Here is a 144,179-nt window from a genome sequence, read left to right as displayed (position 1 = left end):
ATCCCACAGCCTTTGTCTGTGTCAATGACAGAGGAAAGCACTTGGAGAACTTTGGTTCCAGGTCCCTGACATCAAGATTAAAGATGTTTGCTTCTTCCAAGAAGATTGGCTGCTACCCCAGTCCAATGGGGTAACTTCAATTCCGGTAATGAGGACTTAAAGCACATCATCTTGTAATTTGAAAAACTTATTTTTGCTATCACTGGACAGAACCCCTACTTAACCTTCCAGCACAACAGCATTGTTTCCATATATTAGTTTAACTGAGTAGGAGCAGTAGAAAAAGGAGATGCCATTTCTTAACAGAGATTATTGTGATTTATTGTTGCATCTGTGACTTTGAGTTCATCTTCAAGTTGGCCTGACTAATTAGCAACGTAAACTGCTGCTTCCCTTATGGGATTGGTTTGCAACTGGAATTTGACAGAAGCTATAAAGAAATGTTCTGAGAAACTACTCAGGATGATAGATGGAAGAAAAAGCCCTAAAATACAGTGCAATTTCTCATGTGAAACTATTAATGTGAGATATTACTTGCTGTGAAATGTCTTTTGAAGCGTCTACTTTCATGCTCTTTATTTCACTACCTATTTTTATACAAATTTTATTCTTAGCACAAACAATTCCCCCCCAGTCCCTTTGAATTTACGTTAGCAGTGTCACACTGCACAGAAACGCAACACCACCACCACTGCAGCATCTCTGGCAATTTTTGTTAACCATTGTATGAGACAGCTTCCAGGCCACCTCCTATTACACAGATCACCACTTCTGTTTCCAAAAGACCTAGCTCCATCCAGAGAGTTTTTGAGCTCCCCTGCACTGCTGTGAGAGGCATCACCAACCTAATCCCCTGACAGCATTTAATCCCTGAGTCATTCCTAGTGGAGATACTTAGCATGCTTCATGTGCTACAGAAGCACAGCATCATTAAAAACAAACAACTAATGCAAGTGTATAACATCATTGCTACTTGTAAAGTATTTCATCAGCCTGGCTGTGTTCCTTAAACCCTGGAGTCTCAAATTGTGATGTTTTCAGCTCTCACAATTGTATCAGATGATCATGTGAGATTAAACAAAACAAACAAAGAAACAAACAAAACCAAGCAAAATGTTTTTAATTTAAAATTAATCTGATTTTTTTTTTTTTTTAAAGAATGTTTTGATTCTGAATCTTACAGCACAACTGGCAGTATTTTAGATTTCACACAGCAGTTATTGTAAAGCTTTTCTAATGTTACTGCAAATCTGGTCTTCTTGTTCTCATCAAATAGAGAGCACAAACCAAGACAAAAGTAACCTCCCTCCTATTTAACAGCAGCTGTGTGTCCCCAAGTACTCATTAACATTCTCTTTCAACCCCAAATTCAGATCTGTGGGTCAAGGGCAGCTCAGTAATACAGGTAATACCCTGCAGCCTGTCATGCAGGAGAGCTAGTGAGCAAGTGGAAGGGAGTTCTGTTTTTATCAACTGAAAACTCACCCTCGTGACTGAGAAGGTTTTTACAGTCCTGCTACCACCATTCAGGAGAGATGGGAGAGGCACAGCCACAATGTAAATGTATATACAATCAGGATTTTACTTCTGGCACTGCTCTCCCTTTAGGTTCCTATGTAGGTCTGTAGAAGAAAAATAGGTGACCCAGAGAAATCAACATGCCTGTGTTATACAGATGCCTCTTAAGAATCAACTTCAAGTGAAAAATTTGGTCCGTTAAAAAAAAAAAAAAAAAAAAAAAAAGTAATGTAAAATATTGCTGTGGTTATTTTTGTTAGTGTCCTATTACCACCAAAGGTGTTTCAATCAGACTAAAGATCTACATACAGAGAAAAAAAAAAATCTGTATTGGTTCTGTTGGTATTCTGAATGAAAGTATCTGGTAAGACCTACAGTCATGGCTGGAAACAAACTGGCTGATCTTCAGGACTTCCTGACCTGGATTGCATTCAAGAAAGTACAAAGCAGGAGAGAAAAACCCATCATGTTTTGGCAAAGCAAGATGTATTATATTTACTCAGTGCAGGTGTAATGATTTGTTACATACAGAAAGCATTCATAGCTGCATGTTAAATCAAACCACAAGGAAAACACTGTCTGTGTAACAACCACGAGAGCAGACAAGGCTTCCTCTTTCCAGATCTATCTGCAGCATAAACATTTTACGTTGGCTGGAGAAATGTTAACACTTGTTAAGAGAAAAAATACCAACGTTCAGAAAAGACAGATGTGAGCCAGGGTGTCTGTGTTATCTTTCCTGTTAAAGTTTACTGTTAAATCTGTGGGGTAACACTTAAAGAGCACTTAAAGACTTATTAGCCATTTGTTTTATACATATATAAATGATTTACATGCACACACACGCACATACGTATATTACATTATATACATATGTATGTACATATAAATATATGTATATTAGATTATATACACACATATTTATGGAAATTTAAACATTAAATTATATATGCACATATATAAATGCAATAGAAAAAATAGTTTTGACGAGTCTTAATACTACAAAACTCAGCATTCAAAACCTGCTTTAGCCATAGAGTTTCCTTCTGGCCACTGGAAAGCTTAGGTATTTCCTACCCTCTGACTGCAAAACTGGAAATTAGTGTCCAGGTTTTCACACCATGTTTTGGGATTATACATTCCCCTGTTAACCCTGACACCTGAGATGTTTCACTATTGACTAAAGTTTATGTTTGCAAGGATGTAAAATGACAACTTTTCAGGCTCCTGCCATCACCCAAGACTCCAGCACTGCCATATATTACTGCCTCAATGTGAATTTTCTCCCTTTACACAATTTTTATATGTTGTTAGCAGAAAAACTACTGGCCCGTCAGACACTCAAAATGAGAAACAAATGGAGAAGAATATAAGAAAAATAAGTTTTATTTAGGCAATTGTCTCAAATATGCAGGTTTAATGGTAAGTTCTAAATAATTAGCAAAATGTTGAGAAAATTGATTAGAGGGCTGGATTCAGAAGAAAAATTTTGGTACATCATGAAAGAGAGCTCATAGAAACTGTGTATTTTGTTAAGAAAAAGACAATCTGAAATGAAAATGAAAAACCTGAATCACAAATTTAGATGCTTGAAGCTTCATTGTGGAAACCATTGCAGTTTCCATAGGATCCCAAATTCATTGAAGGGACAGTTGCCTGTGCAAGAAATATAGAGAAAAGGAGCCCATACAGTGGAGGGTGCCATCAGATCCTGCAGAGCAAACACATCAAACAGCCAGAAAAGTTAAAGCATCCTCTTTGACAAAGAAAGGGGGGGGAAAAAAAAATATTAATTGCTCTACTTAATTCCATAAAATGTTTGAGGATTCAACCTGTAAAAAAAAAAAATAAAGCTAAATGTGTACAACCTGAAGAAACCAGAACACTGTAAAAGAAAAAAGACCAAAGTTCCCCCTCCCCCTAAAGCTCCCCAAACACACAGAACAATTTTTCTTATTGGGGGGGCATAGTAAAATCATTTTGCTTTGATCTTTTCCTCACCACTCAGACACAATAGCAATAGCCGTTATATAATATAACCTTAGACGCTCTCCAGCTTTGCTCTACCAAAGCATATTTATTTTAGCTCAGAAAGGCTAGTGGTAAAAGAAGTTGGGGGATATTTTATTTACACAATTATAAATTAACCTATGGATCGTTTCTCTAAGGGTAGCTCTAGGAATGACTAGAACACAGAGGGATCCAGATGGACTTTTTGACCTCTTCTCTTACAGCTCCCTCCACGGTTGTTGGGCTCTTTCAAAGCTAAGAGGTCGGAGGACACGAAGCTTTATTCTCACATTTTAGCCTTCAGGCTAGAAAAGCTTCTGCATTCATGCCCTAGCAATGTTTGCCTCCAGTAAATCTGAAGTATGCTGGGCAGCTGTGGAAGGAGGGAGAAAAACAAAAAAGCCTTGTGTCTGAAACATTTGTGTTTGTGCGCATCCTACCCTGTACAGCTGGTCTGACTCAGCTCTGAGAAGATGCTGTGCAGCTGTTTCTCTGGAGCAATACCTGTGGGCAAACAACAGCCGAGTCCAACATCTATGTACATCTTCCTGATCTCCAGAGTTCATTTTGTCCCTGCTCTGTCATCTTTAATCATGAAGCATTACACTGTTTCTTACTGGATATTCATGCACATATGTTCAGAACTTACAGGGACAATCAGCCATTGTTCCAGTTTTCCTATTGATGTTTTTCTTGCAAATCAGAGCCCAGGGACTGGCCACAAGCCCAAATCCCATCTTTTCAAAACCGATTACTTCTTTGCTGGGACACTGCTTGCTCTACTGCAATTGTCTAAGACTGGGTTTGGCTGGTGCAAACCTATTTCATCTCTTCTGGAAGCGAAGGCAGGATCTGCCCTAAGTTCTGTACAGCTCTGGCCAGTCAAAGCAGATGAAATTCCCCCTCCCTCTGGGGTAAGTCTGCTGCTGGCTAGAAAAGGTGGCCCCAAGTCCAAAGTGACAGTAGCAGCTTGAAGAAGCTCACAGAAGGGGGATCTAGAGACTAAACCATCTCATTCCAGCTCTGATGAGCTCATTCATCTGGAAAGGCAAAACAAAACAAAATATGCATGCGTCCCTGTCTGAATATGGGACCACAAGGCAGCTAGGCACTGAGATACCATGCAGATGGAAATAATTAAGTACTGGAACAGAATAGCAGAGATATTACTAAGAACTATCAAAGGAAAATTTTGAGGAAAAATGAATGACTCTCCAATGCCCTGAGATTTGCTCTTCTAAAATAATGAAGCAATTCCCACAGAATAAATGGAATTAATGCTAAGGTGGAGTGGAATAATGGTAAAATAATTCACATACTAGAAAGTTACTAAATGTCTAAGGTAATAAATTTTTAACTGGTTGAAATGTGGGGAAAGAAAACCTCGTGGCAAATGAACTTTGGGAGGAAGAACGGCAGAACCCAATTGGCTCCATGGCAGTAGGAGATGGCCATATTTCAAGCTGGATGACATATGGCTCAGAAATAAGTGGAAATAAATGATCAAGCCATTAGGATCCCAGTGGGGCATGCAGCAATCTCAAATGGCAGCTGATCTCCCACAGTTTTACCCACTGTTCTTGTCCACTGCAGGAAAGAAGCAAACACTGTGGCTGTGCCACGTTGTGTCTCCCTGCACCTTTCACACAGAGGTATGTGTACACATATGCACATATGTGCCACATTTTAACACGTCTGTTAACAAGAACCTCTAGGCATATTGTGAATTCCAGAGGTTTTTATGAAGATTCATATCAGAAAGGAAATAGGGATGAAACATCACAGGAAGCTCATCGCTGTGCATGAGTGGAGAATAGCAGCTGGGAACTCTGCCAGGCATGCCCTCAAAACACCTCTGCCTCTCCCCATCCCACATGGCAAGGTGAGAGACAAACAATACAAGCTCCTTGTGCCTTTCCAAAGAACATTATGATAGCTTTTTTGGTCAGATTATGCCACAGTTCTTGTACTTACTTTTAAGGATTGTTCTTCTAACGAGGCAATAAAGGTCAAAAGAAATTAATAGCCAAGATAACAGTTATCAGTCGCATACAAATAAAGCAATGTATAACGTTTGCAACACACTACAATCTACAACTGATAAAGGAGTCTAAAGGGTTTAAAAGGAAGCTGATATTGGAAATATCTACTCTCCAAGTTCCTTTTTTTAAGCAGATGACTGGTCACAGTTGCTGCTTGTAGCTGTTGCTGCTGCAGCGAGCGTCACCACTGAAGCCTAGAGTAAGAACATTACTCACCCAGCACAGCTCAGCCTCTCCACGGGATCCGAAAAAGGCTCAGATGAGATCTACATCCACATCCAATGGAGACCATGTTTTAATCCCGTGATACCTTAGTGCCAGTAACCCCTGGGTAAGAGGTGTACTATAAAGATCTCCCTTGCCCACACAGTTGCTTTTGTGTTCTTCCCAGGACCCTTCATCTTAACACTGCAGACAGCTCCATCACTATGTGTTTGTCCTTGTATTTCTCCAGACACCTATATTCCTGTTTTGTGCTTGTTTCAAAATGCCAGAGTGGCTCCTTCCTCATGTGATTGTGACACCAAGATATTTTTACTAGTTCCAACTAAATTCCCTTGAGAACCTGTTTCAGTGAGGTACAAATCATGTGTGCATAAAGTTATATGCAATATACACACTTCCCTAAGCCTCTTGTGAGATGCCTCTGGAGCTAGAAGAAGCTGAAGGCAGGAGGTAAGTATCAGGCACGAGCCATTCCTACTGCTCAGAAGCTATCACAGGTGATGTGTTTTCATATTAGCTATTTTCAGGATCCTAATTACCTCCATTAATGTCATAGGAGCTAAATTTTGCATTCCAAGCAAAGAGCTAGAGAACTAGTAATGTAAATATCACAGGATCTAATTTCCATTGCCGAAGATTGTCATGGGAGCTTGGTCTCACAAGCTGTGTTTTAGTGAAAGGGGCCTGAAGCGCCAGTATAATTTCTATCACTTTTCCAAACCATGGCTCTCTACTAGTCCTATGAGTTTTTAATCCATTTGGCAAAATCAGTGATGTACATATATGACCCGGTCTCAGCTGGGATGGAGTTAATTTCTTCCCAGTAGCTGGTACAGCGCCGTGTTTTTGGATTTAGTGTGAGAATAATGTTGATTACACACTGATTTTTAAAATTATTATTATTATTATTATTATTATTATTATTATTATTATTATTAAACTGCTCTTATCTCAACATACAAGTTCTAGTTTTGATCCTCCTCCCCATTCCACTGGGCTAGGAGTGGGGGAGATGAGTGAGTGGCTGTGTGGTGCTTACTTGCCAGCTGGGCTTAAACCATGACAGCATACCAGCATAATTTTTGCTTTAATTTGTTTAGCTCATTCCCTTAAAGATATTAAATCTTTTGCACAAGCAGCTCCTTTCTCGGATGAATATTTTTCCACAGTAAATCATTAATTCTTCCAGACTCTCAGACATGCTCTATGGATTGGATTCGGGTTTTTCCCTACATTTCAGTCCTGAGCTTTAGGATCATGAAATGTTTCCAATGATAACAAGATGCCTTTTTTTTTTTTAACACGTTTATTTGCAACAGTAGTGTGAGATACAGTAGAATACATGTGGGAACCAGATAACCATGTATTATTTTATAGTGAATTTTTCAGTAGATTATTCCAAATATAACATACAGAAATTTTAAATCCTATTACATTAGTTCTGATGTCATGGCGACTAAGCACTTAAACAATAAGCAGTCTTGTGGAAAAATCCATATACAGAGTTTGCTTTACCTCATTTGTCCTAAATTTCAGACTGCAACAGGATGACTTAGATCATATCAGTGGGTAGCAAATACTTCAGTCTATATTTACATATTGTCTACTTAGAAAGTCCTTGAGAAACTCAGATACACACAGGCTGAATGGAGATACAAAAAATTGTGCATGGTGTTTTCACCTCTCACCTTGAGAAGAAAAGACTCACTATGTAAATTCTGACATATTTTAATAAGATTAAAAATATTGGATGGTGTATAATATCCTGAATGTGTTACACAGCCGGCAGATAACATTTCAGAGCACAGCAGCAGCTGCTCTGCCATCAAGCACTAGAAAGGTAGATGGTCATCTAGCTTTCTAAGCACATACTGTGGTAATTACTGATCATCAGAAACAAAGCACATTTTGAAAACCTGATATGCAAATACATGTGACGAGGCTAAACAGGGCATGAGATGAATCTCACTCATACTTCCACAGAAAGGTGGAACACTGCAACAGAGGGGTTATCATGACAACTTCAATGCTGCAGGGTTTCTTTTTTTTTTTTTTTTCCTGAGAATAGTTAGAATTTGGGTGATGAACTCTCCAGAGTCCACACAACCTAAAAGGTATTTGTGTGAAATCACCCTTAGCTTCCATACTTTCTTTTCTGAAACCCAGTGACTCAATATTATGAAGGTGCTTGTTAAAGTGCAAATATAGCATTGAAAACAATCGTGCCATCATGGAGGAGTGAGACTCATCCAATTTTTTGGGGCCCCAAAATGATGACAACCTGCCAGTCTTCCTGTGATATCTATCCACCATCACAAACAAAAAACATTTCCCACCAAAACCAAAAAATGTTTTAAGAGGACATCAAGTATGTTTTGAGGTGCAATATAGAGCTGAAGAGCTTTAGAACACAGATCTCACTCAAGCAGTATCAAAGTACATGATTGAAAAAAGTACTAAAGAAAAAGTATCTTGAATCCATAAAAAGCTCATGCTAGTCTGCTCTTTAACCAAGTGTGACTATTGCACAGTGATGATACCATTGCAAGACTGCTTAGAGGAGCACACATCCCTGTGCTGAACTAAGTCCTAATAGATGCTGAAGAATGATGTTCCCTTATATGAATGGTGGTGTCTTGTGGTGGGGCAGAACCACCTGTGATTACAGCCACTCCTAAGGTTTTACTTTAGGGTGGGTCATAAATCTCAAGTTGAATGCATCTTCTTCCAAAATTAAGTGTATTGCTGAAAGCCTCGGATTTTAGAAAAAACACAATGAAGTGTGTGAGAGAAGCTTTCAGGCACCAAAAAAGCTCAGGATCATTTCCATTATCGTCAATGACGAACTCCTCCGCGAGTTTCAATCTGTGGGATCAGGAGCAGACCTACCACACATTGTTTACCTGCTAATGTCTAATGGCATGTCATCAACCTTTACTGCCTCTATTTTAGCATCCCTTTTTTCCCTGAACTTTTCAGAAATCTCATGATCTTATCCTCGATAAGGAGTTCTGCTGTTCTGGGGCTGTTTCTGAGTGCTTGCCACAGTTCATTAATATAGAGTGTTTCAGGAAAAAAAAATCCTAACAGAGGTGGCTGTTGCTATGCTCACATTATGCTCACCTCAGCAACAGAATCAGGCTGGGCGAGGAAGACACACATCAAACCATTTGTGTAAAGGACCCTTAAGCATAAAAAAATCACAGCTTCTTAATTAAATAATACAGTACCATGCAAAATTCACAAATTAAGGAGTGACTTTAAATACAAAAAATGCAAACCTTTGTTTAAAAATCCACCAATTCTATGTGCATTACTCTTTACCTTTTCAAGCCATGCAAAAGGTTTAACCAAAATGTCCCTTTAAAAAACACAGATTGGAACTATATTTAAAAAAAAAAAAGCCCAACTAAACGCCTAGACAAATCCCCCAATAAGTTTTGATCTTTCTCATTGAATCTCTTCATCATGGTATTTATCCATCTGAGCAGAGGTGTAACACCACACCTGGGCTGCCCTTCCCTTGGGAGACAGTCCTTCCTGCGGGAAGGAGCTCTTATCTGCAATTTGACATTGTCCATGGCAGGTCCCCAGACACACTCAACTGCAAATGCATGCGGCCGTGAATCTCATGCTCAGTGCAGGGAACTTGTGCCACACTAACAGCGTTTAAGGCAAGACAAATGTGAAACTTGAAAAAGGACATGCTGGGACTATACAAGGCTGCAAGCTGGGATACTAGAATTGCCCTTGGATCATAGTGCACAGATTTGAGAGCTGTAGTGGTTTATCATCTCATTAGAAACATCTAATTCCCTGTAATAAAGATTGCATGTAGAATATGTCAAAGAACAGATGAGGCTAATACAGCCCACAGTCAGGACTAATACTTTTTTTTCCCTCTCTTATTGCTAAATAAGCAGGGGTAGCTTTTCAATTTAAAAATAAAAACTATATAATTACAGTAATAATACCATGCTCCTGACTCCTCTGCAGCTGCATATTGTAAAACTCAAAGCCACTGATCAGAAACAAAAGCAGTAAGTCAGTAACAGCTTTACAGAAATGTTCTGCTGGGGTGATTATGTCTGGCAAAAACCTCTATAGGGGAAAGACTGTTTACCAAACATATTTCACGTCCTTTTCCCCCTAAAACACCCTGCAAGCACTTGAACCTTTTTCTAACAACAGATAAAGAAACATTTGCCAGAGGTGTAGTTTATGACTATATGAACACTGGAACAAGCAGGGAACCTGTTCAAATAGTTAGGCATCAGTTACAACAAAAAGCCAGAAGCAGTCATATTTTTATCATCTGTTATTAAAAAATACTTCCCAACCAGTGTCTCAATACAGTTAAAAGTTAAAACCCCTCTACATTACTAATAAATTAAAAAAAACACTATCTCCACCCATCTCGTAAGAAAATAGGTAAGTAGTTTAAACCTTTAGTTTACATAAATTAGCACAGAAATGTGTATTCAAACAAGTGCACTGAAAACAGATATGCCTTCTTTTCTTCTGATATCTCTTATTTAAGTTATTAAGTAACAGGAAAGCCTTTATATTCTTTACATGACCTTGAGAGTCTGCTAACACCAAATGGTCAACAGCCAAACCCCAGGAGAATGTTTCACCAGATAGACAATGACAAGAGGGAGCATGAAGTACAATCAACTGCTTTGCAGCCTTATTACTATAGATTTCAAAACTCCATTTCAGCATTTTTACTCTTGGGAATGAAAGTAATGTATTTATGTGGCAAATCACATGAGTGAAATTTGATGGGTTGATAGAATTTTTCTTTAAAAATCTGTTAAAGTATCATTTTTTCCGAGGTAGTTTGCAAGGCAGTAGTGATGTACATGAGTGCAAACAATACTCCTTTGCTTGACTGTGGATAAAACTCTTAAATAGCGCTGGTGCTGTCCGTGAACCTCGCAGAGAACACTTAATGGGTAAGATGTTATAATCGGAGCTGACAACAGCCAATTAAGTGTCAGAAGAACAATCTGATAAGTAGGTCTTCATGTCTATAGGCATTTCCTGGTATGTCTTAACTGTCAATCTGAATGTTACACATCTCTATCTTTATCTCATTATTGACTGATTTATTAAAGGAGAATGTTTTCATCCCTTTTTTTGACTTTGAGGTTGCTCCAGAAAGAAGGAAAGGAAAATACTAGGAACAAGTCTAAATTTGGAATAATAAATGGGAATCCTAATTATTGCAAAGCCCTAATCTTCCAACTGAGCAGGTGTATGGTTTGGTGACACCACTCCATGCAGCTGCCCACACCACACCTTTCAAGAAGTGGAAGGTGCCCAGTCTAGAGGAGATCTGTTTCTTTAATGGGTGGAAGGATATCTGTGGACGTGCTAGCAGGCTGCTCTCTGCTTTCAGTGCTTCTTGCTAGTCATACGGAAGACAACACCTCGCTGGATGGATCTCTTCCCTTCTTGTCCTCACCCCTGTCGATATCAATCACATGAACTATGCCAGGCTTCAAGATCAGGTCATCAGTCTCTACATGGCTCCTGCTGTCGTCCACCTCGATGTACTTGCCCTTGGAAGGCTGGGTAGCCTTACCAAAGACGTCTTTGAAGCGGCGCTTGAGCTCAACGTCCGGGCAATAGACATACTCATACAGAGCACCGGCAAGGACTGCTCCGATTATTGGTCCCACCCAGTACACCTGCACAAAAAGAGGTAGAAAACAACCCAGGCATTAAGCTTTTAAATGAACAGCGATAAGAAGATTGACAAGCAGGCTCACTTCTTCAAAGTGAAATAATTTTGTCAAGTTTTATTGATCTATCTCTTTACAGGAGGCCTCTTCTCTCTTTTCATTGCTCATTGCCAGCTGAAGACCACAAATATGGACCCTTGCAAGAAGACACACAAAGGAAACACCAGTATAGAAAAATGATCTTCCTTCTGCATTTAGAACCAAGATGACAATGAACCTTCAAGGAAAAAAAAAACCTTCCTAGTATACACACAAACAGTTCTTCTTCACTATTTCAGACTTAAATTTCCAAAATATTTCAAATTTGGCATTTAATCCTACAGAATACAACAGGCAGTCTGATAATCTAATTTGAATAAGCAAACACAATGGACATAACACAACTTTGCAGGTACCTATCTATTTCATCATGACAGGCAGCAGTGCAGTAACATTAGCAGGTGCCAAAGCCCACAGGCTCCTGTCGATAGTATGCCAATGTCACTGCTCAGGAGGAGGAGAAAAGGTTGTTTTTCCAAGTGGCCAGGACAGTAACTAAGCTTCTCCTGCAAGTTTCTCCATGGTACATTTGTTTATTGTTTATAGCTTTAGTTATAAATTACAGGCTTCCTCAGAGTATGGATAATTAATCTTGTGAAAAACTACAGCAGTTTTTCATATGAACAAGCCATTCACTGATAACTGGGTAAATCTGCCTCAACAGGATAACTCTTGGGAACAAAGTTACACATGGTATCCTGTTTGCAGAATTGAAGCCTTAGGGCCTGAAGACAATGCTATTTCTGTTATTAGCTGCAGTGGGAGCAATGAGGGCTTCATACTTTAAAAATGAAGAAAATCCTAATATGCACTGTAATATGCAGTTCTTCCAGTTAGCACTGAAAGTGTCCCTAGAAGTGATTTCCCCCTCTATAATTAGGTGAGGCTGATCCGTGGTCCATCTCTCCCTTATAAAATATGAAATGTTTTTTATAAGTTGCATTGTTGGATGCTATAGAAGTTTACAGCATCATTCATGCCTGCTTATAATGTTGTTTCCCGCACAACTGCTCCTGGCTAAGCTGACACTTTCAAACCGAAGCAGGTAACATCTGGCCTGGTCTGCAAATACCAGACTGCAACCTCTTCATCTCTTACTTCAGGCATTTGTCAAGGCAGGTTTCTCCCCCAGGAACCAGATCACAGAGGGTCCCTGCTTTTCATTTCATACATCTGCCCCAGTTTGCTGCAGAACCAGGTGAAACGTGAAGTCGACAGAATTACTTCCATAGCTTCTCACCAGCATGGCCAGCGGGGTTTTCAATCTGCCTTGGAGGATTTTTCTTTCCAGCAGTTCAATTCTTTCAGTCTCCCTAGGTTGCTTTTTTTTAAAAACTTTTTGTATGATTTCCTTTCTACTCCAGCTACTACCTCCACAAAATGGCTCCTGAATAGTAAGATGCTATTCCAACATGCTGAATGCTGCACGGCAGTCTTAGGTGAGGAGCATGATGATGCCTAACATGGGGCAGATCAGTGCCTGACCTCCTCGGGGATGGTCTCTATGGCATGTACAGGGACAGAGAATTGAAAGCAAATGATGGATGAAAAATCCTGATCCCTGTCTGTCACTATGAAGAAGGAAGTATGAAAGGAGATTTACCCATTGGTTTTCCCATCTGCCCATAATGACAGCAGGTCCGAATGATCGAGCTGGGTTCATACTGGCACCGGTGTAATTGATCTAAAGCAGAGAGAAAATGTTGCCTGTTATTAAAGTCTGGAAGGTAGTGATTCGATTTCTGTGGGACACCCTGGTTTTGTACAGATCCTCCTCTTTACAGCAGATACCATCACTCTCCTGAGTCTTAATACAAAGTTGAAAAAAGTCATCACATGAACAGCCAGAAAAGTTTTTGTGCAACACCCTACCCAAGGGGACACTCCTGAGACTCAAAAGGGCTTTGGCACGGATCCATAAAGAATACAGCAGCTATACAGCTGAAATTGCTGTAAAGGTCACAGAAGTTTCCGTTTACTTCTAAAGTAGTCATAAAGGGTAAAGGGATCTATTTTTTAAAGAGAAACCATTAACTTACAGCAAATAAATGTCCAATTGCAACAGAAAATCCAATCGCTAAAGCTACTGAACCAGTGACATCACTTCGTTTTGAATCACAGCTAGCAAAAATAGTAAAAACCAGCTGGAATGTAATTATCAATTCCACCAGGAGTCCATGCCCAGCAGAAAGATCTCTGTGTACCTGGAAGAAGGCAAAGAAACATCAGAAATTAAGTAAAGGTGATTTTGCAAATCAGAAAGCCATCACATGCATAAATTGTATTTCAACTGATGGTATTTCTAAATAGTAAAAAGCGAAAGACAACAATGAACTTTTAGAGGTACAGATTCCCCCCTCTTCACTCTTCTCCCTTTTTTTTTTTTTTTTTTTTTTTTAACTTTAAATTTTTTTTTTATTATTTTGGGAGCCATGAAAAATCACTGCTGTACTGAGAATAGAAGGCTTAACAGTAACATTCAACTGGAACTTCAAAGTTAGACTGCAGAAGTATAGTTTATTTTTACACAGGGATTTGCAAATGCTGCACTTCCCTTTCACCATTTTTTTTTTCTTGGGAGCACTGTAATTTACTATTCAATTATAAATTCATTAATTAGCCCTGACTTAATTAATTTAAATTTCAATTAAAAATTAAGCAGTGTGCAGCTCAAGTGCATTTTTAATAAGTCCTGCAACAGGGCTAACTGATGGCATTCCTTATTAGTTTAGAACAAAGCTGAAATCTAAGCCACAATCTATTTCAAAAGTATGTCATTTTAAATTGATGTTTTTTCAATCCCCATCATAATAGCATGGAATTAATTTCCCCTCCCCAGACCACATAAAAATGGCATTTCATGCATACATTATTTAAATTTTGTATGTAAATTAACATTACCTGCTGTCATCAGATTTGGGGAAGTTCTAGGAAAGAGAGCTTCTATAAAAAGAACAGCTATAGCTATTACACTGCATAAACCCATCCTAAGGAGAGCTTTAAGCCCTGTCTGGATGTTGTAAATAAACCAGCAAGCCGTTAAAAATCTGTACCTGAGCTCTCCTCATTCTCTGTGACACTGGCTCTATTTTCTCAGGGTCTGAGCTAGCCTATTTCAAGAGGCAGAGGAGAAGTGATTACCGCAGTGACTCCCAGGCCTCCCACCACGCTGGGCGGTGTGACAAGGTAAAGGATGCCCGCGCCCACGATGGCTCCCAGGCACTGGGCAAGAATGTAGAAGACGGACTTGGCAAGGCTGATCTTCCTGGTGCAGACCATTGCCACGGTCACAGCAGGGTTGATGTGGCCTCCGCTGATGTGTCCAAAGCACTGCACCATGGTGGCAATGCTGAGTCCAAAGCAGAGGGAGATAAGGACCATGTCTACAGGCAGGGGCCTCTCTGCTCCACCCCAGTTGATCGTGGAGCCAAGGCTGAGGAGGACAAAAATGAGCATGGCCAAAAATTCTGCCGAAACAGCTTTCCAGAAGGGCTGAGTCCAGACTCCTTTAAACGCCACCATAATTCTCTCACACTTACACAGACGTCCACACTTACTGAAAAGGAAAGCAAATCTGCATCAGAAGTCACCAAATAAACCTTGTGCTCTCCTGTTAGGGGTTGCTCTTCAGCAGACTTTCCGGAGAGAAGGCGGCAACACTGAGTATCCTTGGGCTGAGACAACCACAGACTACACTCTTAGAGCAAACCGCGCCTAAAACATGCCTGGTGTTGGAGTGTCTGCAGGACACAGGGTAATTAATCACTCCTTGCGATAACTGCATGGTTTCAGGTCCCAAAAAGCAACGTCTTTGTATTTTGAAATGTATTTTGAAATGATCATGAAATTAAGTGTACTCTTCTGTGCTAGCTGGCCTCTGATTTAGAGGCTGTATAGCTCTACCACTTCCAGTGGCTTGTTGATCACCACGGTCATTAAATCAAGAAAAAGAGTATCCTCTTTTTCTATGCAAATCTGTACTTTTCACAAAGCAGGTATGATAATTCAATAAAAAACATGATCTTAGTCGAAGCCTAGTGGTTTTGATGACAGCATAGTGCTGGGGAGTTGCCCTGGGAGCTAGAAGAGAAAGTTTATTTGCTTGAGGACTCACACAGACCGGTATTTCAAATTATATTTATGCAAAGAGCAGTTTCTTCACTGTGGATGTTGGGTGAAAATGGAATTCAGGCAGGAGGAGAGATGCAATCCTATATTCTGACCTTTAAATCAATTGTGTAATCAATAAAGTGCTTTCTTTTGGGCTAATAGCACCAATTGAGCTGGGGAATAGAGCAATATTTTCTGTATGTGCGGTGTGTAAAACCCTGCATGGCAAAGAAAGAAGTGTCTTGGCTTTTCTTCCTGTCTGGAGATGCTATTTATTAGTCTACATTGCCTTCCTGATGAATTACAATTTTGCTAGATGTTCAGATACCTATGAAAGTGGGTCACCAAAGAAAAGTTATTTGTGGTATTAATAAATTAGGAGAATAAGCCAAAAGGGAAGCATTTTAATTAGTTTCTAAGGAACGCTAAAAATATTCTTCTCTAAAAACAAAAGCAAGAAACATCCAATCCATCCAAAAAGTAGAAAACAAAAGAAAGAATATTCAGCTGCTACATTTGGGAACAGAATTTCAAGTGGAAGATGGATGAATTTATGCTCAGTTATCTAATGTAACTGAGCTACAATGCATATTTAATACCAGTTACATCAGAAAGAAGCATAAAAGGAATGTCTGCCCTTTTCAAGCCATTGCAAGAGGAATGGCCCATGAATTTCTTAACAGTTCCAGTGAGTTAGGGAAAAGCAATTCAATGCTGTGACTGGAGCAAATAAGCTGTTTCCCTGACTCATTTCCTATGCTAATTTACTCTGTATTTTGGATAGGCTTTTTGAGCTCTGTCTCAGTTCTCTAGACTTTCAGATGAGAACAGTTACATTCTCTCCTAAAAACAGCTCTTGTAAAGTGCTTCTGATCTTCTAGAGAAGTGAAGCCAGAACCCCAAAAGAGAATAAAGTAATACTCCAAATCTTCTGACGTTAGGTCGAACTCGAGATAAAGGGAAAGATGTTTTTGTAAGATCTCATATTAACAGTCAGTTAATGACCAACCATCTAGACTAGTCTTTTTGTACAAAATGAACCCAAAATCATTGCCTCCCTCAAAGCTGAAGCTCACAGGTAATTTAGCTGTTCTTACCTTCGAACCTTATGCCCAGATTCACACTGAAACCTAAACCTTTACCTCTGATTCCTTAACTGTTTCCTCACTAATAATTTATCTTAGTGACCTGAGTAAGATATAGGTGCTATATCCATACTGAGAAAACCTCATTTTCCCAGCTCCCTGGGCATGTTCCAGGTGAACACATATAGTGAAGCCCATGAAAGAGAAACATGGGTGCACAGACAAGGGAAGCAGCACTCATCTGCTCTTTTATCCCTCAGCTCAGCTGGGATGTAACCTGGATTTCCCTGGTGCAAGCCCTGGTGTTATATTCAAGAGTTTTGAAAAATTTCCAGCCACTATGGGGGAAATGTAGGTTAATGGAGCATGGTGACTCCTGATATCTTTGCTCAAATGTGCCTGACCATCTCTTTCTGTACTGAGAGAACGGTGAGATCAGCAAATTAATTACACACCCTCATCCCAGAAAGTGGACAGAAGAAGGTGTTTGTATTTGGCATTAAGATCATGCAGTTGGCTTCTCACTAGTTGTGGAACACCTTGGAAAACCAGCTTAAGAGTGAGCATGTGTGTTCATGTGCATGGGGAAGATCACACCTTCTACTGGACTGCTGGTGGGTCTGCCTAGAAGGAGGCTACCACTTATGAAAGACAGATCTCAGTTCTCCAGCTGAGAGCACGTGCAGTCAATTCAGTCAATATTATCTGCAGCCCTGAAAATGCAAAAATGCTACTTGCAAGCCAAATGCTTCAAACACAAAAGCTGGGTCATCAACCTAAGTTTTTGTTTTTCTAGAGCATCATGCTGGATAGAACTCTGCTGGTTATATTGACAGTTAATGATCTAAACATTTATTTTTTCATCTATACCTGTTTTTTTTTTAAGCAGTCTGCTTTTCTGTGATTTCAACATGAAGCAAAATACTCAGCTGTCAGGGCCAAATTTTTCTTTTAAACGGCACAACTTTCCTCACTACAGCAACCCCCCCTAAAAATGTTAATAAAAGCTTAATACTGTGTGTGAGCCCTGAGTCCAGGTTGTCACTTAAATCCAAAGGCAATCAGCAACTTAGAAATCAAAACCACTTGAACATCCACTATTTGTTCAGCACGCAGTTAAATTTAAAGGCTGGAGATGAGACACACTGATGGCTGTGACAGGTCTGAAACTTAAATGGGACCTCTTAGCAGCTCAGATTTGCCATCCAAGTTGCAAAACTTTTTATTTATTTATTTATTTATTTATTATTTTTTAGCAGTTGTTGTTCACATTTTCCTTAGACAAATCCAAAATTTTGCTGTTAGACAACAGCAAAACACTTTCATGTGATGGTCACACATTAATTTCACATGTGGCCACACTGGAAATTCTCTGGTCTGTGCTACAAGATTACACAGTAAATTGTGTCTGATAGGATGCAAGGTGGGTTTTGCAGATCACGGTGCCAGCAGGGCTTCAGGCATGGTTATGGCTTCAAAGGCATAACAATATAACTCACAACAAACATTTCGGTACAAAAGTCGAACAGTATTTTAAAAATTCTTCATTTGCTAACTAATATAATTTCAAGGAGCAAAGCACACATGCTGGACGGAGGCTCGTGGCCAGCCACTCCACACGACACTGCTGTCACACACAGGTTCTGTGCGCACAGTGGCTATTGACGGTGGCATCTCCGCAGCAAACTCCCACGCTGAGCTTGCACCGCCGGCTGCAGCTCAAGTGGACATCGGGCACCTGCCGGACAGCTTGGAGGGAGGAGGGCGACAGGCCACTGTTGCAAAACCAATGCACTGTCGCAGGGCTTGCTTGAAACCATTTTGCCTCATTTTCCAAAAAGCTGTTAAATGAGCGCCTGGCACGGGTGTCTATCTACAGGAGGTGGGGAGCCTCGGGAGCCCAGTACCGCAGCTTTTTCGCGGTACCTGGGCTTTCTCCACACGCGACTCTCCGTTGCAGGACCGCAAGTGGACAACAGAGTTTTAACATGCGGAAAGAGAGACTGAGTTTGCTCCTCTCTGCACCCTTCGCACGTCTGATGTCAAAACTCGAGAGGGACCGATATGCTCCGACAGTGCCTACGGGAAGGGGGAGCTGCCGCCTGGCTGCCATCCCCCGCCGCAAAAAGCCGGAGAAAGGCAACAACGCGGAGCCCCACACCTGCCCGCGCACTCCTGCCGGGGCCGGGCAGTCCCCTCCCGCGGCCGCGCACCCCCCTCGCCGAAGCTTTCCCGTAAACTCATTTTTGGGTTGGGGGGGGGGGGGGGCTGTCCCCGCCTGCCTGTCTCCTGCCTATCTCCCGCCTGTCTCCTGCCTTCCCTCCCTCCCCCGCTCCGCGCCCCGCGCAGGGCCGCGCACTCACCCGCGGCGCGGAGCGGCCGCTCCGTCGCTCATACCTCCCCGGCGGGCGCGGCTGAGCGGCGGGGCCGGGCCGGGCCGGGGCAGGGCCGGGGCCGGGGCCGGGGTCGGGCCGGGCCGGGGCGGGGGCGGGACGGTTCCCGAGCGTGCGGCGGCCGCGCCGCGCTCCCCTACCTGCTGCGGCGGGCGGGCGGGCGGCACTCGAGGAAGGGCGGCCGGAGCACCGGCTGCGGGTCGGCTGCGGTCATGTGCCTCTGCGGAGCAAGGCAGGGGGGTCGCGGCTGCCGGGCGAAGAGAAGCGGGCAGGGCCGAAGCGACGGCGCTGTGCTCCTGCGGCGCGGGGCCGCCCGGCTATGGGGAGGACTCAAAGGCTTCTCAGTTCCTTCTCTGCCGCTCACTGTCTTGGAGGGAAAAAGAGCCCTAGTAGCTCAGTAGCAAGGGAGTTTTATCCATCTAAAAGGTCTGTTAGTACCTTACTAGAACTCTACTGGTTACAAAATTATAGAATCATAGAATATCCTGAGTTGGAAGGGATCCACTAGGATCGAGTCCAACTCCTGGCTCTGCAAAAGACGGCCCCTAGAGTCACACCGTGTGCCCGAGAGGATTGACCAAACACCTCTTGAGCTCTGGTGCTGCGGCCACTTCCCTGGTGAGCCCGTTTCCACTGCCAAACCACCTTCTTGGTGAAGAGCCTTTGTGTAGTGTGCAACCTAAACATCCTCTGACACCCCTTCACGCTCTTCCCTCGGGTCCTATCACTGCTCACCATAGGGAAGCAATCAGTACCTGCCTCTTCACGGCCTCTCATGAAGAAGCTCTAGACTATGAAGGGCTCTCCCCTCAGCCTCCTTTTCTTCTGTCTGAACAAGCCAAGTGACCCCAGGCACTCTACATATGGCTTCCCCTCTAGGCCCTTTACCCTCCCTGTAGCCCTCCTTTGGATGCCTTCTAATAGCTTTATATAATACTTATATTGTGGGTTTTTTTTGTTGAAATTGCTAAATTGAATGAAGTTTTGACTACTATGAAATGCCAGATGGAGGCCACTGGAAAATAGTGTTTAAATTAGACTGTGATCCTGTTTGTTGAGGAAATTCACGTAGTCATTACTCAGTGCCTCTACAGCATGAAAACAATACAATGAAAAACAGACCTTCATGTAATAAGAAAAACCACAAAGTTGCCTAAGGCCCCAGGCACAACTATTCATTAGAGAATGCACATAAACAGTCACTTGAAGAAGACATGCTTGAGAATGGAACAAAGTATATAGAAAATCTGGCTTAGACCGTTGCATGCTGTAGCATATGTGCATAAGTTATATAGAAAACATTCTAAAGAACATGTTCAACTGTAAAATGAGGTTAAACTACGGATAAAGCCATGCATCCGTGCAGCAACAGTGAAAAATCAAAGTTCGGCGTGACCAGCCAGCCTGTACAAGACACATTGCGCCAGATAATCCTTCTAACCATAAGTAAACAGTGCAGATCTGAAGAACTGCTCCAGGAAACCACAGACAGAAAGTCCTCCCTGAGCTTCTGCTAGGAGATTATAGATAATAATTTACAACAGTGAAAAGTGAGTATAATGTATAACACTATCCATTAAGGATGCCCTAGACAAATTTGTAGACACAGCAATAAAAAAGACATGTCCACATATTGAGTGCTTACCAATCACAGGCTGCCATAATGTACAAATGTAGGTGTTTCTCTCAATTTGCCTGCTCCTCCTCTAAAGCCATGTCATAAGGGATGCCAAGAAACACTCACAATTTGATTGCAAAAGAGAAACTGCAGGCTTAATGCTTGCTTTTTTGGTTTTCAAGCTTTACTTTATCTGCATATGTCTTGAGCTTAGTCAAGGGATGGGCAGGGGGTGGTTGTACCATTACACATCTCTGCTCATTCATTTGCTGTGTTTGGGTTTTCAATCTAAGCCCTTCACAACCTGCTACAGTGATTTCAGAAAAAAACTCACTTGTTCTTTGGCACCTTGTGGACTCTGCTCCTCTGGCATGTTTGCTTGTTCACAAACAAAATTCACTTAGCAAAACCAGTAATTGCTTTTCCTTTTCTGTCAGATAGTGTGTATCTGTTCTTTTTGATCTGCAGAGCAGATCGCTGCCACGTAGAGAAGCCAGAACATTAATAGCTTCTGTCACTGCTACCATTCTTGTTGTGAAAGATCTTCTGGAGGATTAGACAAAGGTTGTGGCCACATAAAACAGAGAAAGGCAATGCTTCAGGCACAAACCTGGAGCGAAGTACACTGTGCCAGCTCTGATCAAACAGACTATGTTCTGTTGGAAGCACAGAAGGCAAGGAAGACATCCCTTGAGATGGCACAGAAAATCAGAGAAAAGCTGCCCCAGTTTGTCCAAGGGTAAATTTGTCAGTGTTGGGAGTTGGGACCACAAACATTCCTTTTGTTTGTTTGTTTGTTTGTTCATAGCAGTCTTTTTTTTTTTTTTTTTTTTTTTTAAAATATTGTCATCTTTATAAAACCTGGGTTAACTCATTTTGGACTTCTATCCAACAGTGAAATACTCCTGCTACTGTGCTCAACATAGTTAAAGAAATAACTTACAAAAGAGTATTATGAAAAATTTAAAGATGGTGTTAAAACTTAATCCATGTCAGGGTGGGGGGAAATGTGCAGAGGAATCTTGCTGTGCTTCTGCTTCTCCTTCACTGAAGATTAAGTCTGAGTTTCTACAGTAATTTCTAGGGCATCATGAATTAAAGATCTCTGTAGGAACTTAAGCCATGATGAGAAGATGCTGCAACACATAAGACATCCCCATTCTGAACAAGAACTTCCCAGACAGTTGGAGTGTGCTGGATCGGGATTTCAGTTTGGTCGGTTATGGAGGAGAGGGCGCACTGCCAAAGTCAGAGAGGAATGTGCAAACAGCTAATTCCGGCTAAAACAATATCAGGGAGAGGGGCAGAAAAACTCCCAGCAGTAGATTCTGTCATCTCACTGAATAGCAGTGTGGGAAGAGTCCCTTCTCTGCTACGGCAAATCTCATAGGTACCCATCCTGGGCAGCTCTGTCAGACTGGGGTTTGTCAGCCAAGACTGAAACAGATTAAAAGAAAGAGCAAAACCTAAAAAAAGACCACAGTTTAGAAGCACTCTATGTTTTCTCAGTGTCTTAGTCCTTTTCCACGTGTACACAGTGGATCCGGACTCTATCCTTCCTTATGTTGCTGTTGTTAAGCTCTTCAGCTTGCTTGACTCCTCTCAGCATCACTTCAGGCTTTTAGTTTCCAAAAAGCAAGGAAGTTTACATGCATGTACTTTCTCTCTCTCTCTCTTCCCCTCTCTTCGTTCTGGGTGTTCCTGCCCTTTTCAACAGATCTTGAACCCACCAGCCAGTTTCAACTGCAGCTGATGGAGGTTCAGAAATCCCAAAGCTGTTTAGGCACCTGCCAGTCCCATGGGCATGAGTGGTTGCAGGTAACCACAGCCAAAGGGACACTTGCTGTCACTGGCAGGGCAGACTCCAAGATGATTTGTAGAAGTGCTCTGGTGATGGAGGACTTAGTTGCTGTTTTCAAAGTGGTGCAGACTCCTAGGAAACCAAATTCCTTTGACTTTCCTTGGCTCCTGTCGACAAGGGCATTTAAGAGCAGGCTGTGAGCCTTTTCAGAAACCACTTGCAGAAATTCTCAGGCTTTTTTTTTTCTGAGTGATGAAAAGTTTCATTCTGTTGCCGCTAATAAATCCCCCTCCCCTCACCAATTTGTGTTTTATAAGTTTGGGTTAAGCTTTGTCTACTAAAAGGATCGTACATAAAACTCCGCTTACTGAAATGTGATCTTTGCACATTTCTGAAGTTTTAATTTTCCTGTGGTGTAATCTTGTTACTTAGGTCATTAATTTTGTCATGCCTTAGTATCAGTTGGGTCCAGGTTTGGCTGCAGGGCTATGTTCTCCTGACATTTAGAGCAAGAATTCCCTGGGAAATCAGTCAAGAGATTTGACATTGCTGCTGGCCAGACTCCAGTAGGTTTAGTTTTACTCTCCTTCTCTATTTATTGTGGAATCTGTCTGTCCACAAGCTGCACATTGAGTTCTGTGCTAGAGAAGGAGAACTAAAAGGGACAAAATGGCCATTCATTTGGAGGATTCATTCAGGCTTTTCAGAAAGGATTTACAAGAAGCTGTGCCACTTAAATGACTGCTGAGCTTCCTTAGCCCTGCTCTATTACCTCCCTCACAAGACAATTTGGATTGAGTGCTTTTTCTTTGCCCTCTCCCCCACCTCAATAAGCTTCAATTACTATTGGAAAAGCAAAATTAAGAACTAGGTAGTACAGGAACCACCTGGAGGGTTTTCATCTTTAGAAACAGTTTAATTTGAACATGGCATGGACGGGCCCTATTCTTGGAGAAAAAACAAAACAAAAGAAAAATCTTTTTCTTTCCTCCTGCCACAAACTGCTGCAATGTCAGTTGTGAAAAACCGCATCACTGGCATGGCCTGGCAGGATCTGATGAATTGGGCAGAAGGGGCAGGGAAGCTGCTCTGGGCATTCATGGGGGCACAGGAAGGTTAGGGGCACAGCCCCATGTCAACTGGAAATAGAGAAGTGAGGTTTCTTGTGGAGGGGGGTAGTGACATGCAAGCAGCAAGAAAGAGCAAGATGCAGACAGCTCTGAATGTGCTGGGAGGGAAAACCAGCCCATCATACTGGTGGTCTGTGTGCTGGAGCTGTGTAGTCTTAGCCAGTGGGACCGAGCAGATTTATCTAACTTTGCTAGGTGAGACACTGAAATTCAGTTAAACACTCACAGATTTTATCAGCCACAGAAAATGTAGTACCCAGTAAACACCACTGTTATACACTCTGTAACATCCAGCTGTGTTTTCCTGACCAATCTGTGTTGCTCTCACAGTCCTTTTGCTATTTCTAAGCTCCTCAGCTCAAAATGCTCAGCTTCTTCCCTCATTGCCACTTCACCTTCCTACAGAAATGAAGCTCAGTCAAAGAATTGTGGAGTTCAAGACTAGATAGTAACAATATTTTCTGTTTAACTTTGTGTATTGTAGACCATTACACTTTACCTCAAGACACATTTCATGAGTTCAGTAACTTATATTTGGTTAAATATATTTTGAAAAAACATCCTTGCTGAGATTTGAAAACTCATGGGAAAGAAAATCCACCCATTTCCTTGGTAGCTTATTCCCAAGACTAATAATTTTCGTCACCAAAAATTGTCTTTGTCTCTGAGTTTGTATGAATTCATCTGCCATATGCTGCTTCTTATTATGCTGTTATCTGCCAGGTTAAAAAGCCTCTTATACTTCTACTGTCTCCCCATGAGGATACTTATATAATGTGAGCAATTCATCTCTTCATCATCCTTTTGGTAAGCTTAGCAGACTGAGCTCCCCGTCTCTCCCTCTAAAGAAAAATCAGTAACTTTATTTTTCAGATCTTGTTTGTTCCTTCCCCACTTTTTCAACATGCTTTTTAAAATGCATATTTAATATTGGTCTCCCAGAAGGCATATTCTGAAGTAAAGGCATTTCTTTTAGCACACCTGGGAATTGAATTAGTCATTCTTGCCACAGTATTGCATTGAGGAAGCCTCTTTCTTGCTCTTCTGCAATAATTCCTGAGACCTTCTGGGGATATAGCCCTCATTCTGTAGATAAGTCTTGTTTCACTCTGAGGCATGCAATTTTGCAGACATTCTGTCAGACAGGCATCACATTAGAGCACAATCCAGTCTGCTGTGTTTGGCCATCCTTTTCTCAATCTACTGATTTAAGTCATGTTCAAACTATACTGGCAGTGATTCTATATTTACTTCCAGACTTACCTGCTGAGGAAAACCCTAAAGCACAGGAAGCCTCACAGTGATCCCTTCAGATCCCCCGACAGCTGCCATGATTGTATATTCAGTACTTTGAGAGATCTCTCAGCCAGGTCTGAATGCTTTTACTCTTCTGTGGCTGATGAACAGTGGTAATGCTCTAAGCAAATATAACTCAGTATAGCAGCAAAGGCACTAGAAACACTGAAACACACTGCTCTATTCAGCTACCTCTGTCAACAATTGTGGGATTTTAAAAATTATGTATGTCCTGTGTTGTTGTCCATTTTCTTTCCTTTTTTTTTTTTTTTTTCCCCTTTGGCAAGGCTGAGCCTCAGTGGTATATATTTGACATGTGGCCAAAGGCTAGGAATTTGTTCTTTGTCCAAGGTGTTGTGTTTTTTGTTGTTGTTGTGGTGGTGTTTTTGTTTTTTTTTTTAATACATTATAATGGAAATATGTGTAATACATACATAGCTTCATATTAATAGGATTTATATACCTAATGGAAATGTATGCCACGAATGGGCTTATGCAGCACATTCCAAGAAAGACAATTTTGCTTCAGATGATTCAGGTTATCTTTGTAGATTACTACAATAACTGTTGTCTTAATACTATTTTATAGGGGTTATCTTCCCTCTCAACTCTTCTTCTAAAAGCTAAAACCTCAGGGCACAGATATGAAGATGTTGATCCTTTTCCCATGCAGTGGTGCATCTTTCATTGAACTAACCAAAAAAGGAAGGTCTGGCTATGTATATTTATGAGTCCTTTTGTCCATAAGCTTCTAAAGAAGACATGATAGCATGTTTTTCTCAAAATCCTTTGCAGAACAGTAACTTTATTTCTGACAGATTTTTGTGTTTACAGCTTGGAAAAACCCTAATGCACCAAACTAGTGATACAGGTGCTGCATTTTTACTGGACTAGGAGAAAGGTTTCAAACAAGGAAATGGCAATTGGAGCTATTCAATCCCTTGACTAAAAATAGCACAAAAATATTTATTGCAGAGGACTTTGGAGATAAAAGTTTTGTTATTATTTTTTTAAACTTATTTTTAGACTTAATATAGAATAACTAGTTTGTGACTGTTCTTCATGGCTTACCTCTTTAAACTCATCAGTCATCTCTTTTCTTACATTCATGTTTTAGATGGATAGTCTTGCTATAAGTTGCTGTTTAAAGTGTATTTAAAAGAATAGTTTTATGGGGAAAACTATTTTTGTGCGGACAGGTATTGTACTGAATTAGTGTCCATGGAGGTGACAAGGCTGGTGGGGACTCCAAAGCAGGGGGTTGGAACTAGAAGATCTTCGAGGCCATCTTCCAACCCAAACCATTCTATGATTCTAGGACACCTCTCCAGGTCAAAATAATCTGATCCCTGATAAAAATAGATGTAACTTTATAAGAGTGCACACAGAGAAACAGAGATTTCAGAGGGGTTTATGTTTTAATGTGGCCCCTTTTGTATAAACTTAACATGTCCAGTACTTATCAGATTTTCAGTGTCACCCTGCACACTTGACTGACACGAGCACATTTGTCTCACCGCAGCGCGGCAGAACCAACACACCAGTGAAAGGGATTCTTTTCAGCTACATGCCTCATCAGCACAGTTATCCCCAGGGCTCCCACTGTGGCTTGGCTGGTTCTTGGAGTGTGGGAGGGGATGGAAAACCACCTAGCCTGGGCCTCAGTGTTGCAGAGTGGAATTTGCAGAATGGTCTCTTCAAGAATTAGTTTTGACTTCCAAACCAAACCTATTTAGTACAAAAGGCACAGGAGGGCACTTCTGCACAGTGTCACAATGCAATTTTTTGCTGGGCAATGTCAGAAATTTGTAACTCATTCTTAAAAGATCACCCTGATCCCATGTGCATTGCCTCAAAGAGTTGTTCTCTGCATACCTGAGAAATTGTAGATCCAAGTATCCAAAATCATGAAGAGGTATAAAATGGCATATAAAGTCCTGTAGTCTGTAGCCAAAAAAGCTAGATTGTTTGTAGTATACACGACACAGGAAGTCCAAGGAAGGAAAGGAAAGGAAAGGAAAGGAAGGACAGGAATAGAACAGCACAGGAAAGGAAAGGGAAAGGCCGGACAGGCAAGAAAGGCCCGGAAAGGTCCTTACCTTTCCCTTCCCTTCCCTTTCCCCTTCCCTTGCCCTTCCCTTTCCTTCCCTTTCCCTTCCCTTCACATTCCCTTCCCAGTTCCCTTCCCTTCCCATCTAGTCCAGTTGGATTTATTTAGTTATTTAGTTATTTATTACTTTTATTTTTTTACTCAAGTGATAATGCCAAAGCTGAACAAATACCAAGTCTTGGAGGGGAAAATGATCACCTGTGTTACAGGCAAGTGTAATTTATTGGGAAAAATAGAGGCTTTAAGCCAGAGAGAGAAAACAATGTGAATGTAAAACAGTAGGGATCATAGTGTAGCCCAAGCAATTGGAAAAACGTGTGAGAGATTTCTATCGTGATCCTGAGCAAGGTATTTTTAGACAGTAGTCTGCCCTGATTAAGTAATGAATAAATAAAAGACAAATCTTTCCCCACTGTTTCTTTGTGTGTGGAAGATACTGAAAGTCCTAATCTATTTCAGAAGTTTGGGCACACCATTGATTCACTTGGGTTTTGTGATGCGACCAAAAAGGGAAAAGGGGAAAAAAAAAAAAAAAAAAAAAGAAAAAAGAAGAGGGGGGAAAAAAAAAAAGCAAAAAAAAAAAAAAAAAAAAGGAAAAAAAAAAGCCTGTGAAACCCTATAACTGTCCGGTCTCAGTGGTTTTGTTACTGTGCCAAAATAATGGGTCAAGGCATAATAGCACTGGAAAAGCTCACTTGCTGTGGATTTTACATAACAAGTTCCCAGCTTCTCTCATTCAGCCTGTGCCTGTTTCTGCAACCAAGACAGCACAGAGAGCAGGTTTTAGCTGTAAATGTGTCAGCGGGTAGAGCTTGTTTTTCTTTGGTAAATTAAAGAAATGCCTCGGTGCCTGGTGGCCAAGGGCAGCACAGAAAGTAAAATTGAAAAGTTTAGAAAGAATCTCTAAAAATGTACCAAAATATTCCCTCTTTTTCTCCATATCTTGCTCAGAAAAGTATGGGTTTGGCAAAGTAGCTTCTGCTGCTTCCAATTGTAAGTATTTTTAGGGGTATATTTTTATACTCAAAATCTGTTAAGTATGGCTTCCTAAGAAGTGGGGTCTTCAGCAACACTTACGAGTATCTCTTAGGAGCATTCTGCTTTTCAGAGCTAGCCTTTGCAACTCCCAGAGATGTGCCTAGCAGCAGCAATGGCTCAGCTCACCTAAAAAGTTTTGCCTTCTAACTTGCAGGTTGAGTAGCCTAACATACATAAGCTTAAGTTGAAGGCTTCAGTCTTAGCATCACTTTTGAATAAAACAAGGCAGAAAATAAATTGTGGGCCAGATTCTGCTTGGTAAGAGCGCTTCCATTAGGGGAGTATCTGTACTTGGGGGCAGCACATTGTCTTGGACCCACTGTAGCCACTAGGCTGGAGACAGACAAAAAGACACAGGAAGAAACAGGAGCCTTTTTGGCAGCAAGTCTGAGACAAATTTTATCTAACTTTGGTTCACTGTTTGTGTTTTCTCTGGTATTCAGGAGGACCTGCGGGGATCACGAGGATTTCCAGAAACATCATCCTCCCTTGGAGCTGAGCTTTTGCTCTGCTGCAGCCCGCAAGTACTTTGATCAGAGATACAATAGCAAAGCAGCAATTTATTATTGTTCATTGTCACCTCCAGCCACAATTAACATTTCCCCTTCTCATTATCGGTTTTTCCTCTGTCTTTTTTTTTTTTTTTTTTTTTTTTTTTAAGAGAATAGCAGAAGTCATAGCAAAGGTGACAGCTTGTGTCTATGGCTTGGAGTGCACTATAGGGGGTAACACCATGACTTCCTTGAAAGCAGACAGATGCTGTAAACCCCTGCCAACTTCTACCAAGTGTCCCATCAAGAAACCTCCTCCCAAAACCTGTAGCTGGACCCATGACCAGAAGCAGGCGCAGCTGGCAAACTGCAGACTCCTAGACCTGGCAGCATCCTGCCCCAAGCAAGCTAAAGGAACAAAGAGAAAGGCTGTGCTAGAGGCAAACTTGCAGTCCCTGCAAGTAGCTTAGGTTTGCTTGGAATAACGTTGTGGTTCTGCAACATGCTAACACAATGTTTATGTGCATATATTTTCATGCACATTCAAGGTCTTTAAAGTCAAATGCAGGACTTTAAATATGTAACTCCCACTACCGTTGTTGCAAAACCTTTGTCTGGGTGCATTTATAAAACATGTGCATGCATTTATATTGCATTTATGCAAGCTCATATGAAGGGAACTATGTACTTAAATTCAGCTGAGAAACACACATTTTTTCTCAGATGAAATGTAACTTATTATCATTCCTAGAACTTGAAAATCTGTCTCAGTGTGCATCTGCTTTTGTCACAAATGAGATAATTCAATATGCAGGTCCTACTCTGCATACATCCAAGTAACTACCCTGAGAAAATTAAATCATTTAATATCCTACTGACATGTATTTGCAATCCACTGAGTATTGATTTACCTCTCTGTGTGCTGAAATGCCCTGATAAACCTGCTTTGCTCCTACACTTTATATCTCAGAATGCTGTTTCTTGAATGCAAATTATGCAGGCCACTCAAAATTTACAAACCTTGGGAAATAAGCAGTACTGTAAGATTTTGTGGAAAATGTGGTTTCTGCAAGGAATTTGAGAGAAAAAACCTCCCAAACCCTGAGACAGAGGGAATTTCAGTGTGACAAGGTCAAGACAGATACTTGTGCACAGATGGTGGCTGACAGTACCGTACTCTCAGGCAGGCTTATTAGTGCAGCCTCAGTGCTGTGATAACATAAATGTGCTGGACTGGAGGTGGCTTGTGCTTGTCAGCTGCGAGCAACCCAGCAATTGGCCTCATCCATTTGCTGACATAATTAGAGAGGGAGGGAAATTCTATGTGAGGAGACAGAGGAAAGGAAATGACAATTACACATATTAAAAAAAAAAAAAGTTATGTTCATGGCCTTGAGATTTTCCCTTTCCTTTTGTAAGGACTCTTTCCCCCCTCTAATGGTTGTTAATCATCATTTCTTGAAGACAAAAGGAAGAAAGCAACATAGTCTGTCTCAATGCCGTCCCCATGTTATTTGTAGCCTCCACAGGGTCACATTAACAATGGCTATGTTAGTAGGAGACAAATCCTGATATGTTCTAGCATGCCAGGTAAAGGAGCCTGTCACAGGAAGTGACAGGACCTCAGAAAGGGTCAGGGGAACATGGCCCTGGGTACGGGGTCATGCAGCTCTGGTGCTTAGGACAAGGCAGGAGTTTGCGTACCTGGAAGAGATCCGCTGCTTCTGCAGAACCCCCTCTAGTTGAGCATCACTTTATTTACAGCTACTGCACCAAAATAAAACAGCTTCTCTTTCATCTGGGCTCAGAATAAATTGAGACAGCAAGATTCTCACCCAGTCTGCTCTCCCAAAGGAACCAGAGGGACACTTTCCCCTGGTCAGACATCCTGGCACTGGTTTTATGCTGAGGCAGTGCCTTGACAGATGCATAGTGTTTTGAAACAGAGCTTGCATTCTTAAGGCTGCCAACTGCCCAGAACAGAGCTGAATGATGTGTTTCTCGGCTGGAGCAAAGCTGGGAAGTCCCCAGCTTCCTCCAAGCTGTTGGAAGTAAAGCATAAGGAAAGGCAATGAACATCCTTTGAGTTAAATTTGATACTAATACCAAATTTCTAACCACTGCTCTTTAGCCACACAGTTTAATGATTTTAGGAGAAGATACATGGTATAATTTCCTTCCATTTACAGGACCACTTTACCAGTGGGGACACCAATGCAGAGAGCATTTCATGTTTGTCCAACAAGTGCATGAAGTTATAGAACTTGGATGAAGATCCAGATCTCTTAAGTCCAAGTCTGTCATTCCAGCCAGAAGCAGAGCTACATCTAACATTGAAGAGACACATGGAACTCACTTCAATTACCTACAATGCCAAAAGCACAACTGTTCTCCCATAAAACAGGTATTTCTATGATAACTAAACAATCTAAGACATTCTCATTAAGCTAAATAATATGACTATTTCCTGAATCCACCCACTTTTATGCATTTCTGAAGGAAAAGCAATCCCAGGTACCTGGGGATATAAACAGATGTCCTTCGCTAAATTAGATAGTTCCACCTCCCAGTAGTGTGTGTGCCTGCCCTGCCCTCTGAACTGTACCTTAATTGGTTGATACAGGACAGGTGCATCCATATTTTTAATGAAATATAATGATTTATGGTCTGATTTGAGTCTTTATGTTCCAAGACCAAATTAGGTTAGTTTTGAAGGCATCACAGGAGTTATAAAGTTGATAAACTGGTATTAGCATCACAGTTAAAAAGACTTTTCTGATGTATTGTTAGCCTCAAGGCACATACAACAAAGATGTTTATACATAACCTACATATACAATAAAAAGCTCTAGAAAAATATTTTCCTCTCAGACTTACTCAAAGTGTCACCTTGCAATTTTCAGTTAAATTTAAACTACACTTAAAATTAAAGCAGTGATCTCCAGTGACACATCACCAAGATAGTGCAGCCTAAGGCAGGAGTAGCTCCAATAAATTTGGCCTTTTGGGGGAGTTCCACCAGAGGAAATTTCCAGGAGTATGTGCTGTGTTTCACTGCACTGTGGTCGCACACCTCTGACTTTCAGCAAGCAGCAACTTAGGAGCAGATTTAGAAGAGATGGGCACAATGCTATGTCTGAGCTTTGCAAGCCAAATCCTACCTGGAAAAAAGAAGCTGCCTTATGTTTATATATAGATATCAGAAACTGGGATTGCACACCTATGAAGTTTAATTTATTCATTTTTTAATTTATTATTTTAATTTTTTTTTATTAAACAATTTGGTTTTATTAATATTGATTCATTTTAGAAGAAAGGCAGATGTTGAACATTAGGTTCCAAAAACCAAGTGTTAATTTCAGAAGGGTTGCATGACTATGTGGTGTTTGGAAGAGACACGTGGGCCAAGGGAGCACTCTCCTGCCACGCCAGCCCTCCCACAGACTCCCTGTAATGCCTCTACAGCACATTAGACTTGCTCTGACAACTGACCTGCATTAGAGAAGTGCTTAGAGATCTTCAGATGAAGAAATGTTCATAACTAAAAAGCATTTACTGTAATGAAGCCCCTTGAAAGAGGCTCTGCATGCCACAGCTGATCTCTAGTATAGATGCAATCGCACTGAATGTTGCGGAGTGTATTTTCATTCCTCTTCTGCATACATTATATATAATTTTCTGAGTAAAACAAACATCTGTGCACAGTTGTGGAGATGAGATTTTATGCTAGTTATGACAGATGACCTTCAGTTTTTGTTTTTGCCCAGGATTCTTGCAAAATATAAACAAAGTTACATACAGCCTCCCACTTTGACCTTTTAAATTTTACTTTTAAAAATAGAGGTTATCTTTTGTGCTGCAAATTATGCCTTTATCTCTTATAATCCCATAAGTCAGATATCACAGTCCCACTTCAATTATGCTAAACTCTTATGTTAATTTTAAATCATGTAACTTAATTCTTGGCAAAGCAGGCTGGTGATTTTCAAAATGTGGTTAATGAGGCAAAGTACAATCTAGATTCTGCTACTGAGATCATCTGAATCCCTTAGGTTGCTGAACATGACTATGGAGAGGTTCTTCTTTACAAAAGTCTGGGTTAGATTTTCAAAAAATGAATTTTTAACTGCAGTTAGGGGCTATGAAATTTGAAGTTGAGCGTACAAAGAAGTTAAATTACTTTCACTAGGGCCATAGAACAACAGTGCAGCTAAAACAATTACGCCTCTGTGCACACAGATGCTTTAAAGGCCTTAACTAGTGTCCTCCCCTGTTAAATCACAAATGCAAACCATACCAGATTTTCAAGATGACAGTCTGGGGACCTGATGTCCATGCCCATGTACGTATGCAAATCAATGTCATTTTCCCTATCATTTGCAGAAACCAAACATTTGCTAATAATTTCTTTCAACCCCCTCCTTGACTCAAACAATAGCTTTATCTAAGACCTGCTAGTATACGAAATCTTATGAGACTGTGCAGCTTTTTCAATGCAATTAAAGCTGCTCCCCCAAATTTGTCATTCTCTGATCAGATAGGCAGAAAGTTTGCCACTAAAATGAACTCAGTGTGAAGCTTAAGTTCTTCAAAGGCTTTGTCATTTACTAATATTATTTCTCTGAATTAAAGTATTCATACCAAACTTATCTATAAATTGGCCCCCATTCTTTATTAGCATGCTGCACTTTTTTCCTCATGTGCTTTTTTGAAGGTACTAATACCACTAGTGTGCCATTTTTTGTCTATACATTATCAGTTAATTAACACATATCCACTACAGACAAGACAAAGCAAATATATAGACCGCTGAAGGTTGGTGGACATTTATTTTTTATTTAAATTTACTATATTTGGTGGTCTTCCTAAGGCAAGATATTCACTCAGGATTTGAGGTTGAATCCAATACTTACAAGAGCAGAGGATCTAGAAATCAAATCAAAGGCAGTTTTCACATGAGTTAGAAGGTTGCACAGTACAAAATCAAAACTTTCAGGAGCTCCTCTTTAATATCCTGATGCACAGTTGCACTTTAGAGCAACAGGCATGAAAGTGCGTGGTCAAGTTCAATGAAAAATACATCCTGCTGGGTAAAGACAAATGGGAGCTCAGTAACAGCCATTAACCAATGTGCCTGGTGTGGCACTGCAGGGGCTGTGTGCTGGTGACCAGCACGACAAGGAATGCAAGGAACAATCACCTCTCCAGCCAGGGGCTCAGCACTTGGTCATGGAATATCTGTGCTTCCCGTGGTGCCTCAGGCAGAGTGTGCAGCTCTGGCACTGTGGGGTGGGGCCCACAGGAAAACCAGGAGGGGCTTCTGACAGGGAAGGTGGGAGTTGAACACCATCCTGTGTTAAAAGGGGAAGATTAAAAACACCTGAGGAGAAGCATGCATCGGGGAAGGTTCAACAGTCAGAAATCCCCTCCCAAACACTTCTGGGTGTTAACACCTGTGAGACCACCCACGCGCAGCAACAGCTCACACAAACAGCATTTACCTGCCCAAGGCATGCTTGCAACTTCTCACTGGTGCTGAGCAAATGCATCTCCCCACACCTCATGCTGATGGATGGTTTTTTGCTTCTTCTCTTTGCTCCATGGCCCCAGGGAACAGGATGATTTAAGCTATGAGTGGTGCAAGCCACAGACACCAGAAGCCCTGACTTGGGCTGCCCAGTGTGCTTTTATCTTTTCCCCTTGGAGTGGCTTGTCCTGCCACAAGGAGAGAAGTGCAGGGCCTGTTTGATTACACTCTGGCACTATGGACACTGGAGATGGCTTTTTTCCCTCTTCTGAGGAGAAAACTGAGGGAGAATCAAGCAGTGAGGGTACCTAGGAAATGGTCTGTCCTTTCAGTCAGGATCCACAATTACTCCTGTGTAAGGACTGAATCTGTACATCCTACTTTGCCTGAGACGAAGAAAAGACAACAATATAATAGCATTAGTTGTGACCAATGGTTGGGAACAGGGGAAAAATGACATTTTATTTGCATCACTTTCCCATCAAGCCATTCCCTCATCCTACAACTTGCTATATTGAGACACTGGAAAAAGATACCCCAAACCATTCTAGAAAGAAGGGCATAGGTGACATCTCTATTGTGGAAGGACAGTATCCCTATCCATTTTAGGGATTTGGTCTGGTGATGGCCTTGGTAGTGTTAGGTAAATTGTTGGTCTTGATGATCTTAGAGGCCTTTTTCAATGGTTCCATGATCCTATGATTTTGCAGAGATTTCTCCTCCTCCTGGGACACCCTGGCCCACCCGTTGGGCAAGACAGCTTGCAGGAACAAATTGCATGTGTTGGTCAGGCAGAACTTGTGGGAGGAGAGAGAAGGGAAAGGTAGAAGGTACCTATTCCTTTTCAAACCCAGACTGTGGAATTCTGGACACATCTGATGCGTCCCCTAGATCTCATATGCTCCGGCTAGATCCAAATGGGGTGCCTCTGCGCCAGGTGTGGGGAGCTGCCTAGGCATCAGGCTAGCCTTAGGCAGGACCTCTGGGGCTACCAGTCCCAAGATGCTGGAGTGGGGTGACATCAAGGATTGAGCAAAGGAGGACGCTCTCAGTTTGAGAGTCCAACAGCTTTATTGCCGAAGGGTCCAGGGAGAGAGAGCCCCAAGCATGGGGAGAGATGAATGGGGGTGGAACAAGGGGTGGACACAACACTACAACCAATCACAATCTGACAGGGGAGGATCATAGGGAGGGGTCCACAAAATCCTAGCCAATGGGGGAACAACAGGGGAGGTTACAAGCCAAAGGAACCAACAGGGTGTCGAGTAACCTGGAATTTTCTGGAATGGAGGAAGGAGTAAGTATTGATTGGCAAGCAAGGGGCTGGGACAAACAGGGATTGGCAGACAAGGATCTAGAAAAAAGGAAGGAAAGTGCCTTAGGGCCAAACCAATTGTGAGGGGATTATAGGGAGCTCAGGGACAAACCATTGGGAAAGAACTCACTGCGACAACATCTTCCTCCAGAAAGAAACACCAACACACATTCCACCACATAAAACTGCACCACGCACCCCACTCCTGGGGCTTGGTGACTACTGGTAAGGCAGGCAGGACAGCAAAACACAGGTGACTTCAGGAAGCTCTGGGGGCAGAATCAGTTTATAGGTTTGGGAGACAATGGGCACACACACCTTCTCTGTAACAGATTGCTGTGGGCTGGGCGGAGGATGGTCATAGCAGTTGCATTAAAATTGCTTCTCAGTACAGACCTTAGAATGTCGGGGGCTTACCCCAACATTGAGGTGGTTTCAGGGTCCTTTGCTCCCCTGCACAGCTCCGAGCCGAGCCGAAGGAAGAGACGGAGTTCTCAGGTTTAGATTTTTCAAGGTTGCATACTTCGTTTATTGTTTCTTATCTTACAATTTTCTCAGAGTCCGACAAGATGTTCGCAGCTGCATGGATTCCTCACGTCTCCCCCCGAGCTGGGCTGTCCTTATCTTTTATACTAATTACTACGTATTTCTTATTTACTATTTCTTACCAATGTCTATCACTATTACTAAAAAGGTCATCTTTACTTTGACCCAATCCTCACTAACTACTTTGTGCCACGTCAATGCAGCAATGGAGTGAGGGAAGAAGAAGGAGAAGGAGAAGGAGACAACGCCCCAGATTCTCCATCTTGTCCCCATTCACTTCAATGCTAGGAACCTAAAACTATTATTTTCTCATTCTGTGATAAGCTAAACTACTATTTCTCACATTCTTGTGGCCTGTAAACCTTCTCTCAGTGTAGGAAGTTTTTCCCATGGATTGAAATCAAAGGCAGTGTCTCTCTGAGCTCTGGGCTGGGGTCCCAGACCCCCCTGCCCAGGTCCCTGACCCTCCAGGGCAACCAAAGGAATGCCCTGGACTCCAACATTAGAATATCCCAGAGCTGCCACGCTGAAACTTGGTCCTTTTCACCAAAAATTAAGATTACCATGAATATTGGGACCACAGTATGCATGTGTCACGTGTAATGATGCATCCACTGTGCATTAAAATCTTAATTTTGTTGAATGCAAGAGCTCTCTGAAAGGACGGTCATACTTGTCAACTTCAGTACATCAATCAAAATGAGGTAGTGGACTGGTCCTTCACAGGCTTACCCAAATTTACTCTGCGCATCAACTGAGTTGCTGTGTTATTTTTAGTTCGATGCATTTGTATTCAAGAGCATCCTTCAATAAAAAAAAGATGTCTAAAACTGGCTACAGTCTAATAGTAATCAAAAACCAAGCCTTGCAACTGAGAACACTGTAAACATTTTAGAAAATTAACCAATGATTCTTTATTAATAAGTGACAGAAAGTAAAAATACATTCAAAAGGTTTTTTTTTTCAAAACCCATTTCTAAGGCAAACACACCAAAAAAAGAATCATGTCACTGATTTTTTTTTTTTTTCTTAAACCATTAAAAGAACATTCGGTAAGCTAATGCAACAGCTGTCTGAGCTACTGCTTCTGTAGGATAATCCATAATGGTAAAAGCAGCTTTTTCAGGCATTTTAGTGCAATTTATGCTGCTTACAGGTCTTTTTTTCTTTGCATTCTCCATAATTTAATATCAATTGATATCACTCCAGCTTATAAAATCCCCACTAATTCAAGACAACTCTACTTAGCAGTAACTTTGTTTCCTTTCAGAGCTATTATCGAAGTAGTTGTTTTGAATTCCAAAATGATAAATATCTAATAGAAGCCTGAAGCTATTCTAGTGCTATACAAGTGGTGATGTATAATTGAACATTAAGTAATCCAAGTAATAGAAGTCATAGGTCAGCTGTCTCTCCTCCTTAGACAATTCCTTTAAATATTGCCTCACTACTTCTGTACTTGTTCTCTCATCAGAGGAATGTCTGTCTTTGAATTTAGGGAACTTCAGACCCGGTGGAGCGCCTACCAGCTGCAGAAAGTAATTGGCATCTTCTTCCAGGGTTTCAAACTTTCCTATAAAATCATAGTTGATGAGGCAGGGATAGCAGAGCTTACTGACTTGCTCCCAGTGAATGTCCATTCCTACTGGTCGGTGGGAATCTAACAAATATTGGATAAACTCCTTGAACTTAACTCCCGATCCTGTTTTCAATGCTTCTTCATCTGCATTATGTCTGTACTTTTTAATTATTGCCTTCCCAAATACCGGATGGTAATAGCTGTTTGGATGTTCAAACTTATCCCTGAAGGCAGATACCAGTCTTTCCATAGGATCACGTACAAATATAAACTTGGTGTACATGTTCAAACGTGTGTAGATCCCCTTTAGGTCGTAACTGTCCAGTTTCCTTAGATGCTTTCCATAGTGCACATCATCATGGGAGATGTTGTTTGCTGAAGCAGCGAGCCCACTGAGCACCATGAGGACCCTCTTCCAGTTGGAGCAGCCTGCTTTCGGCACTTCGCAGTACAGAACCTTGTGCCTGTCCTCCACGTAAATTCTTGACACCAGGTGCACCAGGTGGGTTTGCAGCTTCTTTCTGCTGTTGTATTTCCTACAGAAGTCCTGCAGGAAGGCCCTGCGCTTTTCCTGGGTGCTGTCTATGTCCTGCCACTCACCACCCTTGACAAACGTCTTGTTTAATGGGTGCAGAGCAGGAGGTAAATACACCCCTCGGAACCAGCTGAGAGGGGACTCGCTGGCCTTCTGCTGCTCAGGCAGTCGGCTCCCCGAGGAGGCAGCTACCACACTGAAAGGGTCAGCCCTGCCCCGCCAGTGCCTGCTGCTTGAGACAGCCATCTCGTGGTTACTGAGGTTCACAGGGGCGCTTCTCCTCCACTCTGCTTTCCTTGGCATCCCCAGAGGCTGGAGAGTGAAATCCTGCAAACATGGAAAGGATCAGAGCTTAGAGCACAGTGACTGTCCAGCCTAGCCCACTCATGTTGCAGCAGCAGCAAGGATGGTGGGGTGTGCTTGTAACCAAGCCACACCTGGTACTACAAAGTCCCTTTTGAACTGCTTGATCAACAATTTAGGAACAAGCTGGGCTAATTACTGAAAAACGTGCTTCTGGAGATTACCTGTTAGCACACACTAGGTCTTCCTACAAAAATAGAAAGCTCAAGTCACACCTCTTAAGAAATCAAAAATGGGTCACACAAGGGGGGCTGATGGTCCTGGTAGGGGTGGCCAGGCATTTTTCTCTACTGAACACATTTTCTCCTGTGACAACTGGCACTGGTTGAGTTGCATGGTCATTCTCTGGAGTGCACTGGCACAATCACAGTAACAGATGTTGGATCTACTCCCACCACTGAAACTTGGAGCAGCCCTTGTCCCCCAGTGGTGGTAGGGGACAAACCCAGGGCTCCTAGACAGTTGGCATCAGTTGGTTTGAGCAGGTGTAGTGACAGACAAAATCATCCCTCCAAAATGATCTCACTCCTAGCTGCATACAGAGAGATGATGGAAGTGGATGCACTAGACTGAAGGTACACACAGGTGTCTGTGACACAGATGACTGCACCTGAGCTGTTTTCACAGCTGATAAGGAGAAATAAATGCCTGTGGAGCCTATCCCCTATGACTTATTTAAAAATCAACATTAATGACACTTACTAAACATCAGCTAGTGACCCTGCAAAGAATGTGAAAAGATGAGACTTTCCTCCATATCTTTGTATGTCCCCATCCATTGTGCAATGCACAAACTGCAGGAGCAGCAAAGCTTGCATCTGTATTTTGACATCAAATTCTTCAGGGTCTTTTATGATGCAAATTGACTGAAGAGTTTCTTGCTATATGGGTATTTCTGCTTGCTCATTCCTGAGTGGATTCTCATGTGTCTGCTAAATCTTGTAGATATTTTTCTACTGTTAGTAGGCAAGCCTGCTGCCTTGGGACACCTCCACAACTGCTTATTTTCATTATACGTCTGGAGAGGGAGGATGCTGATTGACAGGTTTTTAAACATCTTGTTGCAAGTAACAGAAAAATGGTTAGATGGACAGACAAGCACAGACTACCTGACTGCTTGGATAAGTCTAACTTTTCTGGAAATCTACATAAAAAGGCATTTCTGGCATAAACTGATTACACATTTACTGGTAAGTGGATTAGTGGACTGGCAGGTCATAAATGTGGATTTAGGGGGGATGATAAAGTTCATAGGCCAATTCAAATAAAGCTGTTAAAATTCAGAGGAATAATGTAAGAAATGTTAATGAATTGAACACAATTTAAATTCCAGTTTGAACAAAAGCCTACGAAAAAACAAGCAGTTCCAAGAAAAGTTAGCATATGTTGCAGTGTAATAATTTCCCATAACTAATACAAACCCAGGGGATCAGGCTTTTCTGTACTGCTGCAAGCCACTGACAAGCAAGTCTTTAGCCCACTGGACTGATTTTTGTGTTGGTGAAAACAAATAAAAGAAGAGTCATGCAGGACTTGTATGTCTGTGAGAGAGAATGCATGTTGGTGTTTTTAGAGATGAAAAAGGGTACTTGAATTCATTGGATTTGATGTGGTCAGCTTTTCTAATATATTTAAAAAAATATATTCTATCTAATATTTTAGTCTTTAAAACAAATGAAACACGTGTCTAGAGATTTATCCATTCTGCCCTAGGATAAAATAATTCAGGAGCTAGGTCAGTGTGTCACAACGGGAAGCAGTGGTAGTAGTAGACCAGGGTATGACTATGAGCCTAATGGGAGTTTCAGTATCACAGTGAATGGCAAAGTGCCATTCTTGCAACTGCTACTGCAGGACCACAGACTTACAAATAATTTAAATGTTTTTACCTAAAAGGGAAACCTGGAACTTAAAAATATGAGATGAAACATATTGGATACTCAGAAACCAACTACACAATATAAGGCTCAACAGAAGTAGGAATAAAATTGTAACAGTACTAAAGTAACTAAAGATTGTAAGTTCATCAGTGCAACTCTGGTGATTTTGAAAATTTAGTAGACAGTCTCCAGTGATACATGGCTGTACTGGTGCTTCCCAATGCAGAGAAAACTCAGGAGAGGGCAGTACCTCATGACTTCTCATGGTATGACATCTGGATTTAGCAGTTCATTTCTGTGCAAAGAAACTTAAATCATCTGAATTTCAAAATAAAGCCACTAAAATGAGCCCTAAGCTTCAGAAGAAAGTTCAGCCTTCTCAAGCCATCCTGTTATCCTGAACTACTGGAAGATGCCGTAGTTCCTCTAGAACAGGAGGGAAAAGGACAGACTGAAAGGTGTGTGTGGTCTTGATTTTGTTCCATTTCAGAATCTGCCTGGACAAACCCTGAGGGTAACCCAAGATGGTATGAGCAGAAGATTGTATTTTAGTTGTAGAAACTGTGAATGAAGCTGTAAGAATCCCTACTAAAAGATGTTTTATGGGATTAAAAATTTCAGAGAAGAATGCACAGAACTATCCAGAAAAATCTCAGTACCACTATAAAGGAACAACCTATGCATAGTTGGAGTCAGTTGGAAGGAGCTCCTTCCTAGTGAGATGAGGCAAAAGGAGAAAGAATCTCTTAGCAGAAAAGGTCCAAACAGAAAGCAAAATAAAAAAATAAGGAAACCAAAAGGAAACAAAACCAAAACCCCCACAAGCCTCCCTCTCCCTCTCTAAGCCAAATAAAAAAACCCAAACAAACCCCCAAAACTCTAGGGCCGAAACAATGATAGAGGAAGATCTGAGGACCAAGAAGTTATCTGAATATGCAAAATATTAACAGTTGCTTTCCTCTTCTCCTTCTCCCCAAAACACTTACTCCACTTATGTTGGCTAATGTATGTTTTCATGATCTCCATAAAAACATACATGTAGCGTCCTTGAAGTAAATGCTGGCTGTAACTTGCTTTAAGAACAGGAATGGATAGTGATATTTTCCAAAGGCATAAATGGCTGGTACATTGTCACAGAATCTTTCTAACACAAAACAGTTAAAAAAAAAAAAAAAAAAAAAGGAAGAGATCAAACCTTTCCATACACTTGCCTGAGTAACTAAGTTAGTACTTAATAAAGGTGAGATGAGTGAAAAGATGAATCAAGCTTTATTTTTGATGAGAAATATTTAACTAGACACTTTTCTTAGGAAGCTAAGAGAAATTGTTTAATAGATAGTGCCATGTTCCTTAAGCAAAGCTGCCTGACAGTCTGACACTTATCTGCATGAAAGAGCTGAAAGCCAAACACTCTGAAAGGACTTAAATATTTTATGACACCAGTCTTACATAAAGAGAAGTGTCTTCTTTGGCATGCTCTTGGTGTCAATGATTTTTTGTTGTGCATTTTATGATGCTTTAAAGATCTGAACATCTCCATGTGATATCTTCTTTCCTCTCTTTTTTTTTTTTTTTCCCCCCACAGCAATAACAGGTAAACAAAAACTTGCAAAACCAATAAACACTTTAAAAAAGCATCCATGCCTGTATCTACATTCTTAACTGTTCATTCCACAAGCTGCTGAGCCCTGTTGTTCTGGAAACACCTGAACATGCACCAACAACAGGCAGCATGCAGGCAGTATCAGACACGGACTCTGGATCCAGATCTTCCCATGCAGACAGCATGGGAAAGATTCTTTGAGCCGTGTGTCTAAGGACAGGAAGTCCATTTATGGCTTTCCAAAGAGCTGATAAGTTTGGGAACCAGCTGCCTGACATGGGAAATGAACTCCATGGTTACCTTGGAAAGATGCAAGGCTGTCCTTGAGACATGCTGACAACCTGTGCAGCAGGTTGCATACATTTAGTCTGAGAATTAAAACCCAGTGAAGTGTTGCACCTTTGCCAGTAACTGTGCAGAGATCCCTGTCCTCTGTTTGCAGGAACACATTTGAAAGGAAGTTAAGAAGTGGCCATGAGCCCAATTTAGAAGAGTAGACGAGTATTAAAATTGCCTCTCTCTCACTTCATCTAGGCTGAAGACAGATTTAAAAATTAGTTTAAATTCAAGGAAAAAAGTGGAATTTAATAGTGTATTTGTGTGATGTTTGGCTACTGGAAGGCAACTCAGTGAAGCTGTTGAAACAAAAGGCATTTTAGAGTCATTAATGGGTTCATGGATGATTTTTTAATTTTTTTTTTAATTTTTTTTTTTTCCCCCCCCATTTTTATTGCTGGAGATTCCCTGCTCCTCCCCATTCACAAAAGGATTTCTCCACACTGTAAAAATAAGTAGCCAATACCTTCTTTTATACACATTGAAGCTGTCTTTTCCTTTAATACCTTCACAAGCCACTGGTGTAGAAGAAATTGACTACTGCCAAGAATGGTTAAGACTCATCCAATTATGCTTTGTGGTGATTTTACAATGCACGGGTGGGATCTCATCTAGGCAGTTTGCAATTAGAGCAACTCACCATGCAGGAAGATAATGATGTATTGGAAAGGCTGATTTTCCAGGGCTGATTTACAAAGATTTAATGGTCTGCAGTTCAGACAGTGCTGTGTTTCCTAAATGCCTTAGTGCTGGATATTCAGTTTTACTAATAGGAATAATAAAACTAAAGAAGCCCAGCAGAAAACAAAGCATGAAAGTAAAGGAAAATAATCTGTTTTCTTATGTGTTTCTCTGCTGCCAACTTACCTGTTTACCAAGGATCTCTCTGTAGAAAACTGACAAAGAGTCATTTGAGATGAGGTTCATTTTCCAGTTCACACTCTGATTTTATAATGATCAAGGAAGATGCAGAGATGAGTCTCTTAATTTAGGTTTTTAGCTGAAGGCAGCATGAACACTGGAGGACTATAAAACAAACATCCTCTTACTTGGATGGTAGGTATCTGTGAGTCTTTGCAAACTTTGGAACCAATGGTTTCAGCCTAAAACCTGAAGTTTTTCACACAGTGGTTGGATGGGGCCACGAGCAAACTGATTTAGTTCAACACGTCCTTCCTTCAAAGGTCCTCCAGAGTGACCTTTGAAAGGTCCCTTCCAACTCAAGGGACCTGTTCTGTGATTCTGTGATAATTGTTGGGCACACTTAGAAGAATCTCCTAATCAGAGAATCATGATTGTGGCAGACAGCTCAGATTTGGTATGCAGTTTAAAAATGAGGAAAAGTTTGCATGATTCCCATTTTCATCAAGCCAGTGAAGCCTGGATCTGTTAGTACCTCACTTCACTTCATGAAGAGCTGTACTTGTATGTGCAAGTTTTCTTAAGCCTGCCAAAAGGAGAGGCTATCCTAACTTCTTTTGTGCTAGAAGACAATTTGGAAAATGTAATTCAGAATGGCCAGACTCCTCAACTACTACCATGCTACCTGAGCTAACATGTAAATAGGCTCAGAACTATCTCATATCATAGCAGTAGTTTAGTATAATGTTAGGGAGCTAAAAAACCTCCCACAGGATCTCACAATGGAGAGACTATTCAGGCTGGCAGAAAATATTTGCTGATGAGGTGCTTCACCTTCTGTGCAGTGGAGATAAACCTCTTGATTCATCACTTGTGCTTGTATCAGCCACTCCAAAGATAATAGGCACCACTAACCCCTCACCTCCCAGTGGAACCGTGAAGTTTTTACTTATCTAATTTATTCAGGCCATGTCACTGATGCTACAGTCCTCAAAAGCCAGAGGCAAGACCTTACTGTCACAGACACCACATTTTCCTATGAGATATGTATCCCTAAAGCACATGTACTTGTACCAGGCATCTCTAAGGTTACTAAACAGGTTGAGGGAAAAAAATAAATTAAAAAAAGTATACAAGGTACTCAGAATTTCATTCAGAGACTAAGAGGCAAACCTCATAGTTTGTAGCTGAATTACAATTAGATTCAAAGGAGATCCTTGTAAACTCTGACCCAGACACAAAATAGAATAACTGATCATAGCAAGAAAAAAACTACTGCAGGTAAATTTTAATTAACAGATACAAGTAATTTTAAATACCGCTTTTCAAAACCAGCTTTGTGAATCAGTGACTATTGCCCCAAGAATCTGTTAGCAGAAAGTCAAGCATCTCATTGCACAGTGTCTTGGAGTTATGGCGAGAGTACAGACTGAGACAGTGAAGAAGGAAAGGGCAGAGGGAAAGAGAGTTTTTTTTCTTTTTATATGGTGTGGCCAAGTGTCAGTGGTTGGTGTGGAAAAATTTGAATGGAGACCCCCAATCCAGAGATGGTTTTGGAGAACAACTCAGGCCCACAGGAAGTGGGGAAAGTGGAGAGGCCTAATGGGGTAAGATAAACAGTAACATTACCACAAGTGTAACAGCGTACTGACCCCACTTAATAAGGAGACAGAAGAAGAAATCCATTTGTCTTAGGCTGAGACCTCATAGATACCTGACTCCTGGCTTTGAAGCAGGCTCCCCTCCTCTCCCTGCCCTGTCTTCACCTAGAGAAAGCCCAAAGTCATGGTAATGAGGCAAGACAGTCTGCAGGAGCCACTTCCACAAGCTGATTCACACGGTCAGCAACTTGGATGAAGGAAATTAAGCTCTAATTTACTTGCCAGTTCTTGATCAAATCTGGAATTATTAAATCCCTCCTGTTTCCACCTTCACAGTCATAGCATTTGGATTATCTAAAGCATGCTTTGAATGGGAGGAATAAGAAAGATAGAAAGATCAAGGCATAATTAATAGAAAAAGTATCAATAAATTATTATCAGAAACTAAGTTTTGCATGACAGATTAAAGTTTCACCAATACAACTGCAACCAAGTATAGCAAATAAACAAACAAACAAACAAAAAAACCACTCCGCTCCCATATTGCTAATAAAAAAATTAGGTCAATTGATAGCAATAATAAATTTGTTTCAGGATAGTGCAATGCTGATGCTGCTGATAACAGTTTTATGGTGCTGGTTCTTGGCACTATAACTTACAGACTGGAAAATAAGCACAGAGGCACTGCAGCCCAGACAAGCTAGTGTTTGGGCAGAGTCTGCAGCCAATCTGCATGGAGTGCATGTCTCTAGATGTGCAGCTAAGATGCACTGTTAATAAAAGGCCATTTTCAGGTCATGGACCTCTCAACACTTGGCAACACTTGTTTTGGGTACAAGTAAACTGGTGTGTTCAAATTGTTTAAATCTGAGCTCAGCTCTCCTCTGTATTAGTTAAACCTAAGTCAAACACTGTGGTCAGTGGCCAGAAATCTTCACCAACACTCATTCACATTTCTATACAGAAAAATCTCACTGCAAAGCAATTTAAACAACCTGAAATTCAAAATGGACTAAACTAAGCATGTGATATTCATTTTATGGAGCATAGGGCTTCATAAAGAGTAGGTTTAAGAGGGAGCTTAAATCTGAAGATGACGCTTTCAGGCAATCTCTGTATATTACATATTGATCTCTTATTTTTAACTCATTAAGTAATGCTAATGTGCCTAATTTTTCATGACTTAAAGCACAGAAGTAAACCAAATGACCTCAACCGTTACTGCTGTTGACAAATCCAATTCTCAAAATCGCTATTTTCAAGCATGTTTGAAACACATATTCGAAAACAAATAATGTCTCTTGCAGGTTCACAACTCAAGACAGGCAGGAATTTTTGAGCATGCTTCATATTTCAGACAACATCTGTTTTCCTCTCAAAAGAAAAGGGACACCAACACTTTTTTTTCCAAAGAGAGACCATGTCTCAGCTCTTCCAATCAACACGTAGCCTGCCCAGGGGAGATCCTGTCCCCATTTCCCTGTCTGCATGAATAGACATATTTTGCAGGAAGCTGACCAAGCTGATGGGTATTAATCCTGGTGGTTAACCCTGCACACCTGGACTGAAACCTTGGCTCCCATTTTCTAGCAAGTGCTTTGAGAACAGAGGCCTGAAATCTAGTGCTGCGCTTCTGCACACAAAACAGAATTCCTCACATTAGTGGCTGTGGCAAGATTCACAGGGATTTCTTTCTGATAAACAGAATCCATCGCTATCTTGTTTGCAGGTAAACACACTTGTCTTCCAGCATAAAAAAGACATCTTGCTCTTTTGGAAATAAGAAAAGTTTCAAGTGAAACTAAGTTCATATGAAGAATATTAATGTGTATTCAGGCATGAAGAATTCAATTTCTCCCAGATTGCTTTGGAAGAGACACTAAGATCTCTAGAGGTCTCAAAGCATTTTCCCTTCAATCACAATTAGCATTTAATTCAAATTAGATTGACTTTATTGGTAAATAAAAAACAAGTAGAGATGTAAATGCACTCTAGGTTGGCATATGTCTTAAATAAATGTTTGCCTACATTTGTACACTTTTAAACAAATTTGTGTGTTCATTTCGAGACAGAAATAATAATACTTGAGAATTGATTGCATTCATAAATTACACTGGGAGAAATTACACAGTAAACTCCATCCTCACACTGACTGACCTTGTCTCACTGAATGGGGCTAAGTCATGTCTGTCACAGGTAAAAGAATATACACTAGCTTATTCTGTAGCAGACTTTTGTGAGGCTACCCACTCAATATACACTGATATGCAAGCAGTGCCACAGCTGATGAGTGTGCCACCCAAACACTAACTAGTTCAAGCACCATCCCTCCTTGAAGCACAGGAATCATAAGAGCAGCACTGTGTTTAAGGGTAGCTGCACCCACCAGAGCCACAGTTTTGGGTTTTATGCAAGTCCTTTGACATTCACACTTCATTTTGCCATGTCTGTAAACCAAGGAAAGATAATAATTGCCTAGCCCATGTGAATATTGTGATTCCTAGTTTCTGATTAACACTGGTAGAAAAACCTTCCCATTTTACAGAGCAAGAAAAGACACAGAAATCTGATAACAGGGATTGCAACACAACATCCAAGTCCATGCTACCCTTCATTGCTCAAACCTCACATCATGTCTTTCAATACTTCTGCTGAGTATTCAATTTGTTGCATATTCTAATACTTGGGGATTTTTCTTTCCACTAAAAGAATAATTCTTCATAAAATTTAAGATATTTTTATCTTCAGACACTGCACGTATGTTCCTGTCTATACATTCTGAGAAAGAGTTTCCTCCCCAAGGGACTGAAAAGGTTCTCACGTAAAAGTATCTGCTGTACTTATTTAAATAATAATTCCCCCTGCATTTTTTTTTCTGAGGATCACCATCTTGGTGCATATATGTTACCTGAGCACAAAGGGGGCAAAGAATGTTACCAGAAACAGCCCTTATCAGCTTGGAAGGAATAAAATGTTATGTGTAGAGAAAAACTGAACATTTTTTCCCAACTGATTTTTATCTGATAATATATCAGATAAAAAATTAAAAATTAATTTTTAAAAAATGCAACTTCTGCTTACTTATAAACAAAATGTTCAGGGGGAGCAGGAAGGTTCTCACATTCAACCAGACAGGGCTCAGAGCTGTCTGCCTCAAACAAGTGAACAAGTGAGAACCTACAGGACGTGACCAGGAGTCCCACCTAGGGGGTCAGGGAAAAGAGGAGTGGCTGGAAAGTTGTCCAGTGGAAAAGGATCTGGGAGTGCTGGTTAACAGCAGCTGGATCTGAGCCAGTGTGTGCTCCCAAGTGGCCAAGGAAGTCAATGGAATCTTGGTTTGTATAAAAAAAAAAAAAAATCTGGCCAACAGGACTAGGAGAGGGTTTGTCCCTCTGTACTCAGCGCTACTGAGGCCATGCTTCAAGTCTGGAGCAAGGAAGATTTCCCTTGGTGAAGGAACAGCTTACGGAATATTTAAACCAACTAGACAGAAACAAGTCCTTATGGAACAGAAATAAGGAGCTTGTGGAATGCACCCATGAGTGTTGAATGAGCTGGAGGATGTCACTGTGAGCCTATTCTTGATTATCTTTGAAAGATCATGGTGATTGGGGAAGGTTTCCTGAGAACTGGAAGAAAGCAAACATCTTTCCTACCTTTAAGGTTGTATAGCAAGGAAATTACAGGCTGATCAGCTTTGCCTCATTACCTGGGAGCATGACAGAGCAGGGGACTATTCCCCTCCAGGTGCATTTCACCTTGATAAAGTTCATGAGGTTACTGTTGGTCCATTTCTCCACCTGAAGTCCCTCTGAATGGCACACAGCCCTCTGTTGTATCAGCAATTCCTCAGCCCAGTTTTACATCCTGTGACAACTTCCAGAGGATACACTCCATCCTGTCATCCTAGTACGTAATGAAGAAGTTAAATGGTATTTATCCACCTGTGACCCCTGGGGTACTCCACTGGTGACTGTCCTCCAGCTAAATCTCATGTTGCATGGATTTATGCAGGGGAAGTTGAGCCTGACCAGTCTAATAGCCCTGTACAAGGAGATGACTGGATCAGTGGTGAGGGGAGTGTACTCGATCTTGTTTATCTCAAGTTTACCAAGGCTTTTGTCATTCCCATAACACCTTCATGAAGCACAGGTTAGGTAAGTGCTGAGTGGGTTGGACTGATAACTTAAGCTCAAACAGCTGTGCACAAAATGTAGCTGGAGGCCATTCACTACTGCCCCAAGGTCGATGGTAGGTCCAAAAGTGTCCCACATGTTTGTTACTGACCTAGATGATGAGAGAGAACGTACCCTCAGCAAGTCTGCAGGCAATACAAAATTGGGAGGAGTGGCTGATACACCAGGGGGTTGTGCTGCAATTCATAAGGACCTCAACAGGCTCAAGAAATGGCTAAACAGGAACTTAATGAGATTTGAAAAAATGGAATGCGAAGTCCCACAGCTGGGGAAGAACAGCCTCAGGAACCAGTACAGGCTGGGGGCTGCAGAGTAGAAAAGCAGCTTTGTAGGAATGGATGTGAGAGTACTAGAGAATAAGCTGACTGTGAGCCAGCAATGTGCTCTCAAAGCAAAAAAGTCCAACAGCCTCCTGGGCTGCATTAGGCAGAATAATTCCAGCAGATCAGGGGTGGTGATCCTTCACATTTGCTCAGCCCTGGTGAGACACAGACACACGGGGTGTGCTGTGTCCAGTTCTGGACTTCCCAGGGCAGGAGACATGGGCATACTGGAATGCATCCAGTGTATAAATGGACAGGGAGGTAGACATGCTGAAGTGAGTTCAGAGAAGGGGCAACAAGGTATTTAAAGGTTAGGAGCATGTGACATACAAGCAGTGGCCAAGAAAGCCGGTGCTGTTTAGCTTGGAGAAGAGGAGACTTGGAAGAGGACTTATCAATGTATATCACCTGGGAGGGAAGAAGTGAGGGGAGTAAGAACGATGGTGCCAGACTCCTCTCAGAGGTGCCCAGTGACAGGGCAGGAGGAGGTGGGCACTAAGTGAAACACAAGGAATTCCATATAAATATAATAAAATACATTTCTACTGCATGAATATCAAGCATGGGCATCCAGGAATATCCAGGAATAGAGGAATTCTTGAAGGTACTCAAAATCCAGCCAGATGTGATCCAAAGCAACCTGCTCTATGGTAAGGGGGTTAGACAAGATGATCTCCAGAGATGCCTTCCAACCTCAACCATTAGGTGATTCTATAAAGCACATGAGGGTGAAAAAATAGTTCAGCTTCTTTAGTGGGCTAAATCCATTAGCTCTCTCATAAATTTTCAAAGTCTTAATTTTGGGGGAATAAAGTACGTAACACTGAGGAATATGACCACAAACTGGGAAAACAGAAACAAGGGCCGTACTTATCAGATAACCTCAAAGTGGCAGGACTTGGAAGCTGGCATAAGTGGACTGAAGTTTTTTTTAGCTAGGTCATTTGAGATGATGAAGGGGATAGAGGAGAGAACCGGAGTAAACTACAGCAGTGCACAAGGGCAACCAAGTTTGGTCTGAATTGTGAAGTTTTCACTCATATTAATACAGATTTATTATACTATGCACCCAAAGCAACCTTCAGGTCATAAGCTATTCCTCATTATGGTCTGTGCAACAAACTTACATTGTCATTTAACAGAAGTTTGAGCTGTCTCTGGCTTCTTTTCTTTGGCACAAGGTGTACACATACTGACAGTATGTCAGAGCTGTAGTTATCCATGGTCCAAACCCCAGCTCTAGCAAGTACATTACCTCATCATTATCCTTTCTGTGTTCCTGATTTACAACCCCATGGGCAGAAAGGGAAATGCTCCCTGACAGAGCATTTAAAAGAGTTAAAAGAGTTAAGGGATGGATGTACCACTTCAAAAGCCTCTGCCTTGACAAAAAGCTCCTCAGCGGCAAAACGGGAGGACAGTGGAACACTCTCACTTGTCTCCTAACTTGACCTGCAACTCCACTGCAGAAGGGACAGGCTCAAATCTGAGCTCAAACAGAGCCGGGATTTTAACCCAAAAGTCTGACTCTGCAAGCAACTTCAATTTCCAAATGCAATTACACATATTCCTGTCAGTCCTTCAGAGATTCAGTCAAAACTGGACAAAACTGTATGTAGGAGTGTACATTAAGACCACAACACATGTAAATATGAGTGGTAGGGATGAAACATAAAGGATTCTCCCAGACACATTTTGATTAGTGGTCTGTAATGTGCTGTTTTGCCAAGACAGTTACACAGAAGCACAAAGTTTTTCTTGTTTCCTTGCATTTTCCTTGGCAGTTATTAACATGATACAGTAAACAGGCTGTACATTGGTGCCAGGATTTACCCTTGAAGTTGCAAAGGTAGTTAAAAACAGGCATTGAAAAACAGTGTGTGATTGACTGCTGGTGGTGGATGATGACTGCTGTTAAATGAGTGTACCTATTTATATAATTAAATGACAAAAATGGTACTTGAGGGAAACCAGCAGATGCCTTGTGATGAAAGGGAACCAAAGCTATTGAAGATGATAACTGTAGTGAAAGGTCTAAGAACCACACAGAAACCGCAGTGGTGTTCAAGATTAGAGAGGTCCCAGATGCACACAGACACACAGACAGTCAGGGGTTTACCCAGCAGGAGTTCACTGGTTCAGCTACTTTATCATTTCTCCATCCCCTGTCTGTTTCACTCTCTCCTCAACAAGATATTTCCTGCTATTTGCCCCTTTGCACTCCTGCTTCTGTCAAGTTGTAACATCATCCATCTTCTGCAGAGAGCTTCTCCCTCACTTAAATTTCTGGCAGCCAGTTTAACTCACTGTTGCTGAACTGAACATAAAAGGGACTAAAGACTCTTATCCTGCATATAAAATTTTAAGTTCAGTATTGAAAATAAAAAGGATCCTTCCATGACAGATATTCCATCAGGATCACCACCAGATTAAATATTTTTGTTGAAGCAATAAAAGTACAAATCAAATACAAAGTGCTTCTGTCATTGTGCCCTAAATTACAGACTTGAAAATGAAATTGATTTCTGTTCTGAAATACTCTTCCGGTTCTTGGAAATACAAAGGAAATTCATATGGAATGGAACATCATCAGCTTAAGTAGTACCCATTTAAATAAGAATGTCTAAACATCAACTTTTTACAGCTTTATTTAGATATATTCAGCATATCAAGACAACACAATATTCTTAGAAAATTAGATACTCTTAGGTTAACTGCAGACAGACAGAACAGGTGAACCATTCAATGAAGGCAAGACAGTGGCATGCAGGAAAAGACTGAGACTGGACACACAATGGACAGCACATGATTCACCCTTTGAAAGTGTGGCTTTTTTTTTTTTTTTTTTAATCAAAATACATATTTCCTCAGAAAAGGGCAATGGCATGCACAGAGCAGATTTTGTCACACAGAAAATGTGCGGAATTAGGTCTCCAATCAACCATTCACACGCTGCCAATGCTGCCTCAAGTTGTGGTTTAAAAATACAAGTGCCCCCCCTTCTGGCCAACAGAGACTCCCAAAAGTAGCTTGGCAAGACATTTCAGGCTAATTTTAAAATGCGGGTTTGGCTGTAACAGTTAATTAGACTTGTTCTAGGATATAAACTATCAGCCAAAGCACAGAACTCCCTTTAAGTTCCAAAATATTTCTACAGCTATTTCAAAAAGCGAAAGATTTCCTTTGCTTATGCAATGCCATGTTCTGGACTAAGTATCTATCCATCAGGTTCTCAATAATGAGAATGATGTAAAAGCCCTGAATAGTACAAGGACCAGGCTTCCCATAAGTGTCCAGACTTGCAAGGGTTTACTTGGTGAAGAGTGGTGCCAGCTCAGGCCACTGAAGGTGACACACTGACATCTGTGCCATGTTCAGCCATGGCAGGGGACTTGCTGTTAGACCCAAACCAGGCTGCTTTAGGTGGTCAGTGCCCCGTCAGGTTAGTCCTTCATCGTGGTGGTCAGTCCCCAGATAACTGTGATGTAATTACACCAATGCCTCAATATATAGCTTAGAAGGAACATGGCTTAAGAGAGGTTAATTGCTGGACTGCAAATATTTTAATGACTGCTTTCTAAGTGGTATTTCAAAATAAATCTCACAAACAATCCAGATGCCCATTTATATGCCATCTGGATAACAGTATTCAACAAGAGGACAAGAGGACAAGAGGACAAGAAGCCAAAGAATGACAAGCAAGCACACTGCTTCTGTGGATTTGGGTCCTTTCAATCCACAAGGGCATGTAATTGAGGAAAGCAAACTCTGGGTTTCCTCCTCTCTTTCTGGTCAGAATTTTTTTCACTTTAGTTCCTATATGCTGATCCTGATGCTGAAATGACAAATTATAATATATAAAGGTTTTTTCCATAGTAATTACTCTTGATACAGTAATAAAGACAAGATGGAAAACACCTCTGCAATCAACGTCACAGTTTAATGCAGCCTCAATGAAAATTCATCACAGAAATAATCTAAGAAACACTGAAGTACACTGCTTACATGTGCTGTTCAGGTATTTGTACCAATATATTTCTGCCTTTTAAAAAGGAATACTAGCAAACAGAAGGAAAAACAAAAGCATAATATTGTGCTAGAAAATTTGATATCAATGAACAAATTACCTCTGGGCTTTGTCCTCAGCACCAACACATTGGGAAGTAGATGAACTAAATTGCTTAAATGGCAAATCTTAGATCAAAATGATGGCTACTCTTGTGAATTCAACACATTTGCAGAGCCAGCCAGTTGTCTGGCACGTGCTTCTTAGCACACCTGTATTGCTAATTTTATTGAATCTTGTGAAGTACTCCTTTCTTTTTGCCACAACTCTTCTGCCTGAAAAACTAAGTTAATGGAAAGTATGAAAGTTTCCAAATACCTGATTAATTGTCTCTTCTTGCAGTTTTTCTCCAGACTCTGAAAGGGAAAGAAAATAATTAGTTTGCATATATTCTAATCAATGTGAAAGGGGACATTCAGAGCAACAAACAGTAAATTAGTTAAAAAAAAAAAAAAAAAATCATCAAAACCTATAATTAAGAAACAGATTTTAACATGTAGAAATTACTTGATAGCTTGAAATGGAAAAATAAAAGAAACACAAGTCTCTCTTATAAAAAAGATGTGATAGAAAAGAAGATTGAGATTAGTAGCCAATCTTGCTAACCTGGAACCCCACAAAAATTTCAAACATTCAAAGGGGAGGAAAAAAAAATCTAATATGTAACATGAAGTCTCTTAATGTTACAAGATGTACTACGTGACCAAGAGACTGGTAGCATCCAGCTCAGAATTTGACCACTGGAGAAGAAAAGCAACTTCTGCCATTACCTTAAAATAAATTTAAATGCCTGTGTCAAGACTGAGGCTCAGCACCAGCTGGCCCAGGGAGAAATTCTATCCAGATATTAGCCACAAAATGGCAAGCTGAATTATGGTCTTGTTTCCTTATTCTGGCCTTCTTTTGCAGCATCCTTCAGTGTGCTCCTGGAGATAAAAACAAAACCTCGACTGAACACTGCTTTCCTACACTGTCTGGGACTCAAGCAGCAAGGACACCTCAAACTTGTTCTTTGCTTTTCCCCCAAAAGGGGCAGTAATTTGCTTCATTTACTGCTCCCGTGCACTAGTTGTCAAGAGGGCAGCTGGTATCAGTTTGCTACTGGAGACTGTCCACTCATATTGGGGAAAGTCAGGAATTTCACACTTGCCTATCCAGCTAGGCTACGTGCACCCCGAGGGTTTTTAAAAATATCAGTGACAGGACAGGGCTTACAACCTGTCAGTATCACTATTAACTGTCAGGGGAGCCTGCCTAGCTCAGGTGGCTGCCACCTCCAGCCCTGGAATGGATACTCCATTTCAGCAAAACTTTTCCATATTAATAAGCGTGGCACAAACAGAATTTTAAAAATGAGATGTAAGTATTTAAGGTGTTAAAATACAGTACAAAGACTCTACTTAAAGGAAAATGATCCTCCTTTCCCATGCCTGACACTATTCCTCTTTTCAACGACAGCATTATAGATTATTCAAATGAAGATAATTACTTTAGGCTATATTATAAGATTGTCTCTTATGATAATTACTTCCTGCATGCTTGTGTTGTGTTTTTATTTGTTAAATATAAAAATTATGCTTTTAAAAACTCGAGAGGACTATCATTTATGGGAGACTTCTTGAAATGTATTCCCTTGCTCACTGATTTCATCTTTAGGAGAAATAAGATTTATTCTCGTAGCAAATATTTTAGCCAAATAGATTGTTGGTAATGGAAGATTACAGGAGTATGTGTTTTTATCATTCTCTAATGATATACAAGTTGCTAGGAAAGCAGAGTGTTTGAAATCTCTGGTTAGATCAACACTGTTTTGCTCAAAGGTTTGTGGACTTTGAATACTGATGCTTTCCTGTTTCCCAGTACATTTGTTTTTAGGCTATTTTGATTCACTTTAAAGGAATTTTAATAACTTTCTGTTGACAGCATGGACAGCTGGTCTTGAGAATTAGTGAAAATTCACTTGCTGACTGAGGAAGGAAGTGACATCAATGAGTTTCTAAAGTCAGCCCTGAGGGAAAAAGTGTGCTCTGCCAGAGTGGCCTTTCATGCCATTGTATTTCCAGTGATGCCTCAAGATGCAAATTGCATTATCAATCAACCTTGTGGTTTCTACCTCAGACAAATATTTAAAAAAAAAAAAAAAAAAAAAAAAAGAACAGAAAGACTGGGAAAGACTTGTACAGCCATTCCTGACACTACTAAGAAAAAGGTGCAGAAGAATTTATGGTAATCCTTTCCTTGTTTTTTTCTTCTTTCTATTGGCGATTTGAATGTACAGTATCAAGGAAAAGTCAGTTGCAGAAGTGGCTGTATGATACGGCAGCAATGATGACATGAGTTAAACAGGACAGAGATTGACTGGGCTGTTAAGGATAGAATGGAGATCAGATTCAAGGTCACCACTAAATTGAATACTGAGTTCTCCATTTATTCTCTAGATGATCCTTGTCCTCATGGCAGAACAGCTACGTGCGTTTGGCGGAGTCAGCACTTGTGCTCAGAAGGGACCAAGGTCTGTAATCACAGACACGCTGCGAGTTAGGGTGGAAGTATATTGGCACCATTACATGGGGAAACCCACAAAGTCCTGGTGTGTACTGTACTGTTGTTTGAGAAGAAACATCACAAAAAGCAGTGAAAAAACATGACACCCAGTGCTGAAAGGGGGCTCAGTTTCCAGCTGAAGAGGCTACCTGTAGGGCAGGACAAGACCATTGAAAGTGGGCAGAATTTTGTTTGCCTTGCTTTGGTGGTGGTGTGTGGTTTTTTTCTTTTCCTTTTTTTTTTTTTTTAATTCCCAAAATTATCTTATAATGACTAGTTGATAATCTGTGTTTTACTTCTGGCAGTCTCAGTTTTTGAGGGGGATGTTCCTGTGTTGGTGCCTCGTGATCATTTGTGGTGGGCATCAACAGTCACCCTGGTTTTTCTGAGTTTTTTAAAGCCTTTTGATTGTTCATAAAATGGAGTCAGACCTTTTAGCTACTGTACAATATTAGGAGCAGTTTCTGCTCTTTCTCACACGTGTAACATAAACAAATCCTTTGTTTTTCATTCTCTGTCCTTTGTTTGCATATTTCTAACCTGAAAACAATTGTAACTGACAGTTGGTCTGGCCATTTGGCTGGAAGGTGAAAACTCCAGAAGCCAATCCACAGCCAGACCCACAAATGTATAAAAAGTAAGAAATAAACAGGCAGAGGAGCTCTAGGCTTGGCTCAGCCTTGGGGCTCTCTCGGAGGAACTCTCTGCCCTGTGAAATCTCTTGACTCCGTGTGATTGCTTTGCGTATCCCGATCACAATCAACATTCACCAGCAGGGTTCAAAAACTACCACTGGAGAGAGTGCTCCTAACTCTAAGGACATGAAGCAATGGGACACTGACAAAACCAGAACTGTCAGAACATGTCAGCTAGTCCTACGGGCAACACCTGCATCAGTCTCATGAAGTGCAGGTAATACCTGACACTTTCAAGAGGTTTCATTTCTGGTAGACATACACATGCTAAATTTAAAATTTTCGACAGTTTTTCCCAAGCCACTGCAATGAGGCAGCAGCTTATGCAAAAGCATCACACTAACTGGGAAATTTACTGCCATCTGAAAACTTACATGGAAGTTGCCCAGTAGGTAGCCAGTGCAGTCCCAGAGCACACCTCTGCAACTCAGACTGCTTGTGAGCAGCTTGCTCTTCTCCTATATTTCTTCTGAAATTTCATTTTTCTACCTGTCACCTTGCAAACTGTTCCTAAATGGGCTCAATAGTGCCACCTGAGCAGCCTTAAAAATCACAAGCAAATCCAAAGGCCTTAATCATAGACAACTGATACTTTGTGATCCAAAACTTGTATTTACCAGTACGAACTATGATTCTTGTTTGCTGACACTGTGCTTTCCTACTGGGCTGAGGCCAAACTGCTGCAGCTGGATTCCAGTGATGTTTTTGCATCAGACTGGAGAAACATACCTCTCCCAATAAATTTTTAGTGATTTTCTTTTGTCTCTCTAGCTGCAAAAAGTGTAATGGGTGGTTCACTGGTTGAGATAAATGGCCTTCTTGGGTTTACCTCAAGCTATATCACTTTAGGAAAAAAAAAAAAAAATACAACAAACATTGTTTAAAATATTTCTTTGTATGTTCATACACTAATTAGTATACTAATTCCTGTTTCCAGGGCAAGTTGGTTCTTTCAAATGTTGGGGTTTTTTTTTTTTGGTTGCTTGTCCATGATTAAAAGATTACCTTAGTGAGAGGAATAATGTATGTTTTCTAATGTAACTGACAGCTGCAAGACATGAGAGTGTGCCATAATTGCTGCTGTCACGAGGAATGGCAACACCAGCTCCTCAGCCTTATGCACACAGCCTACACAGAGAACAACACGTAATTATGCATTCTGTGCCCTGCTTACCTCCATAAAAAGGAATGTCATATTTGTGCAGGTTTACAGATTAATCTGCTGTAATTCCCTTTAATGTTAAACAGCTCAAATATAATTAAGATCACCTGGTACAAAAGATTCAGATTGAAAATATGAGTACACTCCGACAGAACAAATAACAGCCTGATGCTTTTTTTATGTTCAAATAATTGTATACATTAAGGATTTTGACAGCATGTTTGTTCCATAAGTATGTAGATGAAAAACCAGAGGTTTCATTTCAAAAGGCAAGACATTACTAACTGTATTTAATTAGAGAGAAAAATCCCTTAAGTATACAGATCTGCCAATTTATGTAACATGACTGCTATAAGACCTAGGAACAAAGGATCTTTTTTTCCTTCCGAAAATCAAATCCAAATTTATATATACTTCAAGCAGCCATCATCAATGTCAAAATAAAAGCTTTGGAATCAAAAGTTTGCTTCCTTAAGTCTTCAGATAATTCTACTAATATTTGTGGCATGGCAGAAAGGCAGGGGATGAACAGAAATGCTGAGTCTGTTCCCAGGTATCTGAGGGTTTCCAGAAAGAGTGAGAATCACGTGGAGATCTCAGGGGGCAAAGGAGACCCTCAGCCTTGCTCTGAAACTGCCATATGGATAATCTGGAACAGCCATATCCACATAACTTCAAGTGGGAATGGTACTTCTAAAAAATCATTTGTGAAGAGGAAATTTGATGCTCTAATACCAATTTAGTTTTGTTTTTCCAGTTTGTGAAATAAACCCTACCAAGTTCATCTTTTACTTTATGTTTTTAGACTTAAACACATAGGCAACCTATCAAGTTAAGACCCACCCCACTTGGATTACTGGAGTCCTGAACTACCAGCACAGATTCTGTGAAGTGTAGGTAAATCAAAGCACTTATTTTTGATAAACTTCTGCAGCTAATTCCCATGGCACCAGAGCCTGGGGAAGAAACACTCAGATTTATTTTTCAGGCTTATAACAGACAAGGTGTGACACTAACAGACACAGACATCTTCTGTGAAAGCCTGCAACTTGGCACACAAAGATTAAAATATTTAGGGCAGAACCATACATTTCCTATGTATTATCGACAGATGCTCTGAAGTCTGTGAGCAACACAGCTTTTGCAGGTCTGCACATCATTTCCTCTTCCTTCTAGCAAGGAATTCAATAAACTGAAAGTGTTCATTTATACCATTGCCTTCAAAACCCAGTTTAGTTTACTGTTGCACCTCTATGATAATTATGCAACTGAATATGATTACAGTGGCCTAAAATATATTAATCACATCTTCATGGTATTGCATAATCCTTCTAAGTTGTCACAATGCCAGCTCATAAGTTGCCCTGGCAGAAGGAAACATAAAAAGAAACCCAAGTTGATACTGATTGAAGCAAATGAAGGAAAGTTGGCCATCTCAAAACACTGAAACTCTCACAGCATTCCAAGGTCTCCCTAGCTAATTTTTCGTGATTACTTTTGATATGAAAACAGACCTTTAATTGTCAGTCTCTAATAAGGATGCAGAACTGTTCCCTGAGAGGTTCAAAGGACCCTGGGAAACTAAACGTTTACGAAAGCTTGAGTAGCCAAATAAACATCTTGTGCTGATTAACATAGACCATTCAGTTTCCACCTAACGAAGTCATAACAAGAAGGAACTGCAAAGGAAAAAAAAAAAAAAATTGGACTGACAAAGGAACATTAGTCTTAATAAGACTGAGGGCTCTCGTTCATTAATTCTGTTGAGTGTAAAAAGGAGGTGGGGGTATAACTCAAATCCATTCTTGGACCAAATCCTTCATTGACTAATATTGTGTAACCGTACTTAGGGCAAAGAGATGTTACAACATAAATTAATTAAAATTTTGAAGTTTTACTTGCTCTCTACCTCATCAGCAGTGACAAAAATTTTCAAATGAGCAAAACTGCCAGGATGCCCACTAATGGAATTACTAAGCAGCCTTGTTTGCCAGTTTTCTTCTAGAAGGCTGTGATTTCCATAACTGGGAAAAGGGAAAGCAAAAATTTGTCATATTTTTTCCTTTAAGGATGGAAGGTTTGAGATAATGGAAACATGCCAGATAGTGTATTTGGTTGTAACATCAACACAATATTGATATCATGATTTGGATGGCTTCCATCTGAACATGGTGCATATTTTCAGTGCCTATTTGGCATTCATCCTGTGTCTAACAACAAGAGTAGTTTGTTTCAATTTTGTGTTACAGCTTGCTATGCAACTGCTTTGAAAAGTTTTTTTTTCCTTCTATCCAACTCCTTCACTACTTTTTTCACAGTCCTGCATTCTTAAAGAACTGAATGAAGCAAAATACACATCTATAATAGGCAAGCGAAGATCAATTAATTATGTCCTGGCAGGTGCATTTTTTCAAATCCTATCACAATGTGATCCAAATTCATTGGTAAAACTTCTTAGTTCCCACACTGCAAGGGCCATTGCTTTTTCATCTGAACTCATACAAACCACAGTCTCCCCTTTCATGTAGCTAGTTATGTATGGTGCATTACGCTGCTTTATATTATGATCATCCGGAGGGTAGGTGACATAATCTGTTAAAATACCTTTTTGACTGTGCTCCCATGTCAAGCTCAATTGCTTATGCAGTTGTATTAAAAAAAAAAAAAAAAAAAAATAGGTTTACAGGCATTGACACAAAGGAAGTAGTTTCTACCCATTTGTCTCCTGTATCAGGGTTTGTAGTACATCATTCAGTGAGGGACCATAAAATCATACAATGGCTTGGGTTGGAAGTGACCTTAAGGATCTTCGAGTTCTAACCCTGCTACCATGGGCAGGGACATCTTTCACTTGACCAGGTTGCTCAGAGCTCCAACCGACACGACCTTGGATGGTTGACTGATTTTTTTCCAACGGAGGAAAACTGTCTGGGTTTTTTACTCTAAGAACATCACTGCAAGTGCTATCATGATAGAAAAGACCATGGAGAGCAACTGGAGCTGGAATCCACGTGCTCAGACCCCACATAGAAATAAAGCTGAGGGCATGCAGCTCTCTCTTTAATGTACCCTGCTATGGTCTTAGGCAGCTGAACTGAACCTTTGCACTGGGCTCACAGCGGACTGAAAAAATTGCAGTAGTCAGGCTTTGGTTTTGGTTCCTTTGGTTTGTTTGGTTCTGTTCATATTAAGAACATATGGTTGCCCCTGTCCTGATGAGGAATGTGAGTGCAGCTGAAATTTGCAGTCCAATTAATCACCTCAAGGCGAAGCCTCATGGAGTCATCATCATCATCATGGTCAGCTCTTGGTTTTTCACTGGTAGCAAAGATAAGTTGATCTTCACCTCTGGAACACACTGTTCTGGTATAATCCTAATTACAACACCCTGGAAATAGCATATGAAGGTACCAGTACCAATGGGAAGCAGCACACAAGCCCAGAAAAACTTATTTTGACTCACCTGCCAGGACAACTGCACCAGAAACAACTGAGCTACAAAGCTTCTCTAGTATGAATCAGAAGCAGTAGTGGGAGCAAGTGAAGTACACAGCAAGCCCAAACAGGGACGGAAAAATCCAGCTTCTTGGCACTAATTACAAAGTAGAGTCCCACAGTAAAATCACCATGGGAAGCTTTAGTCTATGGTTTCTGTATTTCAGAAATAAAAAAAAAATGAATTGTCTGTACAACATAAGGCCAAGAAGTGACCAGTGGTGATGAAAGCAAATATTCTTTTAATTTACTACTCATTTTGAGTTATGCCTACATAAACAAACTGTACTTGTCTAAATATTCCCTATTTCTTTCTTTAAGGTCTAAATGTGACACTCTAAGGCATGCTCTTAGTAGAATGGCCTCAAACAACTTCTCTGAAATCATTCCAGATAGACGTAGAATATTCCCCAGTGAGAACCTGGCAGTAACAGAAAGACACTACTCACATTTACAAGGAATAATCTGTAATTAATCCACTAGTAAAGAAGAGAGGGGAATAAAGAAAAGGTGAAATAAGAACCCTATGAAATAGAACTTTAACAACTGGAAAAATAAAAAAATTCTGTAAACCAAATAATTTTATAGTTAAAGAAAATTAGGTGAAGGAAGGCAAAGAGAAACAAAGCTAGAACATAACCTTTTCTAATGCATGGCTTTGAATTAAAAATGGTCAGATAGAAACCAAAAACCTACAGCAATCAGTTGCTGCAGGGAGTGCAAATTTATCTACATTTTGTATAGCTGGAATATGACCTTTTATGACCAAATCTTGTGGTTGACTTCAGCTGCAGCTATTGGAAATCATTTGTAAAAGGTCATCCATGACTGAGAACATAATATGAATCCAAGATGCACAAGGATTCAGGTTTGTGCTACTCAAAAGAACCTGGAGAAGGAGAAAGAGGGCGGGAAGCTCATCCACTGCTACAGATTCAGTGCTCAAATGGATTTATAGTTTGGTAATAGCAATTACTCTATGTAATCAATTTCCAAGACGTGAATGCAAATTATGAGAGGACACACAGTTTTTATGCTTGCCAATTATGACTACATTACTTAAATATTACCAACGGGGATTATATTATCAAACAAGGCTACTTATTTAGTAATGTAACTTGAGCCAATTTTTGTTGTCTAGAGCATGGTAGAACCTCTTCTTCCCACAGATGCTCCACAACAAGAAAAGATTATGGACCTTCAATTTTTATTGTTATTAACAAATATGGTTCTTAGGCAAAGGTAGTTTTTAGCCCTAAATAACATATTTATCTGACTTTATGCATACACAGTCTTAGCACTGGTTGATTTTGGTGTGTGTGTTTTTTTTTTGTTTGTTTTTTTTTTTTTTTTTTTCACTTAACGTGTGATATTTTACGGAGCTCCTTACAAGAAGAGGTGGTAATGATGTGCAGGCAATCCTCAACAAGAAAAGTGCAATGATATATAAAAAACATGCAAGGTCGTTAGTCATGTTCTCTGAACATCAGAAAATTCAAACTGTATCATCCAAGGTAGTTGACTAGGGAAAAGAAAAATTATACAATAATTTATGTGTAGAAGTAAAAGAAAATTCTTGTTAGAGAGAACTGTCAGCAGTTATTTAACCAAGATCTCATGACAACCCTTCCCCAGAAACCTTAAATCAATTCAGAAGGCCTGTCTGTAAAGGATTCACCACCACTATATGAGAGTACATTTAAAATTATGCAAAAAAATACTCTTTTGTGCTTGGTGTCTTTAAAGCCAAACCTGTAGCTCAGGCTTGCAATCTGCCCTGCCACTGGCTTTGGGCAGCTGTGCAGCAACTGGGTATATATTGTACCTACTATGGATAATTGCAGGCACCTCCTTGCCCGCAGGTGAAGCACCCTGATGCTCCAAGCCTCACAAACAGCACCATACTGTGCTTGGGAGGAGCCTTTTGCTCACTTTAGGAATGCCTGTTGTGCCTCCCTCTGTGTGCCATCCTTGCTGCACCAATGAGGATACTGGCAGTGCCCAAAAGTGGAAAGCAGCTGGGGTGATGAAGCAAGTTCAGCTGGAGAAATCTTCATGAGAACTGAACTCAACATATGTCACTGAAAACATAGCTAAATGATTCTTTTTAATTAAACAGAGACTCAAAATAACGACAGTAAGGTGGTTTATGGCAAGGTTTTCAGTACCCCAAAAATGCAAAGTACCCCAACAGAAAAAGCATAAATGCTGCACTGGGTTGATTTGATCACTCGAGCAGAGTCTAAGTAGATGCTCTCAGGTACAGTGCATCCTTTTCATGCACAGAGGGTAAAATAGGCTTTAAAACCACACCTGCAGGTTTTGTACATGCCAGCAATTTCTGCCCACAAAATATACTGCTGCTGCGTGTAAAGGACCATATGTACATACCAGAAGCTGGTACTAAGGTACAATTTGCATCCATAAATGTGCAGGTGCAGTTCTGTGGAGAACTATGAGAAGAATGTGACCACACAGCAAACAACTACTACTTACACAGCAGCCTTCAGACAACAATTTTTCCATAGGATGTGCTATGCCAGGCACAGAAAGGAGAGGCAGTATTCACAGCTGAAATTGCCGTCGTGCTCATGGCTGGCAGACTGATTTAAGAAACAAGCCTACCCAGCCCTGGTTTGCTAACCATGGGTGTGTACTAATACTGGTAGCTCTGATGATACCCCAAACTGAGGGCAAGATTAATGTGTCAGCTACAAAGGTGAAACAATTCTGAGAGAGTCCTTTTCATCAAGTGATTCAAGATGGTTTTCTATGACTGAAAAAAACCACCTTGTTTATTATTCCCTAGTGAACTGCATTATTTTCCAGACGTTAAAATTAATTCTGCAAGCCTGACATGAATCAGCATGAGAATTACCAACCAAGTAAGCTTCAGCAAGTACTAAGTGACGCAGTCCCATAATATGGTGGCTTTATTCACATGCAAATTACTGATTTCTAATGAAGTGAGCACTCAGGATGAGCCATTTGTCTTTTCTTCTGATAGGATAACAGAGTCAATATTATGTATGTGATTATCAGCTCGGCAATGGCTTCTTGATAACTGCAGGGACAAGGTCTTCACATATGTCCACAGACTAAGGGAAAGAAGCATATTTCTGCCTAGCTTATTATTAGTATTTAGTTTTAATAGACATAATACTTTATATGAAATCTGATTAAAGAACATGAAAAGAAACACAAATGAAACGTAGAAAAATTCCGTTCAGATTAGAAATTATTTTGGACTAAAGCCACACCAATTGCTATTGCTTAAATATTTAGTGAAGGGTAAAAAAGCAGTTTGAGAGGACTGAATTTCCTGCCTTCCTAGGGATCAAAAAAAAGAAAATGTGATAATTGAGCATCCACCCCCCACATAACTTTTCAACATCACCAACACACTGACCTATTGCTATAATTAAAGTAATTTGTATACTGTGGATTGCTTATAATTTAAAGACTAGGTCCAAATGTTGCAAGCATTTGAGATGCAAGTCTTCAGAGAAATTAATTTTACATCCTGATGTTGGTGGGAAGGGGTGAAAAAAGTGCTTAATATCTTTAAATGGCTGGTTAATTAGATGTACAGTCAGAGATCCTGGAAGAACAGAGATGCAAACAGCTCAGAACTTCATATTTCTTCTCTTCATACAAGCATACCAGTAATGTTTCTACTTTCAGTACTTTTTGTCCCAGGGATTACAGATAACCAGCTCCCAGAATCAAATTGAAAACCAGAAACACCGTTGGTTGCAACTGTGTGGAACCAAGCTTATGTTAAACATAGTAACAAACTTATTGTAGTAATGGAAGCTAGGCTCATCAATTACAGGAGAAAGCAAGACAGGCAGAAAACAAACCCCAAACCAACCCACCTCATTGTAAAGAATTCCCTTCATTTTTAATTCTCATTTCTGAGAAGAGACCAATTCTACAAATTTAGTGTCTTTTCTGGAAAATGTACACCATCATGCAGCCACCTACACACACGCAAGGGCTAAAAAATCTTAGCTAAAAACACCCCTTTATACAAGCTGCAGACAAGCAGTGTTTCTTAGGGTTTGCTTTTATGATTGGTTTAATCTTCCCAATGCCCAGCTGCAGGGCTGTGCTCCTCCTCCTCCCATGTGCTGGCCACTCGTACAACTGCAGTGCAGGGTCAAGACACATCACAGTCCTGACTCAGCTAAAAATTCTCATCATGCCTCATATGCTGATTTTCAACCATATGAGGACAGAGCAGCCACATCAGCTGTGCAGATCAAGACACCTAGCTGGAAACAACAGTGGGGACAATGAGAAGTCCCCGTCTAGGGAAGCTCACGTGTGTCACCCTGTTTTTTCTGAGTTTTTTAAAGCCTTTTGATTGTTCATAAAATGGAGTCAGACCTTTTAGCTACTGTACAATATTAGGAGCAGTTTCTACCTTTTTCTCACACATGTAACATAAACAAATCCTTTGTTTTTCATTCTCTGTCCTTTGTTTGCATATTTCTAACCTGAAAACAGTTGTAACTGACAGTTGGTCTGGCCAGGGGTGAAAACTCCAGAAGCCAATCTTCAGCCAGACCCACAAATGTATAAAAAGTAAGAAATAAACAGGCAGAGGCTCTCCGCCTTGTTCTCTGCCTTGGCTCAGCCTTGAGCTGGCTCGGAGGAACTCTCTGCCCTGCAAAAATCTCTTGACTCCGTGTGATTGCTTTGCGTATCCCAGTCACTCGTGTAGATCAGCATAAACATCCGATAATTCCATATCCTCAGAGCCCTTGTCTGCCCAGCTGCTTCAGATCCCTCAGCATCAGAATACTCAGGTTTGTCACAAATGACTGAATAGTTCAGATGTGCAAAAGTAACAACTCTCTTGACAACCAGCTATTTTATTTTAGGGCTTGCATTGTATCGGACTCTGTTTTTATCCTTTTTTTTTTTTTTTTTTTAATACTCAGATACATAATCTATTTGGCTTTCCAAAAGGTATTTGATAATATCTCTCTCACAGGATTTCTTAAGGAAACCTAGCAGGCACAGAACTAGAGTGAACACTTTTGCACAGATTTGGAAAAGAAACTGTTGAAAAGATAGGAAACAGGGCACAGGAATATGAGGGAGGACAGTGAATTTCACTGCGGAAGAAAATCACAAATGGAGTCCTGATGTCTCATGTTGAGGATATTGATGCTCTTCAGCCTGTTCTGAAATCACCTGAGGAAGGGAACAAACAGGGAAGACACAATGTTTGCTGAGGATACTAAGATATTTGGGGTAGAAATGATGGAGGCTAAAGAACTTTCTATGTGTGTATGTTCGTAATAAAATGACACATGAAGTGCAATTTATACAAAATGATGCTTTTAGGGGAAAGCTTAATTTAGACTGAAAAGTAGTAGACTCTGAACTGGGTTATGAGCACACCGCTACACAGGAATGAGATCTTGGGGTGGTAAAACTTGTGCGTAAACGTCATCTTCCTGCTCAGCAGTAGAGAAAGCAAATTGAAGACCAGAGAAAACACAAAAGGCAGCCGTTGTGTTTCTTGTTTCTGCATATTCACACACTTGCATCTTAAATATTATCTGCAATTCGGATCCTTCCACTCATGTACAGAGCTGAAGAAGAAGGAAAGAGGGTGGACTGAAAGTATAAACTGGGTTACAAGGAGCAACAATGATGAAACCTAACAAAGCAGTGATCCAGGGGAGATATGATAAGGATCTGTAAAATCATGAGTGACGTGGAAGGAGTGAATCAGAACTGACTGTTTGCTGCCCATTGTAACACAAGGCTGGGGGCATCGGATGAAGCAGGCAGATGGCAGGTGGAAAACAAACATGAGGAAGGAGCTCTCCATGCAACTGAGAAAGGAAACTCAGGAACTCTTTGCCAGGGGATGTTACAGCTGCTAAAACTTTTCATGGATTCAGGGGACAACTGAACAAGCTGAGAGACGGGAAATCCTTTTGGGGCTGATAAGCAAACAAAAAACACCTCTGGCACAGGAAGTTTCTGAAACACAAATTGCTAGAGTTTGAGAAAGTAATGTGAGAAGGTTTCACTTTGCTGCTAGGATATTGAGCAAGCTCTGGTCTCAGGCAGTGTTGCTGCTGTGTGCATGTGTAGCAACACAGCTAAAAAAGAGAGGCACCGGTTTAAAACACTTCAGAGTCTGGACACCCTCAGTAACAACATGCACCACCTGCACAAGCTGTTGACCATTCCTGTTGATCCTCCAACCACAGGAGACTGGTCAGTACTTGATAAATTTCCAAGAAATAGGAAGAACAGACTTACTGAATATTAAAATCACTAGATTCTGTGTGCAATGAAAAAGAAACAAACACAATGATCTCAGTGACTTCCAATGTTGCCTGGAAAGTTTACTGCGAGCAAGAGATTGACCTGCAGTATCCTAAGGTAGATGCTAACACCAGACCATTCTGTTATGACACAGGCTAGAAATACAAAGGGTTTAGAAGGCATTACAGGAATTTTTTACCACCTACTAATTTTCTGGTTTACTGGTTCTGCTTCCTTGGAACTACAGAAAAATCACTAGAGAAAAATGAGCCTTTTTGAGAAGTGAGCTGCGTTGGATCTTTGTTCATAAGGCAGATATTAATTTAAAGAATACAAATAGCCCAACAGCCATTAAAATGAACACTAAAGCACTATTTCTAATTATACTGCATTGATTAAATACAATTATACAATTATATTTTAATTAAGCTTTGTTCATACCATCATCCTCCTATGTTTTTCTTCTTCTACAGGAGGAAATTAATCTCTTTTTCTAAGAGATTCATTTTCATGGCAAATAATGCTTATCATTTAATTTATTTTAAAAGCAAAAGACAAAATCTGTGCAAGATATTAATTGTCTCAGCTGTGTTAGACAAAATCAGCTGTCTGCTTCAAAGTTCATCTGCATGGAGAACCCCAGTCAATGCCTACACTCTTTTAATTGCTGATTTTTAAGTCCTACCAAGAGGCTCACTTTCAGCATTCTAAGCTGTTACAGGCCAGCTCCAGCTGCTGAGTTATGTTAACAGATTGTGTGAGTGCTCCCAGTCTATTTCCATGTAAAATCAGGTTACCTACAATCCGGGCTGAGGAGCAGCCTCGTGGTGTGCCCAGCACAGGGATTGTGGAGTAGAGATCCTGAACGTTAGCACCTACTGCCCTCTACCTGCTCCACTTAAAAAGCTTAGGCAGCAAAACTAGAGAAAACTTCACTTCCCAATTTTTTAAAATACTTGGTCTTACCACTCTGATTGGAACTGATTTCTAATCTATTTATTTTGATTACAAGAGTAGGAAGTGTTATTCTCCTCCACATTGCACTCTAGGTAGGGATTTCCATTACAAAATGTGTAGATATATATTTCTTGCATAATGTTACCCTGTTTTCATAAAGCATAATTTTAAATTTCTCTTAGTGCTCAGTGGGATTATGAATTAAGAGGTTCACCATATCTTTCCAGGAAATGTTGTGGGAGGTGTACTACAGTGAAGTTCATCATGACAGACAGAGAAAAAAGAACTCCAGCTTGTAAATCCTTGCCCTGCAATATGATCCATGTAGTGAAAGACTTCTACAGGCCATCTGAGTACCTGGCACATACTCTGGAGGGACAGACCTTGATGCCTAAACAGATAAGGCTGTACCATCAAGGACAGAGTTCCTATAACCCATAGAAGACAGCCAGCACCATGAATGGGGACCCAGAAAAAGTCTGTCTCAATGGTTTTGACCTTGTATTCATCTTAAGTGATAAGCCACAGTTATCGACTCTGACCTACACTTCAAATTCTCAGTTCTGCCCAAGAGGATTGCTTGAAATTCCTTAGATATAGAAAATCATCAGGAAATATATTCCCATGGGTTTTATTGGAGGGTAGAGTAACCTCTGGACTTTTAAACTGTTTTTCTCTGACTTAGAGAATAGAAGATATTTCCATGTCCATTTGTGGAAGGACAGAAGCCATGCGAATGGCATTCAGAGAGTCAGACCTGGCCTCAAGTCCATGAATGCAAAGGCAGTGCTGTAGCCCTAGGTATACGTGTCCATTAATCATGGGCTACAGTTCTGAACAGAAAAGACACAGGAAATCCCGGCAAGCTGCTGCAATTCTATTATCCCGCCTGCATGTCTTCCAGAACGCAGCACAGTAACATTCCCTCCATATAAGGCAGGAGATACAGGAAAATATAAAAGCCCATTTACATATGTAGCTACTTGAACATGTGTTTTCAAAGCTCTTTAAATTTCCAAGCTTTGCCTTTCCAGCAAAGGCTTAAACCGATGCAGTTTGGTTTAGAAATAAAACAAACCATGTGCTTCCAGTACATTTGGTCCTTGTCACTGCTTCTGCTTCTTCCCAAGCTCTGTCACCCATGGTCTGGCAGTTACCATCCCTTCCCGTTCACAGACTCATTCAGGTTCACACCTGGAATATTCACCCCTGGTTCCACCCACTCATAACAGATGATTATTTTGATAATTAACCTGTCAGACTGCCCAGACAGCTTAAAAAAAACCCCAAGTAACACTGGACCAAGGTCTTCTATGGGAGACTTTGGTTAGAAGCCAAGGACAGAGCTGACAGACATACCATGACTGCATGCCATGCTTGCTGAAAGCATGTGTAAAATAATACTGGGCATTCTGCATACCTCAGCATTAAGCTGGCCTGGCAGTGCAGTCCCTGAGTACCTTCTTTCTCTCTCTGATTGGCAGTAACAGCCAGGAAAAAAATAAAGCAAACTCCACCCTCTTGGAACGCTTCCTGGGACGTCAGCTCTCCAGCCCACTGGAATTGCTTATCCATCAGAGAAAAGAGGTCTCATGGCAAGCTATCTCAGCCGTGAAGCCAGGAGGTAAGGTGCACAGCTTCCCATCACAAAGACAGCTTTAAAGGTGTGCCATGAGCTGCCAATGTGCCCTTGTGTGGCCAGGCTACCAGTGAACCTTAAGCACCCCATCGGAAATCATTGGAGCATAATAAGCTAGATGGTCTGCAGTGAAGTGTCAAGTATGTTAAACCTTCTTATCAAAGTGCACTCCCCTCGGTACCTTAGGTACTTCACAAGTGGTGTGCATAAATGAGGGCTCTGGCTTTGTTTGTTTTCAATAACAGGAGTTTATTCATTTGTCAATTTACAGCAGAGATTTTGATACTTGAGAACTGTGTTTGTGATTATACACCCCTGCTGCTAAGTATGATAATTTGTTCCACTTCAGGTCTTATTAATTAAATTAATACTAATTGAGCAACCTTTTGGTATAATTTTAGCCCAAGTGTGGGGTTTTTTTGCACTAAATCCTGTACACTGTATCTTCTCCTTAGCTTCCCCCCTTATCCCCCGTCCCAGAGGAAATGTTTCACTGCAGATCACTGCCCTGATACTCTTAGGTTTACAGATATTTATAGCTATGCATGCATACTACTAAATCAACAATAAAATTCAGGAAAATCAACAAGTATTTTAGAAGATATTTTAGAGAAATAAGCTGTTACAAAAAAAATCACCCCCCCCCCAAACAAACAAACAAAAACCCCAAACTAAACCAAAGCAAAACAAAAACAAACAAACAAACAAACAAAAACCAGAGCAAAGAAACCCCCACAATAAACCAAAAACACCCAAAAAACCAAACCCAAAACCAAATCAACCCAAAGATGGCTAATTTTATGTGACTAAGTGCCCTCTAGTGACAAAGTCCTACTCCAAATAACTTTCACATGCACCTCCATGTGTTGCACAGTTTTGGTTCTCAGTATCTGAAGTATTGTGGTGGGTTATTTTTGTTGTTGCATTGGTTTTGTTTTGTTTTATTTGAAGAAAATCAAGCAAAACAGGCAAGCAAAATCTATCTGTAATAATAATAACAACAACAATAATAAACACCAATCACTCTGTTAGTCTAAAATACACCTTATTTACTGAAACATGATGAGTATTTTCCTGCATCAAAGTCGTGTTAATATTCCCACAACTCAAGGGGGACACATAGTTAGCTTTGTGGTGGGTTGCTTAAATTACTCAACGTGCCTTGAACTGCTGTTGCTTCTAAGATCTGTCTGTCACTGAGTGGCAATTCTGCAAGGTAGGAGAGAGAATTAAATCTGGGCCAGCATGGCAACCCTTGTCCCTTGTTACAAATCCACCATCCCACCTCAAATCAGTCATTCCCTCCCCAGAACAGCTCACCCACATGCTGCAGCAAATATGTCTAAAAGGCAGGCATGGAGCTTCACCTGCTCCATTATCTTCTCCAAACATGTAAGTGGAAAATATATACTTAGGGAAGCCTGGCTTATAAATGAGCTCTTAGAAAACAAAACAAAAATAAACTCTCCAAAAGAAAAAATCCTGTTGTTTTTTTTTTTTTTTTTCCTCAGTCATTTTAAATTTGTGAAATTAGAAAAATCATAGAAAGGATAGTCTTTACTTTGTATTGCTACTCCTTTAGGTGAAAGCTGAAGATTTGCAATCTGTTATTAACAGAGAAGAAAGGTGGTTTTTTAATATATATATATACACACACACACACACACACACACACACACACATATATACATACAATACACAATACACTTTATATATATAAAATATAAAATATATACAATACACTATATCTTTTCTATGTAATATATAAATTGATACATTGCATATTATAAATAATTATATACATACACACACACACACACATATATATACACATATACAGATATACACACATATATACACACACCCACAGCCTTTCCATGATTAGATTTTTGGATTCCACTTTGAGATTATTGATCCATCTTCTGTAAATAGCGTTTTTCCTAATATTTTCAAATGTTGTCTTTTGCTTTCTAGTGTGGAGAACCTCACACTGACAATTACACTTCAGTCTATAAAACAGCTCTTGGTCATTTTTTAAAAGACCAACAATGAATAATTTAAGTAATACTGTTCTCTGCTATGCAGTTTTTTTAAAAATTAAAACACTTCAATGAAAACATGCTTTTTTTGTCTTCGCACTTAAAGAGCATGAATTATATTTTCTGGTTTTTCTAATGAGGTAATAACCTTACCACATTAATTTTCTTTGCTGTACTCACTGTCTTTGCAGTAAGATAATCAATAATGCTAGCTAGAAAAGCAGTTTGCCAGTGTGCTCCCAAGTTACTGTAAAACTGGGGATTTAGTCAGAAGTACTCCTATATTCCTCTGGAACATTAAATTGAAGGCTTAAAATACAGCCTTTCAGTAAGCAGATTCTTAGAGAAGATAAAAGAAATGCTCATAAACCAAAAAAGGATGTGGCAAAAGAGACAAATTTTTCTAATGCACACAGCATAAAATGCACTAAAGTAAATTCAAATCTCCAAAGGAAATTTTGCTTCCTTAAAATCAATGAACATCAATATTAAGATGCTCTGAATTGCAATTTGACCTTTCAGATTACTGTCAAAAAAGGGGTACAGTTTTATTGTTAGTACCCGTTCTCAAGTTTTATCACAGTAGCTACATTTCTGCCTCTTTGTCCATACTCAACACTGCCTAATATTGGTTAGAATTGATGTAATATATCAAGGATTGTAAATGCAAATGACCTATCTACCCAGTGGAAGGAATAAACTACCCTTAAGTACTTTCTCAGTCATGACAGAAACATCCAGTACCTTCTTAAGGCTAATAAATGTAGACAAGAAACATGTTACTCTTACACTTTCATGAGACATAAAGCTCTGCAGTTCTGTGGAAATGTCTGTGGAAATTTCTTCTGAACATATTAAAATGATCTGAGGGCTCTGCAGAAACCCTGCTCATAAAACAAAAAAGCTAGGATAGTTAAAATTAATACATCATAAATAAAACATGCATTTCTGTATATATTAAGTGACAGGTCTCAGAAACTCCACCACCACACGCACATTCACAAAGCAGCAAAAACACATGCAATTCATTAAACCCACTCAAGTGTGCTGGTTCTTCCTGGCATTATTCATAATTGAAACATTTCAATTCTGGTTAAGGAAAAAGAAATCCTGTAATTTAAAAGTAAAACAAGAAAATTAGTCCTTTGTTTCTGGATTACAGTCCCACAGTGCCTTCAAGTAGCCACACTAAGCCTTAGGGTGGTTAATTTTAAAATGTTTGGGAGGTTTAGTGGCTGCTTTAAAAAAAGTAAAATTATAAAGAAGTAATGCAGCCCACTCAAACAGAAATTTTTGCAAACACAGATCTCTTAAATATTTTTTCCAGTATGCTATATAAAGCCAGATAGGAAAACAATGAAAAGTGCCAACCTTTATTTTAATTATAAAATGAAAATGTCATTCCTTAAATATGAATGCTCTTAAATAAGCAGAAGGAACAGATGGGCTGCAAAAAAGCAGAGTAAGAGCAGTGTGTCCTGCAGGATATAGTACTGAGGTGACAGATTATGGGATGGGGGTGACAGTATCCCCCTACTTTTCACCTGTTTTAACCCTAAAATCTCCCTGCCAAGCACCTACATGGGTTAGGACACCTCACCTGGACTTCCGATACAAAACAAGGCAAAGCACCCTGCATGAAATGGATTAACTTGCTGTAATGAAAATAAGTGGCCAAGAATTAGATTCTGCATCCAAGACTCAATATTCATAAGCCAGAGAGGTGTGCACACCACAAGCTCTGACCCCAATCCACCATTACTCAGCATTTGACTTGATCATGTTCAGAGAGATGAGCATGAAGTGCATTTTCCTTTTTTTTTTTTTTTTTTTTTTTTTCACTGGTTCACTAGGTCTCCACACTGCTATCCTCACCCTCTCAATTTAAAAATAAAAGAAAAACAGCTGCCTGCACCTTTCCTTAAAGGTTACATTTTAAGGCCATTCCAGCAGACATCACCAGCTTTTCTCCACTTTGAGCCCTCCAAAGAAGAAGGATAATTCTCTCCCCCCTCAAAATTTATTCTGTTACATCATTACCTAAGTGAAAATGGCAGAGCCCTGGGGAAAGAGACCATGAATTACTGCTTTTTTCTTGCATTCTTCACTTGCAATCTGCTTTTGGTTACCTGCTGCAGACCAGATAACTGTAGTAAGCTGAACTTTGGTCTGGCTCCACATGGTCCATTAGAATTGGGCAGACAAGAAACCTGCTTATACAAATTCATATGAAAGCTGTTTCAGTGCAACACCAGATGCAGGAGGAGATCATTATTCTGGGTTGCAGCTGGTGAGTTCCTGAAATATAGATGTGTTGCTTCTTGTAACTTTTTGTCAAGGTATAGGAAGAAGGAAGCAAAACCCCAGCAAGTTCCTTCTGAAGATCCAAATTGTCATTAAAAACCTGGTCTATCTTATTTATAATCTCTTCTTTGCAAATTAATATTTTAATGAGTTGTACTGCGAGACAAAAGAGCCGTGCAGCTTCTTCTGTTTGCTTGAGGAAGAATTGATTTTACCTGAAAGCGGGTTTGCAGTAACACTTGACCTCATCAGTTACATGGGACCAGAAGAAAACACACTATTACCATGCTAAACAGTTCCAGCTTTTAAGTTTTGGAAAAATTATTATTATTATTATTATTATTATTATTATTATTATTATTATTATTATTATTATTATTATCATTATCTCTTAATACAGCAATACCAGTAAATCTTTACCCAGATATTTAAAAACCTTTTTAAAATTTTTTCATTCAATAGAATAAACTGTTCTGAAAAACAACCCAGCTAAAATAGTTATCATGCCATTGTTTAAATAGCTCCCACCAGAAATAAAGCTTTGCTGACGAGTCTACACACGTGCAAGGTCCATGTCTGCGTAAATTCAAAGAGATAGGTGAAAATCATCCTAGTCATTTAATAGTCACACGGTATAAGAAAGGAGAAAAAAGCCTATACTCTTAAATTTGTCTCTGTCTCTTCATAAAATCATCCTCATGAATTCAAATAGGAAGAAGCAGCTTGCTGCTGGAAAGCCAAGTATCTGAGTGCCATGGCTACAACACACCAGCAAGGGGAGTAGTAACACTTTGAGAACTTCTGTCTCCAGTGACACTCAACTAAACATAAATGCAGTAAGGTATGGAATATTGATTCTGGGCTGTATAGACTGTGGGAGGGATATGAGTTCTACTGAAAGACTGAGAAATTAAAAAAAAAAATACAAACCCAACCCAAATCCCCCACAGACTCTACAATGCTATTTGTTTTTGAAAAGAAGGTGGAAGCACACATAAAGGATCCCAGACCGGCCAAATTATGCCACTCACCAAACAACCCAAAGCAGCAAAGTATAATAAAGCCCTCTCAAATTTGCAACTGTTATTTCCATTTCATATATATATATACCCACACACACATATATACATATACATATACACACACACACACACACATATACACACACACATACACATACATGTGTGTATATATATACACACATACATGTATATAAATTGGTTTTGGTATTTTTTCCTTTTAAATAGTAATGACTACATATTTCTATGGGAAGGAGAGACACTTTCTATCTTCTTAAGGAAATAAACAGATAGCCCTGCTAGGGTGGCAGGTAGGAGTGATGAAGCATTCTCGAGCCTCAATTACAACCCTTGATAAGGAAAGTAGAAGGTGGAATTCCTTAAAGCTGGCTTTAACTGAGCACTTTTGTAGAGGAGTACAGTTTATAACTGCTGGCAGACTGACCTTTTAAAAGCGCTGACACAGACTTGCCCATGGTGGTGCTAAAGGCACACACAGCTGGACATCCCAACACAGCTCCCACCACAGAGGGAAATGAAGAGGGAGCACTGACAGTGCCTCTTCGCTGCATCATTCCCACTCTTCCTTTTCAATCCTGTCCTACCACAGGTACCTCTGAACAGTGGCACTGCCCAACACAACTACAGCCCAGCCACCATGGAGCAGAGGACCACAGGTCACAGCCAGGGAAATGCTGTAAAAAAGAAGCAAGGGTGAGAAGAAAAACTGCTGCCTGCACCAGGTTCTTTACCACAGCCAAGCATATCCCGCCTTTTCTACAGCCTTGTGGATTTTTTATAAAGAAAAAAGAATCCCTCTCCCTTCAAAATGCTGCAAGTTTTTAACAACTGCTACCCAAGTAGGTAACCAAAGCATTTAATCATCTTGTAAATGCCCAAGTGTGAAGGCAACCTAAGTACTAATCATGAAATTACTATGCATGACAAAATTCAGAATAGTGTGTTGCTGTAATTGTGCATAATTTAACTCAAAAAAGCAAGGAGTTATATTTGGATATAGAGGAAAGAGGTCAATTTGATGAGGGGGAAAAAATGCTGTCATTTTTACTAGTCTGAGAGAGAAATCCTTCACCCAATGTGAGAATTTTGGGATGTTGGTTCTCCAATGTGATGCCAGGGGGACAAGTCACCATCAAAGGAACATGTAATAGAAAAAATGGTGTTCCAGAGCCACATTTTCAACAAAAGAAGTCCACCTCTGTTACCTTAAAGCACATTTATAAACTGCAGCTTCAGATACTGGAGGCAGATAGAGACCTGTATGTTACAATCCCAGAGTACAGCTGTAAAAATAAAAACAATATAAAAGTTTTTCTTCTTTTGATAAGAGGGAATAAAAATATTTTAAAAAAATCCAGGATGGTCTCAATAACTTCCTAATGATTTTGTAACATTTCAGGAAAATGGGCCCAGCGGATTTCTTAATTTTGAGTTTTAAGTGGATGTTGATGGGATTAAATCCAGACCTGGTTTGGCCAGTTTCTTCTTTTCCTCTAAGGGGCAAGATATGGGATGCAGGGTGACACCTGTCCTGGATGCACTGCTGCTGACATGAGTGAGGCTACGTGACCTACACACAATCTTTCAAACACAGCCACAGATGAAGGGGTGTGTGGATGGTGGATTTTGAAGGTGTGCCCCACCACATCAGGTTCCCCTGAACTCTGTTAACAGGGCGCCAGCCACAAAGAGGAGCCATGAGTCTCCTACTGTTGGAGTCCAGGGCATTCCTTTGGCTGCCCTGGAGGGTCAGAGACCTGGACAGGGGGGTCTGGGACCCCGGCCCAGAGCTCAGAGGGACATTGGCTTTGATCTCAGTCCATGGGAAAGGCTTCCTGCACTGCGGGAGGGATTGCAAGCCACAAAAGTGTGAAATATAGTAGTTTAGCTTATCACAAGGTGAAAAACTGTAGGTTTGGGTTTTTAGTATGGAAGTGGATGGGAGCAAGATGGAGGATTTGGGGTGTTGTCTCCTGCTTCTTCTTTCTTCTTCCCTCACTCCATTTTCTGCAGTGATGGTGGCACAAAGTACTTTAAAGAGATTGGGTCAAAGTAGGGATGACCTGTTCAGTATAAGTGATAGGTATTGGCAAATAATGATAAATAAAGAACACGTAACAATTAGTATAAAAGATAACGCCACTGCCCAGTGGGGAGGAGTCATCAGATGCCCGAGCAGCTGCACAGATCCTAGTTGGGCACTGAGAGAATTGTAAGATAAGAAACAATAAACAAAGTGCGCAACCTTGAAAAATCAGGACCTGAAGACTCGGACTCTTTCTTGCGTTTGGCTCAGAGCTTTGCAGGAGGCAAAAAGACTCCAAAACCAGCTGAATCTCAGAAGAGAAACTGAGATCCTACCACAGCACTCAAATGTTGATTTTTGCCCTCCTTTTGTACCCTTCCCTTCATCAGCACCAACCTAAAACAATTACATCTAACCCCTTTACCTGCCAGAAAGCCAGCAGAGAACCATGAGCTGGAGTCCAGCCTCAGGAATTGTGTGACAGAGAAGAGAAGGAAACCAGAGCACAAAGTGCCCTTCATGGCCCACTGAATCGATCTGAGCAGCCCAACCCATGTTCCCCAGCACTACCCTGAGGATACCACTCCTTGAGATTGATATAATTTCTGGACCACAACTAGAAAGAACATGAGATAATGCCAGGAATAAGAGTTTTTCTTGTAACCAAGTTTGAAAAGGGTACGGGGGCACAGAGGCTATGGTAAGAAATTATCTTGATGCTAATGCAAATGGTCCTGGTTTCTTGCAGAACAGGCTCTTGCACTTGACCTTTAAAGCACACCTTTCCAAGGAAATACTCCTATCAAATCACAATAAGAATTCTCTTGGGTTTATTTTGAATACAACAAGTAAGTTGCACTACCATAAACACCCCTCCATCTTAAAAGGCAGATTCTTTGATAGGTAGCTTTCAATGTACACAGACTGCAAAAATAGGAGGATGGCTTTAATGACCAACCTCTAAACTTCCCTAGAATGCAGCTGGATTGGTAACTCTTCTAAAAGTCATAAAATGGATGTATTTTTCCACTGAAGGTGTGCACCTTTGCAGCTTTCGGTGACTAAAAATATACTTTATTAATTTTGAAGACATTGGAAAAATAAGCCTTTTTTTGGAAAAGGTAGTAGTAACAGGATATATTTTCAAGAAACAAATATGTGTAAACACACAAACCTCTCTAGGCAGGCATGATATACACCACAACCCTGCCCAAGATCTCATATGCATTCTATATAGACTTTGTCCACAATCTAAAATAGATCACAAAATGTTCATGTGACCACAAAAGGTTTGCTTCTCCCCTGAAAGGATGGCAGCTTTAGACATTGTGCTAAGTTATTTTATCTGCATATCAGCAGCCCCATTATATAAAAACCATTTCCGTTTGCAAATATCAATTGGGACCCCTCTGGGCCTTGCTGGGTCAGCCCAGCATAGACAAACCCCTACCACCCTTGAGTGGGAACATTAGGCATGATTAGATAAAAATCTGTAATATTTCTTTTGGCCATTTCTATCTTCCCAGTTTTCAGTCTCTGAACCACAAACAGGTGCAGGGTAACCCAGTTTTCCCTGTGTTACTTGTCTTCTTCTTTATGTAATTAAGTATGAAAGGCTAATTTAATTTGCCAAAAGAGAAAAAATATTCAATAACATAAAGAAAAACAGGATGCTGGACAGAAATGCTCTGGGATGAAGCTATAAAATGCAAATGAACACAGCCATGGCTGGCCTTTCATCTTTCCATCATCATCCTATGAAAGGTCCCTCTTTTTGTGAGCATCCTGGCTTGCAGATGTGTGCCATATCCTCCTCCTTTCTCTTTAAAGCAGCAGAATTTTTTATCTCTAATCCCCTTGTCATCTGCTAGAAACAAATACAGACTCAATGTCCTCATTTATTTTTGAAAAAAATGAATTATTATCAGGAATGTTGCTAGTTATCAGTGTACTTTGAGAGCTTTGAAACACTTCTCCTACCTTGGGAAAATATTTGGGGTTTTTCAAAAACTTTTCTACTCCAAATCAGGAAAAAGAGTTTAAGATTATAATGAATTTATAACCAAAGAAAGAGTACTTTTGACTATTGACTAGCAGAACGTTCCAAATGATTTCAAAACATGGTGTCCTTTTACTTAGGCTTCAGACTCTGTCAAATTGAGAGTAACTAAGAAAGTATTCTTTTATTAAGAAGATGTCAAAACAATAATGTCAGCAGAGTTCTCCAAAGGAATGAATTTAAATAGAAAATTCATTTCAAATTTTCTCTCCTACACACTGTTCTGCAGTTGCACTGGATCAGCACTCCCTTCTGAAGGAGAATGTTTTGTCACAAAGCTCTCAGACTTGCTCTGGGGCTCTGTGCTTACTTGTATTTTTGCAGCAGGACAATCAAGGCCTGAAAAGACATTTTTCTGCAGTAAGTACTGCACACTTCCCCTTTGGGGTCCAGCTGAACTTGATCCCAAGCCAAGGGCTGGTACAGCACAGCTGTGCTGCCCTGATGCAGATTTCTGGGAAAACTGGTAATTTGTGAGGCAGGGGTGTGAGAAAATGGGTTAGAGCCACACAAGGAAAGAATGGGAGAGGTGCAGGCAGAGATGAAGTTACTGAGCTGAGGATGGCTGCTGCTGCAAGATTCAAGAGAAAAGCGCCAACATGATGAAGTATAATGTACATAGAGGACTGGAAGAAAAAGACGGCATCTTACCGGTATGTTTCTGTTCTCTAATTTCTGGAATTAATGAGTATTCAAAAAGAAAAAGCACTAAACAGACAAACTGACTGCAGTGGAAGTTCAATTATAATCTCAAATATTAATCTGCATAATTTTAACCCAGTTCCCATTGCTAAAGTACATATTCACTATGTGTGAATGAATAAAACAGTACTTGGGATTATCCTCAATCAATCTTTCTGTAGAATACTTAATTTTTGAGCTGCATGCTTCTATGTGTCAATGTGGTCTAATCTTACCAGATTATTCCCATTTTACTGCATTGTTTATCCTATAGCCTCATCTCATAGCTTGGAATGAATCATAGTAAATCTGTACATCTAGTGGTTTCCTGATAAAACACATTTTCCAACACTATTTTTAAGCCCTTACCAGGCTGTGTGGCTAGGGGCACTACGTGACAGATGCTATGGAATCACTGAACATTTGAATATTACTATATTAATTTTAGAAGGAGTGTTATACATATCTACATGGGCTTGTTAGTGATTGTATTACAGTCTAAGTGATCAGGAGACGAGTTACCAGAGGAACAGGTGATCAGGGTGGTTTGGGGATAGCGATGCCTGAAAAGGCACGTTCTATATCATACCCACAGTGGTCTATTTTGGTAGAGCACCCCACGATCCGGGTCACGAGACATTGAGATTTAGCTGGGAAAGCACAGCTTGTGGTGCTGAATGAGACATGCCCCGTCTGGCCAGGGCTCTGCAGCATGTTCTGCAAAGGATACTTCAAATATTCTCAGGAAATAAGGCACCTTCCTGACCAGGTGAAAGGTGCATACTGGAACTGGGACACTCCTTAGGGCTGTGGCCCAAAGCTAGACTTGGCTCTGTACTAACATAAAAAGAAAAAAAAAATTCCGTTTGCTCTCATGGATTTATTTTAAGAAACAAGATTTTCCTGCTGTTGGAGCCAAGATGAAAATGAACACAGCCAGTTCCTTTTACATAACACCAAACTGGGAAGCCTTTTTCCAAAGCCTGCTCAAGCAAACAGGTACCCTGACCAGTAGCTGTTGTATAACTCCAGCTGCTCTCAAATGGCATCTCATTCACAAGCCTCTCTAGCCTAAAAGGGGTAAAGAACTAGTCTGTGCATTATTGTACACTTCAATTTCTTCAGAAACTATAAATACAGGACCTACCTTTGCTGAACAGCATCATCAGAACCAAATTTGTAGCAGTGTTAGCAGTTTTCTCCTTAATTCTAAAGGATGCATGGGTAAGGTGTACGACAGTTACTGTCTGACATTGGTATGAGAGTGGATGATAATTGGTTTAATATCCATTAAAAAGAAAACAACATGATCATGCTAATTTATTGGATTAGACATCAAGTTTTTTGCATTATAAAGTCAAGGAACAACTGCTTCTGATGATGCCAATGTAAATTATCACAAAACAAATAATTTCTCTCACAACCAAAATTGTAGAAGTCTATGGTACTGCCAGATACACTGCAAATAAAACCCAATTGCTACTGTCTGCCAGTCTTTCAAGCTAATAATTTAGTTTTCTTGTGGCATTACAGTGATGCACAATCTGTATGCAATTCACATCATTTACTAATTGTATTTTTTCCTTTTTCTAAATTCAAGCTACACAAAACACTAAAGATATATTTTCACATCTGATTAATTTCATTATTATTTATGGTAAGTCTGCTCCAACTGAACCTAAAAAATGTGGAGGAAAGCAGTTTTGTTTTTCTTTTAGCTTGGATTTAGATTTAAGAAGACAAGTAGCAGCAGCATGAGACACATATAATAGGGCTTAATTACATCTTATACAGGCTTAATTACAAGAAGTGGCAGAAAGAACCTGCAACATTTCATCATTAGAGAAAAGTTATCAACCATGCTTCCCAAACTTTTAGTACAGAAGTGCTATTAATTGCTTACTGCCTGCATACTGAATTCACATTTGTTATTCAGGCTGATATACATATCACAACTGCCACAAGAAATGGATAACTGAATTAGTTTGATGAATTTCGTAATAATAAACATAGCATTTCCACAAGAAGCTTAGGGAATTGAAAGCCTACATTTATGAGTTCTGATTTCTGCAGCAACTGGTTTGCCTTTTTTTTTCTTCTTATAAATTCAGGATAAAATATTGCTATTGTTATATCCTTTGATATCCTTATTTAATTCCCAATGCACAGAGAAGATATTCTATATACCCACAGAACCATAACAGTAATTTCAGAACTATTTGAAATACACTATTTCATCCACAGAGGCAACTTAAAACAAGTTGGTTTCCAGGAACAGAAAATAAGAAGAAATTTTAAAAAGTGTATTTCCACAGTATCCCATACAACAACTTTATGAAAATTTTTAATGTAAATTTTAATTTTCATTATTTCATGACACATCTGTTGCAATTTTCCACAGTTATTTAGATGCAAGTGATGACCTTTCATTGCAGCCTGGGGGAGGAGATAGATTTAGGTGCAAAAAGGCTAACACTGTATTGATTACTGTACCGTTGACCAATTCACACAGCCTTTTATCTAGACCACTTGTAACACACATTTTGTTATATGTTCATCTAAATATATGTATTACAATATTTTGGAGACACAAACAAGTTCCAGGAAAGCTGAAATCATTATTTCAGCACTTGGTGGCAACCTGTCAAAAAAAAAAAAAAACAACCCAGATTTTTCCAGTGATGCTGACTTTTAGAAGTAAAGTGCGCTTCACTGAAAATAACCTGGCAAAAGAATTTGGAGCGGGCTTAATCTATTCCTGGTTGCTTTGATGGCACTTAGTACAGGCTCACTTCTTAGACATCCTGCTGTATTATTGTTGTCAACATCTTTGAGCAGCCACACTCCAGAACTGGTTACTCAGCCTACACTACTCCCTGGTCATCAAAGCTGAGCGCTTCTGCCCTGCTGCAGAGAGCACGTGTCAAATACTGACTACATGCTGCCGTTTTCTGTCGCATCCCATGTCTTCAAGAAAGAAGGTGTAAACGCCAGGGAACAACCACCAAGTACCTGGCTCTGCTATAGGGTGTCACACCCAGTGGCCTCAGAGTCCACAGGAAGGACAGGACCATTTGGGGTGGGGGCTGGGGTGGGGTAGCATTTGCTATATATAGGAGACTGTTGGGCAGCTATCTGGGGTTTAGACCTGTAGAAAAAGACTATAGAGACAGAAGTTGCTCACATCATCTTTCTGTAAAAGGCACATTTTGTTGCTTTTGCCCCCCAGTACACAACGTAGCAGCAGAGCTTTGAGGAGCTTTCTTTACGAAATTGTTCCATAGCTTGCAACACATCTTTGGCAGAAAACTAAACTTCCTTTACTTTAAGGATTCCTGGAATCCAGCTCAACACTGCTGCTACTCCTCAGTCACCCAGTTTCACTTCGCCTTTCTGTGGTTATATCAGAACTAGTGCAAATTAAGTCTTTTCTCTTGAAATCATAATTTTGAAAGAAAGTGTTCTTTTGTCTCCCTGCTTCTGAGATCTAAGCATTTCTAATAAATACTAAATTTTTTTGTGTTGTCTGAGGTTAATCCTAGTAGGTGTCAATATTTTACTTAACCTCATTGTCATTTTTGGCAAAGGGGGAAATCAAAACCAGGCTGAAAAGATGCTGTAATAAAGATGTTAAAGAATAAAAACTTGAGCTTAAATCCTGACCCCTGCAGAGCCTCATTAGTACAATTTACCCCATCTCAACTCATCACCAGTCATCACTGCTCAGTATTTATAGTCCTTCAACTCATCTACAGTCTGTATGACCCTGTTTCTATCCAAGCCAACATGTATTAGTTATTTGTGTATGCTTTGGCAAGATGGTATCAAAAGGTTTACTAAAATGCATGTTTTATACCACTTGCCTTTCATCTGCTTATTTTGTAATCTTATCAGAAAGGTAAAAAAAGCAATCTGGCTAGATTTATCCTTTCTAAGCCTATTTGTCTTATTGCTTATGGTTCCATTATTAAAGCTGAGGAAAATAATCTTCTTTACTCAGCCTCGCAATGCATTTATCATTTGCCTGCTTTTTATGGTTCTAATTTCACTGGCTCTTCCACTTATAGTCAGAGAACACTCTCAAAAATGGACCCTGACATGGAAAAAGTAACACGTGCACAGTAAGGATAAGGTTTGCGGAAAGAAGTAGAAACATAAATGAATTAGAAACAGAAATAGAACACAAGGTATAGCAAATTTTGATCCTAAATCTGCTTTTTCTGACCACAATAAACTGTGTGTGCTAACATTCAGTTCTGCAGCCAACACTACAAATCAGCCAGCCAGAGCACTTCAGCACTCCCTTAGCTTTAACCACATAAAAAGTCCCTCTTGACTTCAGGGTCTACTCAAGTGTCACAAGCTAAGCACAAGCTTCACAGAAGGAAAAAAAAAAATCAGCCACAGTAAATCACAAGCCTCATTTATTAGCTCTGAGGGCCTACATCCTGCAGATGGAGGAAGCAGGAATGAAGAATGTAAAGTATGGATATTGGTGCCACTGAGGGGCTCAGTGGCTTTGCACAAGCCAGTGTTTGTGCTGTTTTCTGTTACGCCTCTTGAACAGCATTCATTCGTATTCCTTATTCTCTTTTTTATTTGCTGTTTGGTTCCTGAGCTTTGTTTTTGCCATTCCCTGTGAGGACCTTTTGCAAGAGGTTGCTCTCTCTCCTTGCTACTAAGTTGAGATGCACAGAATTGCCCTCTCCACCAGCAAATGGCAAAAATGGTTTGAGATTTTCTCAGTACACTGCAGATCAAGCAGAGGTTCTTTAGTCACCAAAAAATCAAAAGTAAGGAGCTGGCAGCCTGTTTTGAATCGGCATGTCAGTTTTGTCCACAGAACCTTTGGGTGTGATAGCTAGGAACTGCATTTTTTTCTATGTCATTTTTCAAGTCCCATTACACACTGAGACTTACTGAGCGTCCCTACAACATTTTTCCTTAGGTATGTTTTCCTTAAGGCAGCAAAACCCAAGCCACCTCAGAAAAAAAAAAAATACACACAAAACCAACCTTGCTTTAATTCCAAAACCCACTCCAATAGTCCAAGACAAAACCAGCCCACCATTACTGAAAATATGATACTGCTTCACAAGAGGTCGAGGAAAAAATAAATAAAATAAATAAATAGTCAGCAGCTGAAAGGGTAACAACATCTGCTAATTCAGTTTCTCATGAAAAAAATAGCTTCTCCTCTCAGTAATGGAAAGATGATAGACATAGGTCATTTTAGGAGTCCCTGATCAAAAGCTGGATTTTCAGCAACAACAGCAAATATCTGAGTGTTCAGCAAAAGAAAAGCATGAACAGAGTAGGGGAGGTAAAAGGAGAAAGAAAAATGAAGAGGAGAAGTCAAAAGGGATGTGATTCTTAATAATAAGACATTAAAAAAAATTGTGATGTTAAAAAAAATAGTGATAGAAACTGCTCCATAAAAATGCACCCAAATAAAAGGGAATACAGTTTTTGTGGAATATTAAAATTAAAATATTGCAGGAACAGTTTTTGTGGAATATTAAAGCAAATGCTGACAAACAAACAGTGACAAAGGAGGAACAGCAATGTTCAGCCTGAATTGGATGCAGAAGAAATTTGAATCACTGTGTTTACTCTCCTTTTTTTCCTTTCCTTTTGTTTTATTAAATAAGCCACTTCTGCTTATTCCAAGGGAAAAGAAAAAGAACACTCAACATTTCAGACATTTGTGAAACTTAAAACTCTGTAAGGCATCCAGGAACAGTGTGGATATGTGGAACAGGGTTCAGTGAACAAAACGGATATGCTCAGACTTCTGTGAATGTCATCGACCTCCAAAAGAATGAAAATATTAAGATTAATGATTGCATCATGAATGTTACACCACCAAAAAATCAGGAAACCCTTGAACAGATTTTAAAGAGAGGAGCAGCTCTAATTCTGTTTTCTGCTGTTCAAGGTATGTGGCTTCTGGGGTCATGCTAACAGGTAACAAGCAATTTAGGAGGTGGATCACCTGGCTGGTGCAATTCCTTCCACAGCCTAGGGATCTTTAGGGCATTTTGCAACACAGCAGTCGCTAATTGAAACACAGGGATACCTCTTTCACTCATGGAAGTACAGAGCACTTCAGCGCCAGTCAGAGATACACACTGTAATGTGTTTTGGCAGCTGAGGTAGAGGGCAGAGAGGGCCAAACACACATGCACGCGCTGATAATGCAAGAAATCCCACTCAGAATTCCCTCTACACTTCTCTGCCAAATAAGTCTCCTTACTCTTTTCGGTGCTTTAAGAGAAAAAGACTCAGAACTATGATTCATACAAAAAAGGTGTGAGGGATGCAGCTTCACACACATCACTGTGCCTCGAAATCCAAGTAAGATTTACAGCACTTTCTCAGTTGAGTTACAAAAGAGACAGAGACATTCTGGGTCACACATGACTTCTGAAAATTTAAACTAGGTAATGTGTAATGAACATGTAAGCACTATTGCATTACTAATTATTCAGAGGGCATAGAATTTAATTACACTTTCTTCCATTTATCGTTATTCCATCCACCTTTACAAATACAATGGCTTCTGGAGCCGAACTGCACATAAAAAATTTCAAATCTGGCTTTAGTCAATGTGCAGCTATATATCATTTTTTTAGCAACAGTAATTTTTAATTGCAGAACTGTTTTGCTTGTTTAGACATACTATGTTTCAGAGCTGCATTATACAACAAAATCTTCTGCATTTGCAAAATTGCTGTGCACAGCTGTTTTGTTACTTATACTCCATCTTAGAACTGACTGGTTGGAAAATGAAATTTGTCTGAAAACAATCACTTCTGAACTCATTTAAGTTTACAGAACTCCCTATGAAAGTCTCTCTTATTTGAGGTGAAAATGTGGTTCACCAGCAAAATAAATGCTACACTAAAACTGCAGTGCAGGAAGAAAAGTGCATTTTATTTTCATCATTCTCTTGCTGGATGGTTTTCAACCAAAAACCTAAAAAATGTATTTAAGGGCAAAAGACCTAAGCAAACACAGCTGACTTGAGCTAGAAGGTCAGTAAAGCTGAGGAACAGCTTCATGAATATCTTATACTGATTAGAAGCTGTAATTCTTAGAAAATAAATAACTACCCGAGATACAAGTCAAACTAGTTCTGTGAACCATCTTTGCTTTTAAAAAACCTAGTTCTGTGAGCCATGTGCTTTTAAAGAATAAAAGCACCAAAAGCTGTTTGCATAACCAGTTAGTTAGGATAGGCTGCAAGCAGAGAGTTAAGAGATTTCATTCAGCAAAACCAGAGATAAAGGGCACCATCAGGTAAATCCCAAATAAATCAGTAGCACAACTTCTGGTGATTTCAAAAAAATAGGAGTCTTGGATCTCAAGAGGAAGGATGGCATTTGTTTCCTAAGCAGGAATTCTTTCTGATAGTATTAGAGAGACATGTTAGAGAATTCTCTCAAAAAATGGTGGGTTTGGTGCTTATTTAAACAAACAAACAAGCAAACAAAAAAACCTAAAGGCATGTCTTTATGCCTGTGTCATCACACTAAGTGATATATTCACAAGGGATTAAGAGGAGATGATTCAGGTGACGACTGAGGTGGCAGGAGGCAGGGGGAATTTTACAGAAGCAGTTTTCCAATGGAGAACACTCTCAGCTCCAGCCAAAGCCAAATACTGAGGCCTGATATGTTGCAAGAGGGAATTTCAGCTAATGAGGGACAAGCATCAGATGGATGAGTCAGAGATCTGCTGCTACACCATAAAATGCCACAACGCACCTACACCAAGGTCTTTGTGTAGTAAGTTCAGGTGGCAGTGATTAGAGAAAAAAGCAACAATTTTCTTTTGAAAGGAGTCTGGACTTAAATAGGCATCCTTGCTAAATCAAAACACCCACCACACTTTAATAGTAGGCTACCAACTGTGAACAAACCAGGGGATTGCCTATTAAATGGATAAATCTGCCCTCTCTGTTTTGGCAACAAAACCTGGAAAACTACCAGGCACTAAAGGATTAGATTGTGTAAAGGAAAAAAAAAAAATAAGTGAAAACAAAAATGATTGCTGATAGATGTTAGCCCATGAAAATGCATCAGGAGAGCTACAAGGTATGTAATCAGGAGCTATCCTTTCACAGCCTCTCCTCTACAACTTCTGGAACACACTGAAAGGTTCATATTGTCCCTGAGCAGCAAGTATAAATACATACCTTCCAATGAACGGGAATAAACATCTCTATGGATTTCACACAGGAGACAGGGCATGACCGGTATAATTAAGTAATTTGAAAACTGAAAAAAAGCAAGTTCGGCAGGTTTTAAAGCACAGGACAGAGATCTGTGCTTCTGCATTGTAATAGGCTATTTCTTCTCTAAAGGCAAATGTTTATGATATTATGCCAGGCCATGGGATTGTCTCAAGATAACTAGTTCTTCTACATTCAGCACACAACTACATTACTCCATTTTATTCCTATACAAACAGCAATTTCCCACTATTACAAAATGAGCATACAATGAATCTCATATTCACCCTACTCCCACAGTGCCTCTTCTTTATACCGAATGAATACAAAATGTGAAAGAATTAAACTTGTGTGGCCAGCTCATATTCTAACACCTTTTGAGTGCTTGAAAAGTAAATGTCTCCAACATTTTATAAATATCAAACATTCAGCTATGTATAGATAAAATTCAGAGTCCTCTTACTTTTGTATATCTACACACATGAAGTTTTAAGGAAAAGCAAAAAAAATGCAGTGCCATTTAAGACAAAACATCCATTGCGGCTTCTCCTTTTCTCTGCTAGAAAACTGTAATTATATTAATGCCATATCCAAACGTATGTTTTGTATATTTTTAAGGTACAGCATTCAATGCAAAAGTCCATTTCAGGACTAAGAACCTTGGTATGGTACTATAAAGCCATTAACTCTATATTAAATTATACTATATTTCATTTTAGCTGTGATGGCCCAGTAATTACTACTGATTGTTTCTGATCTCTCACATATGAAAAAGCATGGCTGGTGAATTAGTGATAATAACCAATAATGAGAAGCAAGGGCATTTATACTTTTTCTTCGTACACTATTCAATTGTTATTAAAAAAATCCATTATGCTCTGTATTTTACTACATAAGTCAGATACAACCCACTAAATATATCTTTTACTTTCTCTCTTTTTTTTCAACAGATATTCACAAGATATTATCATATTACCTTTTCTCTCTGACTGCTCTGGCAGGCTCTGGGCAGCCAATTCTGAATTTGCTTTCACTTTCAGACATTTATCTGCATACAGTTAGGTGAAAGGTATTATTAATCATATCCTGTTGCTAGGCTACCTGGAGATGTTCATTTAAGCTTAGTGTTTCTCTTTGTTATAAAGTGCCATGAGGAACACACAGATCTGAGACAAGAAAACTACCTTGAAGAAGCTGCTTAAAAAAAAAAAAAAAATAAAGGCTCTCATAACAGAATACACATTAACAAGAAAAATAATTTAAGAAAACCCAGTATTGTCTACTGTTTGCGTAGTAGAGCTTAATTTTAACATGAAACTTTAAGATAACTAATGCACATGAACCTATTAGCTAACAGATGCACAATAAGAATTAAAACTGAAGTTTAGTGTTTGGCCTCATAGCTGTTGGAAGAGCTTTAAAGACACTACAAGATCTTTATTAGAAATAATTCTGCAATGAGAGCATTATCCAATATCAGTGAAATAAACAAAAATATATGAATGACACACAATTTAAAGAAAAATACCCTACATGCCCATGTAAATTAAGATATCATTTATAAGGTTTTTGGTTCAAGCTTTTGTGAAGATTTACACCTCTGCATAAAGATTCATATCCATTCATATCTGCCACATCTAGGGAGAGTTACAAGGACTTGACACGGGCTTAAGTTACATGTTACGAAGTTCTGTGTAACAAGAGATGGAGCAGCACAAGAATGGGTTGTGACTTAAATGGCTCTTTTAACCTAGTGAGTAGCAGTCGCTTACTGAAATTGGAAAATGTGAAGCCAAATCCTAGCAAAGACAAGGCCATGTATAATTTTTACACCAAGACAGCAGGATGAAGCTCTCTGACTCTCTCAAGGTCTCTATACAACCAGCTATCTCATTTAAAAATCTCCAAAAGACCTTGCTTATGTTACTTATCTTTAATCATGTTAGGGAGCTAAAGCAAGACACTCCAAATTGTTTCCCTTCCACTCTGCTCCAGCTTGTCTAAAAAAAAACCTGGATGTACTTGAATGACTTTCCAAGTATTTTGGAATACTAGTACTCATTTTAATTCTCTGTAGGATCCCTTTCCATTACTGAAGGCAGAAAGCATTCAATATGAGAGTATCAATATCTGCTGCACACACTCATTTAGAAATTTGGGTTGTAGCCCTTAAAAACATATAAGCAGCAGCACCCTTTCAGGATGGTGGTCCCTCATAATTTCCTAATCCATCCATTTTGCTGAAATGCAGAAATTCTGAGTACCAGTAAAGACTGGCAAATCCTCTCTGTTTCTGGGAAAAGTAAGCCTTTTTCCAAAGTTTTGACCCGCAAGCTAGCATAGCACTTTGACAAAATGACAGTAAGCACTGTTAGAGAGTATTCAATACAGATTCCTGGCTTGGATTCTGGTTATCAGCAGAAACACACATGGGTGCAATAATGAAAGTAGTCTTCACCCTCTATAGAGCTAAGAAAACAACAACAAAAAATACTTTCAGAGACCAGCAGTGACACTGGACTCCTTTTCTGACTCCTGCTACCTTGGTGTTTTCCAAGTAACAACTGCAAGCAACGCTATTCCCGATTCTTCATGTGAAAAATAAATGCAAAATACTTCTGGAAGGCATTACTGCAGTGCATTGATATGTCAGCAAAAAAAGGTACAAACATGGCTGTAGTATAGAAAAGTAAGTGATTTTTTCAGAGTTTCCTTTATTAGAGATATTATTTCCAATTAACTTTAATTTCTGCACTAACATCACAGGCACAGAAAAGTTTGCATTCAGGATTTTCAGAAGTACTAAGCATGGGATTATTAAGTCCATAAGTAGAGATTTTTTCAAAAGTTGGATCTGTGGCATTGGGGTTTGAACTATGTTTGAAGTATGAAGTATGGTTAACTTAAGCATTTGTTTCAATCAATATTCAATTCTATTTATTCCGTATGGAAAAGGACAATCAAATTAGTTTTTTGTCCAAAACAAACCTAAAAGCCAGCAGGTGCATTTCCAGCACAAATTCTGGTCTGAGATTCCTAACTGTAGTTGTGTTTTCCTATGAGAAGGCTGAAATGAAGCCAAACAGGCAATGCTGAGGACAAGGTTAGTGCTGCTGCTATCATCATAAGATCCCGAACCTGTACCTCTGTCACTGATTTTATGATAAGTGTTGTACCAGTCTGCTGTTTCTTCAGTGAAGATCTATTTTGCTTAATATCTTACAAATAAATGGTTCTGACACTGTGTCATTATATATATATATATATCTCAAGGAAGACAAGGTTCAGCTTTATTTAGCACTTCTTCAGAGAGAGAGAGAAACACCCAGGACAAATATGTACTGCTCTAAGTTTACAAGACTATGCATTCTGGCTTGGTAGTTCTGCTTTAATAATGCTTTGTAGCAGTACTAACTCCACATTGCTACCCAAGTTATTTTTCTTTTTGACTTCAGATTACAACTCAGTGGGGGTAAGAAAAAAAACCAAACCCAAAACATCCTTTCTTGAAATAAGCTATAATTTTAAAAAAGCCTCATTTTTATTTTATCACAATTTTATAGAGAAAAAGTGTAACAAAATATCCCACTTGTAAGAGTTATAAAGGTGTCCTAGGTTACAATGTAAAATGTGCCCAAAGTATGTATTCTATCACCATCTACATGAAATGTTGAAACTAAGTTGTGCACCACTGTTTCCCTTGCCCCCTCCCTCCAGACCAGCTTCTGTTAATGGCCCATCAATGCCGTCCTGCATGACTCATAGATAACTCCCTCCAGGAGGTATCTCTGTTTAATGGGCAATCAAGGACCCATTACAAAACTGATAAAATGATATCAGTCCATAGTGAGATGTTCCGCCCAGGGGGAGGAGCCAAGCATTCCCACCTGGATATAATCTGGGATTTGGGACAGCACAGGCAGCCTTACCCACTGGATTCCCAGAGGACAAGAGCTACCAGACCTTTCTGCAAGAACACTGCTTCAACAAGACCACTTCATCTGGACTGCTACCACCATGGTTTCAGGTTGTATTCTGACTCTGTCAGTGATCTTTTGTACCATTGCATGTGTTTTATTTTATTTTACTTTTTTTTTCCTCTCCTATTAAATTTTTTTTTTTCTGACTTGGAGTCTCTCGCTGGTTTTGCCTTCAAGCCAGCACAAAAGGATAGCTGTGAATGTAAAACCTCATTTTAGTTTTGCAGTTGGCAACAAATGCATGATGGCAATTACAACTCACCAGAAGGGGGAAAAAAAACCCAAAAAATTAAAATTGTGCTGTGCCTGGTGTTCTGATAACCCCTACTGCCACTTATGGTGTGAAACATACCTGTCCACATGTCTTGATCCCTCAACTCTTGTAACAGGAACAAATTCCATGCTTCTGTACTGTGGGGGGGTGGGTGTTGTTACAGCATAAACAATGGGCCTACCATTGAATTTCATACTCTTTTCCTGAGTTTCCACTCACACTTTGAGAAAACCACTTGATATCTTATCCTTATTTTTGGCTTGGCCTTGCTTTTCTGAATTGGCACTTCTCTTTTTCCCACCAGCTGTACTGGACAGGTCAGCTGATCTTTAAAAAGCCAAAGAATAATTATTGCTGGTATAGAGGGCAACCAGCCTGGGTCCAGGGTAAAACTTTTCAAAGTTTTATAATATAAAGTTAGAGGCTGCTTCCCCCCACTTCAGTAACACCCTGCTTCCTGTCTGGGAACAGCTAAACACAGCTTTTATTGGAAAGGATTTACTAGTATGGAAAATGGAACCCTAAGATTTTGTATGCAAATTTTTTTATCTTGTTCCCTAAACTGAGGGGGTTTTTTGCTACTATGCTTACGACTATCCGGGCAGTTGGAGTAAGACATTAGGGTGGAAGAGATTGAGAGGGCATGAGCACTTGAAAGCAGGTACTGTGAAACTAAGAAACGATGGTTTGTCAAGAAGGAACAGTGTCAGTGGAGTAGCCTCCTGATGTAAGGCACCCTAATTAAAGCATGCTGGGCAGATTCAGTCAAGGATACATTTTCTGCAGCCTCAGCCTGGCAAATACAATCGAGAGAAAGTAGGGGATAGTTTCCTCCCCAGGCAGAAGGTAACTTCTTCTCATCCTTCAGTGCGCTCCATGGGGACCACACCAGCAAAGCAAAGCTGTCGGCAGTGTCACATGGAGACTTCTGCAGCCCATGAACATTTTGGTAACTTCTATATCCCTCCAGAACTGCTCAACTTATGGCCAGGGGCTTCTCAAAAAAGTATGCCTCAATCAAGTGTATGTGAGAGTGATTTAAAGCTAACTGAAATTAATTTCCTGATGAGCAGGTAGTTCTTTAAGAACCTAAACACACCACACCTGCTATTTCAGCTAATGAGATGGATTATTAATGGATTAATGAGTAATCTCCCTACTGTTCGTATTTTTAACAACCAGACCTTTATACTCCCACACTCAGCTGCTTACAACACTATGCTGAGCATGCAGTTTTAGTGATCACTTCTGCAATTGTGTCCTAGCTGCGAGGACTCAATTCTCTGTTAGCACCTACTGCATTGAGGTTCTCCAAACATGTAATGATACCTTGTGTTTATGACACCGTCCTCACCTTACAGCTGCCATTCAACTTTTTGCTGTTCAGCTAAAAATGACAGCTTGCTCTTTCCTAAGGGCTAAGAACAGCTTTTGTTTACCAGGCATCATGGAGACATCTTTCCACCTTTGTTGCTCTTTATATTCCTCGTTTAACCAAATATAATTCTGCTTCCTGTAAAAATGCATTCAGTCTTCACACACAAGCCCTTTCCTTGTGGGTAGGCTTTGTCTATCACATTCTCATTTCTCATACAGTGTGCTTCAGATCTATTCCCTTAGCTCTTTCCTTGGATATACAGGAGCCTCAACACCTCCTGTCTTGCTAGCTCTGTGCATGCAGCTCAGCATCTCAAGAAGTCCCAGTTTCCTGTAACAGAAGTAAGATATTAGCTAATACCACCAGTGTATTTTCCAGAGCTACAGTCCATGCCCATTTACAGCAACACCCAGATATCTTGGCATGCTCCAAGTTTGAGAAGTGCTTATTTTCTTCTACCTTTAATTGAAAATGAGTTATCTAAAAAACAATTTGTCGTTCTTAACCTTTGTTATCTTCATCCCTCATGAAATATGTCTCCCCATCTGGAAAACTCCTTCCATTTGATTTCCACTCTGGTTCCACCTGACAGTATCCCTCTTCATTTCCCATCCAAGATACCTCTGTTCCACTGGCTCAAGAGATCTGGCCTTGAGATTTGGCATTTGAGCTCTGATGGCCATGTATAACTGTTCATACCAGAATAATTGCAGTCTGAGCTGATGATTATATTCCAACCCATAAATATTTGTTATTAACAGGCAGAGGGCTGTTACAGAACTCTTCCACAGGGTAAAATAAACAAAACAAGATTTTTTATCTCTGCAGTACTCTAAAAGTATACAAGTTTTAAGACATGCTTTGAAATACAATTTAGTTTCAATTATTTTTAACTGCAAAACATGATGGTCATAGAATGGACTATACATCTTCAAAATGTCCAGGCTATATATGGACATGCTATATATGGACATGGACTATATATATATAGTCCATGCTATAAATGCTACTTTATTAAAGTAGCACTGATGACTAACTTAATTAGTCATAGCTGCAGCTATTTTTCTCCCAATTTTTTCCTTCTTTCCATACATTTTAAGATCTAAAGCCATTTTTTTTCAGTATTCCTCTGTAACATTTCTGTAATTCATTAATAGTAACGAGAATGCATAAAGAACAAAGATTTTCACCTTTTCTAGGATTTTTCCATAATAGCTTCCCAATCTGTGCACCAAATAAGCGGGGAAAAAAAATAAAAAGGAAAAAAAAGATAGGACTCAGTCTGATTAAAAGTACTTCGTGAAGCAAATTTCAAGAACCAACATCTATGTTGATGATACCTGCCTTCAGGTAATGTTTGAAACTCTGCTGAAAATCAAATATGCCATTTGTAAATAGGTGTTATCAACAAACTTTTATAGTGTTCTACAGAATTTTCCAAGCTGAGAGTTTCCACTGCTGCTATAGAAAAAACCCACAGAAATTTGGGAAAAAAACCCCTGAAAAATAAAGTACTGCAAAAATACAACTCTAAAAATGGTATATATAAATTAGAAGCAAACTTTCCAACACAGTTAGTCCCCTATAGACTGCTGAAGACATTCTTATAAGTATGTAGGGGAAGAACAATAAAACAAGAAAAACAACTAACAGTACATTAAGAAATCCATGTTTTATATTATGGCTTAGCTGTTCCCCAAAAGGGGAAAGGGATGTGCTGCCATCTTCTGAAGGAAAAAAAAAGACGACTTGTATTTTGAGGTTTCAACATCCAGTTAGGAATTTAGCAACTTTATGTCCATGTATAGGCAAGCATGGACTTCACTGTCTTTTTCTTCTCTGGTTTCTTTTAAATATGGGCGTGATTTTTAGGATGATTTAGATCTCAAGTGTCTTGGAAAGGCTGACTCACTACTAAGAAGTTTTACCCAAATTACATCCTTTTAAGATGGCATAGTGTTGAATGGAGAAATTATTTATGTTTGGAGACAGGAAAAGAGTAAGAATAAAGAATGATTGATTTGTTTCTACATACCCTCACATTTATGCTCCAATGAAGAGAGCAGAGAAGCTCAGTAGCACATGGAGAAGGCAGTACAATATAACAAAGCATCTGCAGATAACTCCATCTCTATTTTCTGCTCTTTGGTTTTATAAGGAGTCACAAAAATATTTTACACTTCATTATTTCCATAGCACCTATGAGCAAAGTGTACTCTGTTTTTTCATGTTGGCCAGCCAACCATTAAACTACCAGAAGTTAAATCTTTTAATATATTACATTCATTTCTTCAGGCTCCATACATAAAACAAGGGTGTGGGAGAACATACCCTGCAATAACTAGCCAAAAGGAACAAAGCATATTTCTGCCTGCCAGCCTCTAACTCTTACATCACTTGCAAAACCTCACAAATTCTATTTTTTAAATAAAATGTTAAAAACATGGCTGAAGCTACCTAATGCTTGATAAGGAATAAACACTCTCCTTCAGTAAGCATGACAAGATAATGTACTATAACTGTTTGTACTCAAAAATAGTAAAAATAAAACAAATCACTGACTAGTTTTAAGTCATGGATGCACCAGAGCAGAGAAAATAAACCATGAACAGTTTCTGCTAAATCCACGCTGATCTGGAAAGAAAAGCCAAAAAGTAGGAAAAAAGTTTTCCATCTCTCACCTATTACCAAAAAGATATTCTATTTACAGCACTCCGAGATCCGGCTGCATATCCAGGTCAAATGGATGAAAAAGAGTGTAAAAATATCAGTGTGTATAGTGTGTATATATGTGTGTGTGCATTATCTTTAATTTAATGTCAGAATTACTTGTCCTGTGGAACAAACCAGGTCTTTATGAAGACATTACTCCGGACAGCGCACAAGGATACATACAGAGAGCTAGGCTTTGTATCTTTGACCACTAGTAAGAGCACTCTAATTATTGGTGTAACTGACTGGATTCCTTTTTTTTTTTTTTTTTTTTTTTTTTACTTTTGCTTATATTCTAAACATTTGCTTTTTAAGTCTTTTTGGTCCAAAAGAACATCCTAGCAATATATCATTACAACATTACCTCCAGAAAGAAGGTAGTTTGAGGCTCTTGGATGCAGATAAGAACAGCAAAGGATGTTCATGCATTTAGGCTAACTTGCTCTCCTTTATTTATTCATGCCTATTGGTTCTCAATATTTTCCTTCTCCTTATTATATATAGCTATTGGAATTAAAATTATAAGAAAAGAACATTCTGCCTGAGGGATTACAAAAGAAATGTGAGAACAAAAAGAAACAGTGAATCTGTCAAGCTCAGATAAAAAGAATACTCAAAGAATTATGGGTGGTAGTTTGGATATTGCACAGAAAATTTAACAATTTTGTCTTGGGATGGTATTTCCTTGATAATAAGAAATATCTGTAGTCATGTCAAATTGATGTGTTAACACAAATAACCATCTTTCACACTGCCTTTTCCACTGTCTTTACTCCACTCTTTAGAGCAATCTTTCATACAATTGAGCAGTTTACAGCTCAAGTATGTAGAGAACATGAATAAATCCGTAAATCTTTATATGAGGCTCAAAAAACTCCTATCAAAAAAGCATCTACTTTGCTTCTGGTAATGAGAGGCAACAAAAAGGGAAATAGAACATGACAAAAATTTATATGCAGAAAGATTCAGACTCTATGAGGACTCTTAACATACCAGATACAAAATGTTTAAATATTAACATTAAACCTGAGAAGTAAACATAAAATAGAGATCTGTGATATGTAAAGAAGAATATATCAAGGTTATGAAACAACTCTTGGTTAGACCACTGGGATCAGCATTAATACCTTTAATATAAACAGCACTGAAACATCTCCCACCATATCTTTGGCAGGAATAGATGCTGAAATACAGGACTCTAACCTTTGTACACATTTCTAGCTTAAATGGTTAGTGAACTATAAATTCAACTTCTTTTGACTCTTAAATATGTGAATACCCAACTTATATACAACCTTACAGATATTGACATAATATCTATTGAAAAAAAATTAAATTGTGAATTTTTTAGATGCAAGTTTTTTTGGTCGATGTTTAATTTATTATTTTAATTACATATTCAATATTACTTAATGTTTTAAATCAATATTTGTTGAGGGTGTTGTGGTTTTTTTAAATTTAGCTTTATTAAGAAAAACATAAAAGAACATACAAACCCAGAAAAATTGAGACAGTGAAGAGACCTGGCTTCTAAATGCAATAAACTAAATACTCATACTGACAGACTGATAAGTGACAGATCTTAAACTAGGATAAATCGGGAAGTATTCTTATAGTTTAGATTTTATACACCACCTGTCTGCTTTGCAACCAGAACTTCTGAACCTGAATGCAGTGACCACGGTCATTTACAAGAAATAATTTTATCTGATTAGGTAATACATTTTGATAATTCAAATGAATTGCCTGAAAGAATTTTGTAAGCAATGAAACAAGAGCACAGATCTTGAGGAGTGGCAAAATTCTATCCAAGGATAAAATTCATAAAGACATGGATTTTCAGGGTTAATAAGAAGAAATAGAATGAAGAGAGCTTCATCCTTCAGTAAGGAATGTTCTCTTGCCTTTGTAAGGAAGGGTCTCGAAGCATGACAAACCTGATACAAGCTTCCATTGAGCCTGAAATGCTATGTCTCTGTTGGCACAGGATTCTAATACCAGAAGTCTTCAAAGCAGGACTTAGCATCACCTCTGCATTGAAGACAAGGAACAAGGGCGTAACTTTTCTGTATTGTTTTCTTAAGAAATCACTGGCAAACTCAGACAGAGCATGTTATCTTCCACCGTATCTAGGACCTTGAATAAGAGATCACTCCTTGTCTCACAGGAAAGGGAGGCAAAAGGGTTTGATATCATGAATCTGAATTTCCTGTTCACCAGGTGAGCATATCACATGTAGACAAAAAGCCATCCACCTCCATGAAACAGAAAGAAACTTCCTCAATATATAATGGCTGAAAAAAGGTGCAACACATCATAGAACACTTCTATTTGCAGAATTTTATGTGTTAGGTCTTTTTCCATTATTTTTCTCCTGTATTCACAGAACAGTATCTGCACTTTGTTGATCAGCACCTGAACTGGTCTTTCAAAAGGATCTTAAAATGTTAACTAGAACTTGCCTTGGTTTCTGCTGGGACTGAGTTGTTTCTTCCTGGAGACTGGTACAGTGCTGTGTTTTGGATTTTGTATGAGAATGATGTTGTAAAAACACCGGTGTTTTCAGTTGTTGTTAAAGGGTGTTTATACTAAGGCAAGGACTTTTCAGCTTCTCATGCTCTGACAGCAAGAAGGCTACAGGGGCAGAAGTTGATAGAAGACACAGCCAGGACACCGGGCCAAAGGGATATTCCATACCACATGGTGTCATACGTAAACCAAGGGGAAAGCTGGCTGGGGGCCACTGCGTGGGAACTCTCTGGGCATCGGTCTGCAGGGGGTGAGCAATCACATTGTGCACCCCTTGTTCTGCATATTATTCTATTTCTTTCATCAGTATTATTTTTTTCTTCGTTTTCTGGCCCATTAAACTGTCTTTATCTCAATCCTTGAGTTTTCTCACTTCTGCTTCTCTGATTCTCTCCCTCATCCTGCTTTGGGGTGGAACAGGCTGTGCAGTGTTGGTTTCTGTCTGGGGTTATACCAGGACAGAACTACACAACATACAGAGGGTTAACCAAGCTCAAGAACCACAGAAGAACCTGGCAAACCTTTGCAGTTTTATATAGCCTAGCAATATGAAACCTCTTTCTATTCTTGGCTAGATTTCCTTCACACACCCTCTTTAGAAAGCTTATAGAGAGAGAACACAAACTGTAGTAACTCTAAGGGATATTCTCAAGGTTAATTTTAGGCAATGGAAACCAGCCTCTTTCTAGCCTTTCTCTTAAAGCCTGTGGAAAGGCTGTGACTCCATAGAAGATGGTCAGAAAAGGATATTTGAACAGGATTTGTAATTGTAAACATTAAAAAAACCCCAAACAAACAAACAAAACCCCACCAAAAACCAAAAGCAGCCCTGTTGAAACCAGTCACACACCTGTACCTTCACCTGCCTGCTCACCACTCATTTTTAGTTTCATCCAGACAAATGTTCCTGCTCCTCCCAGTCTGCCCATGCTTCAAGCAACAAATATTACCATCTCTCTGCCCCAACCTTAATCAAAACCAGTATGAGTCCAGCCCCACTGACGCTACACCACAGTAAAGACTGAGAACTGATGTTACCTTGCAGGACAAAAAGGAGTATAACTACTCTGCACTAACCACACAGATCAGGAAGTTCAGCCAACCAACCCCAACATTCCTCTTTCAACTCCCTCCTACACATCTTGTCTTCTTTTTTCTCCTATATTTCATGATTCACGTCCCTAGGCTTAAGATGCAAATAGCAAACTGAAATATTTTTTACATCTTCTTTGATGAATCTCCATACATAATTTACAAAGCCTCTATGTAAATTCCCTTAACCTAACACAAATCTTCTGCCTTATTAATGTATCACCATTATGGTTTAACAGGGCATGGAAGATCTTGATCTTCTGCAATTAAATTCAGAGTTAAAGGACTCCACAACCATAATCTGCTAATATTTGAGGCTAAAGTAATACGGCAAAGGTCCATTTAAAAAAAATAAATTCCATAGGACCTGTAAGAGTAACAGCATGTACCTGAGCAGGAAGAGGAATGCCATCTACTACAGAACTATTTATTTGGTCATCCAAAGTCACTAACTTTGGAATTCTATAATCCAGGACTAAAAGCATTCATCAAAAGTATCTTGGTAGCAACAGCCATGTCATGTCCAATATTACATGGGAAACATGTTACAATGAGTTATTGCTCAAATTCAGAGCACCTCAAACTTTTCAGACTAAAAGTGAGCTCTGGAAGTGGTCTTATTTGCTTAAAGCATGAAAAGCATAACACTGAAGTAAGTTGACATTACGCTCATTTCCATAAACCACTGCAGCTACTGACTGACATTTTGCAAGTTAAGCAAGAGAGGAGTCAAATTCGTACTGGCATTTCAACTGTCAGGCAAAAAAGTGTGAAGTGTGCATAAACCTGCACTTCCATCTACTGCTTGTCACCGTGCCCCTGAGAAGCATGTGCATATGCATGTCACTGTCTCCTCCTATCTGTTTGCATTGCACGTGGAGAAGGCACGATGCTCTGTATCTCCTCAAATGGTGTTTTATATTCAGCAGCAAACCTTTACTGTTTCAGAAGAGAGCCCACTAGAACAGGCTGTCTGATGGAAACCATTGGGCTAGAACTCATCCTCAACACAGTTGCCACGTGTTTAGGGAGCAGCTACACCTGTGTTTTTACACAGACAAAATATCTGAACCTTGGCAGAGATTCAGCAGCCTGAAATATGCATTATTGCACCTCCTAACTGGATGGTGACCAAAAAATAGACTTCATGATGAGTTCTTCCTCCTAGAAAGTTTACTTTTGAAGGATACATTTTGTTACAAACATAAGGTTCCTCCAAACAACAAATGTATAAAAGAAAGGAATAACGGAGTGAGATGTCTTATATTGCTTTCGGAAAGCTTTAAAATGTTTCATTAGATCTAGTTTGGAGATTATTTAATCTGTGACAGAATGCTGTGTTTTTCTAACTTTCAGGAACTGAATTAAAATGCAATGTGATCTCAACCTAGGAGTTCCACAAAAGACAGTACAGTTTCTATCAGAAAATATATCTTTGTAGAATTAAAATAAAACCCTCACAGGTTTAATAAAGGATGGAAAAAAATGACTTCTACATCAAAGTCTCCAACTCATGCTTCAAGGGACTGCACAGGCAGACTTTGCTCACAAAATTCTGAGGACATTTCATCTCAAATCAAGTCTTAATTGATTGATGTTGCAAGGTCTCTTGATGAGAAATCCTTCTTCAAAGGCTGGACTGCAAAATATTTGCTAATAGTCTATGAAGTACTGTAGCTAATTAAAGAAAGTACATTTGTCAAATAAATTAAGTGATACATTATCATTTGCCTTCTCAGTAATCTATAATGCATCTCCAATATATCAGCATGAGTCAAAGGAGGCTTTGTTACAGCCAGTAAAAACCTCTATTACTCTTCTGAAGAAAACTCTGACATTCTATTTTTTATCCAATCTAAACAAGACACTGTACTTAAGCTATATGTGTCATATACTTCTTTGAATCAAAAAGTTTCTTAAAAATCAAAGTCAGATATTAAATAAAATATTTTTTATTTTAATTTTTTTCTTGGAGATAAACAAGAAATAGCCTTATTTTTTATTTTTATTTAGTTTCTACTTTGATAAAATTATACTTTCCATTGAAAATCATTCTGAAGGTTTTCAAGTTAACTCGACTTTAGGCTATTTAATCATTATTCTTCTGGGATAAAAAAAAAATCATATCCTTAAAAAATTATTTAAAATGTCTTTAATATTTCATTTTTTTTTTCAACCATGAACTCTTGCCAGGAAAGTAAGTGATTTTTTTAATGAAAGCAAATGTAGATAATTGCATCTATTTGGTGTTTACATAACGTCTCCTAGAGCTTTTCTTTGGACCACCTAGCTTGTGAGGCTTTTAAAAAGTCGCTAGAGCTAAATTGCTTGAAATTAGTAAAGTTATTTTTCCATTCATGCATCCGTCTCAGCTGAGAAAAATCATTCAACAGTGAGCATTTGACAGCACAGCCACTTTCCCCATTAATTGTCGACTAAGACAAGAAAATTGAATTTTTGTCTGCTGAAGTTTAGGCAGCAGTTTCACGGGTAGAACACCCTCAGCTGCTGTCAGCTGCTCAGTTTCTCTAAGCTGCAGGAGTGAACTGGCATACCTACACCTGCTAATGACAGACAGCTCTTCTGAGACGGAATGGCAGCAGGTTAGTTCCTCTAAGCAATCCACAGGGCAATGGCAACGGCTTCACAAACACTGCTTAATCGGTATTCTGCTCCCAAAGGTGCTGCAGCTGATTGATACGCTAAAATTTCATTCTACATAGTGATAAAAAACCCCAAGCTATCACACAATTCTATTTGCTATCCTTACCCAGCAAACGTTTTGCCCAGCTCAGACTGTCAGCTCCATTTCTAATCACGGCACAAGTAACATTAAGTAAATGTGGCATTTGGAACACTTGATGCTTTATACGAAAAATGCAGAAATACTCACTTATTTCTCTTCCTCTCAATCTTAGGCACTAAAAGATGCATGTCTTGTCAAATGTATGGAGAAAATGTACATCTAATAAAAAACTAATAATTTCAGTCATGTTACTGACCTGTCTGGCAGAGAAATGAGTTTGCTTGTTACGCATTTGAAAAAAAAAAAAAAAAAGCTAAACTTTGCCTCATGAAGAATATCCTTAATACCTAAACCCCTCTCACCTTAAGCATCTATCAGATCTCTGATTTGCTCCTATCAAAATTCTGTTCTTGAAAGACAGTTTATTTATACATGTGAGAAGCCAATCCCAGAAAAGTACATTCTAACAGGGACAAAAAGTGAAATTTTTTTTTTTTTTTTGGTGATCCAATGGTAACACACTCTGGAGAATATTTCCATAGAATTAAAGAGCATCATGAGAAAATACTACCAGTTTGTATCCAGTTTTCAAGCTGGATTTCTCATCAGACAAATCTCAGAGGAAAGGCATCAGTTAAGGCATCAACACTGTACAACCTGATGGAAGAAGGAATAATTCAGGGCTACTGAACACCTCCAATACAGAAGGCCTCTAAATTATAAATCATAAAGGACAAAGAAAATTCTCTGAACTACTATTATAATCTTCTCTAGCTTATAGTCTACTCTAAGTACTGTTTGCAGAAACAATATATGAAGCTGGAGAGACCTTTGAACCTGACTTGATTTATTGCTTCTTTCCTCTGCCATAGAAAATAGGATTTCTAAGCCTCAGCTTGAGCTACCTGAAGGCAAAAGTGACCTGCTATGTCCTACGTGACTGTGGGTGATCATCTTGCTACCATACTTGCTTGGCACAAGTAGCATTTCTCTTGGAAACTTACAACTTTCGGGTCTCTACCAGTCTGAATGCCTCCCCTCACATGAAATTCATGTCATTAGGTCCTCCTCATTCAAAAAAGTATTTATGATCCACTTGATTGCACTGTCCTCCTACTCAGAAAAGAAAACTCAGAGCAGTGTAATACAGGCTTTTTTCCTGGACTCAACTTGTTGAATGTCATGGCACCAAAACTATTGTAACTCCTCTTCAGGCTCTGCCTTCCCTCCTCTCCACCATTCCTCATTCCCCAGCTCACAGCATTACACCATTACAAGGCCTCCACATACAAATATTTACTGTTACTTTGGATGTTTAGACATAAGATTAAGCCTCTCTCCCCCACAACAAATATTTTGTTCTATTAGTAACTGGAAAACACTCCAAGATAGGTACAGATTCAAGCGAACATTTCTGATAATACAGTATTTGGCGTTGCATCAAATGCAAACATAATTATTTGCTCAGTTTTATGGCTATTTATTGAAAAAGAAAATGTGTCTGTCTGTAGCAGTAGAACTACCTGGAACCTCTGTGCCACAAACACTGTTGTGCAAGCACTATATCACATCAGAGGAATGCATCAAAAGCCAAAGAAAAAGAATATTTAGAAAGAAAAAACAGGAACAGACACTTGGGCACTTTCAATTGGTTAGACTTCAGTGTTCCTCACAAACACACAAAATCATTAATTCTATTGATTCTCTGAAGCACGGATCTTTTTGTCAAAGATAACCATGTTGGTTATCTCAGCATGAGGAGGATACTTTTAAATTGTGCCATAAAAGGAGATACTATTCCTACAAATCCACCCATTTAAAACTTCTACACACTGCAGCCACCTTAGCTGCTTCCAGATACTTGGAGGGCAAGAAAAGAATGATCACTGGGAACCAGAGTTCTGGAAAAAACTGAAATTTCAGAAGTTTTTTCAAGGCAAAACCACAGCTGTGGCCAGGATACTCATAATGAATGGCTGATTGTGTGATGACAGCCTTCTTCGGATGGTGTCACCAGAGAATGATTTTATTATAGAGTGTTTAACTAATGATTGATATGTGAGAAACAACATAATTGAAAGACAAAAGTGTTTTAATGATAGGAACTGCCAAGCAGTAGTCTGAGAAAAGTAAAATATAATAATGAAAAACATAAACACGTAACACAAATATGTAATAATATAAAGTAAGTTTAGCACATTTCTTGTAACAGAAGTCAGAATTAAACCTCTATGATCTACCCTCCTTTCCTATCATCAAGGATCCAGAAATCATTTACTTTTTTCTGCCCTTTTTTTTCAAATGCTCTTGTTTTTCTATGGCTTACCTCAGGGGATAAACAGTAACAAAGCACATTTATTAGTGAATATGTCAGCTTTAAGAAACACATTGAACAGAATGAATAAATGGTTTTGATCCTTTCTGTGGTCTTTGGCCCTTATGGAGAGACAAAACCAAAAAGATCTCGTGCTGTCAGCTCTAGAGGTAGACACTCTGGCAGCCCTCTGGCTCAGATGAAATACCTGGTCCTTAGCCCCAAATGAAAGCTGAAAGGACAGCAAAGTTTTGCAAATAAATATCTGCCCTCCCCCAAGCCTTAAGTGGATACTAGTCTATATGGATTAGCTCATTGAAAATACCAAGATTAACTTCAAACTTTCCAGAAAGTCAGTTATTAATTTGTGTGTGCATTGGTCATCAGACTAGACTTTGCTTAAACTGCTTCCCAACTGTCATTCAACTGTGTTTTATTTACAGAATATTAATACAAGCTGTCCAATATGCACACTTTATTAGCAGGAGAGTCAAGGCTGAGTCTTCTTGCCAAGAATACCTTGAACCCACCTGTCAGTCACAGCATCTGGCAGCTTTATCTGCATTATATTTATATGTACATCAGTCCTAAACCTGATGCCAATAGAGTTTTGTTATATTGCATGATCAATCATAACTTAAGTGGTAGCACACCTCAGCTATTTGCAGATTAATTTTACCAGAAAGAAATTTCTGCTTGCAGGTTAAATAAATCATGAAGTATTTATCCCTCACTGCAACTACCTCAGCCTATGTAAGCCCAGTTTCATCTGCCTGTTTGTCTTCAAAATAGGCACACTGAAGTGGAAAGATTGTAACAGAAAAGAAGCAGGGTGAAATTAATTTTGCCATCTGTAAGAGGATAAAGCAAATTAAAAGAAAAATCCCAGAAGTCCATATTATTTGTTATATTTCACATATACGTTGCGCTGGCTCCCATCTCATGAAAGTAATTTGAAATCCAGGAGCAAAGCCATGGTGGTTTTTTTAGAGACATTTTTTATTGTCTACTACCTGCCATCAGAATGCAGCAGCAAATCCTTAACATGAAATTGCACAGAGGAAGAAGAAAACTCAAGTTATAATTATTGGGGGGAAAAAAACCCCAAAACACCAGTGTATTTTTTTTTACAGTTTTTTCCTTCATTGGATATAATTTAATCAGGGCCAATCAGCCAGCTCTCACTCTAATGTTTCTGATACTATAAGTAATTTCTTTAGTGATTAGGAGTCTATTCATGTCAAATGGACTTTATTATTGTATTAATAATTCAGCAGCCCCCACAGCAAAAGAGTAAAATTGATAAAAAACACATCCAAGTAAATTCCCATTCCTCTCCCAGCCTGCCTGAGCTGCTTCTTTCTCTCCTATCACAGAACATGACAGATTTGGTTCTTCACCAGTGTCAGAATTTTACATATTTGATGACCTCCTTGAGGACTGCTGGTAGGCAGAAAAGGTTAGAGAATTTGAGAATCGTATACTCCTACAGAAATTTCAGTTTCTAAGGAAAAAAAAAATCTGTCACCTCTATTAACAACTATCCTCTAGAGCTACTTGGCTTGAGCATTTCCAAATAGTTTATAAATCAAGCTGAAGTTCATGAAAAGTCTAGATTCTTTGGCCCAACATCAAGAACAGAAGTGCTTTCTGGAAAGTGCTCCATAATTCTTGACTGCGAGTACAGAATCATCTTAAAAGCTGAGACATTTAATGAATTATATACATAATGTTTAAAGTAACAGGCTGCATTTTACACACAACTCAAATACCGTGACCTGTGTCAACAGATGGTATCCCTTTATTTCTCAGTAGTGGACAAGGCATACTGTGCATTAAAGACTCTTTAATGAGAACAAGAAAGAGCCAGAAACAAAGAAAAACAAAAATAAAATCAATGCATCTATGTATTTTTCTAATTTGTACTGCCAGAATTAATTCAAAAAGTGTAGTGTGAAATATACTGTAGTATATTTTATTTTTAATGCACTTACATTATTGCAACAGATTGCGTGGCGTTATTTGGCCACTAAGTGTTCTTCCAGGAATAAAAAAATGATTTTGCACAGATGAGTGGAGCAGAAAGTGAAATTCTATTTACCCAGTTCTATTAAGCTTTTGCTAACTAAAGCTTCTTCTCTGCCACTGTTGTAAGGCCAAATTCAAAGTAACCTCTCACGACATACACCTCTGAACAACAGAAACATTATTGGGGTATGGAAACAATTCCAGAACAACTGTGTCTACTCCTCCTAGGAAGAAGAAGATATTTTTAAAAATTTAAGCAAGAATATAAAGTATAATCAAAGCTGTCTTTGCAAACAACATTTGCTATACTTATTGTTTCCTGTTAGTCATCTTTTCTTAACAGAGCTATTTTGTGCATGAATGACAAAGCATCAGGCACTGATATTTTCCTGTTTAATGTTATGGAATGTTTCCAGTTGCAGCTAGCAGAACTCATGCACCACATCTCCCTAGCTGACCATAATCAAAACCAAACACCTCCAAACCCTCATTTCTCTTGCATACAATTTACTGTGAGGCATTATGCCCCCACCCAGGGCCCAACAACACAACTCTAAACAACCCCAAGTTCACTTGAGCTGATCCTAAGTGCATGCTTGTGTTAGGCCTGGATTATAACACATCTGTCACAGAAAGTAATGCAGACCTTTAACAGCTTCTTCCTCCATCCATGCCCTACATAAAGCTGGGCAAGTTCTTCTATTGTTGGACTGCAATTAGTACTGAAATGACCTGCTCTATTCCAAACACATTAAATATAAAATCAGTTAACGCCTCGTCTTCTACCTGGCACTTACCCACTGTGGAATTTAATACCTGTTCTGATTATTCTTAACCTTAGGCTGCTGACCTTCAGTTGCTTTCCTGGATGTTACCCAGGGTCTGTGACAGGCAGAGGACATTCCCTGATGTGCATGTCAAAATTTGTGGCTATTAGGGCATCATCTGTTATGCTCTAGGGAAATGAATTTCTTTGCTAAGAGAAAAGTTTTGCCTCAATATCACTGTTACTTATGAAAGTCAATTTTCCAAAGCCAATTACTTCCTTAAGAGCTCCTCCCCTCCTTCCCCCTTCATTGTCCCCTTGCCATATAGGAGTTTTTGTCCATGGGAACTGAATTCCTTGCAACCATTGACTCAACACTGTATCCCACCCCTGCCATTCCAGGACCTTCTGGGCTCCAGCATCCACGAACAACAACAAAACAAACCCCAGTCAACCAACCAATAAACTCAATCAAACAAAAGGACTCATTGCTCATTTGGAAAAGTATAAGAGTGACCAAGTCTTGTTTGTTTGTTTATTTGTTTGTTTTTTAATAGAATATTATGGAGCTGTAAACATGAAAATTATTATTACCATTCTCCAAAAAAAAAAAAAAAAAAAAAAAGTCTCTCATTCCCCAAATATTTTGATAACTCATGTCCTTTTCCTTTGTAGATTGTGCCAAGAGACAAAATCTGTGCCTACTCAGCCTGATTTTGCTAGAGCTATGTGCTGTGAATTCCTGGCAGAATTGTGTGATAGAAGGCTGAGTGGTCAATATAAACAAAATCATTTGAAACAACAAAGCTGTGAGGGACAAATTGTGCTTCTAGCACACAGGCTTCACACAGGTTTAATAGAGGTCAATGGTAGTCTCAGATGCGGTTAGGGTGGGAAGGCTCTCAAGTGACAAGGAAACAATCATTTTTGGTGATATGAGTGGGACTGAGGGGAGTGAGAGTTCCTAAAGGCAATAATATCTTTTAGGTTGCACTCGTTGCCAAGTATGGCTTTCCAGGCAGTACAGGATGCTGCTGCTGCACATCTTCATTAAATCAAGATCAAGCCAAAAAAAAAAAAAAAAAAAAAAAAAAATCAAATCCAAAGCCAACGGATGCATGTGATATTCTATTCCCCATCACTTTACATCAAGTGAGGCTCATACATGCCTGGGAACGGTTTCATCTATATATAGGGCAATGCTTGAAATACAGCATATTTTTTCAGTTTTCTTGAGTAATGAATATTTGCTGCTTTACAAGAAGCAGAATTTTTAGGCTGGTTTGAATTTTGACCCTGACTTTCAACAGAAATGAGCAAATTTGGGAGTTTTGGAAGAGGCTTGCTTGTGTGTTTATTTTAGATTTTGTTGTTTAAACACAGTGTTTGATAGAACCCAGTTAGCTCTCTCTTCTTTGTGGCTGAAGACAGTAACATTCACTCCCACATATACAGCCACAAGGCTCAGGGTTGAAGGAGCTGCGAAGAAAAACACTGTATGCTGATGTGTCATACATCTTCCCAGGTTCAAACTGACAGGAAGTGTCTTGTACAGGAAAACCGTAGAACATAGAAAAGTTATTTTTCTTTAATTATGCTATTAATATAAATTAAAAAAATATATATACAAAAAAGTGAGACACTTTTCTGAAGAAGTAGGGACTCAAACTTGAAACCCCAGCCAATATTCATGCTGCTGTGAAATAATGATTACCTTTAAAATATAAAGGAATTAAAAATAAAACCTTTTTTTTTTCACATTAAAAAAAAAAAAAAAGTTAAAGGCACTTCTCCTCTTCCTTGAAGCTTTTGCTCCTTGACACAAATCATGTTTTTCTTCTAGCTAAATCATACACATCACCCGTCAGACATTAACTCCTTGTACACTAAAATGTCTCCCATTACTTGAAACCTCTCACCCTCCTGATCTTTAGATGCTTGTTTCACACATTGCAAGATGATCCAGAAATATCACAAATTGATAGCAATAATCTGTCTACAATGAGACCAAATGAGTAAAATGGAAAAGATAGAAACAAAGACTCTGGAGTGTGAATACCAAAAATTTCTTCCATATAAACTCATCTCCATGTATTTCAGTAGCTGATTGTGGTTAGAAGATAGGTTTCCGTCTAAAATATTTCTCCTACCAACGCTCTCTACTCCCTACTCCATCTACAAAAAGATGGAAAGTAAAGGAGATCCCTTAAATAAATATATATGATATATATGTGCACACCTGTATGTATATACACACCCTTAAAACAAATATCAGAATTTCTAATTTAATTCCGGTAAGAAACCAAAGTTTTCCTTGGAATTTTGCAGAGACCACATCACATGTTTTAACCGGACTGTTTGCAATCAAGTGACATATCAAAGCAGTTCAACATCAGACATAGAGGTAGCAGCCTTAAATACACTCCAGCAGCAACCACTTGCTCCTCTGAAAATGTGCAGTGCACGCAAGGAAAATGGAACAAGCCAGGAAAAGAAGAACATTCATCTTTTCATCATCACTCCTAGATAGTAAGTCATATGAGGAGCAGCTGAGGGAGCTGGGTTTGTTTACCCTGGAGGAAAGGAGGCTCAGGGGAGACCTTATCACTCTCTACAACTCCCTTAAAGGAGGGGGTAGCATATGGGGATCAAGCTCTCCTCCCAGGCAACCAGCAACAGAATTAGAGGACGTGGCCACAGGCTGCACCAGGGAAATTCAGGCTGGACATCAGGAAGAATTTCTTTGTGGAAAGAGCATTTTAGAATTGGAACTGATTGCCTGAGGAGGTGGTGAAATCATAATCTTGGAGGTGTTCAAGAAAGACTGGACACGGTGTTTTAAGGCTATGGTTTAGCTGACAATGTAGTTACTAGTCAAAGGTCAAACTTGATGATCTTATAGGTCTTTTCCAACCTAGATGATTCTGTGATCTCATTTTTTTTCTACTGTTATATCTAAATGATGATTTGCCAGGTGAAAAATACTTCTCCCTCCTTCTTGCTTTGTAAGACTATACATTTGTCTTAAATGGTACTGCATCATACAGTCCATGCCCAGAAGAAGCAGGACTGCAGGGCTGTACTGCCTGAATGACAAGCTTTTAAGGAAAGGACTTTCTGGAACTGAGGAAGTGCCATGAACCAAATGCTATTAAAAGCAACAACAAGGGTTGACAATAACTGAAAACTAACCACTTCGCTCAATGACAGCACATCTGTCAGAAAATTTAACAAAAGTTGGAAAACAAGATAAAGCTCATATATTATGTTAAAAAAAGAAAAAGCGCTTTTATGAACACCAGCCAGTTATTCTGTTTTGAGGGTCTGACTAACTGGGAAACAGCATGAAGAGCATCTATTCCATATTTTGTATCCAATTGAAAAGAGCATTTTGAAGACAATGTTACTGTTACTCAGCCTTTCCAGGAAGGAGGATCCCCCAATTTGTCATCTGATTTTTGAGCCTTCTGATGTTTGCATTTTTGCAGTGGAGTTTCTCGCGGATTTTAACATAAACAAAGTGATTGTTTTCGCATTCCTCTTTGGAGGAGGGACAATTGATGGACTTCTAGTTTGACCAATGGGGTTGGAGAGGTGGCAACCTCATTCTCCAATCTCTGGTCATTGTCCAGAATCTATATAAATTGAGGTTGAGAAATAAAGACGCTCTTTTTGCTCTGACAACCTGACTGTGTGTCATTCTTTTTGTGTCCATCTAGTGACACCAATTCATAAGTGTTTCAATACGAAGCCAAAAAGTCCTCCACGGTAACTACAACTCAAATTTTGAAGTGAATTCAGTTACATGCCCATAGATACAAGAAAGTTACAGAATCCTCTTCTGAAAGTTCTGTTTGAAAATGGGCAAGAAAGAGTATATTCAGGTGTCCTCAGTATAAAGAAGGTATGTGCTACACCCTTCTAGAAGAAGAACTCAGTGGTCTAGGTATGAACAAGGTTAGGTGGTTTGTTAAAAGCTTATACACAATAACACATGAAATGTCATCAGCTTCCACTCAAACATGAAGCTAAATATATAGTTAAGAGGAGCCCCAAAACCTCATTCCATTTAGTTTCTTTCATACCACCAGAATGTGGAAGCTGGAATTTCTTCTAAACCAGAAGGATTTTTGAAATTAAATGTGATTTAGCTATAGGAATGATAAAAGTAAAATGAATGAAATACAAGCTGAAAATGCATGAATGAAAAAATGAATGCAACAGCTGCTAAACAGCCAGACCTGGGAAGAATATCCTCAGAAATAGATAAATACAGCCTTATGTGTTACAAAATATGAAATTTTAACATAGTTTCTCTTAAAGCTTCTAGGGTTTGCAACTGCAGAAGACAGGGTGAGACTCTATGATCAGTAGCTCATAAAACCCTTTTCTCTTATATTCAACTTTTACTTGTGTTTTTAGACCATAATGCTTTAAGAAAATATCAATTTCTACCTGTTTCTTATTAACTTTTTTTCCTGCAAAGGCAATTGTTCTCTCCCTACAGCTTTCATCTACTGAAAGTTGGGTTGGGGGAAAGGAAATCCATTCTGTTATATGGAGAACTTCACCTAATAAAATTTTGTAGCACTTCTGGGATTTCAATACCTGTGTAATTGTTCACCAAGCAGCCTTTACTGATCCTGTTGAATCTTCTTTCTTTTGTGCTTCAGTTGGATAACGGGGCATATTAAAAAAAAAAAAAAAAAAAAAAAAAAAAAAGGCAAAACAAACAAACAAAAAAACAACAAAGAAACATTTCACACACAGAACACAGCATAGTCCAGCCAGAAGGGTAAAACCTAAGTACACCCAGACTCATTGGAACAGCCTCAGTATTGACTGGGCATTGTAAACCTGAAGATTTGTCTGGCATACCAGTGATATTCTCCAGCAGACTTAGGAAGACTCCCATAAACTATCCAGGACTTTGTCAGTAGAAATACTTCAATTTTACTAGAAGAATTAAATTATTCATAATTAATAACCATTATTGAGATATGTTCTCCTGACCTTTTTCTCCAAACCTCTTTTCTACAAATATATTACTTTAATATATTTTCTGATGATTGTCTAGAAAAACTATGAATACTGTGAAACAGTTGCCTTTGCAATCCATCATATAGGAATGGTTCTTCAAGCCACATCAACGTTTCTTCATTTAGACAAAGTTTAAATAAAAAAATCAACCCACAAAAACAAAGTAAAGAGTAAATATTGTGTATACACACATATTCAATTGTTACTTAGAGTGCCAAGGAAAAAAAGGCACTCCAGGGACTCAAAATATCTCACCAGATTCCTAAAGTACCTGAAAGGCTCCCTTGGATTACTGATTCTGGAAAGATGGGGAAAAAAGCCCACTGTTTATGCCAAGGAATATCTACGATGGATGCAACCTGGATGGCTACAGCAATAGCAGACTAAAGTGTGAAAGCTCATGCAAAGAATTGCATGAAAGCTCATGGAATTTCAAACTTTTTTTTTAAACGTGATTTTTATCTGAATTTCTATTTTGCTTCTTTACAAAAGGAAGACTGGTGGCCTGAGGAATGGGTATGAGGTCTGCATCCTGAAGCTCCTCAGGTGGTAGATGCACAGAATTGCAGGAATGCGTGTGGACTACAGAAGGATACCTTGGCAACTACCCATGCTCCAGAACTGATACTCTGCAAAGTGAAAAGAAAGCACACGGAAAAATCTCCGCTATCCTTAATGTGAGATACAAAACTGCTGGGAAAGAGGAGCTGAAGAATTTTTCACCCTCAGTAACCAGAAATCTATGGGAGGGCAGTGAAGCCCTTTAATTAGCAGTAAGACGATTCTAAAGTAGTCCTTCATAATCATGGATTTAGTAGACACACTTCACAAAAAAATAATTACACAAACTTTGAGAGAAGGAAAAAAACCCAAAAAAACCCAACACATGGCAAAACCCCAAACAACAAACCCAGCATACAGTTCTATTCAAAGATATTCTCAGACTGTTTTGTAGTAATCAGTCACGCTAAATCACATCAGTCCCCCTAAAAAGGAAGAGTTTTAAAGTACAGGATTAGAATCCCTATCTTAAAACTCCAATTCGTATCTCTAAAATTTCAGGATTAAATTGCTAGTGTCCTTTGCACCCCACAACCCCCTAATTCAAGTGATTCATGGTACAGAACTCAACATCAGCCCTGGAAGACACAGTGATTTGCTTCACCTGAATGAGATCAAAAGCGCTGGAAATTTCTAACCTTGTAACAAATAGTGATTGCTTCTTAATCAGTGCCACAATATTTGATGCTTGCACTACATAATGCAAGACCGTGTGGAGAACTGTCAAGTAAAGCTGTAGGATCCAGCTGAATTTGCATCAAGCTTCATTCATGTATGTGAATTTATATATAATGAATATATTTATATATGGAGAATATGAAGTGCCCCATATGTACCACATTATCAATGTTGTCAGTGAAATTTCATCCAGATGCAGTCTGTACGTATAGATGCTCACATTGGACTATTGACAAGTCTGTTCCCAATTACTCCAGTGAGGTGAACTGAAGCTACCCAACGGAAGTAAAGATACATCATCCTGTCTTTATACACTGCATGCCCAGAGCCAAATCTCCCCTGTTCTCTCAGTCTGCTAATGTCTCTGAAAAGCCATCAGAGAGGGCCACCACGTAGCTAGCAGCTGTTTCTTAGACGTCTTTAAATGAAAGATTTTCTCTTTTTTAAAGCGTAGGGATGATAAACATGGCTAGAAATATTCTGAAGAGTCCAAGCACAGTGGGAGGGAGCAGAAGACATGGCTGTGCTGAGAGGTGCATCCAGCTGCTGAGCCTGCAGGTGCATCTGGAGTAGATGGACAGGATGAAAAATTAGAGGTGTTCCTGGGCTGGATACATTTGAGTAATGAAGGAAGATTGTAAAAATAAATCAGAAAAACATGTTCAGATAATATCAGTCTAGAGCAAAATAAGAAAAACAGGAATCATATCACAGTTGAGATCTCAGTGATGTGAACAGGAAGTAGAACTAAGAGACCCAAAAAGACAGAAAGCAAACTATGAATAAAAACTGGCATTGGATCTTATGTGAAAAATTATGAATAGATGGAAAAAGTGGCAATAAGAACAGCAAGTGTGAAAGAAAACAGTCCAACTTCAAACAGTAGGAAAAAACATTAGTAAGGGAATTGAAAACTACCATATAATTTCCCAGTTCCCCCAAAAATCTACATCTGATTGGAAATAATTCACACCACAGTTTGGAGAGCCTGAGAAGTAAGCATGAATATTACAAACCACAACAGAGTAAAATTCATTATCTTTTCCAGAGATTGTGATTTATAAAGGCTCCAGATATTGAGAAGAATGGGATGGTAAGGAGAAGCATTTCACAGGTGCAAAACACATATTTTCCTAACTCAAACATATCCAACTTTCCATCCTTCCATTTATGTTTGCATAGCTCTTGAACAGGGCACTGTGGAAGATAAAAATAGTTCTGCCCACAACCAACACTTGTCTCTACAGGCCTGTAGCACAGCAATTGAGAAGCACGAGGTGCACTTTCCATTTCCTAACACAACTTCACCTCACATGCTCAGCCACTTGCAGATTAAAAGTAGATGTCTTACAGCTGTGCAGCTAGCAAGAGGATTAAAGGAACATATGAAATCCTTGCAAGGATACTTGTCAGTTTAGGATTCTCCAGATACAGCTCATCCCCAAAAAAGCCATAGAGCACAACACATGGAAATATGAAAAACAGAGCAGAAGAGGGAAAAAAATTGCAAAATGCCCATAACTGAACTAATGTCTATTGTGAATATGCAAATATGTTCTATTTCATATCAACTCTAAAGCAGTGTACAGGAGGGGAGCATTAGAGAATTGTGCCACAGAAGGTTTAGGGGAGATACAGGTGTTTGAAATAAAAAAGAATAGCTCTCTAAATGTAAAATTGGAAGAAGAAGCAAGAGCAGGCACCAAAGAATGAGGTTTTGCCATGCTCGTGCCAATGTGCATGACCATATACCTGCTCTACTGCTACTGTAGAGAATGCCAAAATTCTTTTTTTTTTGGATCTTGATGAAGTGCTGTCACAACAGCAGTCCAGTGAGATAAAAGGGCACTCAAAACTGCAGTCACACTTTAAGCTCACTAACTGTTCTGTTATTCTCTGATAGCTTCCATTTTATTAGAGAAATGTTTCCACATGGAAATGACTTATGTGTGCGAGGAGAAGCCTCTCTCCCGAAGAAGATTATAGCAATATATCAAAGAAAACCCCAAAGAAAGCATCTGGTTGGCAAAAAGAACAGAGTCTGTCCTAATTCAACCTTTATTTTATTTTTCCTGTTTCTTTTTAATGGTAGAGAAATACATTCAGAAGAAAGTTAAAAAAAAACCAAACAAAAAACAACCTGCGGTAAGAAACAAAAAGGTGAAAAAAACAGCAAGAGGATCAACAAACAGCAAAAAGGAGCACTGCAAGGAAAGAAAGGTTAATTACAGCACAAGAAAAGATGCAAAGAATGTGAAGAATGCCAGCAAGTAAATAAATCAATAATCTACAGTCATCATCTGCATTCCTGAACTACCTTGAAAGCAAGGATATCTGCCCTTAACATTCCTGACAACAGCAGAGATTTTCAAGGAAGAGTCCCCCCTGCTTCCTGCCCAGTTTCTGCCAGCACCATTCTGTCAACAACTGATTACAAGGGAACATTTTCAAATGGAGCCTGTATTACCTCTTACAACAGTTTTGTTAATACAAGCTTGTGAATACTTTGGGGCAGCCAAGAAAAATTAACAAGCCAAAATTAATGCTGTGATCACTGCATTTAGTTGAAAAAACCCCTCAAGGTCGTTGTCAAACAATTGCAGAAATGATGCACTGTATTTCCCCCTCAACACTGCTCTCTAAAACATACTGGAGCCTAGCAGCTCATATTGAATAACAGCAGATATCAATAAAGCCAGAGACTAATGTGATTTTACAGATATATTTCTTCACAATGGTATCAACATACAAAAAATGAGAGTTTTGTAGAGGAAATGGAAGCTGAGTGAGAGAAATGAGTATCTAAAAGTCAAGACTTAACAAGTCGGAATGAACAAAAAAAAAAAAACACTGACAAAAAGAAAACAAAACCGAGGCATATAAACCAAACAATCCAAAAAACCCCCAACCAAACCCAAACCTTGAAAACAGAACCCTAATGCTCCAATACAAGTATACAAGTAAAATCTAAGATATGCCCTCACAGAAGTAGACCTGCAGAGCAAAACCGTGGAGGACCTTACTGATGTGAACCCCTTATACATTTTGTGGAAGGTTACTTCAGACTCACTCTAGACTCATCTCATGAACTGAGCTTCCGGTAGGGGTTGAGGTAAATAACCTGGTTTAGTTTCATACATAGGAGAATCTAGATCAAGCTGGGGTGCAACCCAAAACATCATGAATTGGGAACAACAGAAATACAATTCAGAAGTGTAATCCTGAGCCAGTGCTAACACAGACTTACCTGACGTTGCAATATGACTCTGATACTACATATAAAAATCTTGGAAGCCCAGTCTCAAACAAACAAGAATAAAAAAGAAAGGGAAAGGATGATTCCATGACCACTGCTGCTTAGAAGACCACTTTTGTCTACAAAACACAGCAGTTATTCTCCAAAAATTGCTTTACCACACAAAATGTAATGTACAAAACCCACAACAAATCATCACAGAGAATAATTTCTAAATAGGACGTGCAGAATGCTTTTGCAACACTTGCTTTTGCAAATGAAGCTGATACAATACGATTAAGTAGCTGGAAGCATCTTTTCATGTGACTGAAGAAATTCCTTAATGAAGTGTAGCAATTAAAAAAGGCTCATTTTCAATGCCATTTTACTTCTGAAGGGAAGGGGAGACTCCACCCCCAACTGTCCTCAATAGGTTTTATGGTCAACCTAAAATAATACATGTAACTACATTTAAAAAAAAAAAAAAAAAAAAAAAAAAAAGAGAGAGAGGGCAAGAGAGAAAATCTAATGTACCTGTATGTTGTTCTTCAATCCAAGCTTGCAGATACATGAAGAGGAGTAGACCAGCTACTCCAAACAGCAGTACAGACACGAAGACTTGTCTTAGGTTCATGACCCTTCGAGGGGGCTTCTCTTCAGCTTTCAGAAGGACTCATTCCTCACTCTTCTGGTCTTCAGCATGCCCGTATCTTCTTCGGTATCTTCCCCAGAGACATCAACCTGGAATAACAAGAGAAGGAGGTTGTTCTCGAGTTACATTTTTATTCTTTGCCAGAGACCGTGTTAACAGCATACTATACACAAGCTGGAACTCTCACAAGCTATTGCTTTCAGTGCTTATATTTCTGCTCACAGCCTCTATGTTCTTTCTACCCCCGGAGGAGTTCCAAGCAGACGCGTTTCTCAAAGTGGCTGAAAAGACCATTCCACCTCTAAAAGAGCAAACATCACCTGCTGTCATAAGAGAGGGAGGTAATGACCCAAATGAGATCACTGGGTATCACACCAATGCCCCACTCTGCCCACCAACCATCACAGCTGGGAAGCTACAGCAAGCAGCTGGAGCCTCCGAGGTGGCTGGGTGACACTCCAAGAGACTGCCAGCCCCCTGTGATGGGCATCCCAGCACCTCTGCTTCTGGACTGTACAATCATGTGTCTTCAAGGATGGGTCAGCCCACAGCACAACCACGCCGCTGGCAGAGCCTCGGCATCGGTTCATCCTGTGCAACGAGGAGTCACACAATGATGTTCACCCTCAAATATGAATCTGAGTTGAGTTTTGCAGGATTAGGAAATGTCAGCATAAGATAGTATGGTTAACAGAAAAGAAAGTGAATTAATGGCTCATCTTTTTATTCAGCTGTGCTTTCTAATATGGAGAGGGACTTGTCAGGAACTCAATTCTTGCCACTAAGTTTAATGGAAACGAGCTCAACTGTAAAAACTTATCAAAAAGATTACTTTATTGAACAGAAGTGGGCCCAGAGGAAGTAATTTACCTGATACCCTACATCTGCCACAAAGGGGCCATAAAATTCATTTTATAACATCAGAACGTGAAGACACTGTCCCCCACTAGAGGACAGCTCCTTAACCTGAATGAGAATGTGCTCATTTTGAAAGTGCATTTTAGAAGCTGAAGAGCAGTTGTTGAAACTGGCCTGCACAGCAAAAGAAAATGCCTTAAAATTCAACATAATGGAGACCATTGTCAGTGCATACAACAGAAGTGTCTGATGAACTCCCACAAAGAATGACAGAAAAAAACTCAAGTTTTTAAAGGAATACAGCCTACTGGAAGAAATTGGAAAGACAAATCTGTTAAATATACAGAAAAGAAAATGCAGGCACTTAACAGTTATTCTGAATCCTACAAGTACTCCGTGTTCCACAAGTTTGTATTTTTTAATAACTCAGCACTGTTGCGTCTACAATTGCTGAGTTTCTAAAAATACAGTACACATAGAACTTAGCAGAAGTCCCATTAAAAACAGCTGTGGAATGAACAAAGTAACTATGTTAGAAAGATGCAAAAGATTTCAAGAACAACAAAACTGTTCAAGATTTTCAGTTATTTTTCCAGTTCTGTGCCATTAAACTTTAGCACAAACTTGCCTGCAGAAAATGTAAGGCACGGTTTAAATATTAATCATTTTATGTGTAATTGTTCTGTAGAAGACAGGTATCTAGACATTAATAGAATGTAAATATTCCATTTGAAGTCTTTTTTTTGTAAGGATCATGAAGTAACTCCTAGGAACCAGGCACATGAAAGGAAGGTGATAGAGGCTTTATTCTTTGCTCTTTCTGCTTTGATTCTACAGAGAGGGAATTTCCTACGTTATATACAAATGCCTGTTTGCAGCTATTGTGATGATGCACAGGATTAGAAGGAAGCAGTGAGAATTGGGCAAAAACAAAGAAAGTACTTGGGGAATGCTGTGAAATGCTTTTTGTATAGGTGTGGGTAGTGGAGCCTCCTTTCACCCAGCTCTTCATAGCTGCTATCACCTTTTTTTCCTAGAGTGCTCTCAGCACTCTCAGACTTGCAGTGCTCTCTATCTATGCTACAAGGCTGCTTAGGGCTTTGCACCTAACTTCAGTGCTGCAGCAAAGGGACTGTTTTCATGTCTTCAGAAGTTACTAGGCTGATGAGACAGAAGCTTCCCAGCTTAAGCAATGCTTCAAGAACCACCAGTCCTAGAATCGACGAATACAAACCTCTTCTGTTTTCCCGCAAACAAAAGCTGTTTTGTTCATGTGACAGGACATTGACAGCATCTGGATTAGGAGAAAAAAAAAAAAAAAAAAGAAAAAAAAAAAGAAAAAGGCAGCAAATAAATAAGATGTCTGGGTCTGTATATATCTCTGAAATAAATTACTTAAATTAGAGGTACTGGAAAGTGGGAATCAGTTTCTTGCTGTTTGGGATTCACTAGTTTCTCTCATAATAAAAATGTGAGGAATCTGGACAACACACAAAGATAGCGCATACTTCCAAATAAGCCTACTTTTGTGATGTTATTACTTTCTTCCATCTCTGACTACACAAATCTTGCATATATTCAGCCCTTCTTTCTGAAAAACAGTGTGCTTGAGTGGGCAAGGAAAGCTTTCTCAGGCCTCATGGATGATATTGAAAGAAAAGCATGTCACACCACATTGCCATGAACATTTCTGACGCTTGTAGGCTGGCACTGCTGCTCTCATCCTCCCTGTATGCGCAGCTCTTGCCACAACCATGAAGGCTTTCTGACCAAGTTTAAGCAAATTCCAGCCCAAGAAAAATTTACCCAAGGAACAGTGCCAATGTTTTTTGTTTTAGCAGTAGCTATTATCACATATATCCATGATTTATGACAGCATAGGATATATAACTGACCTTGCCCAAACACCATCATGGTTGCATGCAGCACCATCTACAAGTCCTCAAATGTGATTATGAAAATGCACGGTAAAGTAAGGAGCACTTTTAAGTGAATTAATCTGTTAATAAGAAAACAGATGTTTTTCTACTAGGTTAGTTTTGGTTTGAATGGAAAGAAGTCTGTAAAAGGAAACAGTAGTTCAAGGTGGGTTTTTTGTTTGTTTGTTTGTCCTTGTTTTTTTTTTGGTTTTTTTTTTTTTTTTTGTTTTGTTTTGTTTTGAGCTATCAAACACACCCTAAGGCAGATTCACCCCACCATCACAGTTGTTATAGTTACCTTTGTATCAAGAGTTTACGTGCTGCTTACTATTAGTTTAATTTACTCTAAATTTAATTTATATGAAACTCTGTTCTTCATTTATTTGTTGGCTGAGTTTTAAGATGCGTTTTAAACAAGAGCAACATTACTTTAAATTAAGACTACTGATTTTAGCGCAGGTTAGAATCTAAATACATTAAACCAAACTATTTTGCTACCTTATAAGATTTTAAAGACCTTTCAGCTTGAATGGGTAGTTTAATTTATTTAACACAGTGATTTGTAACCCACATATGAAAAAATTACAGTGACATTTAAAAAAGTCTGTGTCTGTAAGTCTTCTAGTAGAACTTGAAAAATGGCTGCACAACACTGACAAATTTGCTCCTTTTGTATTAAAAAGCAACGGTCATGGATTACACTCTCAGGCATCCTGGGCATGAGGAAATACCGACAAATATTCTTTAATCAAGATAAATGCTTTCTTGTGGCTGTGAAAAGCCAAGAAGCAGTTACTTTCAGCACAAGTACTTCAAAAGAGATCAGCCATATCCAGACAGAAGTTCAGCATCCCTGCTCAAGCTTTGAATCTTTTTTTTTTGTTGTTGTTTCCAGTCCTGGGCAACGTTGCTCCCCTGGGTGATACCTTGACCATCCTGCTGGATGGTTCTTGCTATGAGGGAACTAGCACAGCCTGAGAAACTGCTCTGTGCCTTCCACCTATGCTGAACTAGATTCTTGCTTTTGTCCAACATCACTCCCACCTCTTTGGGATGTATAGACCAAAATGTCCCACCTGTTTCAACTCAAGCCACACACCCCAAAATTTCAAGTTCTTTTGAGTACTGGAGAGAGATAACTACATATACTTATCCACCTTGGAAAAGTAGTAAACCTGGCAGACAGTAGCACTATGTGCCTTAGATGATATCCACAGCAAAATTTTAGAAATTTTACAGGGCTATAGTCATTAATTTCTGAGTCTGAATAGTTTAGTATTTGTGAAATATTAAGAGTTTCAAGAATCCTCATTCTACTGATATAAAAGCCTTGCATTTTCCCCATTGTGTTTTGTGTTCAAATAAATACATTCCTGTACAGGGCCAACATAAGCAATTGAAATAACACAGCCCCCCAAAAATGGAGAAGAGTGTAACTCCTGCTTTTGGCTTTTCTGTAAATCATCCAACTTTTTCTTCCTTGCAATCAAATATACCTGCAGCTGAGGAGAGGCACCTCAGCACTTCCTGGCTCCTTCCTATTCTAGACCATACAAAACCAATGGCATCTGTTTAGTATGTTTGGCTAACTTTAGATTCCCTTGCCGCCATAACCCTCACCATTACCTAGTTCCAAAATCAAGGACATGCAAAAGGAAAACATTAAGTTGCCTCCAACAATTTAGAAACTTTTCCTCTTAATTACACCTTTCTTTCCTTCACCTGGAAATAAAGAATATCAAGATGCTGGGTTAACCAGCAGAATACAGGTGAAAAAACCCAGAAAATCTTTATAATGGTCAAAGCTTTCATATCACTGCGGGATACTACAAAATCCCACCCGCTCAGTATCTCCTTAGACAGAACTGAATTAATGAAAACAAAATGAGAAAAAAACCACAGAAAGCTACTGCAACTACAGAGTTTTGGGGTGGTGTTTTGTTTGTTTGGTTGGTTGGTTGGTTGGTTGTGGGTTTTCTTTGTTTTTTTTTAATTTTATTTTAATTTTCTTCTTCCTTACCTCAAGAAGCACTGCATTTTCTGGTACCTCCACTGGAGTTATCATGGCAAGAAAATTTTGCAGTGAGGCATGTTCTGCTGGACAGTGGCCCAGACTACTTTTCAGTCAGTAGAAGGAAGCAAGGCTATCTTCTCGCTTCAACACTTCCCCTCCTCCCTCACTTCTCATCTGTTAGCTCATGTCCTACTTCACACACAGATGATCCTCAAGGATCACCTTTCCACTGTCCACATCTCAACTTTCCGGCTTCACAACGACTAGCACAAGGCAGAGCTCCAGCTCTTAACAATGCTTGCACAGTTCCTCATATCAGGCCGTGCTACTTTTTGTTCTGGTTTATTACAAAAGTTGCTAGAAATAAACAGACGGTATTTGCCATTTTCTATCTCCAGTGAGTTATGCTGGGTGAAGCCAAAGGCCTTACAGAAATTTGAGTTAAGTGAGTAAGCAGATCAAGATAGTCAGACAGTGGTGCTGAGAAAGTTTGTAAAAATTAAGAAAACGGAACCAACCAACCTACCAACCAACCCCTCACCAAACATCCCCCAGAAAAAAAAACCCAACAAACCAAACCAAACCAGAACCAAACCAAAATTCCCCCAATGGAGTTTTCCTGTCCATAGGAATTCACTAGGGGTACACAGACAGTATACGGGCCCACTGTTACATCAGTCCTGCTGACACCTCAGCAACTTCTTTACCTGAAGAGCTGCTTATGAGAAGGCTGTGTAAAAGCGTAATTAAAGACACCATCTGGACTGCACAACTTTTATTACTGGCAATAACAGAAGATTACTACCTACCAACACTGCAAATCAAGTTAAGAGAATTCTGTTAGAGCTCCCTAAGACACAAATAATGAAATATTGTTTTATGAAACATATAGGGATTTCTCTTCAAAGGAGAGACTTGTTTTCATCAAAGTGAGCATTCTTCATTCACCCACTGCCAATTATGAAACAATAATATTTTTTTAAAAAAATAGAGCTTAAAATTTTGAAATTTTAAAAGCAGTCAGGAAATTCCAAACATCAACATCACTAGAGTAACTTTCCACCCCGTCAACTTGTACATATGTAACATTTTTCAACTCCACTCTCCTTTGTTATGTAGCAGACCACAATGTTGTTATAGCAATTACATTTTGTTTTAAATGCACTTTATAGCATACAACATACTATACAAAATTAATAACATGGCAAAGAAAATATGGTTTGCATTTGATTTCGCCATTTTAATCTATTAACATCACTAGTTCCTCATTACCCTTTTGATATATTTCCAAAGAAAAGAAATCCATTTAATGAAACAATGAGCGTAAGCAAGACTCATTGCTTCTGAGAACACACATACCACTTACCTGGTCCTGCTCCTCAACCATAAATCCTACTAAACTTCAGACCATGCCAGTTTAATGCACATAGCAACTTGCCTCAGACACTTGTAGATTAATTTAAAGCTGCAGCTTTAGACAAACAAAAGTTATGCTTATATCAAGAACAGATAAATGCCAAGTTGTCCTACTAATGTGTATGCAGGTTGATACATCAGCATCATGGAAAGTTTCAGTTACTTACAGAGAAGTGAGGAGACACTGAAAGCATCAGGTATGGAACTTCACCACATCACCAGGGTATTCAGTTTCAAGGGTTTCATCCTACAGCTGCTGGACATCTCAATTCAAAAAGGAAAAATCATTATTATTCTTAGCAACATTTCCCAGTCAGGACTGAGGGACCTCAGCAGGAAAAGGTAAGTTTGGCACACTCAGCTCTTACCTGTCTGAAGCACTCCTGGGAGTCAGCAAGCAGTCCCATGGAAGTCACCTGGATTTTTGGAAGTTAAACAAAAACACTGCTCACAAGACAGCAACTTGATGGCTTTCAGTCTTCTAACAGGATTATCCCACTCTCAGGATACGGAACATTAGCAAAAGAACTGTGTCAAAGCCAGATCTTCCCTTTTTTGAACTGTTGAAATGACACGGTCTTGTTTACGGACTGCAGTGAACCGAGGTGCTATCAGCGCGCCAACAATACTCGCAGCCTGCCCCAGTCATTCACTCTTACTGCTAGAAAACGCACGGGCAGAATACCAGCCCATGTTTTTTATTTTGGCGACGTGCCACGAATTCCCGATTCCCGGTGTGTGACGAAGGAGGGGGGTGCGTGTGGGCGCAGGGAGTCCGCGGAAAAGTTGCTCGGCGTGGGGAGCGCGGTGCCGCAGCGGGGGCTCCGCGACCTCCTCAACTCCTGGGGACGCGCCGCTCCCCCTCGGCGCCGCTCCCGGCCCTGGAGCCCTCTCCGGGGACGCGCCGGGGCTGACCCTCGTCCCGCAGGGCCGCTCGGCGCTGAGCGCACCGGGACGGCCGTGCCACCGGGACGGCCGTGCCGCCGGCCCCGGCTCCCCCGCTCACGCCGCGGCGCCGCGGGGCTGGGCGGTGCCGGCGGGGAGCGGCTGCCGCCGGGGCCGCGGAGGAGATCCCGCCGCAGGCTCGCCCGCCCTCCCGCCCGTCCAGGTGGGTGCCCGGCGGCAGCCCCTCACCTGCCCGCCGCTCCCGGGAGCCGCTCCCGCCGCGGCGCCTACACGCCAACTTTCCTCGCCAAACTTTGGGGCCGGGCGGGCTGGGGAGGGGCCCGGCAGAGCGGGACACCCCCGGCCCCGGCGGGGCAGGTGAGCCCCCCCGGCCACCCCTGTGTGCGCCCGCACCGCCCGTGACATCGCGCTCCCTCCCCTCCGACCGGAGATGAAGAGCTTTGCTAAAGGGTTTTGTTTGCTGTTACATATCCAGGGTTAGCTCTCGCTGTGCTAGCCAATAAATATGTCTAAGCTGCCAGGTAGAGGCAACTCATAGCTTTAATTAGCTACTAAAACAGGTAGCGGTAGTAACTTTATTGTCGTCTATGGGAAACGGGATGACGGAGAGAAATGTTTAACTGGAGCTTCACGCGCGCCTTGTAAACCTTATCTGCTTATTGTGACGACAGGCCAACCATGTAGATAAATGGCATTATCTCTCTTTAATGGGAATATCTCTTTGCTTACATTTCTTCAGAGAAGTCCTTGAAGAAATAGCTCTGGTCTTTGCTAAGGTGGGGTAAGCACAGAGGAGTTCTGAGTTTCCAAAGCTGCGCTCAACTGACTTCTGTCTCTCTCCTTTAGGCATTTTGCTGCAGTGCTGCGTTCCTAGGACTACCCCAGCAGTCTAAAATCCTCCCTGATTCACTGCCCCATAGCTCACTCATGGCACGGAGGCCTCTCCTGGAGTAACACTAATGTAACCGCTCACGTTTTTGCAACATCTTTTACTCCAGCAGGTCTCAAGTCATCTCGCACGCTGTTGAGACCACACAAGGATCTCTTCCCCAACCCGCGCAGCACCGCCTTTGGCAGGAGGCTGAACAACGCCCACCAGCTGAAATCGAAGTGTTTCAGAGCAGAGGGTAGAGAGCTGGGTGCTGCTCGGATTTCTAAGGGGGGTTAACTAGGAAGTGTAATTGCCCTGTCCAAAGCTTAGATTCGTTGAAAAGTGCTCCAGGATCTGTAACAGCCGTAGGCAGCCAAGACCTGTGTGGAGGAGAGTTCCCCTGGATTTTCAATCCAGGTGCTAAACTGTCCTGCTCCTGCTTAGATTGGGTTGTGTGAATACATGTAACCTCGCTGTAGTGCCATAAATTTTCTCTGTTATTCTCACTTAAGGGTCTCCCTAGTCACAGTTCATTATAGAAGCTAGCAGCTCAGAGAAAGCCTAGGGAGAAGAGATTTTTCCATTAAAGCCAGCCATGGATCCATTTTAAAGTTCTAGTGAGTAAGGACTATCCCGCACACCTGTAGCTTGTCTGGCTGCCTAGTAGAAATCAAAAGGGAGGAAGGAGAATGTGAAGCAGAATATGGCAGTCTTTTGCTATTTCAGGGGAGTTGAGCATATTTCCCCTTTTAAACAACCTGGCAGGGATACGATCCTATGTTAACCATATGCCTTAACAACAACAAAATGCAACCTCATATTTAAATTACAGATCTACTAGTCCCTGATGGCCAGTGAGATTTTAGAGAAAAACAACATGCCAAATGAATTTTGGTTTCCTGATGTAATGCATTCAGAAGATTGTAATGAAAGTCACTGAAGCTTCTTGTAAGGATATACAGATTAGCCTTCTGGGTGTTGTAGATTTAATTTCACTCAGTAAGTACATGCAGCAAACATATTTCTTCAGATTGATCTACTCAGGCTGTATCCATCAACTAATTAAACTTATATATAACACTGAATAGATCAGATGTCTTTATATTTTTTTTAAATTTTTCTTCAGTTAACGGAATAAATTAATGGCTTTGGAGTAAAGCCAAGTCTCGTTTTACAATTTAGTAAAAAAAAAAACCCAAGCCACAAAGAACTCCAGACTAGTGCACTTAGTTTTGATAATACTTGTTCCACACAGATTGTCCTGGTGCAGAGGATATAGTCCAGCTATTGATAAAGGAATCTTTACCAGATTAAAGATTAAAAATTCAACATGCAGGTGAAATTAGACACTGGATTAGGAAGCTCATCAAGTACGTAATTGTAATCAGCACCTTCTGAAGCCTGACATGTAGCAAAAAAGAAACAAATTACAAAAGGGTGGCGGCAGTCTGTCTGTGTCAGCAGGGCTGGTGTGGAGCCAGCGCCTACATCAGAAACTCTATTCTTGGCAGGTTTCTGCATGTTTCCCATGAATTCTGGTAGACAAGTAGCTCAAGAGTTAAAGAAGCAGCATCACCCTCTGAGAGCAGTGAGACAACAGCCAGGTGATGATGCCTTCTTGCAGGAACGGAGCGGTCAGTGCACTTAGAGAAGAAAGGTATCAGGTTGTGAATCGAAACTGCAACCTGCCAAAAATTAGAGGTCAATTTGCTGAAATACAACCACCTTTACTCTGCATTAAGACCAGTTTAGGCTCTTTACACACATTTCCTGTGTGGATTTTCAGGAAGAGCCATGGAGGAAAGTTTGGTGTGGAGGGTGGGTAGGTAGGTCACAGTAACCCACATTCAGAACTGCTTCTCCATGGACTCTGTACAGCTCCTAAATTTGTGGGTGCTCAAACCACGGGGCAGAAACCATATATCTCATTGATGTAAGATGTTAAGAAACACCCCTTGCTTCCTGAGCTTTCCACCCAGCCTAGGTTTCCATTTGTTATTTTTCAAAATTTTCTGCAAAGCTAGCACAGCCATCTGCACAGATACACACATTTCAAGGAGTCAGGATTTGAGATTCTTATGTTTAAAGAAAATGTTAATATAAAAACCCTGGCCCAAGTAACAGCAGTGACAAAACTATGCCTGTTTGGACTGATCTTTTTTCCAATGGGGGAGGATTAGACTCTCAGAGACATTTTTAGATTAGCTAAATTCATTCCAAATGCTGTTATCATTTGCTGCACTGACTTTTAGGACAGGCCATGCTGGCATAGTTTCAGTGTGTTATATATAAATATAGAGCCCATTAAACAAGCCCTTGGTGATTAAAAGCGTTTTATCATTATGAAGGTGTCTTTTGCTCCAGGGTGCAAATCATTCAGCAAGTAGTTTCGTTTTATTTCCTTGAGCTTTTTTTCATTTTCATCTAATTAGCTAGAAATACACTACCTAAAACATTCCCCTTTCCTCAGTCAGGAGGCTAAAATTTGCCTCAACCAAGCATTGCTATGGGGCATTTGCTTTGTTCTTTAAAAAAACTGCTAGCAACTTAGTATAAGATTCATTTGCTCAGTGACTAGTGTGCTGGGGTAATTATCAAAGCCTTTCTAAGCTAGCTGTGTGCTCATTCAAAAATATTAGGCAATTCAAAGTGTCTGTGGTTCTTCAGTTATTACAAAGTTTTGGTTTTAAGCAGTCTCCAAAAACTTGACTTAAACACTTCAATGAGTTGACTGTGAAGCTATTTTATTCTAATGGGCTCCTGTTCTCAGAAGACAGCCAAAAGTAAACAGCAGCAGCATTTTTTTTTTTTTTTTTTTTTTTTCTGAAGGTCGGTGCATTATGTTACTCCAATTCTAAAATGTTTTTCAAATAGCAGATGCTACTCTGTCAAGTGCTGCAGGGCTGCAAAATGCCTTAGGATGTCCTGAAAAATTTATTTTTGGGGAAAAAAAAAAGAAAAAAAAAGAAAAAAAAAGTGAATTAATTCTGTATTTGAGTGACTGGTGAGGAATTCTATTAACAGGTGTAAATGGAAAACTTGAGATTAGCTCCCCTTCTCTTACTCTCTCTGTCCTAGCTCTGGGTGAGCAGGGTTCATGTGAGCATTTGTGCTGTCATATGATGCATTTATATGAGGTTTATCCAGCTTTACAGGCTCCATGCATAGAGCCTTTTCAAGACAAGGCTGGATAGACCCCGGAGCAACATGGCATGACCCAGTCATGTGCTGGAGGTGGGACTACAAGTTTCCTGTGATCCCATCCTATGTGAGTTGTCCTATGCTGTCTTCCTGGATAGCCCGTCTAAAAATCAGGAGGTCATGCTTTCCCCAAATGGTCTCATCTTGCTACAAAAATGAGCTTTGAATGCCCTCCACTGAATCACAGACCACAAATGGATGAATGAGGTCCATAATTAGTGTCAGAATGGTTCCTGTTGAAATGTTTGTAAAGGAGGAAGTTCCTCTGAAAAAAAGAAGTCTGTTCTTCTTTTGAAATATGTTTGTAAAAGCTATGCAACATTGTAATTTCTAGTTTGTCTTGTTCCAGAGAAGAGGAAACATTCATCCTTGTTCCACCAAATAATGCTTGATTGTTGTACCTCTTGGAATAGAATAGCCTAGTGTATCAGAGTGCTTAGGTCAGAGACAGATTCTTTGGTCTTTCAGTTATTGGTATCACAATGGCCACGCAAGGTGAATTGAAAAAAGTCCTTACCTTGGTGATTTAATTGCTTAAAAAGCATCCATAAAGATCTTGAAGGGTATGTTATTGTCTCCCAATTTTCACTAAGGGATACTGCTGATCTTCTCCATCTTTGCTGTGGTGTCTAGAGTTCTCAGCTACTACTGACTGCTCTTAGATATTACAAAGAAAAAAAAAAAAAAAAAAAAAAAAAAAAAAAAAAAAAAAAAAAGCAAACAAACAAACAAAACCCCCAAAACAAACAAACAAAAAACACCTTGCAAAAACCTCTTTTAGACCAGTTTTGCTATCTTTCACATGACTATTAAATGTCAGAGAAGTCAATTCTACATATTGCCCTTTGGTCTCTGCACATCCACTGAATGTGATACAAAAAAAATTCCCTTACTCCCAACAACACTCTTGATAGTACAGAGTTCTGCACTAATTCAACATCTGTTGACAAGCTGTCTATATAAATAGACAGAGAAACAAACGGATTTGTGAAACTGGGGGTACCTCCAAAGTAATTCACAATCTGTTGAAATAAGACATCATACCAGTAAATATGCAATTCCAGTGTTCTGGTTCCTCTTGCACCCTAAAACACATGGAATGAAAAGCAGAAATATGGTGACATGACAGTCTGGTAACTCTCCTGAAGCTAAAGGACTACTGAACGATATAAAACAGGATGGATTTTCTTCACCAGTGTCTGCATTAGACTATGTGTCGAACGTTTGCTTTGCTTTTTAGGACCAATGGACATATCTTGAACCCATTCTGACAGCTTGGATTCAAACACTGAGCAAATTATGACATTATGGTATTCATGTGTGCCAGAAAAATAAAGTTCCTGAGAAATTCTGGGACAAATGAAGGTGGAAAGTAGAATTAATGCTAGGCAGACTGACGGTCATAATGTGTAAGAGACAGAAAAAGAACTAGAGATTGAAAAATTATCCAAAATCTTGTGTGAACATTAGTCCCAGTGTTTGGTCATTGTGTAATTGCTCACATACGACCAAATGTTGGGACTGTCCCACGCTTTTGCACCTCCACAAGATATTATTACAATGTCAGTCTAAGGAAAATGAGGTTGAATATTCTATGCTGGATGTAGGACACATGCTTGCCAGCCTGAGATTTGCAAGAAATTTCACTGCTTATCACACACCCCACTTTAGCTAGAATGTGAGGTACATATAAAACAAAAGACAGTTTTTCAGGGGGCACAACCAAGATGCTTAAGCTATTATTGCCTTTTTCATGTCAAAAGACATTCTCACAGCTGGGTTTTTAGATGGAGATATTTCCCTGAGACAGTGGTGATTGCTCTGGTGGGTCATCTTCTTTGAGTTATAAAATTTTAGTCTTACTGTGGTAATGTAGCTAAATCTGCTGGCAGTGTTTGATGGAGTTGACCATCACGTGTTGCTCTTTAACATAAGATCTAGTGGGGGAGATAAAGCTGCACATATCGTTCTCTTAACCGTTTTCCTAGCCATGTCGTTTGGAATTGTGCTCCTCATTCTGGGAATATCCTTATGAATTTGAAACTCTTCATAGAGACTGGGATATGAGATGGATTTGGGAGTCAGCAGCATGCATGGGTAATAAAATTCTGCATCTTCATAACAGCATGATCAAGCTTTCCAAACACTAAAGTGTGTAACTTCACACACTAAATGGAAGAGTAGCATGGGAAAACTAACATGCCTCTAATGTTGGACTGTTCAAAGGGAAAGAGATCTGGAAGAGCTGTGTCAGCTCAGGCCGGGAACTGGGCTTGGAGCAATTCTGGAAACATGGGTAATGGCAGAAAATTCTGTAGCCAAAGGCATTTCCCTCCTGTCGCATACCCTTAGCCATTTTTCCTGCCTTCAGGCCCCACTGCTGCAAAATGCTGTACAAAAAAAAAAATGCAAGTGAATGCCATGATGGAGCCTCAGGATCATAAAACCCTAACACATCTCACAGGATTCCTGCTAATTTCCCTTGGCTCGGCTCAGCTCAACTGTATATAAACCATGCTCTCCAGGATTTGGCTTACTTTCTCTTAGTAATTAGGTTTCACAGGAAGGTTTTTCTTTATTTTTTAGGAAACTTTTCCTCATAACCAATATAGTTTTCCCCTGTTTATTTCATGTGCTTTTCTTCTTGTTCTTTTCCCAGAGGACACAGGATAGTTCACTACATTCTTTGTGAGAATGTTACACGGTAAATTCATACGAAGGAAACCACAGCTCACAGCATATTGTTCCCTTAATAGGAAACAATCATCCTTCACCTCAGGTTTGAATTCAGTAGTGAATTTATCTCACTCATTAATCCAGTGCAAGCCACCTTCTTTCTGTCTCTGTCTCATTGTAACCTGCTGAACAAAGGTGACTTTTTCAAAGTTGCTTTAAATAACCCATTCTCCAGGACTTTCTTTAGTCTTGCAACTACTAAAGTCATCTTTTCCAGATGGTATCATAATTTTCCACGCTTCCATCTTTGGAATGAAATGTAAGAATACTTAATAAGTAACTTGGGACAGATCATCAACTTCCACAAATACACTCATGCAGTGCTTTCATTGCTAGAGACTGTTACTCCACATCTGGAGAGGGGGATGTGATCTATCACCCCGTATTGGGCTTGCATAGCAATATTTGGGAACAGGGCTACAGGGATGGCTTCTGTGAGAAGCTGCTAGAATCTTCCCCCATGTCTGACAGGGATGATGTCAGCTGACTCCAAGACAGACCCACCACTGCCCAAGGCTGAGACCATCAGTGACAGTGGTAGTACTTCTGGGGTAACAGAGTTAAGAAGGGGAAAAAAGTTACATAGCTGGAAAACAGTGAAGGGAGAGTATGTGAGAGGAACAACACTTTGGACACCAAGGAGGAAGAGGGGAAGGAGGTGCTCCAGGCACCAGAGCTGAGGTTCCCCTGCAGCCTGTGGTGCAGACCATGGTGAGGCAGCTGTGCCCCTGCAGCCCATGGAGATCCGTGGTACAGGAGAAATCCATCCGCAGCCTGTGCAGGACCCCACACCAGAGCAGGTGGATGCCTGAAGGAGGCTGTGACCCAGTGGGAAGCCTGTGATGGACCAGGCTCCTGGCAGGACCTGAGGAAACATGGAGAGAAGCCCACAGTGGAGCAGGCTTGCTGGCAAGACTTGTGGCCCTGAGGGACATATTCTCAAGTGCTTTTCCCTGTACACCTCTGATCTGGGCCGCACAAATTGAGTGGTTGTTTATTGTCCTAGGTTACAATGTAAGATGTGCCCAAAGTATGTATTCTATCACCATCTACATGAAATGTTGAAACTAGGTTGGGCAGTGTTTCCCTTGCCCCCTCCCTGCACACTATCTTCTGTTAATGGCCCATCAATGCCCTGCTGCATGACTCAGAGATAACTCTCCCCAGGAGCCATCTCTGTTTAATGGACAATCAAGGACCCATTACAAAACTGATAAAATTATATCAGTCCATTGTGAGATGCTCCACCCAGGGGGAGGAGCCAAGCATTCCCACCTGGATATAATCTGGGATTTGGGACAGCACAGGCAGCCTTACCCACTGGATTCCCAGAGGACAAGAGCTACCAGACCTTTCTGTGGGAACACTGCTTCAGCAAGACCACTTCATCTGGACTGCTACCACCACGGTTTCAGGTTGTATTCTGACTCTGCCAGTGATCTTTTGTACCATTGCATGTGTTTTATTTTATCTTACTTTTTTTTTTTTCTCTCCTATTAAATTGGTTTTTCTGACTTGGAGTCTCTTGCTGGTTTTGCTTTCAAGCCAGCTTTCAAGCCAGCTGTAAGGTGTGTTGGGTTTTTTTTTTTTTGTTTTAATGTGTGTTTGGGAATTTAATCTAATTTTGGACATGGAAAAACATTAGTGTTTCTGTTTTGTAATTTTTGGGATTATCTTAATTACTATAGGAAAACAGTTAAAGAATAAACAAAGCAGCCTGTCATTATCTCGTTTGCTTTACAAAGAAATGCTCTGCTTCATAATTACTCCGTTAAAGCTACATACCTAGGTACAAAATATATTGCTTAGGAAAACTTTACAGTCATTATGGCAAATACTGGACAGTACTTGTAGAACTAAAGCAGAGATACCACTATTTATTTTACAGTTTATAAACTGTGAAGTTCTTGGTCAGTCGAGCTGAAAGTCTTTTTATTTGACAATTAGACAGGAGAAGAAACTGCAAAAAGTGTGGGCCCTGTGCACACATGGGGACGTCCTTGACCAAGCATTTGTGGGTTGTCATCAAATGATTTTTTGGATTATATATATTAAAGTCAACACAGGTCTTTTTGTAACTCTGTGTTCCTTTGTTTCAGATTTGTAAGTCATCTAAAAAGAGCTTAGTTTATAAAACCAATTGAAACTTCCAGCAGTAAATTAAAATACCAGAAATTTGTTTGTTTTCCTTAATCTCAATTTGGTGTGAGGTACACAGTTGCTGCTTGTGTCAGTGTAATAACACTGACTGCCAAGTTATGTTTTCAAAAGCAAATAAGTTGAAGTAGTCAGGATTTTCAGGATCATCTGCATTTAAAAAAACTCCATATGTTAGGTAGCTTACAGGGAAACCATTATCAACAAATCCCATTGACATCCTGCTGTCAGAGGTCCATACATGACACAGAAGCAAATACATTCCCTCACTACAGTTTGTATTTGTTAACCTAGAAGTTCAAAGCTCCACAACATGAAACTCCTGTTGTATCTGCAGATGGATTTTTCTATGTTTCCTCTTCTCCCAGTCCAGAACCTACAACAAAATTACTGTCACGTCCCTTCTGCCAGGGGGACTAACTGGACAGCTGTGAAACAACCAGATTTTACAGTGGATGGCCCCCAAACCATCAAAAGGATCTAAGAAGATAGAAGAAATCAGGCTCTCACTGAATCACCGGTCTTACTATCACCAACTGCCATTTTACAATGGGATGGGGGAGAGAAGAGAAGTTTTAGTAAAGGATATAAATGGTATTTTGCAAATGAGATAGGGGGCAGTTTTCTCTTCAGATAATATTTTCTTTCTAAGAATCTGCATACATGCTTTTAGAGTGTATTTTTAATATGGAGGTAATTTATCCTCTATAGGCTGTCAGAATAAACAAATTAACAGAGTTTGCTCAGGCCTCCTTGTCCCCAGTAAGTGTATGTATAGTGTTGTAATACTGTTCTGGGTTTGCTGTCTGTAGTTACAATTTCCATTCTGCCACCCTACCAGCAAAATGGGGCCTCTCATTTATCTACATCAGATCGTGGTTTGCAATTGATAGATCACCTTCAAATAAAATGTAGGAAATTCACCTCATAAAATAAATGTATCTTGTATTCAGTTCCTGCCTTCATTATGGTGCATTTTATAGCAGCTGCCTGTAAAGATTACATTGTATAGAAAAAGAGACTTCTATGCCATCAAAGAGGACTGAATTCAATCCTTTAAGAAGATGATGAGAGCACAAAACCTGGTCATTTCCAGTAACTGAATTACAACACCTTTCAGGTATTACACTTGCCACTGAACATTCTTTTTTACTTCTACATTCTTATGTTTGCACTTTCTGCTTCACTAAGGTCTTTTCTTTCCCTAGCCTAGTGTTAGAAAGCCAGAACCATCATCATTACTTCTATCATCACTATTACCACCACAAAAAATGGGATAATTTGACAGCAAAAGATGCTGTATCAAGTCCATGCAATTTAGCATCCTGAAGTGAGCAGATAAAATGTATTTGCCATATGTTTCATGTATGGTAGCTTCCGGCGTATGGGTAGGTGCAATATTCAGACCAATTGGCTTTCTTCTAGTCACCAGGACCACAAAGACTGATGCTTCATAACAAACATTCTCCTTCTAAATGTGATAATATGAAATATCCTGTATTCCAGAAATACACACTTTTGCTTTTAAGGTTATATAAAGCTCTGATCAGAGCAGGTCAACAAATTTCACATTTCTGATTTTCACTGCCTACAGTGATCTTGTAAATCAGTGTAAATATTTTGAAATGGTTATGCACAGCCATTGCAAAACCTATGGGGAGCACATGTCATGGCAGAAGCAGCAGTTTATGGTGCTGGGAGAATGAGATCCTGTTGCCAGCCAGCAGCTTCCAATGGGCACAAGGTAAGGCATTTTGTTCTGACATGTCTGCGCTCTCCTGCGTGAGCATGACTAACTGTCAGGTTAATGTTGCCAAAACCTTTGGGATAAGACTCTCGAAGCCAGTGGTGGCTGTGTCTCACTGCCCTCACCCAGCCCCGCACCCTCCTCCCCGTTCATAGAGACTGAGTCGCTATTGCCACAGAGGGTAGCAGCCACTGCAATTCCTTGCTCCTTCCTCTTTGAGAGCATCTAGATCTTTATCTGTTTCTCAGAGCGAGTGTAAGCCCAGCCAGTGCTATGATTATTCAGAATTTCCCTTTAGCTGTTGTCAATCCCCTTCTCAAACAGAGAAGGAAGAGATCCTCGGGCTCTCTCTGACCAGGTAGCGACCAGCCAGGAAGCCAGTGTAAAAAATTTAGAGCTTACCACTACACTTAGGCATCAAATGCTAAGTGCTTAATGGAACTGCGAAGGAAAAAGTATTTGTTCTGTGAATAAGTAACCCCACATTTAATCATACCTGTGTAAATCTGCAGGATCCCTTCTGAGTCTGACAGGATAGCCTTAGAATTACCTCATTTAGCAGAGCCCCACATAAGAAATGGGGTGCATGCTCAGGAGGATGGTGACTCTATCCAAAGGTTAAGGTATACCAAAAGATTTCAGAAGCTTGAGGAAGAAAATTAGTGTGTGAACATGAAAACCTGAGGAAGGAATGATGAAATTAATTACCAGACTAAAGGAAAAACGAAGAAGCATGAAGAAAAACAATTAGTAGTTGAAAATGCTGTTGAGTCCAGTAACCTTGGAGAATGTATTGAGCTAGTGGTTGCCGTCACTTTAGGCAATTATTGGATATCATATAAACCTTTTTTCAAACAAAGATAGAATTGTTTATGTTTTAGGAAGTGGCCATCAATAGTGAAATTAAATATCTGAATGAATGCAGGAGCATGTTCTAATAAAACATGAAGGAAGTAATCAGGGAAGATTATCTGTCTTGTCAGTGTGATATTTAGCAATGATAAAAAAGAAACTTGTTGCCAATGTACTTTCCTTTTTGCAAGCCAAGCCTATATAGTATAATATTAAATGGCAGAGAGTCATAAAGAGTTTCAATGCTTCTCTGCAGGACAGAGCTGAAGACACACACAAAACTGAGATTTATATTAGATTACTGAAATGGATACTTTTAATGCCAAACCGGGACATCCTGGGATCAGCAATAACTTCCCATGATTGCTCTGAGCAGCCTCTAGTCACGCAGTTGACCTGAATTAGAGTCTGATGAGTTGCAAAGAAGCACGGCTTTATACTCTGGACTAAAGGAAAGCATTGCTTGACCAGCCCAGGATAGAAATCTGGAGCCCACTTGCAACCCACTGATCTTTTTTCCCCCCTGTCCCCAAGGAAATAAAAAAAGGAGTTATGGCAGGGCACACCTACAAAATGTTGCCTCTCTCTGGGGGTCTCTGGTACAAATTCCAATGCAGAGAGCGAAAAAAGAGGTCACTGCTTGCAATTACAACCTTACACTGTACCCTGGCTACAGATAACACCCAGTGACAGAGAACAGCTTCTGCCTGCTACTGTAGCTCAGCAGATGGAGTAGCTGCTAAGCTTAGCTTGCAGGATTGAGAAATGGACTTTTTGTCTTATAAGCAAAACAACGTGCAGATGAACTGAGGATCACCTACAGATCACAGAAATAAAATCTATTACTTAGCAAGTTTTTAGGTCAACATACTACATGCTACTCTCTTTTTTCATCTCTTTTCTGCTTCTTTTATTCCAGTAACTTGTTTGCTGGATTTTCTGCTGCACTCCAGGGCTTAATTTTATCAGCTGAAGTTGGTGGGTCTTGTTCAGAAAGCCTCCCAAATTCATTGTTTCTCATCTTTAGTGACATGGCTTAAGAGACATAGTACAGTATATTTGCTTATAATTTCACACGGTTTTCCTGTGCTTTTGTTGTAAGTGGGATTTGCATCAAAATCCAAAAATAGACTACAGAAGCTTGTGTCAAAGCTTTACTGTGAAGCTTTGATGCAAACAGATGCTTCTCTATACACACCTCCTAAGAAGCTGAAGAAATCTAAGAAGGGTATTTTAACAGCTTCAGGTATTGCACACTTTGTACTTAAGTTCTAATGACTTTCTACACCCAAGCTGCTACGGTGAGGTGGTAACCATTTTAGTTATAGTCTCCACACCTCTTGGCCAATTATAGACCTTTTAGAACCTCTAGGCAGGGCCCTAAATCCTTGAAATACCAACAGAACAATTTTTCTGATATGACCCCTCCAGACAAAATCCTTGTATTTACCTCAGTGGTTATTATCATTATTAAAGTGATCTGTATGAGTGAAATTTTCATTTGCATGAAGAAAGCTGTATTTGTGTCTATTTGCTTTTTTACTTTAAGTTCACATTTTCCCAAAGTTGACCAGAACATTAGAATTGTTTATCATGAGCCAAATTTCCATGATTAAGGCAAAAATTGTTAAGTAAAGCTGGATAGAGCTTTGTGCGTACTGAGTAGATACCCACAGAGGGAGTGAAAGATGTAATTATTTGGTGATCTTAAAAGCAGAGAGCAGATTGCCTTCTGACTGTAGCCATTACAATTTATGATTTCTGCCATACTATATATTGATTTCTCTATCTTAAGAATCAGCACCTTTCCCTGTTGATTGAATTCTAATTACTCACTCCATAGTTACATTGATTTTAACAGTCTTCTGGACAATTTTGGACCAGGCTGGTTTCAAATTACACAAGATGAATTCATCATGACTATTGATATACAAACTTCCATTCTCCAGCAATTCAAAAAAGAAAAAAACTGCTTTTTCTCCCTTCTGCACAGGCCAAACTTGTGTCACACTTACTTGTACTGTAGCAGTCGGCTGGCCTTAGCCTGCATCTCATGACAACTCTGGGGAGAAAAGGCAGGAAAGAAGAGGTAAATTTTTTTGTGTAAACCCAATGATGAGTATGTCTATAGTGGATGGTGATTGAATTAGCTGTACTTTTCATTTATTTCATCAAAGACCAGAAAATCTTCTACCTGCAAGTTACATCCAGGTGCTGCTTGGGTATTATGGGCCCATCTTTACTTTCAGAAGGGCCCATCTTTACTTTCAGAAGTCATGAGGCATGGATGATGGGCACCGAGGTGCCTGCTTCAGCCACCTGGGGTTGTCCCAAACATCTCTGCTTGCTCCCAGGGTCACTCCCTCAGAGAAATGTACCCCTGCTTGTCTGATGCACATACAGGAATGGGCATTTGCATAAATCAATACCACAGCCCAACTGTTTTGTAATTAACTTTAGGGAATACTTTTTGGCCTCATGATTTTATTTCCACTTACCTTGGGCAATGACTCCCTGCTCTTTTGAGTTATTGCTATATAAAGGAATATTCAATATTCAGTTAGTAATACTGATTACATTCATCAGCTTTAATAAGATATGTTATTAGATCTTATTTTCTTGAATTATCTATAGATCAAAGATATGACCAATGGCAGCCTTTAAATATTTTTCCAAGTCAATATTTCCAGAGATTTATTCATTCAAAAGGGCCTAAAAGTGTTTTACAATTGAAGGTTCAGATTCTACTCACCAGCTCTATTTAGACTTTACTTTCTCTCTTCTAAAGTTCATTAATTTGGGTCCTGAAGTTCTGGTGCCAAAAATGGTTGAAGCAGTAGGACATAGAATAATAGAATCACTTAAGCTGGAAAAGACCTTTAGAGACATCAAGTCTTACAGTTTACCCAGCACTGCCAAATCCACCATTCAACTCTATCCTTAAGCATCATATTTATAAGACTTCTAAATACCTTCAGAAATCTCAGGCCCTTAACAGCCTGTTCCAGTGCTAGGTAAATCTTCCATTGAAAAAAAAATTCCTGATATCCAATCTAAACCTTTCTTGATGTGATGGGAGGCCATTTCCTCTTGTCCCATTTCTTGTTATCTGGGAGAAGATCCCACCACCACTAAACTACAAATTTCTTTCTGGTAGTTGTAGAGAGCAGTAGGATCTTCCCTCTTCCTCTTTTTCTCCAGGCTACACGACCCAGGTCTCTCAGCCACTCCTTGTAAGTCTGGGGCTCCAGACCCTTCACCAGTTCCATTGCCCCTCGCTGGAGGGGCTGCAGCCCCTCAGTGTCTTTCTTGTAGAGAGGATTGAACAGAATTCAACATATGGCATCACCAGTGCTGAGTACAGGGGAGCAATCACTGCCCTGGTCCTGCTGGCTGCACTGCTGCTGAGACAAGCCAGGGCATTACTTGTCTAAAGCAGAGCAGGCTCATGTTCAGCCAGATGTCAATCAGCAATCCCCCAGGGATTTTTACTTCAGACAATTTTCCAGCCACTCTTCCCCCAGCCTGCAGCTCTGCATGGGGTGACCCAAGTGCAGGACCCAACATTGTGCCTTTTCAATCTCTCACCATTGGCCTCAACCCATCAATCCAGCCTGTCCAGATCCCTCTGTAGGGCCTTCCTGCCCTGCAGCGCATCAACACTCCCACCCAACTCGGTGTTTTCTGTGAACTCACTGATGGTAATTAAACAGCACTGGCTCCAATACTGAGCCCTGGATATCACCTCTTGTGACTGGCCACCAACTGGATTTAACTCTGTTCATCACCACTCTGGCCTGGCCATCCAGGTGGCTTTTTTACTCACTGAAGCATTCCTCATCCAAGACGTGAACAACCAGTTTCTCCAGAAGAATACTGTGGGAAATAGTGTTCAAGGCTTCACCAAAGTTTTAGGTAGACAGCATCTGCAGTATTCCTCTCATCCGCTCAGTAGGTCACCTTGCCCTACAAGGGGACCAAGTTAGTCAAGGAGGTCTGCAAGTCCAGACCATATAGTCATAAAAATAAAACCATCAGATATCTAAACTACCACATGCACTATTAATGTAGAGTCCTGTCCATGCTTGCATCTCCACTGTGCTTTCAAGCCCACTTTGGGATAAGACACAGATATGGCCCTGTCTGCTTGCACCACCATCATATCCATGGGAGGGGAAGCCGGGCATGCAGAGCCAAGGCAAGCTGTGCCCCCACAGCTCTGATTGTGTGTCTGTGCCCCAAAAGGATTCATCTCCTGCCCTAAGCCTGCTGCCCTTCTGAGATGGACTTTTATCTGCTCTCTGCTGGAAGAAAGGTGACTCTGGAGTACATTTTCAGTGTAAATGGGAGAATTGTGGGTGCATCAAAACAAAAAGAAATTAATGGAAAAAATTAAATCAGATGATGATTTTACAGCACACGTCTATTGTGCATTCAAAAATCACTCACTTCTACATGTACCCATGGGTACTATACGTACCCATTCTAGAAGTACAAAAGCTTTACTGCAATGACATGTTGTTTTCTTTTCTAACGAGGAAATGAACAATGAGTTATCCTTCTCTAACCTTGCATGTAGAAAATAAATCCAGCAGGCGAGAGAGTTTGATGATTTAAGATGTTATTTTCTAAATTATAAAGCTTCCTGTGGAGATGAACTTTTTTACAATCTCTGACAAACTATCTGGTGATTACTGTGATAAGAGTAGTAAATGATCTAAAAATATATACATCATCTTTTGAAGTAGAAAGGAGGTTTTACATGAGCTCTTTAAACCTCAGAGTAGAGTTGTTTGTTCTTTGTTAAGATAAACACATCATGTTCGGGTTTACCCTGAGCAGTCTAGCAGAAAACAATCTGCATAAATAAATGAAATTTTATCAAACAATGAATAAAAGATTCAAACAGAAAATTGGTTTTCTTTAGCTGCTAAGAGGTCTAAAAGGAACAAAATTACTGGGCTATTTCTTTTCCCTTAAAATCTTTTTATAGATAGTGGTGAACAGATGATTCTGTCAAACTTCACTTGCGATGAATTCAAGACAAGATAATATCATCATCCATCTTCTTGATGAGCCTCATCATTTTATCTTCAGTCTAAATCCTGGAGAAAAGACTTAACAAGCTCTACACATCTCTTCATTTAAAAATTATGGTTGAAGGAGAAAAAGTGTTTAAGGTCAAGCTTCTATGGTACCATCTGAAGCTCATCTAACAATTACCAAGAACATCTGCCACTACTGCACATGTCTAAGACAAAACTTAGCCAACATCACCTCTTCTTTTAAGGACAAAATCTTAGAGCCACATGAGCATTGACTGAGATGCCTTTCTGCCAGCAGTCAGAATTTAGCACAAATTTAGTGGTTTGACAACCCAGTGGACCTTTTAATAGATAAAGACAATTCTGTAGTTCACAACACAGAGTTCACCATCTAAAAGCCTGGTTTCACAAACAGTAGTGTCATTTACAACTTTGCAAGACACATCAGAAATGTTGGGGGTGTGGTGGGGTGGCGGGGTATCCCCTGACTGGTGTGGGCTGAAATGCAAGTATGAGGTAGTAAAAGAGAACTCCCATAATTCCCATTCTTGGAGCCACCCCTCTGCTTTGGCTCTCAGGTTGCTGAAGGCAGTATTTTTGGAAAGTGTTGTCAGTGAAATACGAATGCAGACACTTAAGAGCTAAATAAAACACGTCCTCAGAGATGGGTATAATATTCTCTGAACTTTTATAAGAAGATGGAAAGATATAAAAATATGAAAAACATATGGCATACAAGGTCTAATTCCTCAGATAACGCTCTATGTCTTTATTCATATTTGAAGATATAGCTGGTCCCACTGGCTATTAATTCCTTACTTTGGGGAAGATGTTTAGAGTCTTAAAAATAGTGTAGGGATGCTATTCTTTATTGACATGCATGAATTCTTAGTAGCAAGAAGTAGATAGGAGGTGAAGACTTGTATAACTAAATACAAGAATTTTTTTTTTTTAAATTTTTATTTGTTGTTTTGTTTTTTTTTCCTCCCATAGCTTGTAAGGAAATTGTCTCTTCTAAATGATGGACATGACATATAAAATGCTTATTAAGCTATGATAAAAATTTTAACTAGAAGGAGATATTTTACATGGTAGCATCATTAGTTTGATGATATAATCAGACAGGGCAACTCTTTCAGACATGCTTAGTGTTTCGAATTTCTTTAGTTTGGTAAATTTCATGCATTGGATTATTTTCCATAGGTGAAAAAGTAATACAATATACTAAGTGTTTAGTGATTTGTCTGAACTCTGTAGTAACCAGTGTGTGCAATTCAAGGTAATGCATATGTATATTAATAGGTATAATGAATAATTTAATTCCATTTATAGAACACTGAATCTGTATTTTAGTGGTGTCTAGAAAGCAGAGAAAATTGAAGTGATTGAAAAACTGAATGTGACTAAAATTCCCACATTGATTATGGATCAATTTACCTTTGAAACTGAAAACCAGGAGTTATGCTTCGTGTCTTTTTCTATATGAGTTTTTAAATTATGCTACATTTTGCATTTTAACAGATGGCACAATTTAATCTTTATCAAAGGGACAGGAATTATATAGAAACTGGTAGTGTTTGTCTCGTGGTGTGGAGAAGATTAGTGGGAATTCTAATATTTTGGGGGTTTTTTATTATAGCTAAACATATGTCTCCTAAAAAAATTATCATCAAATTGGGTGTTTTACAGAATTTTTCTCTTTGTGTGAAAATGAAGAGAATGATGCCTGCAGCCAAACCTCCAATCTAGCAACTATTAGCTTTCCAAAATTCAGAGCAGCATTATCAAATCCATGACACAAACAACACTGTATGTGATCTCCACCCAGGCTTATCTTTCCAGTTCTATTCAAGAATTTTAACTGGCAGAGGAAGCTGTCACTTTGAATGTGATTTTACATTTTTTCTTGAT

At 39.7% G+C, this 144,179-nt stretch overlaps 2 protein-coding genes across 6 annotated transcripts; both read right to left on the bottom strand.

Moving 5' to 3' along the window:
• Positions 1-7,090: 7,090 nt before the first annotated feature.
• Positions 7,091-19,709, bottom strand: AQP4 (aquaporin 4). Of its 2 annotated transcripts, none has more exons than XM_040071210.2 (5): positions 19,313-19,709; positions 14,726-15,140; positions 13,624-13,788; positions 13,188-13,268; positions 7,091-11,491 (listed from the first exon to the last, which is right to left on the bottom strand). In XM_040071210.2, the coding sequence occupies exons 1-5, from the start codon at positions 19,384-19,386 to the stop codon at positions 11,213-11,215; spliced, it is 1,014 nt and encodes a 337-aa protein (XP_039927144.1). In that variant the 5' UTR covers positions 19,387-19,709; the 3' UTR covers positions 7,091-11,212. The 2 variants fall into 2 exon arrangements, with proteins under 2 accessions (XP_039927144.1, XP_039927153.1); XM_040071219.2 differs by lacking the exon at positions 19,313-19,709 and adding an exon at positions 19,143-19,198.
• Positions 19,710-36,944: 17,235 nt separating this feature from the next.
• CHST9 (carbohydrate sulfotransferase 9) lies at positions 36,945-125,971 on the bottom strand. Of its 4 annotated transcripts, XM_040084873.2 has the most exons (7): positions 125,888-125,971; positions 125,122-125,169; positions 124,921-125,017; positions 120,639-120,698; positions 118,429-118,635; positions 53,706-53,743; positions 36,945-38,485 (listed from the first exon to the last, which is right to left on the bottom strand). In XM_040084873.2, exons 5-7 carry the CDS (start codon positions 118,526-118,528, stop codon positions 37,388-37,390), a joined length of 1,236 nt encoding a protein of 411 aa, XP_039940807.1. In that variant the 5' UTR covers positions 118,529-118,635; positions 120,639-120,698; positions 124,921-125,017; positions 125,122-125,169; positions 125,888-125,971; the 3' UTR covers positions 36,945-37,387. The 4 variants fall into 4 exon arrangements, with proteins under 4 accessions (XP_039940807.1, XP_039940800.1, XP_039940815.1 ...); XM_040084866.1 differs by lacking the exon at positions 125,888-125,971 and having other exon boundaries at positions 125,122-125,637; XM_040084881.1 differs by lacking the exons at positions 120,639-120,698; positions 125,888-125,971 and having other exon boundaries at positions 125,122-125,637.
• Between the last annotated feature and the right edge of the window lie 18,208 nt (positions 125,972-144,179).

This window comes from Hirundo rustica, chromosome 1 (assembly GCF_015227805.2).
Source record: "Hirundo rustica isolate bHirRus1 chromosome 1, bHirRus1.pri.v3, whole genome shotgun sequence".
In the NCBI taxonomy this organism is placed as follows: Eukaryota; Metazoa; Chordata; class Aves; order Passeriformes; family Hirundinidae; genus Hirundo; species Hirundo rustica.
The sequence above is the reverse complement of the archived record's forward strand: the minus strand, read 5'-3'. Positions and strand labels throughout refer to the sequence as shown.

What these genes read in the sequence shown, in the direction of transcription:
- AQP4 (XM_040071210.2), bottom strand. Translation starts at nt 19,386, where the DNA reads ATGACCGCAGCCGACCCGCAGCCGGTGCTCCGGCCGCCCTTCCTCGAG. An exon ending in CCGCCCGCCCGCCGCAGCAG is followed by an intron (nt 15,141 to 19,312) that starts GTAGGGGAGCGC and finishes TTTCCTTTTCAG; the next exon opens with TAAGTGTGGACGTCTGTGTA. An exon ending in CAATTGGACATTTATTTGCT is followed by an intron (nt 13,269 to 13,623) that starts GTAAGTTAATGG and finishes TCTCTGCTTTAG; the next exon opens with ATCAATTACACCGGTGCCAG.
- CHST9 (XM_040084873.2), bottom strand. Translation starts at nt 118,528, where the DNA reads ATGAACCTAAGACAAGTCTTCGTGTCTGTACTGCTGTTTGGAGTAGCT. An exon ending in GATTGAAGAACAACATACAG is followed by an intron (nt 53,744 to 118,428) that starts GTACATTAGATT and finishes TTTCCCTTTCAG; the next exon opens with AGTCTGGAGAAAAACTGCAA. An exon ending in AAGAAGAGACAATTAATCAG is followed by an intron (nt 38,486 to 53,705) that starts GTATTTGGAAAC and finishes CCATGTTTGCAG; the next exon opens with GATTTCACTCTCCAGCCTCT.